The sequence below is a fragment of the Talpa occidentalis genome, unplaced genomic scaffold, assembly GCF_014898055.3.
Source record: "Talpa occidentalis isolate TD23 unplaced genomic scaffold, MPIMG_talOcc4v2.1 talOcc4.3, whole genome shotgun sequence".
Lineage (NCBI taxonomy): Eukaryota > Metazoa > Chordata > Mammalia > Eulipotyphla > Talpidae > Talpa > Talpa occidentalis.
Genome location: NW_023603184.1, coordinates 113,786,543 through 113,903,550, shown reverse-complemented (window position 1 = coordinate 113,903,550; position 117,008 = coordinate 113,786,543). Strand labels below are relative to the sequence as shown.

General features: G+C 33.3%; 1 protein-coding gene across 1 annotated transcript; it reads left to right on the top strand.

Annotated features, from left to right (window-relative positions):
- Nucleotides 1-12,607: 12,607 nt before the first annotated feature.
- CALCRL (calcitonin receptor like receptor) lies at nucleotides 12,608-96,603 on the top strand. Its single transcript, XM_037523681.2, has 15 exons — nucleotides 12,608-12,899; nucleotides 61,225-61,315; nucleotides 61,486-61,574; nucleotides 62,576-62,660; nucleotides 64,788-64,920; nucleotides 65,289-65,399; nucleotides 65,487-65,599; nucleotides 67,474-67,565; nucleotides 79,022-79,148; nucleotides 82,061-82,214; nucleotides 83,357-83,417; nucleotides 83,499-83,565; nucleotides 87,814-88,032; nucleotides 88,160-88,201; nucleotides 92,302-96,603. Exons 4-15 carry the CDS (start codon nucleotides 62,607-62,609, stop codon nucleotides 92,515-92,517), a joined length of 1,389 nt encoding a protein of 462 aa, XP_037379578.1. The 5' UTR covers nucleotides 12,608-12,899; nucleotides 61,225-61,315; nucleotides 61,486-61,574; nucleotides 62,576-62,606; the 3' UTR covers nucleotides 92,518-96,603.
- The last annotated feature ends 20,405 nt before the right edge of the window (nucleotides 96,604-117,008 follow it).

Sequence of the window (117,008 nt, the reverse complement as noted above, 5' to 3'; positions counted from 1 at the left end):
CAATTCAATGAAGTAAGCAATGAACTGGTGAGGATTCTGTGTGGGTAACAGTTAATATATAGTTGTGTTTAAGAAGAAGTTTATAGCAACTAGCTATTTCACATGTTCTAACATCACCTATGATTTTGATTAGTTAATTTTTTGGTTTGCTCATGGCCTGCTGCATCAGTAAAGATGGGTGAATAACTGTGTATTAAATACAGATCATGTACAATGAAACCCGATGGAAAAGGGAAGCTTTTAATGGCAATCAAAAGGAAATTCTTTTTGTATATCTCCTAATTTTCTCCTAGCAAACATAGCAAAAATATTTAAACCTACTGAAACCTATTCACTAATTATTAGACTTGCAACCAGTAACTCATTCTTTTAAAATAAAAAGGCACATTACTTCTATAGAAGAGGAAGAAGTAGTCAGCAACAAGGAAGATTAAACTAGAAAATCTATGCAGTATTCTCTGTCAAGAGTTTTAACCAGTGTTTCCCAGAAGTTAATTCACTTTATCCAGTTTCACAGATTTCCTTCTCTGCTGAGTAATGTACAGTCTACTATCTCAGAAGTTTCCTAGATCTTAATCTCTATTGTTCACTGCAAATTTCACATTTAAATTTGATTTGTCATGTAGAAACTAACTACTTTACCCATTTAATTTAACTTAATGACATCCCTTAAGCAATAGTATTAGAATTCTGCCTACTTCTTTGGACTACTAGTTTGAAACCAATTTTTATTCCTTATTTTCTCTCATTTTACATCTAATCAGTCTCTAAATAATATCCCTTCTTTTGTGAAATTGATACAACTCTCAGATTTTTTACCTCTATTGCATTTTTTTATATCTGTATTGCTTTAATTCCTAAGAATTAACTTAGTACATTTCTCTACCACTCAAAATCCTTCATGGGTTCACTAGTTGGTACTTAATCCCATCACATTCCCACAACTTAATGTTGATACATATATGTTTAGACTTAACTACACTAATGTTATGATTTTTTCAATTTAGTTAAAATTGTATTATCTGTTCACTAAATATATCTTTGATTCTCAGCTGATCATGCTAATTTGCTAATTAAAAATCACATATCCTCCAGATCATTCATCTGCAATTAGGGCCCAACTGACGTGAGCCATAAAATCATTATGTTTTGAGGGCCTCCCCGGTGGCGCAGCGGTTGAGCGCTGGGTTGCGAAGCTGCCCGCGGCCTCTGCGGCGCCGGTTCGATCCCTGGCTGCTCCCCGGCCACCAGAGGAGGGATCCACATGGCGCGCAGACCCCTCCTGCCGCCCGCTGCTCCCCTCAGCAGTGTACTTCGGTCCTTCTGCCTGCTCTGCTCCCCGCTCTGGCTCTGGTGAATTCTCTCACCCTCCCGCGCTTCTGACTGTACCCAGTGCATGTATAAACAAAACAAACAAACAAACCAGCAAACAAATAAATAAAGCATGCCTCTATAAAAAAAAAAAAAAAAAAAAAAAAATCATTATGTTTTGAGACAGAATATGAAAGACAAATCATCACTATAAATCATTTTCAATCTATTATAAAAAAACTATCATTACCAAAAAAGTGTCCATTTATTCAGTTAAGAAAATTTCTGTATTTTTATGTCAACCATTCAGTACATAAATAACTGCCTTAATCTGGGAATTTGCAATGGAATTTGAGACTTTTAGAAGTCAAAATCCATTGAGAAATATTTTCTATTATCATTTATACATGGATAGTAATAGCTTTCTTAGGTCAAGTGGAAAGTTGCACCAAAGGCATATAAACAGCACATTGATGTGTCTAACTTATAGTGTTTTCCAACAAACATTCATGAATATGTTATGTAGTCAAGACAGACATACACTGACATGGTTTGCAATGTTGAATGAATGAGAACATTTTTTTAAATATTGTGTTTTTAAATAGGAAGATTTCTAGAGGTGTTGTCTTACTTTGTTTTATATAATCAAATGCATCTGACTGTGAATATTATATAATTACAATTATATAGCATGGGCATTTATACTTACTTTGTCTAGTCTCTGTTCAAAGTGAACAAGTCATGTTGAAAACAGCACAAATGATTTTACTTTTTATATTATAAAAAATAAAATGCATTATTCTAAGTAGTCAATTTTAACTGCTGTGCTTATTCAGATATTTCTACTTAAAAAAAAAATACAGCTTTTCAGTATCACAAAGATAAAAAGTCCTAAGATGAAAAAAATGTTCCACAAAATCCAGTTAATTTTCCCTCCTTTAATTAGAATTTGTTAATATATTTTCAATGACAAATGTGCATAGATATATTATGATTTCTAATTTATCAAATAAGTATAGCATGATAGCATGCTTTGTAGCCCATACAGGCTAAATTTACTCCAATCCATATGTATTTCTACTATATCTTATATAACTGTATACCATGTATATTTAAATATGTATCATGTACATTTTATAAACACTTATGTTATATAAATGACTTTCAGTCCTGTATAATGAAGTTCTCTAGAATCATCTCTATACCAGTAGAAGAAGAATATGACACTGCTTTAGTCAACTATTTAGGGAACTTTTTTATTTTTTTCATCAACTTCTTCTGTTCTTGTCTTTTATAAAACTAGCATTTGTACTTAGTTTTTCCAACTTTTGAATTTCAGTTCTTCCTCAAGGATTTAGCACTTTCATTGCTTTTCTTACTTTCTGCTATGCAGAACAGAATTTGATCTTGCCAGCACCTCTGATCTAGTCTCTGACCTACTTTAACAGCGTAGCTGAAATATTGGCTTATTGAATTATTCAGATCACTTTTAACACCGTATCAATACATGGTTGTTCATTTTACCAATGACAGAAGATGAAAGACAGTCACACAAGCATTTAGTCACATAATACCATAAATAAAATAGAACATTAGGATAATGCATGTGATTTCTACATCAGCTTCTTACAGAGAAAATTCTGGACAGAATAGTCTAAAACAAAGCAGGAATATGAAAAGGTCAAAAGTATTTGACTTCATTATGATAGGATTCAGTGTCTCATGTTGTCATCAAAACTCAGTCTATCTTCACTGCTAATTCTGCTACTCAACATTTTTTACCTTTATATTCTTACCTCACAGAGTTTCAAGATGACTGTAAGAATTTAAGGGACACATTCTCTCAAAACAATGTATTTTAGAGAATTTTATACTCTCTTACCTCAAAAAAATAAATTAAAGTCCTGTCTCAGGCATGATGTGTGAAGAAATAATAAGCTGGACTTAAAATTCTGCCCTGCAAAAGACCATATCAAGAGATAAGAAGACAAGTCAGAGGCTGTGAGAACATATTCACAGAAGACACATTTGATAAAGAACTATTATCAAAATACACTTTGAAGTCTTAAAAGTGAACAAGAAAACAAAAAATCCTATTAAAAGTTGTCAGGGGTCTTAACAGATACCTTCCCAAAGAAGATATGCAGATATGAAGTGAGCCTGTGAAAAGAAGTCTACATTCTAGACTCTCAAGATAAAAGTCAGAGGAAATGGTTACTTCCTTCTTACTAGTAATTTTTTAGAATCAGAAAGCAAGAATTTTTACTTTCCAATAGTTTTTTCTTTTTTAATGTATTTCCCACTCTCAAAAGAATGTCACATAAAATTTATAAATGACTCTAAGGACATTTTCAGAAAGTTTAAAAATGTGGACTGCTATAAGCCATCTAAATAATACATCTCCCCAGAAATTGCTACTCCAGAGATGAAGAAATGAGCAATTACCATTTTTAACTAAAATTATCTGTCAGTTAAGTGATAAAATTTTCAAAGTTATGAAGCTAAGCATATGCTAAGAAAAATTTTATTTCACTCTTTTCATATTTCCTTTATTTTTCTCTTTCATAAGCTACACACACACACACATACATGCACACACACACGCGAGCACACACACGTTACCTAACTATGGAGGAAATCTTTAAAATCCAATAAATCTCATCACAATTTCTCCCTTACTTCTACTGACTGTTAATAAACTGTCAGACACAAATGAAGACTATTTTAAGGATTTTGGAAGAAAACAAATCATCAAATGAAGTATAATAATAAAAAAAGTTATGATTTGTATTATAATCAAGTGGGATTTGAGCTCAACTACCCTTATCCTATTCCTCTCTTCTCTGTAATATGACTATGAGGGCAAATGAAAGTATAGAGATATAGTAGTTAGCATAGCAATTGCTACATTGTAAGTATGTAAAACAATAGTAGCTATTGCTATAACATTTTTGAATATTTAATGTTGCAAAATATTAGAATACATATCTCTTTGAGCTGTAACAATTACTCAAATAAAACAGGCAACTGAAAGACAGGTAGTAATTTTTATGTAAGTTGTTCACAAAAATAAGTTTTATTATATTTTATTATAGAATAACTGAAGAGCACAAATTTAAAGTGTTTTTACTGTTAACAAGATTAACTGAGGAGAATATAACAATTGTATATTTGCAAAATTAAATTTTTAATAATTTTTAAAAAATAATTGCCTGTGGTGCTAATATTTTTAATAGGAAAACTTCCGTAATATCATTATAAATGGTAAAATTAGTGAATGTTCTTTTTGTTTTTTCTAATGAATCTATGTGAAATTCATCTTTAAATATTTGTGTTTCTAAGAAATTTTATATTTAAAAAAGGACCACTGTTAATTTTCTGTCATTTCTGAAAATATTCAGAAATTTACCTTATCATTTGTATATGAATAAGATTGGAATTATATTATCTGGGTAGAAACCAAAATACAAATATATTTAAATAGGTAATAGCAAAGTTAGTGGTGACGCTTTGATATAGGCTTGGTAGACACTGTGGTGTACTATTCTATCTCACTTATATTCATTATTTTCTTTTTCTCAGTGTGGAATCTAACTGAAGCCTGAGTAAAGGTGACTTAAGGTGAACACAATTTTCTACCAAAAATACTGCAAGTAAATTGCAAGGTTAAATATTTCACAAATAATGTTGTCAAGGAGAACAGGTATAATAACTAAACACATTAGGTTTCAAGTTTCGGTTCTACCAATTTCCAGTTGTGTAACTTACTAAGATTCTGTTCCTTTATTTGATAAGTGAAATAAAATCTTCACCAAGTTAAAGAAAATATATAAAACATAAAACATATTTCTGTAGAAAAGCCAAATCATCAACCTTTCTTCCTCAACTTCCCCTAAAATAGAACAAAGACTCAGCACACTAATATATATTAAGCGGTAAAGGATACACTAATTTATACAACTCCAAATTGAATTTGTTTTCATGCTTCCTTAAATTTAACCCAAAAAGACAATCCACTAATTATAGTATTTTTTATTTTTTGCACATCCACAAATACCACGAGAAATGAATATTAAGAATACCACATATAAAGGACTGTGGTTAACACTGTGTACATTTTCAACTAATGACTTTGTAAAGACATTAAAACATTTTACCCCAGCCCCACACAACTACACCAGAACAAAATATAAAACTTGATTTAGACTACATGACCCGTTGCAAATAAATTAAAGTACAAATTCTTTACCATAAGGTACATGGCCCTATGCCCTGATGCATTCACATGGGACTCCCTTCTTGCTCACAGTCTTCAAACTCTAGGAACAATTTAGAGGCAGCACCTGAACAAGCTGTGTTTAATTCCTCGTAGTAAGTTTCCTAATAGCCTGTTTTGGTCTCATTCCCCAAACCCCCACACCTTCAAAGCTTTAGTGACCAGGTAGGTGCACTCTTCACCAAGTTGCTGGGAGAATTGACTAACAGCTAATAGCTCCCAACTTCATCCTTCTCCTAACTGTCCTCAGCTGATGGTAGTTACTTTCTCTCTGTGTTCCCACCCCCAGAGTGGCACATACAATGACTCACTAACAGGAGTTACTAAAGACAGACAACCTTGCATTAAGGAAGGACAACCCCAACATGTGATTTATGTTGTTCAGCGCTACAACTCGGAATTAGGCCAAATTTTACACATTTCTCAGATTTTACCTTAGATCACATGCTTGTTCACCTCATTTTGATGTCATCCCTTCTCAATGTTTTACCTAAAGTCTAACAAGCACTCACGCAATAAATTAATTCCTCAAGCTCTTGCTCTATGAAATCATTCTGACTACAAATTCTTTCCAGTCTATGGAATGCCTTATATTTCTTTCTGTCAGCTTCCAGAGTAGTTATTGTTTTCAGAGAATATGCTTTATTAAAAGATTAGGCTTTTCCTCCATTCTGCCTTCTTATCCAGTCCTGCCATATTCAAGTAATTGAACATATTGTTTCTTAAGTAATCTGAGGAGTAGAGCAAAATGAGCCAAAAAAAAAAAAAGGTGGGGGGGTAGGGTGCTTTTTTCCTAAGGTCTACCAGAAAAGTAAGTTCTTTGAGAACAGGGACCAAGTCATTCCCACCAAAAGTTTGGCACCTACTAGATTATCAATTAATATATGTTCAATGAATGACTATGGTTCAGAAATCTTGGTTTCTGATAATACCAATCTTTACAGAGATAAATTCAGAGATAATAGCAAGTTCCCAAATAATCTCTCTCTCAAATGTCAGCCGTAGTAGGTCAGAGCAAAATTATAGGTAAATAATAATTGAATTTTCTATCAACAGCGGTAGAACAAGTATCGTTCACTAGAAACTAGTTTATTAGATGTTAGAGATACTTTTCATTCTGTTGTGAATTTCTGGAGATCTGATTTGTATTCTTGACCAAAGAGTAGGAATTAACTCACTTCAGCCTAGATATAGATATGTAGATCATTTCAAATAGATACATAGAAATTATAAATAGATACAGAAATTCGTTATAAGAAAAAATGATGTGTCATTTTAATTTGTAATTTTTACTTACAAGTTCAACATTTATGTAAAGACTATTTACCTTTGCATCTAGATACATTGTGAAGAACATATTCTTTTCATGCATAAGTTTACACTTTAACGGTATAATCTATAATAAGTGACCCCCCCCCCATTCTACTATAGTTATCATGTACATCAGAAAGTGTCCTTAGGAATTTTCTTTAGTTGTTGAGATTTTATTATTAAAGAAAGAAATAGAACTCATTATTATTTCAGTTAGAGTCGTTTCATGTAATTTGAGAATGCTTAACACTAGATGGCAGGCTGAGACTACAGCTACCTAACTTCTTAATGCTAAGTTTAAAAAGGATATGATACTTTCTCAAAAAAAGTGTTAGGAATTCATACATAAATACTGTGTATTATTTTTCAATATATGCATTATATATAGCTCCAAATTCCTTTATATTTAAAACATTATACTTGTACAGAGTGATATAAAACAAAAGAAAGTTATTGAGGAGAAATTATGAAGTGCTCATGATTTTACAAATGATATAAATACGACAATACTTGAATAAAAGTCTATATGGCATCTTTAGAATTTAATGATTAGATTTTCAAGCAAAATATAGTATGTGGTCAATTAATAAAATGCTACTTAGGTCAAAATGTATAAATCCAAAATTAGACAAAGTAATTACTTTCACAGGCCAAAATGATATTCAACAAACAAGAATTTTAGAATAAATTCACAATAGTTACATACCAGAAAAAGGCATGCTTTTCAATGCCAAATAAAACCACCCTAAATAGAAAGAACTATTTTAACCCTTTGGGAAAAGATAAGTGAGTTTTCAAAAAAATTACATACTTGCTCTCAAATATTTGTGTACCACTCGTCAATGCAGTTTGGATAAATATAAATAGAGTGCCCATATATCATTTTTCATTCAATCTGGAAAAATTTGAGTGTGGTAATATAAACTGGAAATGCAAACTGAGTCATTTAATCATATTAATTAAGGAGTTCAGCATCAGGCAATTCATTTTTTATCCTCAGTTAAGTAAGCATGTATAATCATGTGGTACTGAATATTGATTTTTATTTAGTCCATGACATATCTCATTTGCCAGTCTTTTAGGGAGACTCAATCACCCACGAGTGTTTCTATAAGAAAATATTGAGTTCTCTGGAAGATCTAAATCTATCAGAACTAAGTAAAAATCAATGAAAAGAATAGGCAGATTTTAAAATTTTTTTTTAATTAGGATAAAATAGGCAGATTTGTAACCAATTTTTTTGACATGTTTGTCTTTCTTAGGGAAACATATTATAAAATACTAAAATAAGTACTACATATAGTTTAGTAGTTTCATTGTCTATATATGAACTGATATGTCATTTCAAATTTTAAAAAAAAAAATCTGCTTCTTTCAAATTCTTATTCATAGTGAATATTTTTCAAACAACATTCTGATTTCCCCTCAAGACGGTAAGTTATATGCACAATGAGAATGAAGAATCAGCCCTTTGGCTTTAATAATAGAAAATAGTTTATTCACTTCAATGGTCCACACAATCAATCCAGGACATTTTACTGAATACAATTCTTTTAGTAATAAAGTAACCTGGAAAATGCCAAATTATTGCTAGGTGTAATAATAAAATATAAGGTTAGCATTTCCTTACTAGAAAAAAGATCCTTTTGAAGTAAAGTTTATAAAAATTGTGCTTCTTCTTAAAAAATTACTGGTAAATTTTTAACAAAACATGGTGTACATAAGTTTGTTGGCTGCATGCATTATCTCTGATTATAAGTAATAATTTTCAGACAATTGAAAATACAGACAAATCACTGACTCACAACTTATAACTGAAAAACTTTATAGACATCAATTTAATTTTTTTTTAGCAGGTTTGGCAGGCTTTCTTTTTAAAAAAAATTTTTTTTTAAAGATTTATTTATTTATACAAGCACTGGGTACAGTCAGAAGCACGGGAGTGTATGAGAGAATTCACCAGAGCCAGAGCAGGGAGCAGAACAGAGAGAGTGACGAAATACACTGCTGAAGGGAGCAGCATGTGACAGGAGAGGTCTGCTGGCCATGTGGGACCAACGCCCGTTGATCAGGGATCAAACCTGCGCTGCAGAGGCCGCGGGCAGCTTCGCAACCCAGCGCTCAACCGCTGCGCCGCCAGGGAGGCTCCAACATCAATTTTTTTTTTTTTTTGCCCTCTCACCAGGGACTATCCATCCATGATATGTTTTCTGTTAAAGTGTTTTTATTTTTGTTTTTGTAACGGAACTGTGTATGCACTAAGTTAGTAGTCAGCAGATTCAAAATAATTGGCCAGTTCAAGATGTGGGGAACTAAATTTGTTAAACCACACTTTTTGATCTAATTTGACTAATTTTGTAAAAAAAAATATAAATAATCCAGAAGTTTTGATTTTGTGTATTCTTGAATGTGAGTCAAAGTGCATTTCATTTGGTAATTGGCACTCGTTATTGGGGAAATACTGCACTATGAGCCTCAAATGGGAGCATAAATAGATGGACAATACTGCATGTAAATTCTGAAAAGGACAAGTATGACTATTATCATTATATATGTCATTTTCGGGTCTCCCTGGTGGCACAAGGGGTTAAGACGCAACCTATGAAACTGTCCACAGCCACTGCTGCACGGGTTTGATCCCTGGCCAGGGAGTTACCCACATGGCGCAGCAGACCTCTCCTGACTCGTTTGCTGCTCCCCTCAGCAGTGTATTTCAGTTAATCTGCCTGTTCTGTTCCCCACTCTGTCTGTGGTGAATCCTCTCACCACCAACCCCCACACCTCTGACCTGTAGCCCAGTTCTTCTCTGCATAAATAAGTCTTTAATATATATATTACGTCATTTTCATTTATACAGCATTCCACAGTTGTGTAGGAAAACTTTTGACAGTGCATCGTGGTTCCATCTAGACTGTACTGGGAGCATTAGTTGCTAATTGCAGAGAATCTGCACTTGATTCTTTTATGCTAGACAATCTGTGCTGTAAACAACTAGAAAGCAGGATACACTCTATTTTCCCTTCACCTCCAACACAACTAGTACAGTATTTACCTCAAAATATAGGCTTGATCACTCTTCACTGAATGATTGCACGTGTTGTCATTCTATTCTGGAAAAAGATTGGATGGGTGGATGGATGGATGGATGGCAGACAGACAGACACACACATACGTATATACTGTATATAGTATATAAGGCTGAATTTGTATGTGATTAATCCACAATTTGGCTAAACAGCACCTCATTAATTATTGAAAAGTTTTCACTTTTTTCTATTGAAGTTTGTCCTATTATTTGACACCATGTTTCAATATATACTTGAGAAGCTTGCATTATCCTTATTTTCAGCTTGTCCCTCCATGCTCATAGAGGACCCCTAGAAGTTTTCAAGCAATTTATTTCATCTGAAGTTTGTGAAATGACAACTCTTTAGGATCTGAATAGTGGAATGCAGTTTGCCTGATATTTCTAAGAGGTAGAAGAGACAAACAAAAATTATCCAATTGTCTTCATATACTATAACCATGTGCCTGACCAGTAATGTAAATATAGATGCTATAACCTCTCTTAGCCATCCTATTTGGTATAGCACTTGCTGAATAGTGGAGAAGAGAGAACATTGGTTTAAGTGTCCTATGACATAATTTTAAAGCATAGATTTTGTTTTTCCATTCACTAGGCTTTACTAGAGATAGGCAATACAATCAATGAATCTCTGGGGAAAATATTAATGCTTTTTGCCAACTTGGTAACAACCTCAGTTTTTCACTACTTAAAATAAAAGGCTATATAAATCAATTTCTTTTTAGGTGTAAGCAATTACCCATAACGTGGGAGGCAAAAAGACATGGCTAATATTTGATTCCATTCAAAATTTTAAGATAGTTTTATCAAAGATCATCCTTGAAAATGTCAGCTCCAAGACTAGAATTTCACTTCTGGTTCAATCCCAGAGTTTTCTACTTTATTCCTACTGATTCCTTGAGCAGTATGTTCCCTCTGTAACAGAATTCAGCAAAGCCAAAGGTTTTCTGATTAAAGAGTCATTGCCATGGAGCCAAAATTGGCAGCACTGACTTTTCTTCTTAAAGGATGAAGGAAATAACTCAATCAGCAGACTCCCAAAGCAAAGGAAAAACCAGGCCCTTAGCTGGAAATACAATATTCTATAAACTGGGAATTTAATTCCCCTGGTTATTTTCTCTCTCAAGGGTGGATAGTTATAATAACTCAGTTTCTTACAAATCTTTATGATGTAATAGAGATTACATCTTGATAGAGATTCATATGTAACCCATTTTAAATGTATGTACTTTTATTGGCTATGATCCTACTGATCTTAAAATCAAAGTTGGGCATAATTTTCTTCTATGGATTCAGGTAATAAAAATGTCAACAGAACATACTGCTTCAGAAACACAATACTCTAATTTATCTTGCCTTGTCCACTTTGTTAGTTTATAAGGAGTTTGAACATGAGGTTTTGTTTTTGAATTATAGTTATTTGCCACTTCTCAGTCCCTCTAGCCTCAAATTTTCTAAAAATTGAATATTTATTATAATAGCTAGTGTACATGTCACATAAATTTGTTGATTCAAAGTCCTGTATATTTATATATCATTTCTTCCATTTCTTTTAGTTTATGCATGAGAAAACATGCCCATAATAATTGAGTTTTATTGAAGTTTAGGTTTTAGGAATTATATTATTCTTGTATCTCACACATTTATCATACTGCCTAAAGACAAGTATATTTCACATGTATGGTTTTCCCTGTACATATCCAATGATTTGCTAAACACATTTACAATAAAATTGTGTTTTGAATTTTTTTTCTAAAATATAAAGTATGTTCCATACTTATACTGTTTTATCATGTATTAATTATTTATCAGCACTTTGAGATTTAAATGTAGTATAATTTGATATAAACTTAGTATATACTTTCTTATTTTAAAGGTGATAACACAATTAAGTCAAAGTTTTAAAAATACATTGAATTATTGAATTATTTTAAGTTTGGGACTATGTTCTCAGATGGTTATCTTCTTCAATAAATATACATAACACAAATAATTCTCTATGTATATGTATACACACAGACCATAAGCACAACAATTTTGTTTAATACACATGTACTTATAACATAAACAAAGTTTTTTTAAAAGATTAAAAACTTACAGTATAAAGTTTTTTTCATTTAATTATGGAAAACTGATCATAGAAGAGCTCTGATTATTAGACTTTCAAATTAATGAATTGGATTACAGAATTATGATGGATGCAGTTATTATTTTTCTGTGTTCATTTATGAAGAAAGACATTAATGGATATGAAATTTACTGGATGCTTTATGAAGTATAATTCATTCTCTCTCTCTCCCTCTCTCCCTCTCTTTCTCTGTCTCTATCTCCCTTTCTCCCTCCCTCCTTCCCTCCCTACCTCTCTACTAACTCCTTTAATCCTTTGAGCAGAATATATTCAGATTTCCTTCAAATCACAGTCAGCTCAGTTTGGCAAGTTCTAACAGAACTCAGTCAAGGTGAAATCCAGCCAGCTTTTGCTGCTAAACAATGTATTCATACAGCATATGATCTCTGTCTGTTCAGGCTGCTTCTTGCTCTTGTCCCAGAATAAGAAAAGAGTGTTGCTTTCCTGGGGTATGCTATTTGAGAAAGAAAGTAACCTAACACTAACGGCAGGCGGGGTCAGAGTGATGTAACAGGAAGCTCTGATGTTTCCCTTCTGCTGCTGAGCACATACAATGTGACAACACTTCCAATCTATTCAGAACAACCCTCTCCCTCCAGCAGAGTGTCACCTCCTGCCTTAGGATCATCAAGCTCTGCTAACTGGACCTCACTCTGCCTGCAGGATCACATAGCAAGGATTTCACTCTTACCCATCTTGCCTGGGAGTAAATCTTTTCTTCGGATTGCAGAAAATCAAATTCCATCCTAAGAATATTTCACCAAGAATTTCCTCAGGAACTGTGCTGGGTAAGTGCATTATTCAAATACATGTATTTTTTCTAAGTAGCATTCTTAAGTAGTTTGATGTTTCTCTAATAGAATTTGGGTTGTGACACTGAAATAACGTTGAAACATATTCTCATTTATTTCACATGCCAGAGAAACTACAGTATATTAATCTAAAATGTATATAAAACCTACTGCTACCAGATATTATGTCAGTGATATTCTAGAAAATATTTAACAAGTAAAAAAAATCTAAATGAATTAGAAAGCACACTTTTGAATAAACATGTATGAACAATTTATCTTTTAAAATTAGCCCTGCTATTAGCTAAGTTTGAATTTTGACAGCTGGAAAACATTTTCCCCCAGGAAGGGTCTTTAAACTTCCCATATAATCAGAGTTCTAAGGTAGGGATGAACGGCTAATTACTTATGGGGTCTCAGAGTCTCACTCACTCAGTAGTTGAACAAAATGGAGAATTAAAAGAAAAGTCACTTTGTATATACTGTATTTGTCTTCTATTTGCTTTGCACCTCTATATATTTCACTTCTATGTACAAATATTTTCTATTAGAATAATGGGGGTTTTTATTGTTTGTTGTTATCAGATGTGTTTAAGTCTCTCTTTAATCCTGAACTATTTCCTCTGTATCCGCTCATGGAGTGGACTACAAAAAAAAAAGGCAAAGATTGAGAGAATGTTGAGATTTCTCTATTAATTCTAATTTCAAAACTCTTTAAAAGAATGTGTTATTTCCATTTGTTATCTTCTGCAAGTTTGGGGGGAGGAGGTATGATACTGAGATATCTGTGGATGAAGAAAATAATAGAGGTCTCCCAAATGAGATTATCAGATTATTAACTAGAGAAATTAAAGTGTGTATTTATAAAGAAAATCCAGGAAAAAACTTACTAAAATGTTGAGAAGAAACATCTGTTGATTCTTCTTTCAATGGTACAGATTAGACTGGAAAACTAAAGAAACTAATGGCTAGTTAACAAATTGTTGGTATGGAGGCATCACACTTTTGTTGGTAAGAAAAATTAGATGTCAAATTTCTGTTCACATTATGTTGATAGACACAATTTATATTTCGTATACTTTCTTACCTAACTGAAATTATACTCTGAAAAATGTCCGTCAATGGAGAAATCTGGCACTTAGCTCATATAATCTGACACATTAGGAGAACTACAAACTCATTCTCAATAACTTCTTTGAAATTTCCCACAAATTTCTCCACCTAATGGAAATTTCAATTAAGTTTGTTATTGTGATTCTTAAAAAATAATATGGTTGATTCCTTATCTTCTTTCAGTCTTTCCCAAACACATGTAGAAATGGAAAAAATGTTTTTAGAAAGTGAATTTGTAAATAACCATTAGATAATTAGGGGAGAAAATGAAAAGAAAACATTAAATATCTAACCCAATGTCATGGGTTAATAAAAAAATATCCTTAATATCCAATTAGGCTATTTTATTAAAATAATGTATTACATTAATATATCCTTTCTAACTTTTATTTAATTGCTAGTCAAAACTACATAAATTTCTTGCATAACTTAATTAAGATTTTACAACTACTTTATAGTATGGTTTGTATCTTTACTTTTAAAAACTTCTATTGAAAAACACTAGGCAATAGGTATTGAGGGTCTTTTAGGCAAATACTGAGAAAATAATTGAAAACTTGAAATAAGAATTTATATTATTATATCCTGAAATTCGCATTCTTCAATGATATAAGTGAATGTGGGAATATCAATGCATGCTTTTAATCATAAGAATTAGTTTATTTTCCTGGATGCTATTTCCCTGTAGCATCTTAAAAAGCAATGCACTGTCTTAGGTCAATCAGTTCTAAGTATGTAAATTGAGAAATTGCTACGAATAATACATTTTATCTGAAATATGTAATTATCTTTGAGAAGCATGATTTTGGTTAAAGCTGTATTTTTTCATATGTCTCTTAACACATGCTAAGATTTTGTTTTATTAGTAGAATATGTAAATTTTTAGAATTTACAAAATTATTCATTCACTTTGGGAAAACAGAGAAAGAAATAAAAAATATTGGACCTCGCTCTGTGATTTTAAAATTTATATTAAATGAGTAACTAAAATAAATGCACTTACTAAATGTTGATGACTAGGATGTAATGAGGTTTAAATGGAATCAGTATTTTAGCATATTTATGAATGCGTTAACATTTTTCACCTGTGTATATTTTACCATTATTTACTGCATTATAGAAATTTGTTTCAATGAAACAGTCAAGCTAATATTAAGACCAAAAAAGATTGATAAGCTTTATGCTCATATGGAAACATTCTTTGATAACATATAAAGTTATCAGATTTCAGTTAATGCTATTATATATTTCTAACTTAAATCATGTTTAGAACCATTATAACAATTTTTTGTTTTCAATTTTATATGTATAAGGTTAAAATATGATAGTGAATACTTTTAAGATTTATCTTCAAGACTTTAAAGCAAAATAATCTTCAAAACATCAAAATATGTAGCCACTAGAGATATTTCAAATTTTATAGGTGACCTTGAATGTAGCTTAAACATGTAATTCCATTTTTTTAGAGATATAATGATTAAGGTGACATTTCATAAACCAAATATATTCAAAGAACGTTATTTGACATCTTTAACATATTTTTTATCTTTGTTTAAGACACAGAGTTTTAATTAGCGTATGTTGTATCATTGCAATGGTGGTAATGAAAGACACTCAGAGAAAGTTTGTAGCACCCTGATCTGACTCAATCAGACTACCACTTAAGATGCAAAATCAGTAGTAAACAGCTTTTAAAGCATTTCTGTCTGGTTTTGAAGTCCATGCATGAATTATCAATGTTATAATTTCTTAAAGCTTTCTTTTTCTACCAAAGTACATCCAATCATGTTGCACTATTATTTGAAGAAATCCTCTCATCTAATATCTGAAGTGGAAAATAAAAATTAACCAGAAATACAAAAGCGGTGATTGCAATTCCTACTTTTGCAATTCCAATTGCTATTGCAATTCCAATTTAAAGAAAAAAGTCCTCAATGAATCCAGTTTATTATTTTTTTATATCTCTTTAGGATTATAATAGTAATCTAATCAGATTAGATAAAATAATTTCTATACTTTACCATTGCATTATCTTAAAATCAAATTCATTGTTTTTTTTTTTTAATTTAGTAAGTCTTTTATGAAAAGGGTGTATATTAAATTTTCTGAAAGAAACAAAAATGGTCTTAATTCTTCCTATTAAAAAATAGACTAGAATCACTGGCTGAGAACTGAGTGAGTTTCTGTGTTAATATATTAAGTTACTAGTATTATTATCATATGATAACTTGTCAATATTTTCCTAGAACATGTTTCTCCCTTTTTTCCTTTAAATCAGTCTGGATTTCAAAAAAGACAGTATTAGGCAGAACTAACACACAAATACATAATTGCTTGCAAAAGTCAATATGATAATATATTTTTCAATGTAAAACAAAGGTTATCTTTTTACTCCTACACAGTTTTAATTTAATTGTATACTTTCTACCTTATTATTAATTAAAAGGACCAAAATCTCAATTAAACCCAACTTAAATCTAAGTATGTCATTAACTAAATAATTAATCACTGTGGGATTAAGACTATTGCTCTGTGCTTTACTGATGTTGTTGGATGGAACCCAATTTTTCAGGGAAATCTTGGTCCCCTTAAAATGGAATATACTTTTTAATTAATAATGATAATATAACAAACTTTTGTATAAACCTGTAGGTTTAGGTTAGGCTGAGCTCAGCTGCATATCTCATAAAAACATTGTGCTCCCTGTACATGTCGTTTGGTGTCTCAAATAGCAGTGCTATAGGGAAATTATATCAAAAGTTAGATGGATTATAAGATTGCCCCTCTATTTACAACTTAGTTGAATGGAGGGTATTAGCATATTCATGAGCACTCAGGTTTGGCTTCATTGATCAGAATTAAGATACATGTGTCTTATATCCAAGTACTAAATACCTAAATTTTACAAAAGAGTATCATTTAAATGTGTGTCCATTAGCTAACCTAAGATAATCATTTTGCAGGTATTTGGTACCAATCCTCAATTTGGCTCTCTTCTAATGATAATTTAATGAGAAAATCAGAACTTCAGTATATACTAGGGAAGAACAAATAACTTTATAATAGAAAATAAGGAAGATTAAAATCATGGAAAGGTCAGACCATAAAACCATGATTTTTTTATTCTATAGATATTTTCAAATGTGAAGTAAAATGGGGGGATTTATTTTTACTTGTTTGAAGAGCAATTAGTATTACAGCAACTCATTTATATGTTTTATTGATCAATCTATGCATCTTCTTTAAAAATTTACCTTCAATGAAATATTTAGGTTTTGCAACTTTAAAAAATTGCCAACATGCTTTATTATCTAAGACAAAAATGTAAAGTATGCATCTGTGTTTTAGAAATTTAGGTGCAATCATTCTTTGAAGAAATTATTGAAATGAAATACACTTTAGACAGCATCCATGTCATATGTAGCAAGGACATTGAACATTTTAATGTTCAATGAACATTAAATGAATACATTGAATACATCAAATACAACAATTGAATACATCAAATACAACATTAAATGAATACATCAATGAATACATTGAACCCAATTTCATCAATTCCCAGTTAACCAAAATATCTTAGAGCTTGTCAGGTTTATTTGGGTAAATGCACGCGCACACATACACACACACACACATGTATTTCTTCAGTTTTACAACCCTATTCCTTGATATTATTAAATGAAGTATACATTTTTGGAAACATACATATCTTAATATCCCTGAGGAACAAATAAGTTTCAAAAAATGCCTATTATAGCAAGTCTATATCTCCTAATATAACCTTTCCTCTCCAAGTCAGCCTTGAGAGAATCTTTCCATTTTGCATGAATACAATAGAACCACCCTTTAAAGGCTGGCTTGCTGCTACTGAGATCATTTAGCAGATTTTCTTGGGGGTTTGCTATGTGCCATGCATATTATTAATTACTCATCTGCAGACTCATTTCATCTTCTCCAAAGAATAAAATTGTTTTCTAGGCAATATGATTATTTTTGCTTGCTGATAAGAAACTCCAAAATTTAGGCACAGAGCTCCTAGTAATTTCTACAAGGTCACATAGCTACCAATTGACAGAATCAGGACGTACATCCTGCCATCAGGCTCCCCAGAGATCATGCTATTACCACATGCCCCTTCCAGTTGGTGGCTAGTGTCTAGTCATTCCTATCACACAACAGATGCTTTTCCCAGAACCTTAGGCTAAAGTATAAAATTGCCATTCTGCTGAAAGAAAAGAAATACATGGTGTATCTAAAATCAATCATCATTGATAAAGCTCTGATTTTGACTGTGACTAATCTTATATTGTTGTGCTGTTATATATACTATTATTAGACCTCTTATTGCTGATTTTGTGTAAAGTTCAATAAGGCTAAAGATCCATCAGACTTAAACTCAACTTTTTCTAACACAAAATAATAAAAGTTGATTCATTTACATTGCTTATATGGGTTTTGTGGAATATAGTACTTTGGAGATAAACTTAGATGTCTCTCAAGAAACTCGACAATGGAATATTACTCCACTGTTTAAAAAGATAAACTTTTGGCATCCTTGAGAACAGGGATGAAACTGGTGGGGATTACGTTAATCAAAATAAGTCAAAAGGAGAAGACAAAATACCTGATGGTATCACTAATATGTGGACTATGAGAAACAATGCAATAGGTCAGAGAAAGCCAAACTATTAAGAACAAAGCGGGGAGGGAGCGCAGTGGACAAGGGTGGACTATGGGTGTTTCAGTGGTGGACGTGGTGTGGCAACAATACCTGAAGATGGGGGAATCCTATAACTCTAAAACACAATGTTTTAAACCATTGTTACCTTAATAAAACAAGCAACAACAACCATCAAAAAGAAAAAAAAATGGCTATAACATTTCTTTCATCAACCAGAAATTGATGAACCTCAGGGACCTAAGGAAAAAAAAAATAGCAAGTGGAATTTACAATTGGTAATTTTCTTACCAACTTTCTAGATGCCTCTCCATCTTCTGAATTCCCTCACTACACCTGTCTAATCTGCACCTTCCTCTTAGCCATATACCCAGAAGCTACTTTCTGGCTGTAAGTGGTCAGGATAACATGATTTCCTCTACTAACCCAGATAAGATTTACCAGATTAGCTTTTCCTCTTACTGAAATTAAAATCTGTACTCATTTCAGTATATTTTATTCGGGGAAACTTCTGTTCAAACCAGAAAATAATCCTAACAGAGAACAGCTGTATTTTAACACCTATCATTATGCCATTATTGCTATGAGAGATGAGAGGTACTAAGTTAAACAATATAATCTTCATCTCAGCAAGCACTCAGAATGTGTCAGGTCCTATGAGAGATGTTGAAGACAAGCAAGATAGAGCATGACCCTGGCACTGAACATCAGTTCCTCCTCAATGTAGTGTGAGAGAGTGCTAGTCAATGGGTGAACTCTTTCTCTTTTTTTTTTTTAAGATTTTTTTATTTATTTTTGCATACAAGAGCTGGGGTGCAGGGCAGAGGGGTCGGGTGAGAGGATTCACCAGAGACAGAGTGGGGAGCAGAACAGGAAGATGCACTAAAATACACTGCTGAGGAGAGCAGTGGGCAAGACAGGAGAGGTCTGCTGTGCCATGTGGGTGAGCTCCCTGGCTGGGGATTGAACTCGTGCTACAGTGGCTGTGGATAGCTTCATAGTGCTCAGACTTAACCCCTTGCGCCACCAGGGATACCCCCCAAAGGGTGAACTCTTAATCTGCATTACTGCCACCACTCCATTTTTTTTTATTTTCTCACAAGAGTAAGCTGAATGCTTTTTCTATTATAGGCTGTTTTCTAAATCTATTAGATTCTACTCTGCTCACAATTGTATATACTTTGGTTAAGATATTCTGATCTACCTTCTTTTCAACTGATTCTAATATAACTTTGACCTCTCACACTTTAACAGAAAGATTTCCTTGTATCTAAGTCCACTGCCAATGTCATGGTTGTCGATCAGAAACTGTTCATTTTAAAAACAAAAAGAATGTGGTTAAAGAAAGTGATATTCTTAGGAATAAAGCTTTCAAGGATATTTGGTTTCATTCACTTGGTTAGGACTTCAAATGAGATATGAACAAGTATTAAGATATAGAACAAACTGACAGGAGTAAAATGTATAAAATTATTTTAGCAAATTTTATTTAATATTTTGATTAACTGGTGCCTCCCTGGTGGTGCAGGGGTTAAGTCTGCAGCACCAATTCTATTCCTGGCTAGGGAGCTGACCCACATGGCACAGCAAACCTCCCCTGTCTCACCTGCTGCTCCCCTTAACAGTGCATTTCAGTACATCTGCCTATTCTGCTCCCCACTCTGTCTCTGGTGAATCCTCTCACCCCCACAACTCTATCCTACACCTTAGCTCTTGTATGCATAAATAAATAAATCTATAAAAATATATATTGATTAACTGAATTCATCACAATAATTAACATGCTTGATTATACTTATTCTGAAAGGATTTCCTGTGCTGAGTGCCATGTTACCAGTTCAAAACTATTAGAAAAGACTTACTAAGTCTTTTTAATCATAAAATTAATGTATGCTCATATTCATGAGCCAGTTTTCAGCCTACTTCTTTCAAAACAAATATAACATGATTAACAAAGTGTTTACATTTGAGTTTATAGATAACTCAACATTCTTTAAACATTTATTCAACCAATGAAGTTTAATATCAATATAATTTTGACCTCTCAAAGTTATATTTAAATAAAACCAACCAACAAAAAAAGGAAATTATAAACTGATATCTCTGGTCAATGTAGATGAAAAATCCTGAACAAAATCTTAACAAACCAAATACAGTAACATATAAAGAAAATTGTCTACCATGATCAAGTGCTTCATCCCAGAGATGCAAGCCTTGTTCAACATAGGTAAATCAATCAATGTCATCCATCGGATCAACGAAAAGGAAGGCAAAAGTCACATGATCATATCAGTAGATGCTCAAAGTGCATTTCATATGATCCAATATCCATTTTTGATAAAAACTCTGCAAAATGGGAATAAATGGAATCTATCTAAATATTATAAAATTCATATATGACAAACCCACAGCCAATGTGATATTCAATGGTGAAAAGCTGAGAACATTTCCACTAAGATAAGCAATGAGATGGGGATGTTCACTATCATCATTGTTATTCAACATAATTTTGGAAGTCCTGGCTGAAGCAATCAGGCAAGAAAAAGATATAAAAGCAATTGAAGTTGAAAAAGAAATGAAACTGTCACTATTCACAGATGACATGCTAATAATTAGAGAATCAGAAGGATTCTGCAAGAAAACTTCTAGAAGTAATAAATACAGTAAAGTGGCAAGATGTAAACCCAACACAAAAATCAGTGGCATTCTACAGGCAAACAATGTATCAGAAGAAAGGAATACAAGGAATGTAATTCCATTTACAATCATGCCAAAAAGAATGAAACACCTGAGAGTAAGTTTAACAAAGGAGGTGGAGAACCTACACAGTGAAAACTATAAAACTCTGTTGAAGGAAATAAAGGAGGACACAAGGAAATGGAAAGTTATCACATATTCATGGGTAAGAAGGACTAACATCACAAATATGGCTATTTTACCCAAAGCAATTTCATGTAATACCTATTAAAATACCAATGACTTTTTTTTAAGGAAATAGAACAATTACCAAATTTACATAAACCACAAAAGGCCTGAATAGCAAAATCAATCATGTGAGAAAAGAAGAAAAATGGAGGCATCACACTTCCTGATTTCAAATAATATTACACAGCAACAATAATCAAAACAGTATGGCACTACAACAAAAACAAACTCAATTCAGTGGAACAGAATTGAAAGTCCAGAGATAAAGCCATATAAATATGGAAAATTAGTTTTTGAGAAATATTTTTGCCATACAATGGAGAAAGATAGTCTTTTAAATAAATGGTGTTGGGAAATATGGATAGTCACATTCAAAAAAAAAGTAAAAATAAAAAAAGACCCATATTTTACTCCATACACGTAAATTAATTCAAAGTATATTAAATATTTGTACATGATAAACAAAACCATAAAGTAATTGAAAGAAAAGATAGAGGACACACCACAGGACATCTGCCACAAAGATGTACTTGGGAATATAACCCTAATAACAAGGGAAACAAAAGTAAAAATAAACAAATGGGACTATACCAAACTTAAAAGATTTATACCTCAAAATAAATCATCACAAAACAAAAAGGCAACCTATATAATGGGAAAAATTATTTGCATACTATTTACCTGACAAAGAGTTAATCTCCAAAATTTCCAAAGTACTTATACAATCCAACAACAAAGAAACAAATGACCCAATCAAAAATGGACAAAGGAGGGCCTCCCTGGTGGTGCAGGGGATTAAGAGGGAGCACTATGAAGCTATCCACAGTCACTGCAGCATGAGTTTGATCCCGGCCAGGGAGGTGACCCACAGGCTAGACCTCTCCTGTCTGGCCTGTTGCTCCCCTCAGCAGTGTATTTCAGTACATCTGCCTGCTCTGCTCCCCACTCTGTCTCTGGTGAATCCTCTCACCTCCCCAGCAACTCTGGCCTATTCCCCAGTTCTTGTATGCATAAATAAATAAATCTTTAAAAAAATTTACACACAAATAAGAGAAGGAATAAAAATTTGAACTTGGCAAAAGGAACAAATGGTTACCAGAGGGAATAGGGAAAGGAGTGGAAGGGATGTGCAAGGGAGGCAGCTGAGGTATGGGCATGAGTGGTTTGGTAGAGGGTCTTAAAATTTTTGGGGGACCGCCCTGGTGGTACAAGGGGTTAAGATGCAGCACTATGAAGCTATCAGCAGCCACTGCAACACGAGTTCGATCCTCAGGGCAGGGAGCAACCCACATGGTGCAGAAGACCCTTCCTGTGTTGCCTGCTACTCCCCTCAGCAGTGTATTTCATTCAATCCACCTGTTCTGTTCCCCACTCTGTTTGTGGTGAATCCTCTCACCTCCCACACCTCTGGCCTACACCCCAGTTCTTCCATGCATAAATAAAAATAAATTTAAAAAAAAACTTTTAATGAAAAATAAAGAGAACAAGTGATGTCTGTGAAAAGTAATTTCTTGTGTGTGCATTGTAGGATTAGATGATGACTGTAGGTTTAGTTGTGATAAACAGAGAGAAAACTATTTTTTCCAACTTCATTTTTTTTCAAATAAGATTAGCGCTAGGAGGGGGCCTTCCAGGTGGCACAAGGGGTTAAGACGCAACCTATGAAGCTATCCACAGCCACTGCAGCACAAGTTCAATCTCCGGCCAGGGAGCTACCTACATGGCACAGCAGACCTCTCCTGACTCACCCGTTGCTCCCCTCAGCAGTGTATTTTGGTAGATATGCCTGTTCTGTTCCCCACTCTGGTGAATCCTCTCACCCCGCCCCCCGCACCTCTGGCCTGTACCCCAGTTCTTGTACGCATAAATCAATAAATCTTTAAAAAAAAAGATTAGAGTAGGATATGCATATTCCCTATAATTTCCAGAAGAGGAATTGTAAGGAAGAGCAAAAAAATATTCACTTACTGTGTAAAATTTTTCAGAGTAACCCTAAAAACTATGTCTGTTCATTAAGTTCTCAACTTTCACAACTCCAGTACCATAAAAGACTGCTTGTTCAAGGTCACAAGTTCTCAGTTATCTAAATTCTAGTACCAAAAATATTACATGTTCAAAACTCTTAAGCTTGCAAGTTGTTTCTGAAGCTAGAGGCCTGTGTAAACTAAATAAATCTAGCTAACAGGCTCCTAACTTGGAAGTGGGAGACTCAGTGCTCTGTGTCCTCAGAGGGGTTGGATTAAGTCTAAATGTGATATAGGTCTTGAAATAGCAAGTGCTTTAGAAAAAAAGATTTTTACATTTTTATACTTAGATTACACTGTTGTTTTTACTCAAAATAGTTTAGAGTATTTTTTGCTACAGCCTGGTCCATATTTTTGTTCCAGACACAGTTGCATATTTTTATAATCAGAGAAGGTAAACAGTCTGTAAATACCATAAGTAAGTTTTTCTGTCAGGAGAATTATCACAGTATATCAATTCCAATTTGAATGACACTTTGGAATGAAATTGAATTTGTAATAAGCAGCAGAAATCATCGTAGATCATATTACTGTATTGATATAAGATTACAATAGGCATTAATGAAGGAACACTTACTTGAATCATGTCTTTTCTCTCCATCATTTATGTATCATTACAGTACCTGAATATTAAGAAAAAATGCTACCACAGCTTATTTGTGGGCATAATAGTTCCTGCATTCAAATTTTACTGTTTTCTTTTTGTTAAATTTTTACCTCCGGACAAGTTTGCTTCTTGCTAGTACTTTTGCTATCAATTGGCATCAATTTAAAGGAAGATAAGCACACTAAAAGAGGATTACAAATTATCAGTGGTTTTCTTTTGATATACATAGAATGTTCTCACAGTTATCTATATGCCTAAATCCTTCACCTCCCTGTAGTCTTTCCTTAGATTTAAACTTTTCTATGAGATTTACCTTAATCACTGTTTAAAATCAACCTACATCTTCACCCTCACATTGTTTTGCCTTCATATCTTCTAATTTCCCTTGCTTTTTCTTGCAACACTAATTACTTTGCAACAAAACATCTACTATAATTTACATGTTTCTGTTGTTTATTAAATGTCCCTACCACTAACATATAAGTTCTACAAATGCAAGCATTTACTATTTTTATTTTCACTAATATATCTTAAGCCCAGATAACGCCTACAAATGATAGGTGCTTAAAATTTGCTTGCTATATGATTCAGTACATGAATATGTTTCTTGATCACTGTCTCCATTTCACAGAAAACAGGAGACTGACTTTATGTGATTTTGTATGCAGTATACAATAGATGCTGTAGCTGAAATTGTTTGAATTGTAGCTGAAGGTGTAAGAATCACTGTGTATTGCCAAGGAGAAAATATTCACAAACTAATTACCATTTTATTATCTTTAGGTCAACCTAATATTTATCCCTTCATTGTTTTTAAGGAAAATAAATTAATAAAGATGCTTTCTGTGATGTATTTAGTGTTCAGGTTTCACTGAATTCCAAGGACTGACCTTTCCCACTTGGGTAAATGAGAAGCTTGAGCAGTGTTTTAACACAAAATGTTGAAGCATTTCCCCAAATGGCCAAACAATGGCTAAAATTGGCAGAATTGCTTGTTGAAACTGGCACACATGCCAACTCTTGCCTCCCAACAAAAGTCTTACTCCATTACTTACTGCCTTCCCAGACAATACCACTTAAAAGTATATAGAAAGAAAAAACAAAAGCTTCACAGTGAAATTGAAAGATAAATCAATCCTTTTAAAAATACATAGAATGAAAATTCTGTTTGTCAGAAAAAGATACATCTGTTTGTTAAGTGATGAGTTACATATTTGTTAATCTATCATTTATCAAGCTTTTTAGTGTTGATTTTATTGTTTTAATCTTGTTTTATTGTTTCTATTATGGTTTTTCATCATTGTGTTATCATGGTGTTTCATCAATGTATTATAATTTTTCTCAACTTGAAACTGTTAAATGGAAATAGTGGTAGTTTATTAATCAAATGAGTTCAAATCCCAAAAGCGGTCTGACAGATTTTACTCTTAGAGCTGTTTCAATAAGCAAAGCACAAGTTTGAATTTAACTTATGGAGGAACAATGAATGATTGACATTAAAAATATAATTATTCTTGACAGGGAGAATTCTAGTTCTAAGTTGTCTTGACCTAAAGATATGCTGATGCTAGAGAAAAGTAGTGCAGGATTTAATCCGTTCTGCTAAGATGCAAAGGCAGGTATCCATTGTTAAATTTTCTTTATCTGACTCCTTTGTCAGCAGTAATAATTTTCTTTTGGGAAAAAGACTTTCTCAAAATATGGTTATACTATTTAGAGAAAATATATATACAAAGTATGTCAAAGTAATAATGTTATGTGCAATTATTGTCTAATAACACACTGACTATATTTTAAACCATAGTTTGCTCAAACAACTCTATCTAAATGATGTATTGCTCAAAACATAAAAGTAAAACTTAAAATATACTCTTCTTAACACCATTCTTTCCTGTCCTTTAACAAACTTTCTAACTTCATTTGACAGGTCATTATCAAACAGTATATTTATAATATATTTACTATTACAAACATAAATTACAACAATGCCTTAAATAAACCTGTATTATGCTTTAAAAATAATTTTTATTCAATTTATTTCTAATATGTTTATATATAACATGACAACCCAAAATTTTAATACACATCATCTTTATCACAAGTTGCTTAAAATAGACAATAATAATAATAAAATAAAGCTGAAATCAATAATATCTAAAAAAAAGAGAGAGAGAGATCATTTCTAATATAGATGAACTTGACGGAACGGTACAAAAGGAACTTAAAATAAACTTTACATAAATTCAAGCCTCCATAGAATTTTCTACTCCAGTGCTCTGCACTGAAAATTGGAGTGCAAAATTAACAAATTTCTCCCAGTCAGCAGAGCAGAGACACCTCACACTTTCCAAGCTAGTAGCAGTCCCTACAGTGATAAATGGATACTTCCAGTAGTCTCTTCAGAAAAAGAAAATACCAGAATATTTGTTCACTCTCATCTAGATTCACTGGAGGTACCACATATTTTTGAGAGCCTTGCTAATAGAGTGCTACTTGGAGGATAAACAAGGCTCTTTTAAAGTCTGAATAATTGTCTTATACTAAATTAAGTGTAAAAAATGCTGTCAATTTAAATACTTTTATGAATCATTACCATTGGCTCTTCATCTTAGACTGCATTTAAGGGAACAGACTAAAATTTCTGTTTAGGTAATTCTTTAGCTATTTTATATCCAAAATTACCTGGACAATGTTAAGTATCTCTATACCAGGAGATTGATAATAATCCCAGAGACATAACTAGATAGTAAAAAAATTCATCCTTAACTCAATTTTGGGACTTATAGTGTTGCCTATTAACAAATGCTATTAACATTTCTCTGATTAATTCTATTTTAATTCTTTTTTCCAACTAGGCCTTCATCTAAGTTATTTTCTAAAGAGATAGATGTGTTCCGCATGTTAACATATATCACATTTTTAGAGAATATGTTTTTAAACATATAACTTGAAAATTGTATATGCCATAAAGATGGGAGCAAATCCAGATCTCTGAGTTTTGATAAATGTCTGTTACAGTATTTTTGGTAAATGGAAAGGTGAAGGGTTTGAAGCTTAGCCCAGAGGCTGAGGAAATTAGGGAAAAAAAAAAAACAAAAAACAAAACGAGATTAGAGAGTAAAGGGCCAATCAGGAAAACAGAGAACAGAAAATATTCAGAAAAATTCTTATCTAGAGAACAGATATGTAACTGTTAGAATGTAATCAATTTAGTAAGTTTCCTTACTGATTGAAAAACTGATGTGAAACCTAGGTGAGGGCTGGGACTTGAAAGTAAAAAAAGATAATGAAAAAACAGGAAAATAAAAGGAGAATAAATAAATGAAAAGAGAATAAAGAGGAGTACTTATTTAAAAAAAGGTAAGTTGGTTCAATAAGACATATTTTATTTGCCAAAAATGCTAGAAATAAAAATCCAGTACTGAACCACAACAATTAAGATGTAGAGATACTTAGGAATCATGATCATGTAAAAAATGTTGCTATGCAAATGCCTTCCAGCTGTCTGATCTAACATTTCCATAGAAAACTTTATCTGCTCTTGGGCCTTTGAGGTGGCATAAGAGTTAAAGACAGCTCTGTCAAGCTATTGCCAGCCACTGCAGCTTGAGTTAGATCCCCAGCCAGCCAGGGAGCTACCCACATGGCACAGCAGACCTCTCCTGTCTCACCCACTGCTCCTCTCAGCAGTGTATTTCAGTAGATCTGTCTGTTCTGCTCCCCACTCTCTCTGGCAAATCCTCTCTCTCTCTCTCTCTCTCTCTCTCTCTCTCTCTCTCTCTCTCTCTCTCTCTCTCTCTTTCTCTCTCTCTCACACACACACACACACACACATACCCCCTTGCACATCTGGCTTACACCTCAGTTCTTGTGTGCATAAATAAATAAATCTTTAAAAAAAAACTTTATCTGCTCTTCTGCTTAGGGAAATGGGGGTGAGTGTTAAGCTCAGGGGTTTTTCCTTCTGATAAGAGATGAGAAGTGTTTATGAAGATGTTGTGAGAAGCAAACACAGCCTCCTGGGTGGTAATCTTGTTTTAAGACTTGAATCCAATGGTTAAGATAATGACTCTAGTTTTAAGTGAAGAGTTTACAGATTCTGAGTGACTGGGAAGTCTTAGTCTGTCTGTTTAAAATAGAGTCTTAAAAGTGTCCCAGAAATTGGACTTCATTAATAGTAACACATTTACAGCAGCTGAGCTGTTCTGGTAAAAGGCAAATCCCCCAGCTCAGCTCATTCCAAATTTACTGAATCCCTTTGGGATAGTTCAGTGTGTGTGTGTGTGTATGTGTGTGTGTGTGTGTGTGTGTTGGGGGGTGGGGAGGGGATGATTAAGTGATCTTTGTACCCTGAAAACAGTTTTCTCTTAATTGAATTATGTTTATTGTGAAAATTAGACATAATACCATGATAAAGCTTAAATTTATAATGTCAGAAATCCCAGTGGTCTATGGTAAAGGAATATGAGTAATTTGGTGGTGGGTGGCACACATCTGAGCAGCTGTGGACCTATTGCCCTAAATCATTTACAGAGTTATAACCCAATGTTACATCAATATTAAAACAAAATTTGCAATAATTTAAGAGTGAACAGGGACTTCCCTGGTGGCACAAGGGGTTAAGCATCAGCACTATGGGGCAATCCGAAGCTACTACAGCACGAGTTCGATTCTTGGCTGGGGACCCAAACCACATGGTGCAGCAGACCTCTCCTGTTTTGCTCTCTGCTCCCCTCAGCAGTGTACTTCAGTCAACCCACCTGTTCTGCTCCCCATTCTGTCTCTGGTGAATCTTCGCACACCTCCTCCCCCTCTCCCCCTGCCCCATACCTCTGGCCCACACCACAGCTCTTGTATGCATAAATAAATAAATCTTTAAAAAAAAAAAGTGAACAAGGCACAGGTGTAAACCAAGAGTTTCTCATTCTAAATAATGAAATACTAAATATAATTCAAATGGAACTGCATATAAATAACAAGACACACACATATATCATTTTCTCTTGTAATTCTCTTGTAATTCTGGCTTTGAATTGTGGGTTTTTTTTTTTTATTTGGAAGCACAATTTCCCTCTCTGAATTATGCTAACTTAAAAGCCTTAGAGAATTGGTAAAATCCTGAGTACGAATTTATTAACCCTTTCCTCTTTGATTCAACTCGGGTTAAATGTTTGTGCACACGCATGCACATACCACCCTCGGGATTCACATATTATCACTGGTGCTTCAAAATTTTTTCTATCTAACTAGAAAAGTAGCCTGAGATCAAATAGAATGCACGCACCTAATCAAATTGTAAAATTTTAAGTGTTCCAAATTGGAAACATGACTATAATTTGACTATGAAAATAAAGGGTTAGTATTAACAATATTCTGATAAAAAGAAGTGAACATTCAAGTTGATCAGTACAATGTGATATAGCGCCATCTCCATCCACCCAACCAGTCCTATACCAAATACTTTGCCTCTTGATATTTGGATTTATAAAAATCCACATCAAATACATGATTCCAGAGCAAGGAATCATACTCTTCACACTTTTATATATAAACATTTTTTTAAAATTTTAAATCTCGGGCCTCCCTGGTGGTACAGGCAGTTGAGCGCCACACTGTGAAGCTGTCCGCAGCCTCTGCAGCACGGGTTCTATTCCAGCTGGCCAGCAAGAATCCCACATGACACGGTGGACCTCTCCTGTCTCACCCGCTGCTCCCCTCAGCAGTGTATTTCGGTCAGTCTGCCTGTTCTGTTCCCTGCTGTCTCTGGTGAATCCTATCACCTTCCCGCACATCTGGTCTGTACCCCAGTTCTTGTATACATAAATAAATCTTTAAAAAAATTTTTAAATCTCAGGTATATACATCATATACTGTACAGATAAGCTTTTTAAATAAATAAATGTCTGTACTCCTAGGACCCAGTTTGTTCATAATGTTCCTCCCTGATAAAGTCACACATATATCGGGCCTCCCCTGGTGGCGCAGCAGTTGAGCGCTGGGCTACGAAGCTGCCTGCAGCCTCTGCAGTGCTGGTTCGATCCCCAGCCACCTGTGAGGGGCCCACATGGCGCACAGACCTCTCCTGCCGTGCCCGTGCTTCATGGGTCTGCCTCTTCTGCTCCCCGCTCTGGCTCTGGTGAATTCTCTCACCCTCCTGCGCTTCTGACTGTACCCAGCACTTGTATAAATAAATAAATCTTTAAAAAAAAAAGTCACACATATATCCTAGAAGTAAACCTCCTAAACTTGTACTAATCATTCCTTTCCTTTCCCTTTCCTTTATGGCTTTACCATAGATACATGTGTTTTTTTTTAATTATTTAATTATATTTTTAATATATTTTTTACATCATTTTTCATTTTTGCACAATGTATGCATTTTCATCTTGGTTATAGTCCCCATACAATTCCCACCAGATACATGGGTTTTAAAGCAGTATGTTATTTAGTTTTCTGTACAGTTTTCTACTGTTACAAAAATGAAATCATTTGCTGATACTCTCTGGAGACTTGCTTCTTTCATTCAGCCTTATGCTTTGGAGATGTTTCACAGTTAATGTGCATAGCTGTGGTTCTCTTTTCACTGCGGCAGCGTTTCACAGTATTAATGTACCACAATGTATTTATCAGTTTCCCTGATGAGAAACATTTGGATTGTTTCTACCACTGCACTATCACAATGAAGGAATGAACTTTTTTTCTTTTTTTTTTTTTTTGCATATCTCCTGGTACACAAATGTCTGGTTTTCTTTAAGGAATAAATTTATGAGTGGGATTTCAGGATCCTAGTAATTCAAAGCACTTGTACCAATTTATACTCCCACCAAAGTATATGAGGTTTCCATTGCACCACATCTTTTCCAATACTTTGTATTACTGTCAAACATTTAAATTTTTGCCAGTCTGGTGGGCGTAACATAGTACCTCATTGTGGTTTTAATTTGCATTGCCCTGCTTATGAATCACAACAAATTTGTATGTAAAACGAATTAAAATTTTCCTTCCTCTGAAACATTTGTTTCTAATTGAGTAAGAGTGAATTGATATTTTAGAATTATGGTTAACCCACTTTTTACTCATAATTATTTAAGAGACTAACTCATTTTTGGCTAAGTGGTTGAGGGAAAGGAAAAAATACGTTTTATTGCTTTGAAACTGGGAATGTGTGAATAGCTTTTCTCATCATGAACAAAGAGATAGAATGATAATGCCTAGAATTATAACCCTAACTTTCCATTTCCCTTTAAAAAAAAAACATCAAATATACATCAAAATCTCCTTTGAAAATAGAGGAAGAGCAGCACCTCTCCTGCCCACCTTTGACTATCTGGGTGTTCCTCATCACCAACCTTCTCCCTTTGCAAAGAAAGCAGCAGAGGCAGCTCTCCCAAGACTGCCCACCTGTGACTATGCAGGACTCTTTTAACAAACCTGTCGCTTTTAGGGGCAGCTTTTTCTGTTCACTTGTGTCTGTGCAAGAGTCCTTTACTTCTTTCCCTTTTTATAACAAATCTGCCCTTTTGAATATAAAAAAGAAATGATAAAGGAAGAAAATGAATAATTCCATTTAGATGGAATGTGTTTTTGTAAATAGACTTTACATTTTAAAGCAGGTTAAGGTTCCCAGCAAAATTGAGTGGAAGGTGCAATTTTATTCCTCCCCTCTTCCCATGCAAAGCCTCACAGCTATGAACATTCCCCAAATCGCCAGACTGTTACATTTGTTATAACTAGTGGACCTACACCACCACATCGTGGCCACTAGTGACTACCCTTGGTGTTGTGCGTTCTATGACTTTGTATAAATGTATAATGTATATAATTTACAATGTATAAAATGTATAATATATAAAAAGATATATTGTATGCTTTTTATAACCCAGTAACTATTTAAAATCATCTATGGAGATTATCTCTTGAAAGATATGTCTCTACTTTTATAACAATTACATCATACCTAAAATATCATAGAAGGAATTGGAGTTTATGTCTTTTGCATATTTCCTCATTTTTGGAAAACACTTGATTGCCCTTGAATTTAACTAATATATTTCTTCAAGTCTCTAATTTTCTCTAATAAACATATTTAGTTTCACATTTTTTTAATTTTAGCTTAATTGTTGTGCTTCACCAGGCAAATATTGTATCAATATGTTTTATCTATTTTTAGCATTATTTCGTTTCTGTGTTTTGGGGATGGAGTTGATTTTGATTCAATTATCTAATCATTCAATTAATGGTGCTACTTGAACAAAACTAGCTTTCTGTTGAGTTTTCTCTAGGTATCTTTATCATTGTCATTAAAGTGTTATAATCTCTTCTTGGTTATTAATCTATTTCTTGGTATTCTGGATGCTGATATTTTTCAGAGGATAATGGTAGTATGTACATGCTGACATTCACGTTGTTTTATTAATATGTGCAACATATTTAACAGTGAAAATTAACTCATGAACAGATTTTCTGATAGTCATAAAAAATTGTCATTTTTGTTTTCCATTTATTCCAAATAACCAAAAAAGTGAAATGATTTTTTCATAGCATTTTCAACTAGGCTGAAAAATGAAATTTCTGGAACCATGTAGGAAAAAAAAAAATAACATTCCATGGTCATATCTATTTCTAGTGGCATTTTCTAGCAAGTTGGGAAATACTCAAAATAAACTTCAACTTTGAACCTTCTGAATTCCAGTGTATGCCAGTAAAGCCTCAGATTGACAAGTTTTAATTTTTTCCAAAATAGCTTGTAGAATATCCAGATTCTAAGAACTGTAGAATTTTTGTTAAAATAAAAATATACATATTTTTAATATGATCATTCATGATCCTAATTGTAACATACACTAGCCAATCTGTAAAACATGTAAAGGTATAAACATTTACAAAGTAATTTTATAAATTAATTTAATTTTTTTTTAATTCTCAAAAGATGTGGTTTCAGCGATTGTTTTTAATAAACTTTATTAATGCTTTTGCATTCCCACATCAATTCCCTATTGACTTCATAGAAATCATTGGCAGTAGCTCAGAGATTATTGTTAGAAGTAGGATCAAATTAATGATCCTTAAGGGTAAGGTCAATAAAAGTCTCTTAAATCACTACATGAGATAGTACAGATCAATAATTTCCAAATTCATATTGGACAATTTGAAGTTGCTCAAGTAACTTGTGTATAAATGCAAAGAAAGCTCAGTTAAATGCTTGTTATATCTTGCTTTCAACATTAGTTTGAGTATAAAATGATATATGTAGGGCCTCCCTGATGGAGCAGCGGGTTGAGTGCAGCACTGTGAAGCTGTCTGCATCCTTTGCAGTGCGGGTTCAATTCCCAGCTGGCCATGGAGATACCCACATGGCCTGGCAGACCTCTCCTGTCTCACCAGCTGCTCCCCTAAGCAGTGCTTTCAGTCTGTCTGCCTGTTCTGCTTCCCACTCTGTCTCTGAATCCTCTCACCCTATTGCACCTCTGGCCTGTACTCCAGCTCTTGTATAAATAAATAAAATCTTTTAAAAAAATTTAAAAAATGATATATGTAAACCATAGTTACATTAAGACTTTGTTTAGCAATGGATAATCAATCTAAGTTTTCAGTAATACCCTACATTTAAGGAAATTAAATATTATTACTGATACAACATAGCCTCTGTTTCCCTCTTTGACAAGATGTATGTCACTTTTTACCCCTCATTCACTTCACTTGGACCACATTGAACCTCTGTACTTAGAACCAGCCATGACATTTTTGCCTCAGAATTATTAACCAAGTCATCCTTTTCTAAGATAATATTTTTCCTGAACAATTCAGAGCATCCAACTCTTTGTAGCACTAATATTTAGAAAAACAGGGTCATCTGACCCCATGTTTATCCACCTTTAAAGCCCCCATTCTTGGGGTTTCCCTCCTGGTGCAAAGGGTTAAGTTGTAGCACTATGAAGCTGTTGGCAGCCACTGCAGCATGAGTTTGATCCCTGGCCAGGGAGGTAACTTACAAGGTGCAACAAACCTCTCCTGTCTCTCCCGCTGCTCCCCTCAGCAGTGTATTTCAGTAGATCCACCTGTTCTGTTCCCCACTCTGTCTCTGGTGAATCCTCTCATCCTCCCATACTTCTGGCCTACACCCCAGTTCTTGTATGCAAAAGTAAATAAAACAAATCTTTAAAAAATAAATTAATTAATCCCCCATTCTTAAGAAAAAAGGTGCCAAGTAGAAGGTTGTTTTTTACTACTTGCATGGTGGCAACCAAACTGTGCCTGATATATCTCCTCCCAACTTTTCATTAAACATTTAAAATGCATATACTGATGATTTTAATAAAGAAACACACTAATTTATAACTTTAGGTTAATTTCTATAAAACCCCACCATCCACTAATAAAATTACCAAATTCACAGGATGTTCTCTTGTCATTCAGGGTCCTATTAATGATACAGCCACCTCTTGTGCTGCCACCTGTCAAAACTGTGGATGGCCTTACTTCAGATATTGCATACATTGCCAAAAAATTGATGACCCAATGAAAGGGACATGTTGGATTTTCAATAAAGTTGAGGATAATATAAGCATGTTACTAATATGTCATTGAATGACACGTAACTTCCAATAACTTCTGAATAAAGAAAAATTTTGAAAGGCAATCCAAAAAAAAAAGTTGGTAAATTTGATGAACACCAAATCCACAAATTCATCTCCTTTTTACCTTTCGGTATGGGTTTTGCTCCCATATTCTTGTTCTCTGTGCCTGAGAACTAAAACTGTTATATTAATTTGAAAGGATTCTGTCAGATTTAGTAATATTAGTAATTAATAATATTTAGTCACAGACATCACATACACAATGCACATAATGCCTATCTTATCATAACTACATATACACATACAAAATAAAAACAAATTATATTTAATGTTATAAAGGAATAGAGATAAGTTGCTCATTTGAGCTAAGTTCATTTCTTTTTAATATTCTTTGTTTTCTGATTCACGTAGTCACTGTTATATTCCTTTTGTAAGTCTTTCCCATACTTGGGACATAAAAGGGTACCATCTATAAATAAGGGAATAGGAAGATGGGGGTAAGTTGTTCTAAATTTTAAATTGCTCTGGATACTATTTTTAGAACACCCTGGTAAAGCAGTTTCAATTTCAATCCTGGGCATTAACTGCAAACTTCAGGGCATTGGTGATTCCAAAAAGATTACTGTGCAAACAACAATGTATACTATTTACATCTGTCATTAAGTTCCATGTCAAATAAGATATTAAATATGCAATTATTATTACACTTTAAAGCTCTCTCCTTCCCTAAAAAACTAAAATAGTCTTCCTGTCCTAACTTATGTGTAGATTCCAAAGTATTTAACAATTCAATCATGTCTCATCCGAATAAACTATAGTAGCATTAATGAAAAAAGGGACTACCAAATACTGTTATCTTAAATATAAAGCTGGGTGACATAATACTTTCTTCAATACTTAAGCTAGGATTTTTAAACTTCTAAGTGATACTGTTGGATCCAAAAATAGACTCTCTATAATTATTGTCCCACGGCATGTCTTTGGGAACTCATCATTGTTGTTCTATCCTTTTATGTGTCAACTTCCTTTACACATTACATTTCATATGACTCACTGTTCCTTAGAGCACTGTTTGAATACGCAAAATGCCTACTTAAATCTGACTGCTGAATTTTTCTTCCTGAACTCTTTTTTGTGAAGTGGTGCCAGATCAGTTTTTGTAAGGCTCAAATTATTCTGAATGAAGACACATAAGTAAAAGCATAAAACGTAAGAAAATTTATTCACTAGGAAAGACCTGATTTTGGCTTCTACTATCTTTGTATACCAGTCATCTTCATGTGGAAATGAAGAAGAATATATATAAGTTTTTCTTAGTCTTCCTAATTTATAAATTTTAACATGTTTGATAGTTTGAACAAGTAAATTAAAAAACAACTTTAAAAATGAGAAGTTCCAATTTAAACAACTTGGTTTTCTTAAGATTATTCTCACAGTACATGCCAAGTATTGATGACTGTATGAAGTTAATTGCCCAGTTTGTCATTTTTTATATATTATTCTCAATGATTAGGTTTTAAGGTGGATATATATTTAAAATCCAACAAAAGAGGGGTTGAAAAATTATCTTGGAGCCAGTTGAAAAGGATAACTTAGAACCAGGATTGCAGTTTGCAGTTGTATTACTTTAATCTTAACCTAATAAAAGGAATACAGAACTGAGACAAAGAAAGGGAACTCCTATTTTTGGCTCATCAATAACTGTTGTGGGACATGAGGCAAATCACTAAACTCTTCTGAGTTTCTACCTTTTACAGGTTATACTGTGAACATTTTCAGCTCCATTTCAACTCTGAGATTCTGGAGCCTCTGACTATAACTACTCGAATTAAAGATAAAAGCTGGAAATAAAATATTGGTCTGAATTTCTTGCAACATATAATGTGATTTGTAATAGTTTAGAGTCTCTTCACTTTGAATATTTTTTATGTCTTGCTCTATATACATTATCATTCAGTAGACTATAAAATTTGAAAGATGGATAAGAAATGGGAAAGAAAAATAAGGGGAATATTTCTGGCTAGATCTATTTCTAGCTATCATCAAAGCTTAGTAAACTATTAAAAAGTTCTTTCTGATGCCAAGTTAATAAAAATATTAAAGTTTCTAGTAATCTAATAGATTCATTTTCACTTTTAAATTGAAACTTAACTAAAATTGTGTCTCACATATAGTTTTTCTGAAGTTGATACACAGCTATTATCTGCACTTCTCATCTTTCATCCTATTATTGATGTGAAATTTATTATCCTTACTGAATTATATTAACAAAACTATTTTTGATTCTAGGATCCATTTGTCTTATTTGATACTTGTTCAGTTATACTTCAGAATTATTTATTACCTTAACTGCTTTACATTTATAGATTATTTGGGAGACAATCAGAGATGTTTATAAATTTTAATTTTACATCTAATAATGCATTTGTCTCTTTATTAGAAATTATTTTATGTCCATAAGAAACCTACCTATTTTCTTCACAATATCTCTGACTTTCAGATTGGGTTAAGACTTTCATAATGGGGAAGGATGTAAATTTTCTCAGCAAATTTAAATAGTTCAGAGAACTGGGTTAGATTGGTTTGTTAGAACAGTAGGAAGTAAGTTGAGGTAAATATTTAAAAAAGGTAATTTCTCCACTAAACTAATAAAGATTAAGCTCTATAACTTTTGTTTGAGTAAGACCCTTCTGAAGTCCTGTACTTAATAGTTTATCTATGATTTAATGGGTGTTTCTTCGGCCTGTGCTAATTCTTTCTAATCCAAGACTACACTATAACTCCCAAGTTGGTAACACTTCTCATCTATTAATTATAAGAGGGTGAGGGTACGCAAGGAGCAAGGGGACACTGGTCTGTAACATGAGAGATAAGTATTAGGTTTTGTTAGCTTGTTTCCTTTAGATATTTTACTGTTCTTTCATTTATTTTCCATCCCTTCTCCCAAGCCTTTCATAAATTTCCTTTCAAAGCAAATTAGGTATCTTCTCAATGAAATAAGTCTATTTTGACAAAATCTTCTCTGTCCCAAAATATGCAGACTTTTGCCAGCATAAGCAAAGTGAAATTATTAATCAGACTATGTCACAATTCATTTTTGCCTATTAGGACTATAAATCTGCTAGTTTTTAGCTTCCAGCTCTGCTTAAACTCACCATATTAAAACCTTTCCAGTATTATCTAATTATGTGTCTGTTTCTCTACTAGTTATAGTATAATTACAAATGGCTAAATGGACAAGTCATTCCACTTTGTGGTTTGTTTCATTAATGCAGTTTTGCTAGTAAATTCAATAATATTTATGTGTCTATTAGTTATGAAAAACAAGTGGAAATCCATTTGCATTTATTGGTTCCTGTTAAAATAAGCAAACTTTTACCTAACATAGTAAAGAATTGCCTAAGTCCTAGAAGGAAAAAAAGGATATGATTTATGAGGAAAGCACAGTCATTTACTGTATTTTTATAGGAAATTCCTGTTGTAGCTAAAAGTTCTTTGTTCTCTCTGGCTGCTGTAGATATGACATAGGAAAAACCAATACACATACTTTTAGCTTTTAATATGCTGAATCTAAAACATACCTGCCAATGAGAAGCAGACTCTGGATTAAAGAAAACTAAAGATATGATTCAATAAAGTTGGCAAATACACCTGGCAACAATTAGTTAACTCAAGCAAACTTTTAGAGCTAGTCTTATTGTTTTATATTGTTTAAATGACACCAAAACCTCCAAATAAAACTTCTAAACTTATGTCAAATGGATTCTCTACATGACACCAAGAGCTATAAAACCTTCAGCAAGAGAAATCTGAGTAGCCAATAGCATAAACCATTCCTATGGGAATATTCACATTTTAGCAATCAAATTTGGTTATTATTGAACAGGTTTTAAGCAAGAGTGTCCCTATCTATAGAGAAAAGTTATGGTCATGTTGAATCTATTATTTTTTATCTGAGTACATTTATTTTTTTACACTTGCTCTTTAAATATTACAGACTCTAAATTCAAACCATTTGAAATTCAATTTTATTGAGTATAGGAACCTTATTTATTTCCAGAAAAATTTAATTATTCTCTATTTACCATTAATTGTTTCCAAAACCTTTGGATAGTCAATAAAGGACCCAGAAACCAGTGTTATGAAACAGAGACTGTCATATCACTGGAAACACTAATAAACACACTTAAAAAACACAGAACACTTTAGAATCAATTTTCCTATCCTCAGTGCAAATTTTCTAAATCATAGCAAACCTTAGCATTTACTCTGATAGCTCACTCATAAAAATATACAACAACCTATTAAGATAGGTTTTGTACTTTCTTTACAAGGAAAAAATGATACTGAATGTTTCTATAACATCTCAAATTCTGCATGACATTTGATAGAATATTTGGGGAAATCACATATGAATACACACAAATATGGATGGTACATACAAATATACATATATAAATAAATGTGAATTTGAAGTACATTAGTTGAAATTCAAATTCATCCTGAGAAAATAATCAATGCAATAAAAATAAAGAGGAAAAAAGTATGTTTGTTCATACTGCTGTGTTGGTTCCCATAAAATAAGAACTTGTTAGTATTATTAATCAAGCCACTAGGTTCTTCTGACTTCAAATACTATAAATGGTAGTAAGTCAAGCCTTCACTCCTGGTTTTCTGTTTTGAATCATTTCACATGGTGTGTGTTCATTCTGGAATTATGTTTATTCTGCAAAATTATGGGTAATTATGGTATATTTAACTAATTTCAAAATAAAATGTGTTAAAAGTAATTTCTATAATCTATGCTCCTAAGCTGTCAACTATTCACACATGCATAACTTAGCCAATGGATAGCTCACTGCATAACCCTCCAAAAAGTCATGTTACATGTTGTTTTTCATAATTCTGAAAAAGAGAAATTTCTAGAGTCAGCAAGCCCTCAAATCTTGTGTGATTGCTTATAAAATAGACAATATCAAGGCAGAACTTGAATGTTATTTAACATGGTCTATTTTTTGTTCTGAAGTATATGTCAATTTTCTTGGTAAAATAAAAGAAATCAAGTTGAATATAAAAGCATATTAATTCCTACCCTCCATGCTCTAGCATGGCGGTGGACACATAGTAAGTTCATGCTCCAAAAATATTGATTTTTCAGTGACAGTTTTGCTTTATGGGGGACTCGGGGCATATACTCCAACTAAACTTTAAGAAACAGGTACTATCCAGTGACTATAGGGGGAGTGAGAAACATCAGAATTCAGAGGTAGTTCTGGTTTAGAGTGTATGTTTAGAAGTCAGAGTCTTAGGCTGCAATCCTGGCTTGTTCTCTTCATTGGTGAGATGGCTTTGAACTTTAATTTCCTCATCTGGAAAAACATAAGGAGAATGCAGTAATTTGTTGCTCTTACAACTGGATGTGGTAGCAATCTTATACTGCATAGGACAGTGCTTAGTGCACAGTAACCACTTAAAAAATGGTAGCTATTACTATAAAATAATCAACTTAAAATTCTGATTTCAATTGTTATAAATAATGCCAAATGAGATTTTGGTTTACAATAATTTGTTGCCTGCTATTAGTATTTGTTCTTTTCATGCTAGATTTCTAAATGCGACCTCACTGAATCCCTGACCATTTCTGCTCTACAACCAGGCTGGGATACTTATCCAAATACTTCTCCTTTTCCCCACTTTTTCCCACAAGTATCTATATACTTGAAATAACATGCAAAGGAACTTTATGTTGCCGAAGAAGGAAAGAGGAGGTTCTTTTTTATTTGTTTGCTTGTTTTGTCTCATGGGACCTAACCTATGATGATGAGGACATGGAGACTCAGAAGGTAGCACAATGCCTGTGCTTTGCTGAACATTTGGACTGGTTTGGAGTTTCTATGGGGTGAAAGATAAAGGAGACATTTTTTATGAGATTGTTAGTAAAACTCTGGACAAGAATTATGCTGTCTTAGGACCTAGGTGGCAATGCAGCACAGGGTAAAGTTGAAAGCCATTTCTACCAATTCTACACAGAACACAGCAGAGGTCAGATGCCCCCACAATTGAAAACACTGAGCTCATCAGAATGCATTTGTGGTATGTTCAGTATGATGTAGTAAGAAGTAGAATCTCTTAAACTGAAAACGCTATGGTCCAATAAATAAGATTTCTCCAAAATGTGAATTATAAAGTTTGTCATAATCTCATGAAAAAATTCTCATCTGTTTCAAAACTAGTTTATGAGATGATTATTTTCATCAAAATGATTTTTGATATAAAAGACAGAAGCTCCTCTGCTGCAGACAGGACAGCTGATGTTCTCTGCCATTAATAAAGACTCAGAGTCTTAATGAATTTGCCATGGTGGGGAGGCTGGGGAGAGTGCCATCGAGAGCAACTCTGCCTTTCACTCTCCCACCCCAAGCTATGAACAAAGGAACAAGGAAATAGCACACAAGTGTGTTTTTGCTTATACAGATTAGTAAGTTACTGCTGAAAACAAGTTTTCCTGGTTAGTGGGGAACATGTGCAGAAGCCAGTATATCCTCAGAGAACAGGGGTCAATTCTGGGAAGTTCTGCTTCTAACGTCCTGGAACTCTGAATGCAGAGTAAACAGGTATTCAAAAACTCCAGCTCCCTTGAAGGCAGCATGCTCCCAACGCTCCTCTTTTTTATATTTTGTTTTGGGGGAGGTTTTTTTCAATCTGTTCTTTATTTTATAATAAAGAATATTAAGAGAGAATGTTAGGACACTGAAGGCATTGTTTCTATCTAAATGCGTGTATACATACCCTGAATGAGCTCTTACTGTTATAGTACTTTACAGTTTATAAATCATTTGCATATACTTATCTCATGTGATTTTTATTGTTTTCTTTTTCTTGAGATACATTAATTTACAGCACTGTATATGATTTAGGAGATTATACGTCACCACACCACACCTGCTATGAAAGCACCCACAGTCCCTTGTAGACCACTGGGCTTGTTCCCCTCTGTTTCCAGTCTCACCCTGTGTCCGTATCTAAATTTTGGAATTATATTTCTAGGATTTGTTTTGATTCAGTATTGTCAGTTCCTTTGTTTTGTTAATGTATATTCCACATATGAGTGAAATCATCTGGTATTTTTTTGTGAATGCAAGTATCAGTAAATCAACTGATTCATTTTTTTATTTATACAATACCTGGGGCACAGGCCAGAAGTGCGGGAGGGTGAGAAGATTCACCAGAGACAGAGCAGGGATAGAACAGGCAGATGATCGAAAGCACTGATGAGGGGAGCAGCAGGCGAGCCAGAAGAGATCTGCTGCTCCATATGGGTATCTCCCTGGCCGGCTGGGAATTGAACCCGCACTGCAGAGGCTGAGGACAGCTTCACAGAGCTGTGCTCAACCTGCTGCGCCACCGGGAGGCCCGAATTCATCTGTTACTAGTCTTTCTCCTTCACATAGCATAATTCCTTACATTTCCTTCCATGATGTCATGGAAGAATGGTAAGATTTTATCTAATAGCCACCTGGTCCCTCACAACTCTACACACATACACACACACACCCTTGAGACTACATCTATCATGCTCTTAACACAAAATGCAAAGGTCCAGAGAAGTAGTGCCCACTTCTTATACCTCTGCCCCAGTCTCTTGGCCCCCTCACCTATCCACAACTCCTTTACACCCTTTAAATCCTTTTCCTATGGCTCTGGAAACTGTTTTATCCACAATCAGCAAACCAAACTTTCTTACACAGAAATCAAACTTTTTTTGACCTTAGCTCAAACCAAACTTTTTCTTACACAGAAATCATATTTTATTTAATCAATACTTCCTTCTGCTCTCTAAAATAGCCTTTACAAATCTGCGTGATACTTTCAGGAATCATTTCTATAGTTTGTTGCAAATCTGTGTAATCCACGACCGTCTCCCCTCCCCCATTCTCCTTTCTCCCTTAAGAACCGAGTTTTACAAGGAAAGCAGAATAAAACTCCCTTGCCTTCACATTACCACAAGAAGTGATGATTGTTGTTAATGTTGTTTTTAAAGATTTATTTATACAAGAGCTGGGGTACAGGCCAGCGCCATGGGAGGGTGAGAGGATTCACCAGAGACAGAGTGGGAAGCAGAACAGGCAGACTGACTGAAATACACTGCTGAGGGTAGCAGTGGGCGGGGCAGGAGAGGTCTGCCACGTCATGTGGGTATCTCCCTGGCTGGCCGGGAATCGAATTCACATTGCAGAGGCTGTGAACAGCTTCACAACGCTGCACTCAACCTGCTGTGCCACTGGGGAAGCCCCCCAGTTGTTGTTTTTTAATCCTTTCATAACTTTTAGTAAAGCAGGTATCTCTTCTATTTTCTAAGGCAGTTTGTCAATGCTGTCTTTCATCTTGTTCCCTCCAGTGTTTCAGGAATATTTGTATCTTACCTTTTATATAGTCAAGTGCTTCCACTCAAATGAATTCTCCCAGGGTATTTTACTATTCAAGTCACTCTTATCAGAAACTCTTCTCTATAGATTCTCCTACATCCATTTACAAAGTCAGACTTCTCAAAGAAATTCTTTATTCTGATTATTTTATTCCCTTAATGCTCAGCCAATTTCATCTGCCTTTTGTTCCACATCAGTAAACCAAATCTTTTCTTCTTAGTCAATTACTGCAAACTAAATTTAACCTACGTTTGAGGATAAAGGCCAAAGTCTTTAGAAAGTTATCTAACTCCTGGTTTAGTGTGTCCTCTAAATCTATAGCTTCACCTTTGACCACTCTGTCCCTTACCCTCTGTCCTCCACTCCTTTCTGACAGGAGATATTTGTGTATTGTTTTCCTTGTCATGCCTCCACTTTCCTTCTCTTTGCTTAGTTAAACCAAACTTAAGGTATGAAGTAAAATACCACGTCTTTTCAGAAATCATCCTTATTCTTCAAATCCTCTCTGTAAATTTACTGTTATTGGAGCATGAGGGAAAATATCACTGGCTTCTTTTGGGCTGGACATCAATCAAATAGCATCAAAGTGATCAGCAAAGGAAAACAATCAAATCAGTAAATTACTTTTGGCATTTTATACAATGATTATGCACATCCTACCATGGGTTAGGGACAAAGCCTTAAAATTCAGTATTGAGGAGTCTGAGGAACCTACCAGAGGGAAGGGGAAATTTCAAATGGCACAGACAGATGGGATGACTTCATCCTCATACATGACAAGGCAGGATGATTTATTTCATCTTCACTATTAAAGATGAGCTTTTCAGACAGATAGGACATGCTTAGAGATCAAGCTACACCTAGATGAAATCCCCAAACTACATTCTTCTATTTTCTATAAAGGAGAGTGGTGATTGTGCCTTCTTTTAGGAAAGGGCAAACAGTGAGGAAATCTTATATTAATGAATGGTGAAGGATTCAGGGAACGGACAAAAGAGTTCTCTTCAGACTCTGGATTTCATTGCTCCTAGCTCAAAAATACTCCATACCAGAGTAGGGCATCTTGAGGAAACTAATTCTGAAGATATAGGGCAGTCTGTTTCAGGTAACTTTGCTGTCAAAGACAGGATTTCCTTCTGGCATAGACTTGTGTTCCTTTTTTAATTTTAAATTTGTGTGAATATTTGACAAACTTTCTCCCTTACTATAATTTTATAAGCGTCTACATCTAATCTCCTTTGTTCATTTTTTTTTTTTTTTGAGCACATAGTCAAGTGTCAGGCACATGCTAGTGACTCAATAAACACTTGTTGATAGAATGAATAAAAGTTAGAATACACAACCTCTCAATAATTTGACTCTAGAATATGTTTTGGGCAATTGCTGTTTTTTAAGGTGTATGTTATCACTGCATGCAAATTATATTGCTATGAAGTCAAATATTTACTACTCAATCTCTTGTTTAAAGTTATTTGAGACAAGTATTTTAAAATAAAATGTTTATTTTCTGACAATGCTTAGATAACATCTCCTTTACTGGTCCAGAAAAAATCCTGACATTCTACTAGGACTCTTTCCTAAATCAAAACAACAAAGCTTGAAGCGCTGATCCAATGGAAAGAAAACTTTATAGTTGTAAACACTTTCCCAGGGATTTCAGAGCTATTATCCATCATTATTTGGTAAACAGAGTCAATTAAAAGCATTCACATGTAAAACATTTCTTTACAAAGAACTCACAGTGACTGTTAGTCTTGGGGGGGTGGGAAGGCTGGGGAAGGGAAGAATCTAAAAAGAGAGGAAGGAAAGACTTTAGACCTTTAACCAAGAATAATTGTAAACATTCTATGTGCTCTGAATTAATTGATTTGTGCTCTCTTTAAAATGTAATTGCGATTTAAGTTTTAGGAAAAAGCAAAATCTGTATTTCCATGAAAAGTTATTTTAATTACTAACAGTATACAGTATGAAAGAAGAGAGAATAAAAATGTTAAGAAAAAATGCATATTTAAATCTTATTCTTGGCTTGGCGTATTCTTAGGTAACACTAGAGTATAATCACAAACTGATTTTACACGACTATGCAGTGATTAAATTATTTTAATTGCTTTTACTAAGATTGTATTGGCAGCTTTTCTGAGATGGGAGGATTTTGTATATGAATTATTAGAAAACACAAAGCCCTTCTAGATGATATCTAGAGCAAAAGCAAATTGAGCTGCAGAATAGTTTTTAATTTTGTCAGAATAGAAGACTCTAGAGCTGGGATATGGTGAATTCACTTATTTTACATCTACTGTCTGGCGTTTTTGTATCATCCTAACTTCTTAAATGAAAGAAACATGGTACATAATATAATTTTATTAATAACATTTTATATCTTTGAGTTTTATTTCCAGTTTCTGTACTTAATAATGTTTTATGTAAATTTCAAAACACATTGTTATGCTTCTTAGGAGTGTTGTCTTATTCACGTATTAATTAAAGTATTGGGTGGAGAAAGGAAAACTAAAAAATGAAATCTAAATAAATATATATAAAAACATCAAAATAGCATTATTTTGCAAACTGCAATTTTTGTTGCATGTATATCTGTAACAAATTAATGCAGAAAAATGGTCCCTTGTTTACTGTGAGTTTCAATACTTAACGTATTTGCATTAATACATGTCTTGAACATAATACCAATGATAGTTTTTCCTCAGAACAATTGAAGTAAAAGAAGAGAAACAATGACCTTAAGAATCTAATGCAATATCCTTATTTTACAAATTAAGAAATAAATAAAAAACTGAGACCACCACCAACAAATGGTTTTGCTAAAATTGCATAGAATGTATTTAATGATAGAAACCAAGATGACATGTAGAATGGGACTCTTGGTAACTTTAATGCATTATGCACAAGAAGAATGAAGAGCATATCTGCTGTTGCCAGAACGTGCCTCAGCTGTTTTTCTTCTGTGATCCTTAGGTTTGGCTAAAATTAGAACCTTGAGTTTATTCATATACAATAGATGCTATTTGAATTTTTAAAATGCAAAAATTTACCTATTTGCTTGTTGCTAAAGAAAGCTTTAATATCAAACAGTATATATTTATATCTCACTATATATCAGTCCTCAACTTATGCTCAAAGATCTCATCTCATTCTTCTCTTTTTAAATTTGCATACTTCAAAGCCTTTTAGAGTATAAAACTATTATAAGCAGAAATTAGTTTAAAAGATCTTAAAGTAAACAAATATATAAACAAATAATGTTAGGTTTCCTATTCTTTCCCTTTTTTGCTTCCTTTCCTTTTTTTTCACCAATTGGTACCTTATCATGCAGAGCTAAACTCTTCAGATTTTCTTCAGAAATATTTTTAGTAGAAAATTTGCCTTGTGCTTTGAATATTACCAGTGAAATAATTTATCTCCAGTTTTTAAATGTACATGTCTTCTTACAAATAATTTTCATAAAATAGCAAGAGCCATCAACATAAATACAATTTTACAGAAGAGTAATTTATGTTTGAACTTAAAATCACTTTAGATGATAAATCATAATTTTTATTGTTTCTTTACAAGATCAAAATATATCAGCTTCCTTTTCCCCCCACGCCCCTGGAGTTGGTGGCTGATTGATCCAGAATCAAATTTTAACGATATGAATAAAGTGATAAAGCTCAGCTGCTCACAACCCCATTGGCATGTGAGTTTGTATTAAAATGCCACATTATGTTTTATTTATTTATTTTTAAAGATTTATTTTATTTGTGCATACAAGAGCTGGAGTATAGGCCAGAGGTGGGTTGGGGGACATGTGAGAGGATTCATCAGAGACAGAGGGGAGAGCAGAGCAGGCAGATCTACTGAAATACACTGCTGAGGGGAGCAGCAGGCGAGTCAAGAGAGGTCTGCTGTGCCATATAGATTCGCTCCCTGGCCTGGCATCAAACTCCTGCTGCAGTGGCTGCCCATAGCTTCTGAGATTTAACTCCTTGAGCCACACAATGTGGAGGGAGGCTCCACATTGTTTTAAAACATAAAAAAACAACTTTATTCAAATGATTTTAATTATTTTGTTTTGATTATTAGTATTATATTTTAATTATTATGGATGACAAGGAAGCTTGACTAATATCTTTGCATCATTTTACTCTCTAATATTTCCAGGTAATGTATCTGATCCCTTCAGTTTCACTAATTTTCTTTATCCAATAACTCATGAAAAAGAAAACCAACAAAAGTGCAGAAATCTTCTTAGATTATATGTTAAAAAACAGAAAATAATTCACATCCTTAAGAATTCTGTCTTTGGGACCTACAGGAGAGATGAGGGAGACTAGAGCACTGGTGTGTATTACACTCTACAGTAAAAGCCTAATACTATTAAATATATACTATATATATTCATATATATATGTATAGATACACATATTTCACGTATGTGAAACGCATCTTCTAACAGAGCAAGTTTTCGCAGTATTAGGTACAGAGCAAAATAGTTTTGATAAGACAAGTGATTCTGGAGAAGGGGCCCATGCACTTTCTGCTGGATTATATTAAATCCACTGCCTTTGCCGATTACAAAATCCTCCAACACAGAAAGATACAGAGTTGGCACTGCTAAATATTCACATGTAATTTTACTGAAAATTTCATGTCTTGCCACTGGGACTAATTAAAGCAAACCAAGTCATTTCTTTTCTGCTAGAGGAGAAAGAGCCAACACTCTTGAGTAGTTACCAATTCCCAGACATTGTGATATCTGATTGTGGGGGTTATTACATTTAGCCCATACAATATACTTAAGATATATGTATTATGTCCATCTGAGAACTGCGGGAAGCCAGGTTGAAGTTTAGGCTAGGTTTGACCTTCACAGTTAGTAAACACCATAGCTAGGATTCCAAGCTGAGCCTGGGTGCTCTCTCTGCCCTGCATCTTGCTTTATACTGTTTTTCCTGCCCTTCCAATAGAATACTTCCAATACAAATCCCCGACTATCATTTTTTTTAAATTATCTGCTGCCCAAAGCAGCTTATAGTTCAAATAAAGGTACTGCCTCCTGTCCCAGAAAATCGCATGTGAGTTTTATCACCATAACCTTGACCAAAGTGTCTCTCGGGCTATGTTTCTTTTACTTTCTTCCTCCATTCCTGCCCCCATTCCCTCCATTCCTGCCATTCCTCCCCGACTCTCCCAGGCTTTCCTCTTCTTGCAAGACTGTTTTTTGTTATTGCTGCTCAGAAAGACTTGGTGAGGGAACACTCCTCTCTCCTCTCTAGAAAGTTATGCGCAGTACCACAACCCGAACTGCAGTCTGAAAAACATGCCCTAACAATGCATAGAATTAGTTTCGAAGTGACCAAATCAGATCTTGGATGTTCATTGGAGTTCTATTATTTTCCTTAAACAAACAAACAAACAAACAAAAACCTGATTTATTAGCTACTTTTGAACCATTCCATAATATTAATTTATTTTTATTTTATTTTTGGTTAACTTTTAGACAAAGCATTTGTTTTCTCTAGTGATTTTGTTCTTTGTTAGGAAAAATACCTACTTTACAGGAAAGATTTTTCACTTAATTTTAAATGGTGACTTTTGGAGGGAAAGTATGTTTTCTTGGGCCTCCATGGTGGTGTAAGGGGTTAAGTTTCAGCATTATGATGCTATCAGCAGCCACTGTAGCATGAGTTTGATCCCTGATCCCCGCCCAGGGAGCTAACCCATGTGGTGCAGCAGACCTCTCCTATTTTGTCCGCTGCTTCCCTCAGCGGTGTATTTCAGTCAATATGCCTGTTCTGTTTCCCTGTCTCTGGTGAATCCTCTCACCCCCCACACTTCTGGCCTGTACCCCAGTTCTTGTATGCATAAAAAATTGATCTTTTTTAAAAAAGGAAAGTATCCTTTCTTTTATCTTTCAGATATTTGCATTTTCATGGAAATATACTGTCTTAAAGAGTCAGTGAGAGAGGGGACTGTCAGGTTAGGAAAATGTTTTGCTGTTGTTGTTAAGGCCTTTTACACCATGTCAAGCGTGACAGGGCATTTTTTTTTTTTCCTTTAACACATCCTGGTCCAGTTAAGACTGAGATTCAGAAAAGTGCTTGGCACAACAATTTAGCAGGAAAGAAAGCTATTTTAAAAGTCTATTGGGAACATGTTTGTGAAACAGGAAAAAACATACAATTGAGTTGATAATAGCACTCTGCAAAGGTTAGACTCACTGAAATGGATTTCCCATCTTTTTTCACAAGGAACGTGTTGTCCTTAAGCAGCAGTTCTCACTTAAGCACAGCTTAATTCAGCAAGGATCTTCTTCCTGTGCAACTTCTTTTGCACTGGAAAATCTATTTTTAAATTACAACCCAGACTTAGTCACAGGAGTAAATAATTAAAAAAAAAAAAAAAAAAGCTGTGTTTTGGTATGTTCACAATTATAGCAGTTTGTAGCATGGATCATAGGACCGTGCCTAGCAAACGTCTCAAGTCACATAGCCAGGTTTCCAACTCATTAATTCCCCAAAGAATTTCAAGTCTCTTGCCGGCCTGGACTTTACCTTCCCTCACATGAGCCTTGCTTATTTCTGTACTCTTGCCTTTCTATTTCCATTTCCTTGTTCCCTAGAAAGCGCTACCTTTGTCCTCTATCAACACACATTCACACTTACTTTCAATTACTTAAACACCAATGTTTTGAAATGTGCATAATTCACATACAGGGCTCTCAGAGAGCATGCCTTCTCCTTTCTCAGCATCATAGTCAGTCTTTCTAAACAGATGTCATCATTAAACTATTTCATGAAATTAGGTGTGAACTTTCTGTGTCCACACCCTCCCTCACTGATTGCCATCATTATGCAGACAAGCATTCCCAGAGCCACTTCTTCAAAAGGTTTGATCTGTACTTAGATATTCTCCTACCATGCTTTTTTTCCCTGCTGTATTCCTAGAATGTGACTATTACCCATATCACCTTACCAGCCATAATAATATGTGTTTTTATTCCCATAAGGTTTTGATTATTTCTGAATAGTCAGTATTACTTTGGAATAATATCAAGCATACCTTTTAGAAGATATCAGTTTCTAAATTAATTTTCTAAATTAATTTATTAGAATGAATAAATGAGTAGATATATTAAAATAGTAAGATGAAAGAATGTGTAATGATTTTAAGAAATAGAAACTATAAAGAAGCAGATTCTAGGATGAGCAACATTCTTTTTGCTTCTTTATAAAGATAATGGAGAACAAAGTCAATTTTAAATAAAGTGTATATACCGGAGAGACACACATTGATTTTTTCCCTTTTTCTTTCTCCTTCTTCCTTCCCTTCCTCCCTCCTTCCCACCTCCATTTCTTCCTCCTTCCTTTTTTTCCTGTTTTTCCTTTACTTATACCTAGTAATAACTCACATAGACTAATATAGTAGGGAAATAGTAGGGTTATTTCCAGTGCAAAAAATTAACCTAGGTTACTTTTTAAGAATGATCTAAAGGTCCATAATTGTGCTTCTCTTTATTTCTTCTATTTCTATATGCTATTTCTTTGCTTTTACTATTTATAATAATACAGCTAAAACATGTCACAAATGGAATAAAATGAAATAAAAGACTAGAGATGTTAAAAAAAAGGAAATAAAAGAGAAGAACAATTACAGAATAAGTAATTACATAGTGCATTTAAACCCAAGGGGAATTTTCAAGTATACCATAATACTTTTTGCTTCAACTATGCAGAATGATTATTTTTATAATTTGTTTTCTCAAAGAAAATATAATACTTTTGTTCACGTGTTGAAAAGAAATTTCTGAAAGTAAATTTCAAGGAAATCATTCTTTCCCTTAAAAATCAAAACAGTCCTAAACTTGAAAAACAAATTAGATATTGATGTTGAACATGAGATAATGCATCAAATTAAAAGAATAATCCAGAACTTACATGTGTGGTGTACTCAGTAAACCTGAAAGGTTTTTGGTGAACGTGTTTTTTTTAACAATGTGAACATTAATTTTTCTTTTAACAAAGGAGAGAGAGGAAGCAAGGTTTTATACTCAGCATAAATCCTCCTTTAGATACACAGATTTTTTTGCATTTACTTTTTACAAAACTGCTTTACTAGGGTATAAACTATATATCACATAGTAAATCACCATTTAAAGTCCACAATTCGATGGTTTTACAGGGTGGTGCAATTATCAACACAATGTAGTTTTAGAACATTTTTATCACCCTGAAGAGGATCCCTACACCTCCTGCTAGCAAATCTCTACCCCTTGCCACCCTTCACCAGCCCTAAAGAACTACTAATATGGTTTCTATCTAGAATTGCCTATTCTGGACATTCATACATATGGAATTAGTTAATATGTGTCATTTGTGACTGACTTCCTTTTCTTAGCATAATATTTTACAGGTTTACCTATATTGTAGCATGTATTAGTTACTCATTTCTTTTTATTACCAAATGATATTCCATTATACATTTATCACATTTTGTTTATCTATTCATTAGTCAAATAGCATTTGAATTGCTTCTACTTTTGGCTATTAAATATAATGGTGCTTGCACTTTCATGTACAAGTGTTCGTTTAGATACATGTCTTCATTTTTCTTGGGTGTATATGTGGATGTGGCAAAAGGGGAAAAGTTAGTTTCTGAAATCCCAATGATGAGGTTTAGCACATGTTTTGGGGATGAATAATGCCTTTTTTCTTTAGTGAAAAAGAAAATTATCTGTATATATTTAGTTTATAAGCTTGTATTCATTTTTTTCTTATTGGTCAGGAAACTGGGACCTGTCAAAGTGACTAACAGAATATTCAGGCAATTCAATCATTACGATGAAAATATGGGTTCTTCTTATTCCGCAGTGAATGATCTTTCCACACTACCAGCCTTTCTCTAAATGATAGTCAGAAATGTTTTCGTTGTAAGAAACAAAACCCCAAATTAAACAATTTAGCTATAAGATAACAATGGTTACACTTATGAGTATGTTTAGAATTGTAGCTGACTTCAGATGTGGTCAGATTCAAAGGCTCTAATAATGTCATCTCTCGATGGTTGTCTCAGCTTGGCTTCATTTTTTAAAAAATAGGTTTTCTCCATGTGGTAGGAAAGATGCATGAGAATAGTCTAACAATCACATCCTACTTCCTTTGCAACCTAAGCTGAAAGAGCAAATTTTTTCTGATAACTCTAGTAGAAATGCCATAGGTGAATTGTGGTAGTGTAGCTAAGATTATATGTCCTTATCTAACTGAACTTAAATCAGAGGATTGTGCTAGTTTGAACAGATTTGAGTTACTTCCTACCTCAGTGAGCGGGAGGGCAGCAGAGAGAATAGATTCTGTAAGAAAGAGAGGTTCTCCTAAAATCAGGGGGTTGGGAAAGACATGCTAAATCATTAGTGTGAGCAGGAATCCCATGTTTCCAAATGCTAGGATATACTAGTAGGTGTTACATAAATTCTATTTTAGAAAAAGTTTGAAAGCTCCAAAAAAAAAAAACCCAAAATCCCACTACTTTAATTGTGGATTACAATGTAGCTTAAAAAATCCTAGCACTATTATGTATTTTCTGATTTTATTGTCTCTGGAGGAAAAACATGTTTTTATGTAGAATTTTATTCCTGCCTTTGTGGAAGGGAAAGAGATGTAAAACTCCTACTCCAAAGAGTTGGAAAGATGTATTTTGTTTCTATGTAATTTGAGCAAGCAATTCTTTCCATATTAGATCTCCTGGAGGAAAAGCGTTCCATCCAGTACAAAGCATTTTTTTTTCAGGTTCCCTCCCACCTTTTACTAATTGGACTGAGATTTGGCCATTTGCCTCTTTCAAATAAAAAGAGGGTAACTGAAAGCACCGGAAAGCAGCTAATTATGCCCACAATGGGAAAATTATTCCCGAGAGTAAGTACTTTAGATTGTAAAATGAAATCCCAATTTTCATCACAATATTATCTCTCTCTAATAGTTATTCAACTATTCAACATGGAATGTTCATTAGATAAGCAAGTAGGCATAGAGTCTTTTTTTTTTTTTTTTTTTTTTTGGTTCCAATGCACTGTTGGTAAAGTCAATCTAAAACTAAAGTCAAGGGATCAGGAAAATGAATAACTACAAGAAAGTGAAAATCAAAATCAACAAAAAACTATGAACCAGAGACACTTTTAGGGGGCGGGGGTGGGAGGGGAGGGATTGGGGTCAGAATGGGGGGGCTGCAATTGTATGGGGAATATAACAATAAAATTTAAAAAAAAAAAAAATAAATAAATCTGTACAACAGTGAAAAAAAAAAATAAAAAATAAAACTAAAGTCAAGTGTGAAAGGTTTTATATTTTGGGGTTTTATTTATTATTATTTTTTTTTTGCTTGGCCTGTTATATTCTTTAGGATACAGCTATTTATTTGCAAAATATACAAACAATTTGCTAGAGCTTTAGTTTACATACATTCAGTATTAGGAAACATATAGTTAAGTAGATTGACATCATATTTAGGAATACACTTGCTATCATCCGCTTTGATATTTTCATAACTGGCTTAAATAAGAAGGTAAGAAAACAACTACATTATTTCTATGGAAGATAGAAAAGACAAGATGCATCTGACCAGGAACTTGAAATACAGGATTAATTTTCACTTACGTTATTGAAACTGTGGCATATAACTTAAAATGTATACACTTACTTATAGTTCTAAAATTTGAATGTGATATAATATTAATCACTAACATTTACTGAATTCCAGAAAGTTTGCATACATTTATCTTATTTTATTTTCACATCAATCTTTTCATTTATTTTACAAATGAGAAAACTATTTTTACAGAAGTTGTTTAGCTTGCAAGTGCAAGATTGAGTGTGGTTTTAAAATTAGGAAGTCTTACTCTTATGTAACTGGTATCATTTATTGTCCATACAATATACTAACTACTAAATATCAGTTAATTATTACTTTAATTATTACTTTATTTCAATATCTCTTTGGAAAGGGAAAACTATATCATTACTCAATGGGACAATATTTGCAATATATGTTTTCTTAGCATGTGAGATTTAATAGTTATAATTAAACTCAGGTGTCTTCAAAAAAGTACTTTCTGGAGAGTTTTTATTGACTTTAAAAATGCCTATTAGATTGGTTTTATATATGAAGTGATTCTTAGGATTCTGATAAATTTTTCCTTACTATTTCATAATGTTGTTGAGCATATGCACATCATTTCTTAATATGTATTGTTATCTCTTTGCACTCCATGATTTTTAAAATTTTACCTAGGGCATTTCCTGTTAAATGCAAAAGAGATAAAAATCCACTGTGATCAAAATTCAGAAAAGTTTGGCTTTCAGCCCCAGGAGCATTAAGTCTACACCAGTATATTTGGCAATATGTTTAGCATGTATAGAAGAACTGAACAGGTTCGATTCTAAGTGTGGAAAGGGCTAGGAGGAAGTGTATTTGCTTTCCTAATTTCTATTTTCTGCAGTAGAGAAAAGAGAAGTAGACTTTGCTCACATGGCCTTTTACAAATAAGAATTACTATAAAAAGAGGTAGTTTATGAAGAGGTAAGACACAGATGTGTTTTATGGGGGTCTAAGGCTTTTTCCCTGAATTCCCGTGTAACAAAAAGAAAATTATCCAATCATTAGTGGCCTTCCTTCCATTATCTTAGATTCAAATTAAAACTCCTTTGATCTATGGGTAGTGAGAGACCCAGGTAAAGTCTTCCTGAACCAATACAAACAGTGTCAGAAATGATTTCATTTCAAGGGTATTTTGATTTGGGGTTATTTTGAACAAAACTGTTCCTGTATGCTAACTACATTTTTTATTTTTATATATCTTTATTCTACTCTTTCATTTGTACACCTAAAAATGCAAGTAACTTGCTCAAGTTCATTGAGTGGCAGGGTACTGAAAGAGAATGAAAAATAACTTGCTAATAATGTTAGTGTAAATCATCCCTCTGTAGAATGAATGAATCCTATAGACTTTTTAAAAGTAATGAACTGTGCCTCTAAAATCTCTGTAAGATTACTTTTTTCAGTTTTATAAATATTTTCATTGAGGGCAAAACTTTAACTTACATTCATTTCTATAGCTCTATACAACTATGGGGAAATAGATGTGTAATAGATATGATGACTAAATGGATTTTTAGAAGTAATTTGTAATTATAAATTCATTTTAAAGTGTTCAAAAGTGAAATAATACATGTGATTTTAATTTTGGTACCTTACCAGAGGCAAGTCTAAACTGTCAAGCCATTTATTAGAAGTTTTTTTCCTTAATCATAGAGCACCACATAACTAAGAAATCAAATGAAGAAATTATGTGAGAAAAAATTTAAATGTGTTTGATGGATAAAAGTGAAATGAAATTTAAAAGTCAATGTGTAGATAAAATAACTGAATGAGAAAAATGGGAATGCATCCTGCATGTTTAAGTCTTAATTTTCCAAACAAATGACTTGATTCTCCCTGAGTATGTTTTAGGGCAATAAACACCAAATTTAGGGTCAGAAAATCTGACTTCTTAGCTTAGGTTAGCCCTAAGCATCTGTGTGACTTTGACCAAATCACTAAATATGTATCCTAGGCCTTACTGACTTTCTCAGTTGATGCTCTGATTGCCACAGCTAATTAGAATTATGGAGTAAAAGGATAAGAGCAATAGTTGGTATTTAATGGGCATTTATTACGAGACAAGTTCATTATAACTATCATTTAATGTAAGACTTCACCTGACAAGATGATAAATGATAAAAATTATAAGCAACATTGATTGAACCACTACTTGGAAACCCATTTTCAGGTCAGGGAATATTTTTAATGAGTTTGTATTAAAGGAATTGGAATTTGAAGCTATGTTTCTCTAATTCCAGCATCCCTCTTGTAATAAGTATGCAATAGAAAACAGGGAACTAATCAGATTTGATACTCATTTACTACTGGGATAAACCAAGCAAGAAAGCATTGAACTGATTTTCTTAAATTCACACAATTTAGGGGAAGCTGGAAAGAAATTCGTTAGTCAATATGATTGCTTGGCACAGTAATAAGTGAAGGTTAGAGGTAATGACGTTCAGTTTTGAAGCGGAAAGTTACAATTAACGTTCAATGGGAAAATGTAATTTTTGATCAGTGAGGATTTGTACTGGTTTTCTATTACAGCTATAACAAATCGCCACAAATTTAGCAGCTTAAAACAACACATATTAATTATATCACGATTTTATGGGTCAGAAGCCCTATGGATTTAACTAGTTTCTTGATTTCAAGTCTCACAAGACCAAAATAAGGTGTTGGCAGAACTATGCTTCCAGACCCATTCAAGCTGTTGGCAGAATTCAGTGCCTTGACATTGTAGAGCTGAGGTCCTGAATTCTTGTTGTCTGTCCTCTTGAGAGTTGTCTTCCTCTCACAGAAGTTTCTTTCTGGCCTTGTCCATGGGTTCCCACACAGCAGATCCAGCAATAGTTCAACTTCTGCTGTTACCATACCTCTTAGTGTGCCTTTTCTTCTGCTGCATCTCTCTGACTGAATCTTCAATATTCCTCTTCTACTTTGAAGGGTTTAAGTGATTGGTTTGGGCCTACCCACATATTTCAGAATAATCTGGTATGATTTTGCTAGTTTGAGGTCCATAAATTTCAAAATCACAGATTCTATGGATTATGGCATGGAAATATTTAGGGATTCATTATTCTGCCTAGCATAGGATTATTCTGTCTATACTACTCATTCTCAACCATTATTGTATTAAAATCATTTGAGAGGCTTGAAAAAATTCTTATCCCTGGGCCTCAATCAATATGAACTGAGTCTGAATTTCATGGAGTAAAAGCCAGACAATGATTCTCTTTTATTCAGGTCTCAGAAAATTATAGTATGCTTGAGAGGATTAAGAACATCCACAACACCAGGATTCCTCAATTTAATTAAATTCATTTTATAAGTAATCCACTCAAAACTACACTTTCTGCATACCCTCTTTATATCCCCAGTTCTGCTAGGGGAGTCACAGAGATGTATATAGTGTAAGTCCTATTTTTACTGTATTTACAATCTAGTGGCATAAATACACAAAAAAATAATTACAAAGTTACATGATAAGTTTTAGATAGATATTTGACCAACTGGTTCTGGAAGTCTAAGGCATTAATTGTGCCTGGAAACACTGCAGAATATTTTGCCTGACTTAAACTTGATAGTCTTTTTAAAAATAGTCTGGCCAGTACTGGAGACAGAGAAGCATAAGTGTGTCCAGTTTCCAGCATGGCTCAGTGAGGATAATGTATCTGTATTGTGCTTCCCAAGATTTAACAGGCGAAGAATTTCTTGGATGTCTACTAAAAATACAGATTCCCATCATCTTCTCCTTAAGACACTGGTCCAGCAATTCTGTGCAGGCGCCTGGACATTCTAACATATTCAGCAATTTCTGTTGTTGACTCTGATCCAGGTAGAGCTCTGAACTTACACTTTGAGGAACTTCGGTTCATGCTATATCAGTGACATAATAGCTCTTTATTCAATAGGCTAAAATACATTGCAAGTCCCAAACTATATCATACAAAAGGATTCACAATTTCCCTAAATCTTTAGGGAAGACCAATCCTTTATATCTGAATTTCCAACCTTTTCAAGTATTCCAAGTGTTCAGGAACATTCCAGGTCAGGATGGAGTAGGGAATTAAAACTTTAAGTAGCATTTCATTTTTAAAGAAATAAAGAAGATAGTAGTTTGTGCTAATAATTTAAAAACAAAGATAAAGTTATTAAAAACCAGACAATGAGGAACCAATACAAGGTATCCAGGCTGATGATTTTTATATTTTTTTCTCAGTGGCACAATCTATTCTACATAATGTAGGAGAGGAAGAAGTTTCCATTTGTTATATAAGTATGTACTATTGGGATCAGAGGAGAGTGCTTATTGTTTGTTTGTATTAAGAGAAATGTAACTTGTTCAATATGCCATAAGGGAAGGTGTGTAAGAGACAGGAAATAGCCTAGTTTTGCTCATAAAATGTTTAGGATACTTAATGGCAAATTCGATGTGTCTGGGAAATGTATCTATTAATCAACTTTACAGTGACTGGATAAATAAGTAGAGAAAAGAACATGGCTTAATGCATTTAAAAATCCAAGATATTTTGAAAATGAAGGAGTGCATGATAAAAGATTTATTTTTTCCCTTACTCTTGGCATGAACATACATTGTTAATATTAGGCTTGCATGACTCAACAAAAATAAAAATTATTATAGAGAAAAAATTAATGGAAGGTGTGAATAGGAATAATAAAAATTGAAGAAAGTAAAAAGACATTGGCATGCACTTACAGGCTTTGTGTTTTTTGTTCTGATATATTAGTATTGATAAAGTCACACTGATTTATAATTTCTATGTAGAATAAAATGTGGTTTTACACTGAAATGTCAAGAAGATTGCCTCCTTGAATTTATGGACTTGGAAATGTAGATCCATGAAAAATTATCTTGCAAAGATCTATGGTGATTATAAGAAATGATACAAGGTTGATGTTATATAAAGCTCTGAATGACTAAAAAGCTATAGTCCAAAAACTACTTGAATTTAAGACAGTGTTCATTTCTCAGAGTTCTTTCTGTGGTGAAATAAATTGTTTTTATGTTATGTTGGCAATTTGGGGGCCAAAAAAATGAAGACTAGAAATAAGCTATTTTTTTTATTTCCTTCGTACAGTAAAGAAAATTTTTTCACTTGTAGTAGTAGAACCAAACATTTCACTTTGTGTAATTTTGAGAACTGAATGTGAAAGTATAGGATCCATAAGGCTAGCTGTTAGAAAGAGAAAATGCTAGTAAGTAATGCTAGTGACTTGCACCATAGTGATTACAATTTTTTTTAATCAGAGCTTTCTCAATTTTGAAACACTATTCCTCTGAACAAGCCTAAGCACAGTTGAAAAAATGCACTCGCAGATGTAGACATTTAACTTGACCTCCTACATTATGTACTTGCTATCTTCCCATAATAGAATAAGAGCTACTATATTTTATATAGCATACAACTTGGTAAATAATTTCACAAAATCCGAAAGTGATTTACAAATATTTTCATGACAGATTTGGTCAGTTCATAACAAATGTATTTTAGTAAAGATAAATTTGGAATAAGAAAACACAGAGGAGAGAACCATGTTAGAGGCAGCATGCAAAGAACAAATGAGCTAATGAAGAAATACAATTAAACAATTGAGAATAATCTTGACATTACATCATGTAAGACTCGATCTACATTGGCCTTCAAATGGGTCCACAGTCATCTTATCTACATGCCTGGTCATGATACCCCCATGTTTGACCTAGAGAATTCTCGGTGAAAGGTGTTTCCTCCATGATTACCAATTATCACATGTGTCTATCAGCCAGGACATTTTGGTAAGTTCTTTGTAGAGTAGGTAACTCAAGTGCAGAAAACCCCATGTAAGTTGGACATTACATGATGTCACGGCTGGTGTAAGTGTCAAATGTGTTTACAGAAATGCCATCTGCTCTATCCTTGATAAAACCAGGAGAACAGCTGCCCCATTGATGAGGGGTGCTACAAGTTTACAAAGTTCAAAATCCAACCTTGTTCCCAGTAGTAAATTTTCCAGATCACTAGAGAATTAAGATGAAGAAGGAAAGTCATAAAAGTGGAATTATTTGTATTGATAAATATTTTGTGAGTTGAGAAGCTGTTTAAAGTATTAATGCTAGGATGATCTACTGAATACTAAGAGATATTTCACTAAGGTACATTTTGGAACTTTGATTTTTGAAGCCTATTAGATAAGCAACAAAAATAACTGCTAGTGTTGGGTGAAATGTTTTTTCAGATATTTTGGGTTTGGGAAAACACCAAAAATGTTATTGGAAGTACTATCCCCTTCCATTTTTGAGGTCACCTACGTGTGTAAGTATTGTGGTTTTTTTGTTTGTTTGTTTGTTTTTGTGGGACCCTCACCATTGGCTGGGGAACGAACCGGCGCTGCGGAGGCTGCAGGCAGCCTCACAGCCCAGCGCTCAACCGCTGCACCACCAGGGGAGGCCCTAAGTATTGTTTTATAAAAGCCTACCTGCTTCCAAATAGACTAATATTTCTTTACATTTACATATATAATATATATCAATACAAAAATGTGAACTACCACTGTTTTAAATATGAACTAAAACTGTTTTTAATTTGACTTTATGACTTCCAAAGTTATAAAGTGGTCAGTTCGTGGTCTAAGCAACCACGAACTCAAAAACTGAGTCATTTTCAGGACATTTTTTGATAAGAAAGTAAATCTGCCTATATAAGAACTATTTTTCCCAATTTTATTTGTAAATACAAATCCAAACACTGTCTATAACCTTCTAATAGAAGAAATCACAGTTAATTAATAGCTGTGATTAATGTTCTTCATTGTGTCAGATTCTAAAGTATTTTATTGTTTAGTTTTTTTCATTCATTCTTATAGCAAAAATAAATTGTCAGTTATGAAAAGTAATTATATATTGTTTCTGGCTTTGAGAACTTATAGCATCAAGGCAAATAGATATATAAAAACTAATAATAATAATACATTCCAATAAATTATTAAAGAAAAAAATAATTTAAAGGACGATTAAACTATATTTTAATTTAAAAGACTTTCATTATATTCTAGACCTTTGAAATTTACTTAAATAACACAGTTAATTGCTCTGTGTTCTAAGCATCTTAGATAAGTAAAAGTTGACGTGGTTTTACAGTTAATGGAAAACAATGCATATTTGTGACAAAACTCAAATATATTGTTAGCAAAAGATGTTTTTAAAAGTTGGACTAGCCTAATGAAAATACCATTTTAATCGTATTTCTTTGAAAATTTCAATCTATCATGGAAATTATCTTAGCTTGTTAAAATATTAAATTACTTAAATTCAATTATTACATCAATCAATATTTCAGGTCATGACCCTTGGATTTATGAAATTCTTCAAGACATTGTCAGATATGATCCAAGAGAAAATGTGATTTGAGTCTGGAGACAATTGTGCATGTAAGTATTTGGAAATTAGATTTTCTTATGGAAAATGTAATAAAAACTAAAATGTCAACTCATTAATTAGTAAATTGCAAAAAACTTTGATTCATTGTTTTCTGACTATTACAAATTTTTAATTCCATAATTAATATATTTCCTGATTTTTGGGTTATATTTTTCTCAAGATCAACTATAATAAAAACTCACTATAGCTGATAGAAGAGAAAACATTAATCAGAGGATTGCTACAATTAAAAAGAAAAACTGCTTCTAGGTGAGTCCTTGGTGAGGGAAGGGAGTGGCATAGATTCTGTGTACTAGGTAATGTTATGTCTTATTGCATGTAATAATAAAAGTAATAAACATCATATGGAAAAGATTTTTATATTTCAAATTCTAAGATTTGCTTTATTATAAAAAGTGTAACATGTTTCCTAACACAAATTAAATCTAAGTTCATAGTTCATTTTTACATCCATCGGAAATATTTTTTACATATTAAATGACTATAGTTTATATCTATAACATGATAATTTGTATCTCATACAAAATACTATCAGAGTAAGTTGTTCATGGATCTTATATTGAATAAGCAGTGTATACTTTATCTCAGCAATATCTATCTCTTAGTATTCAAAAGCTAGTGGGTGGTGTTTTAGAGACCATTTTTTTCTTTATCTCCTCTACAGAAATATTCTTAAAAGAACTTTTATTTGATATTGTTCATCTCCTCTACCTTTATTTTTTAATGTAGATGAATCTTTAATTTCCTGATTAGAAAAGTAACTGAATCTTACAGTGAATAATCATTTCTATTAAATTATAAGGACATTTGTGTGACATGAATGTTGATTCTCAAGAAACTGGTCCAAGGAAATTTCTCTCTTAAATTATTTAAATGGTATAAAAGTAAAAATGAGATTAATACTAATGAAGCATAAATAAGTTTTATAGTAAAATATGCTATCAAATTGTAAGCTTTTATGTTTTTTGAAAGTCTTCATGGTGATATTTTAATGACTTTAACCCAATTTGGTAAAGGCAAAGAAAGAAGTATGTTTTAATAATTAAAGAAAAATATTAAATATAATTTTATATAATTTTATAATATAATTTTAAATATACTTTTAAAAGAAATATATTTTAAATATATTTAAATATATAATTTTAAATATAATTTTAATATAATTTAAATATAATTTTAAAAGAAATTTTCTTTATAGGGTAGTGATCTCATAGATATTGATAGATTATAATTCTCATTTTCTATTGCAGTTTGATTTATATTGTATTCATTTTGGCTTTAATGATGGAGAAAAAGTGTATCCTGTATTTTCTGTTTTTCTTGCTTTGTTTTATGGTAAGCATAAATTCCTCTAATAAATCTTCCATCCTGATTTTTTTCCAATATATCTACAATTGATAAAGATAAATAATATGCAGTTTTTAATACATAGATGAATTATTTTTTATCAATACAGCAATAATTTATTTCCTTTCAACAGACACTTTTAGGTTTTCAATCCTTAAACAAGTTCTATGGGATGGTGGGTCAGTGTGGGGAGGCAGTGGTCAAAGTGAGGCAGGTCAATGGATGCAAGTGTGTAAAGAACATAGGTAAATAATTATAAGAGTTGGTGAAAAAAAAACACATAGTATAGCTGTACATAGTAGATAAAGTTGCAACCAGACCTATTGTCTGAATTAGATCTATTTAAAAAGCAGATTCCAACCTATTTTTTTTCCCATTCTGCCAATGGACTGACTTATAGTGCATTAATAGCAACTCAGAATCATGCCCTGCTTTTTAAAATTGAGTTCCTCACTCATTCATAGAAATAACTTGTGTGTTTCTTTGCTAGTCAATGTAAAGTTCAGGACAGTTATGTACATGAGTGTGTGGAATCAGACATGTTTCTGCACATATACATTGGGTACAGGGGGCAGGGTGTGGGAGGTAAACTAAAGTTGACTAAAAAGCAATTGATTTACTGAAGAGTCACAGGCCTCATGCATTTAATTGTATTTTTATTTACAGAAATATCATTTTCATATTTTTTCTGCCTCACATTAAAACTGACTGCACTATTATCTGATCTCATGTCTACAAGAAATTGAGAGACACAATCTCATCTAAACTGAGAGACACAAGCTCATCTAATTCTGTGCCAGCAAATAATTTCCCTGCAGCCTTTCCAAGAAACCCCTCCGCCCAAAGACTCACATAAAGAAAATCAAGAGAAATTATAAAAAGCTTAAAGGAGAAAAAAGAAGAAACACTACATCCCTGTTAACATTTGTATTTAAAAACATTCTTAAGTCTAGGAGCAATCCCAAATCTGCACTTCTGAGATGTTATCTTGGGTAAACAGAAGAGAACTCAAGAAGCAGGATTCCTGTATCTTGAGTTCACACCCTCTACTGAGTGTGCCAATGAGCAGCACACACCAACAGTTTCCCGCCTGGTATTTCTGTAAGATTACCAATCTGATTATAGTAATTTGAGAAATTATGACCATTTCTCTTAAATTTATTTGGACATCGTGTACATCCGAGTCTTCAAAAAATCATAATGAATTGAATTTGTGCAATTCTATAAAACTAATCTTGACATAAATTTCTATTTATTACTTGCAGCACAACTGCTACATAAGTCTTTATTAGGAAATTAAAACCAGTTAAAGAATAAAAGTTAAAGCTAAGTGACACTCAGGTGATGATGAAACTTGAGTGGTTTCACAGACTGAGGGAATATTAATACATAAACTTTAATAAATTCAATAGAAATCAAGAATAAAGGGACAAAATAACAGCAGAGACATGAGTGCTTACAGAAAAATAGTTCACAGAGCTTAGGCAAAAATGAAAAAGAAATAAGGTTGAAAAGAAGTTTATAGCCTCTTCATATTGCAAAATAGGGAAACATGTAATAATCAAAGTAAAAGTGAAGCATAAAACAGTGCTACTACATTGGAAGAACATAACTATATACTTTGTCCAAAACCCTCATTGCTGTGCATACAATATAAAATCCATTTTCAACATAAAAATGAACTTTGATTATCAAAATGATAAAAATGGTAACAACTTTACCATGTGATAGATAATTCCTCTCTGTTCTTGACACTGTTTTATTACATTTTACACTTAGAAAGCAGAGGCTTAGGGGATTAAGTATCTTGCCTACTTTCACAGAGTAGGTAAAAAAGTAGAGGCTGATTTTGAATACAGTTCTGTCTGTGTCCCAGAACATATCTGGAAGTTGAACTTCCCAACCCTGCCATTGATAACTTTGTTACTATCTTGAAACTGGATTTGTGGGGATATTTGTACCATGCCATGGAATTGGCAAACACTACAAATCAGGGATTTCCTCCCAAAGCCAGTTGACCATGTAACATCAGTGCCCTTAGTGATTTTCACTGTAACTCACTGTCTGCAACAGACATTTTCACCGTTCTGAAGTTTTATTTTTTTAATCCTTTAGAATTTTGTCATAGCAAAATCAGAAGAAAACCCTGATAAAATAAATCAATTGACAGTCACTAGAAATAAAATCATGACGGCTCAGTATGAATGCTATCAAAAAATCATGCAAGATCCCATTCAACAAATAGAAGGTAATCACGACTGTTGAATTTTAAAGGCAATTGATGTATCTTTAAAAGAAAACTATCCCATTATATAATTATGGAATACTTGCTGATCTTTTTGTATATGTGCATTTTAATTATTTCTTTATGAAGAATACAAGGGACATAATTTATCTTGCATCATTGAAAAGTTCTAACAAAAACATGCACATAATGCTTAATGTGTTACTGTAGTATTCTAATAATTGCCTCATGAAAATTCATTTAATTGCTACAGATTTTATATGTCTTCATTTTCAGTCTTTTTTTGCATGTTAGTGTGAACTCATTAAGACTTTATGTCTTCATGTGTAGGAAGAGGGAGCTATAATTCCTAATTTTTCTCTCCCTTGAAGGAATTTACTGCAACAGAACCTGGGATGGATGGCTGTGCTGGAATGATGTAGCTGCAGGGACTGAGTCAATGCAGCACTGCCCTGATTACTTCCAGGACTTTGATCCTTCAGGTGAAAAGCCGAAACTTATATACAGTTCTCTTTACAAAAGTCAGTTAACTAAATCACTATTTTCACTCTTCTTTTTCAATTTTATAGAAAAAGTCACAAAAATCTGTGACCAAGATGGAAACTGGTTTAGACACCCAGAAAGCAACAGAACGTGGACAAATTATACCCTGTGTAATGTTAACATACATGAGAAAGTGAAGGTATGCATAATTATAAATTCAAGTGTAATTTACACTATCAAAAAAGTTACCTACTACAGCCCTGTGAAAATTTAGTTTGTGTTCCATTCCACGTAAAACCTTTTCATAACATGCTGTGAGAAGAGCAATACAGAAAAATATCTTTGTCGAAAGAACTATTTGATTTTGTCATTAAAGTGAAGAAGCAATCCAACTAAGTAATAGTGTATTTACAAGTCAATGTTTTAGTATTGGAGTTTATATTTTTCAAAGAAAACATAAAGTATAAGGAAAAGGGATTTTTATTTGTGGAGGAGTGTCTTGAGTTATCTTCAATAATTGTGTTCAAGTAAACAAGATAACTTGGCAGGATTTAAACAATCCTGACTTGGCTGCTAGGTCACTCTAACTCACACTCCCATTTTAAACACCATGTATTAAAATCAAGGTTATTCATATTTTTCCACAACAATAAACATTTGATAGAAAATTCCTGCATATATTTGCAAGTACATGAATATAGAGGCAAGTTCACCTCGGGCATATGAAGTGGGGATGATAATAAACCCATCCTTAGGTTTTGAAAGTATTGATTAAATAGAAGGAAAATGCTTAGAAAACTAAGGAACATACAGTAAGCACTTGAAAACTGAACTGTCAGGGCCTCCCTGGTGGTGCAAGGGGTTAAGACGCAATTTATGAAACTATCCACAGCCACTGCAGCATAGTTCGATCTCTGGCCAGGGAGATACCCACATGGCGCAGCAGATCTCTCCTGCCTTGCCTGCTGCTCCCCTCAGCAGTGTATTCCAGTCAATCTGCGTGTTCTGTTCCCCACTCTGTCTCTGGTGAATTCTCTCACCCCCCACACCCCTGGCCTGCACCCCAGTTCTTGTATACATAAATAAATATTAAAAAAAAAGAAAACTGAATGGTCAGCTTTCATTTTAATCATAAATAATTTATTTTTGGCTTATTCAGAGAAGGATCTGAATAGAATTTTTAAAAATGCAAAATAAAATAAGTTACAAATATGGAGAATAGTCAAAAATCAAAGAGAAAATTAGGAGAAAGGTAGACTGCATATGTACACATTATAGACTCCTGTCAGTTATTATTAAGATTCGTCTCTGACAAACATATCTTATATTTGTCAAAGGAAAAAGAGAAACACAGTTGGGAAAGAAATCTTTATTGGTCATTTAAGTCTAAACAAAAACATATATCTATATCATCAAATAATAGTTCACTTAAGGTGTACTAAATGGTAGAATGAAATTTGTCAGTGTCCTCCAAAACATAAAGCGTTGGCTTTACTATTATGCAGCCTAGATCAAAAGAATTATTCCTTTGCAGATTTAATATATAACTTATCTAATTCTCTAAATAAAAAGGGCATACAGTTATAAGTTTTGATGTAACTTGATAAATTTGCAAAGATGTACTTCATTCCAGATATATTGAGGTATTTATTGATTTGCAAGCCAAATAGTAAAGGTATGGGAGCCTAAATTTTGTTTTTTTATGCATACAAGAACTGGGGTGTAAGTCAGAGGTGCGGGGGTGGGCGGTGAGAGGATTCACCAGAGAGAATGGGGAGCAGGACAGGAGGATCTACTGAAATACACTGCTGAAGGGAGCAGCAGGCTAGGCAGGAGAGGTCTGCTGCGCTATGTGGGTTGCTCCCTAGCCAGCTGGGGATCTAACTCATGCTACAGTGGCTGGCAATAGCTTGATAGTGCTGTCTTTTTAACTCCTGTGCCACCCAGGAGGCCCCTGGGAACCTAAGTTTTAAAAAATAAAATTTATTTTCTTTTTTTGCATTTCTACACATGTAGAATTATATTGATATTGACATGAGTTTTAAAAACTTTTTTTATTCATACGAATTACAGACGGCATTGAACTTGTTTTACCTGACTATAATTGGACATGGATTATCTATTGCATCACTGCTTATCTCACTTGGCATATTCTTTTACTTCAAGTAAGTGCATATAAAGTAATTTTCATATTTGACAATTGTCTTTGGCGAATGCAGTGTTATGTCATGTGTTGATAAAATATACAAAAATAGGTGATTTAAAATATTTAAAATAAACTGGCTATTTAAAATAAGTTGAAATATACTGACTTACCTTGATTTTGCAAATACAGAGTGAGGAAACTGATCGAATATTTTAAACCTAACTTCACAAACTTGATATACGTAAGAATAAAGTCATGTAACATGGAGGGAGCCAAAATGAATATATAAACATAACTGCATTTCATTTGGGAACTGTCAAACTGAATAAGCCTTCTTAGTTAAATTTTCAACTTCTTGGTCAATTTCACAGTTCATCATGGGAACCATAATTCTGTATAAATAATAGCAATGGCATTTCATATGTATAATTGAAAATAATAATCTAAACATATTACAGTTAGTTCACTTTTCCTGGTTTAAAGGGTCATCATTAAAATTGTTAAATTGTATGTTTAATTTTCCTTGAAACTTACTTTTTTGGAAAAGAGAGTCAGCTCCAATTTCTTTATCCAACAAATCAACAAGTGGTTTTTTTAAGGACTAGGAAAGTAAATACCAAAACATGCACCAGTATTTAGTTCATGAAAATGGTTTCCATTATTTTGATTACCAATAAGTAGAGAATGCAATGTGACAAGAATGGTTAGCTATGTTTCATTGTATCTTCATCACTATTGTTATCTTCCTCATTCTCTTCCCCCCCAACTCCTCCCCTTCCCATTCGCCCTCTTCCTTCTCGTCTTTCTTATTCTTCAATAATCTTTTTGAACCACTATTAACTTCAGAACCAGCTATAGAAATAGCACATGAAAATTAATGAAATCCAAAAATTATGAAATCATTGGATTGTTAGGTACGTAAGTAAGTGGAACACTAGCTCTTATCCCATAGTTTATCAAATACTCAGAATTCAACTAGCACATTCTTAAGATACTCAACATCATTTATTTTTGGGAATCCATGTGATAGCCTTTACTGGTACTTTTGGTTTATAATATTATCTACGTATTGATAGAAACTGACTTAAAAAAAACTCCACACTGAATAAAGTTAATTATAAGCACCACAAATGTACCAAATTAAACATTTTAAAATGTGATGTATTTTTCTTTAGTTAACTGTGTTGAAAAGATGGAAGCATTTAGTTGAAAAGATAAACATTTCTTAAAGCATTAAATTTACCATAATACTCTTTGTAGCAAGTTACCAAAGTTTCATTATTCAAACTGTCAGCTCTGTCTCTACCCTTAAAATTAATGTCTTGTTAGTTGCTTATATGCAGTTTATTAAAAAGTCATGTCTTTACTCCTGAATATGTCTTATAGAATGTTTTTTTAAAAGAATACAATCTTTGGAGTAGGAAAAAAGGAAAATAAACTGTCTTACAAAGTGATATTTTTAAATAAAGTGCTTAGGTCCACAGTGATATATTATTGATCCTAACCAACCAAGTGAACCAAGAATGCTAACAAACTTATTGGTATAACAATAAATTTCAGGAACTGAGAGATACAAAATGAAATTGAAATTTTTAATTTTCACTTGGCATAATAAAGATAACCAACTGTTTAAAAAGAGTTCTTTTCCTATTTCTCAAAGCAAAATCTTTATAATTTTTAAATACAAGGGATTTAGGTTTGAAAATATGAAACATCAAAATGATGCAAATTACCTGAAAATCTATGTAACACTCTAAAACTCAAATTTTTATCATGCAAAAGTTTTAGTTCACAAAAAAACGTATAAATAACCACACAGAGAAAACTAGCATAACTATAATATTAGCTAAGATTCTTTTTTAAGAAAAAATCTTTTTTTAAAGATTTATTTTTTACTTATACAATAGCTGGGGTACAGGCCAGAGGCACAGGAGGGTGAAAGGATTCACCAGGAACAGAGCGGGAAGCAGAACAAGCAGACAGGCAGAAAGCACTGCTGAGGGGAGCAGTGGGCATGACAGGAGAGGTCTGCCATGCAATTTGGGAATGTCCCTGGCCAGCTGGGAATCGAACCTGAGCTGCAGAGGCTGCGGACAGTTTCACAGTGCTGTGCTTAACCTTCTGTGCCAAAGGGGAGGCCCCATGGATAAAATCTTTTAATGTACAAGACTGAGAATAAAGTAGATTGGCCTCTACTTAAAGGCATAAAATAGAAACCCTAAGAGTTATTTAAGACTGTCTTATAAATCCTTGCAAAAAATGTTGTAAGTTTTGAATATTTATAACCTTAAGAAAAAGAATGTAACCCTTAAACTAAAAACAAAACAGCTATAATCTTGAGAAATTACTTCCAATTTATTTTTTAAAGTAAAAATACAAATAAGGTATGTTACTCATTTTTAATAAAGAAATATATACACACTTTAATAAAGAATATATACACACTTAATTCTAATGTTGAAACATCATAAAACAATTTGTTGTATTTTCTCAGTTTTGTTTAATATTCATTTATTTTATACAGTATTAATTGTGACATACAAATTAACTATATAACAGCTTGTAATAAATGTTACTAAAATTTATTTTTATTTATACAATAGCTGGGGTATTGTTTACATTGTATTTTCTCAATACAGTTCATTGTATTGAGAAAAGTTGATCAAATCACTCTGCCAATTATAAATACTGCTATTGCATCCACTATTTTGGAAGCAAAATCCAAAAATAAAATAAACACTAATGGACTTTTCAGAGGCTTTCCTTTCTCCAGTATATACTCTTGGTTCCTTTATCATAGATTAATTGTCCATATAAATTCATGGGTTTATTTCTGTGCTCTTAATTATATGCCATTAATCTGTGTGTCTGTTTTTTCCCTAATACCATACTATTTTGATTACTATAGCTTTGTTATAGAGTTGAAATCTAAGAGTGTGATACCTCCACTCTTCCTTTCTTTTGTCAGTATTGCTTGGCTACTCACGGTATTTTGTGGTTCCATATGAATTTCAGTTAGTTTGTTCTATTTATTTGAAGAATGACATTGAAACTTAGATAGGGATTGCATTGAATCTGTCTATTACTTTGAGTAAAATGGCCATTTTAACAATGTTAATTCTTCTAACCCACGAACAAGGCATGGCTTTCTATTTCTTTGTGTCTTCTATTTCTTTTAATACTCATAGTTTTCATCATACAGGTCTGTCACCTTTTTTAGGTTTTTTCCTTAGGTACGTACATTTTTTTCTTTGAGATGTAAATGGGATTGTTTTCTTAATTTTTTTTTCTCTTCTAGTTCATTGTTTGCTATGAGAATGCAATTTATTTTGAAACCCACTAACAAACCCTAGAAATCTGACATAAAGGTTGAGAGTCTAATGTGGTGCTAAGCAAAATATCTTCTTCAGAAAATATTCTCTATTATTGGCATTGTTACTACTCTTAATAGTTCACTAAAATATTTTATATAAATAATTAGCCTGGATAGGCATGTAATAGCACTAGATTCTTTTAAAACAATTAAAGAACATGATATCTAGCTGTATATACATAACATTTATAAATAAATAGTTAAAATGTCCATGTAGAAAAAAAATCAGACCTTGAATGAAAGATGTTTAAAACCAAATTTGTCTATAACTATGTCAGAAACTTAATTAGTAAAAATATAAAACATTTTTATGCCTACAACATGCCATGTAACTTTCTTGGTACTTGAATTCATATTAAAGAACCTATAGTCTTTGATTTAAACACATCTACTATACTCACCAGAATTATCTACTAAAACAGGAAAATCAACTAGCCACCAAAAAAAAAAAAAAAACAAAAACTATACACTAGAACAGGAAGTAATTAGACAAATATCACAAAGTTAGTTCTATGAGAGCAAGAATCATGTTTGTTTCGTTTCATTAAAAATCCCAGAACTTAACCCATAACCTTGCATAGTAGCAGGCACTAAATATAGTAGCATATTTGCATAGTAGCAGGCACTAAATATATTTTTTAATGAAGATATGAACTGACTTGGAAGCTCATTTTTAGGCCTGTTTTTCCCACAATGTATCTGTGACCATGGAGTCCCTTGAGTTTGCCTTGAATCAGTTGTTTCTATCAACAAAGAAAGGCATTAGACTAAGACTCCTAATTTTTTTTTAAAGATTTATTTATTTATACAAGCACTGGGTAAAGTCAGAAGCGCGGGAGGGTGAGAGAATTAACCAGAGACAGAGTGGGGAATAGAACAGGCAGACTGACTGACGAAGTACACTGCTGAGGGGAGCAGCGGGAGAGACAGGAGAGGTCTGCGCACCATGTGGGGCCCTCGCTAGTGGCCGGGGATCAAACCGGCGCTGCAGAGGCTGTGGGCAGCTTTGCAGCCCAGCGCTCAACTGCTGCGCCACCAAGGGAGGCTCTCCTTATAATTTTTATCAGCAGAAACATCTGTGTAAAGCAATGTAGTAGAAACTGCACCTAGACTGAAGGAAGACCAGCACCACCTCACAAAATGCTGATTTGAATGGTTAATGAAGCATGTTCACACTGAGCCAGCAGATACAGAATTTTTATTTTTCTTTCAAATAACCTAGATTCCTAGAGGAGCGATGTTTCACATAAGATCATTGTGATTTAAACAAAAATGTATCAAAATCTTCCTGCTCCCTGTTCCTTCCTGCTCTTCATTTCCTCAGACTTTTCGGTCATTCTTGCTTAGTCTTTGGTGCAGGAACATTTTCTCTTTGTTAATTGAGGGTCACTGATCCATCCTAATAAAAACCAAGAACCATGCAGCAAGTAGATTTACTGTACTGTTTATTTTTTACTTAGAGAGAGAAAAGTCTACCACTCATCCATGCTTTAAATTAGAAACAGAGAACATGAAACATTATTTACCAGATATACTTCAGTTTTATATTAAGATCAATTAAAGGAAGGAGCCAGAGGGGGAGATAAAAGAAAGGGAACAGAAAGAGAAAGAGACAGAACTTTGGAATTTGCCAAGCCCTGAGAGGCAATGACTCTTACTCATAATGAGCCTTGAAAAACAAAACAGAACCCTTCAGATAAAATAAATAAATAAACTTTACCAGAATTAGGTATAAATTACATTTTAATTACTATTTAAAATCTGTGAGCATAGCAAATCCTGCATCCTGTCCTTCTTTGCAACACAAAGAGTTCCGTGTTTTTCACACATAAACACTCATATAACATCTGAGTTGTGTGTGTAAGGAAAGGGGAGAGTCGTGGCTTTTTCTATTAATTTGGCTGATATTTCACACAGATTCCGAACAATTTTAAAGTCAAACTGCACATTTACAACTGTGAAGACAATGACATTGTTCTAGGTTGTTAAGTCTCAAAATTCACCAAGAAAAAAAAAATTTCCAGTTGCTATACCAAAATTTTTCAACTTAATTAATAAAAATCTTTTAACTCTGGTATTTCTGCTTTTCAGAACAAGAGAGACAAACTCTCACCTTTTCCCTTAGATTATACCTAAATACATTCAATCAATGTTAGGAAATTTTATTTCTCCAGTTTCTTCATATAGCTCTTGAATTAGAACAAGTATAATTTTCTTCTTCCAGGTGTAATTTTTCTACTAAAAACTCTTTTTTATGTTTCAATTGTAAATCAACTTCGAGCAAAGCTATTTATTAAATCTTATAATGAAACATAAAGAACAAAATTTTATTCAACGAAGCATACTTTGACATCCTTGTTTTAGTAGATTAGAATTTTCACTTAAATATCTTGATTTAAAACTTCACTAATGTATGAGTGCAGAAATAGCTATCTCCTTGTCCTTGCAGAACATCATCTCAGTGCCTACCCAGGACCATCTTTGCTTTCTCAACTCATATATACTTCATTCATTGAACTGTTCTGTATAATATGGTGTTCTGCTGTATGTATCCCAGGCTTCCTTCAGCTTAACATTAGAAATAGTTTAAATTGGGCTTCCCTGGTGGTGCAAGAGTTTAAGCACCACACTATGAAGCAATCCGAAGCCTCTGCAGCACGAATTTGATCCCCAGCTTTCCAGGGAGCAACCCACATGGCACAGCAGACCTTTCCTGTCTCGCCCACTTCTCCCCTCAGCAGTGTATTTCAGTCAGTCTGCCTGTTCTGTTCCCCACTCTGTCTCTGGTGAATCCTCTCACCCCCCGCATCTCTGGCCTGTGCCCCACTCTTTTATGCATAAATGAATAAATCTTTTTTTTTTAAAAAAGGAAATAGTTTAAATATTTTATTAGACCATACTTGCTGAGTCTATTTCCAAATTATTGAATTTCAATTGAAGTGCTGAAGATTCTACCCCTCTCAAGATGTGCATAGTGAGAGCTGAAAGACTTCCTAATAAGTAATCTAAGTTACTTGGAAACCTTTTAAAATATGTCCATTATAGTTATATAATAAAATCATTGCATTTCCAAATTGAAATATCAGATTTGAATAAGGACAGAGTGGTACAAGGAGTGATGAATTTTTCTAACAAAAACCAGTTCCACTATAATGTAATGCTATAACTTTATGGAAGAGTTCCAGGTATGGAAATATAAAACAAATAACTGAATTAAATAATTCAGACTCATTTTAAACAGTAAATTTATTATTAATGCTACAACTGAATATAAAGTTCAAATATCTCTTATGATGTATTTGAAAAAATGTAACTTCTTTATAAGTGTATTTTATCTATTTTTCTTAGAGAAATTGAAATGTAGTGCTAATTAAGCACAACAAAATTTTCATGGGAATAGAATGAAAAATCATTCAAAAAAAGAAAGGCAATCATATATTGCTTGGTGTGAAAACTACAGAGTAATTTGAATGGTTAAAGCTTTTCAATTTTTATTAGAGATGAGAAATAATATAACATTTTTCTTACAAAAGTTGTATTAAAATTTTCAAACTGGCTTTTCATTCTCACAGGCATAGTTTATTTATATTTCTAACTAAACCTACAAATATAACTGACTGGCTATATGTGATGAAAAAGTAAAGTAAATCCTCCAAATTACAGTGTCCTTCTAGTAGTTAGGAAAAACAAAAAACAACAATGACTGGATATTGAGCTGCTAGTATTTACAGTTGAAATATTAAGATATAGCACAAGACTGTAATTTTTAGAATCAAAAGTCATTCAGTAAATTATGCTTTTTAAATTTAATTTTCCTAATCTTAGAATAAAAAAAAAGTGTCAACTTTTGCTTTGTCTTCTGTTCACATTTTCCTTTTTGCTCCTCAAAAATTTTAACCTTAGAACTATGTGTCAGGGTGACTGACTCATCCATATTGTTCTTGTCTATACCTTCTGTTCTATCTTGAATAGTCCCCTCATTCTGGCCACACTCTATCTAACTCTTAATCCTATGTTAATTTACAAAAGGCTTGTGACACTCTCTGGAATTACATTATACAATTTATGTATTTCTGTATACTTCACTATCACTTGAGTAACATAAGATCAGGGTCTTACTCTGTATTACCCACAATTCTTCATCCAGAAAAAATACAATACATTATTAAATCAGAAAATTATAAATAACTAAATAAATAACTATTAAAAGAGATGAGCCCTATTGCTTCCTGAAAAACATCAACATTCAAATTCAACAGATGACTTACTAAGATTGTGACCTTGAGCATCTTACATCAATTGTATTGAATGATAATGAAATTTCTGGACTTGTTCAATGAGATAACAGATGTAAAGATCTTATCTCTGTGCCTGGGATATTTAAAACTACTCTTATTGTGAATTTCACCAGCAAGGGATTGTTTGTTTGTTTGTTTGTTTAAGAATCAGACATTTTAGAAAGCCTGGTAGTTTCTTCCCTTAGTTTCCTGCCATTAGGGGCCAAGGAAAAGCACTGAGGTGGCTCACATTATCAGAGGAAACCTGGTGGTCACACAAAATGAACATGTCTATGCCTTTTGCGACCTGTACTCATATGTTATATTAAATGAGCAACTCTAAATAGAGGGAAGGGAGGAGGGAATACAATAGAGCAAGTGCAAGCTTTTCTCTTCCAGAAGGACTTACACTGAGCAACTTGGTTGAAATACTCTTGTGTTTTTTCTAATCTGGTTAAGTGAATCACTGGCAGCCCAATCTGTAGAAGTGAGCTATTGCTAGAGGCTGTGTGCACTCTGTCACACTTACCCAGGTGATTCCATGACCGCAAGGCACCATTCAGGACACAAAAGCTAACCATACTGCTTGTGCTGTTAACACATTTATTGCTTTCTGCCTGTTGTTTTTGGCAGTGTTCAGATCAACATGAGCTTTCCTCCTAGGAAATACATGGTTTGTGGTTTTTAGGAAAAGATCTGAGCCTCTTGAAATTAAATTAGACAAAGTAGACTGAAGAAGCAGTACTTCACAGTCTGGGCTTTTCTTGTATTATTTCCTTCATGATTAGTTTTGCTCAGGTTTAGTTTTGAAGAAAGAAGTTTAGAAATTTCTACCTTGTGTCAAAACTAAATGGAAAACCAAGACTAGTATTTTTCCTTTATTTATGCATTTTCTTATTGTTTACTTTGAATATGGAGTCAGCGTGATAATGAAGTGGTAATTTGTGATAATTCTGGGAAGGATGAAATTCCTTGAGACAGAAACTTAGATTGCTAGACCTATAGTCCTTGATTATATAGAAATTATCTTTCAAATGCTAAATTCTGTGTTTTGTAACAAGAATGTTGACAGTTTACTGCTTTGATGTATTGCTTGAAACATACTGGTTTTAATATGTGGGCAGTTTCATATTATTCAATTGATTCTTAGTGCTATTTTATTATTTGTGACAAGAAACTATTAAGGAGTTTGATTAAAATCAGCCATATAATTACATGTATGTATGTGTGTATCTTAATAAATGTTGACCACAATTTAGGTATTATGCTAAGCACTAGAATTGATTTATCTCATTTAACCTTCAAGCCAATCTCATAAAGTACTATTGTTAACCCTGTATTACAGATGAAGAAACTGAGGATTATTTTTTAAATAATTTGCAAAAGTCATTCTATCAGTAGCGGCACAGATTCACTATTACACTTTAGACTCACTCTCAAATCAGATTTCAGATGTGTATTTACTTGATGCTACCTGCTTCTCTTGTTTCAAAAGAAAATTGAAAGGCATTGGTAAATTACACATGAGTGTAATGGTTTTGCTGACACACTTGCAGTGACTGCCTTTATAACTTTGCTTGTTTGAATTACATATGGAAATTGCATTCTAAAATAATTACATGAAGAGAACATGAAATGGAAAGAATCCAGACCCACAAACCACATTTTCTATTCTGTGGTTATGCTAGAATAGAATGGAATATTATAGCATTTAAAGAAAGCAAAGAGGTTTTTTTGTAAAACATCCTCTATCCCTATAAAACAATTGTTTAAATATTTAAAGTAAAGTAAGCACATTTAAGATTTACAATAGGTAAAATTGATTGCAGGTTAACATTTGAAAAAAAAATCCAAATATTTTTAGGATTTCATTTAAACAAACCTGTGTGTTTACCAAGTGCATGTTTTGGTTTTCATTTACAATTTGATTTTATTTGTACTTACGTACTTATATTTGGGTTAATGAATACATTTAGAAAAAAGCAATATGCATCACTAGAAAAATCTAAACTTTTTTTTACCACTAGACATTGATAGAAAGCATATGTCAGATAACATCTGTCTGCATTTAAGTTGCACAGAACCAAGAGGCAAAAAAGGAAGAACCGAAAACAATAGCAGTAGCCAATATTGCAAATAGTAGGACATATTTACACAACACAAAGTGAAATGACTTGGCTGTGATCCAGTTCACTACAATTTGACAGCTCAACTGGATATCAGGATTTCCAAAGCAGAAGTACTCGGTTTACATTATATGAGTTTTTATTTTATCTGTGTTGACCATATTATTTGAATAATTTTGTAAAACATTCAAAATAAACTTGATATTTTTGTATTAAAGTGATTTAATGTGTCCTCTTAAATATTTATTTGAGTTTGAGGTGAAATATTTTATTTGTAATAGGATTTCACTCTATCATTTAAAAATTTTGCCCATAATTGGCATTGTTGGCATCTAATAGAGTGAAATACAGTATATTGTTTTATCTCTTAAGAAGAAAATGAGAAAACATTTTTCAGGACTCTACTCAAATAATCACATACAGGAGAAAATAAGTACCAGTAGCTCATTTGTAACACCTTAACTTTCAAGCCAGATCAATATGGGAGCAGCGTCATTAGAAAAGGGAATTCAGAACAGAAATAAAGATCATCATAGTGGAGGAAACCTAAGTGTACATAGAAAAATTAACTGTTTCCACCTTACTACAGTTAGCATTTTATTTTACTTAATCCTGATTTTTTCATGTGTATTATAAATACTAACCTTTCTTTAGCTCCTCTGTCATATGTTGCTATTTTGAAAGCTTTCTTTAATGTTTTTCTTTATTCCAGTAAATTCTTCGCAAGTATTTCTGATTTGCAGTCTAAGCAAACCCTCCTAGTCTTTTAGACATAATTTGAAAATCATGAAGTTTTGTTTTTTATTCCTATTTCCTAATCAATGGTCCTGGATATAAATATGTTAATTTTTTTCCTTTTTCCCATGATGGTGGGGGAGTCATTTAAATTCTCATGCTAAAAAAGTGCATCACCGCCATACACAGATTATATAAACAGAACAATCTATATGGCATAATGAAGGAAGATTGTCTATGTGAAAATCTTACAGATTTTAGCTTTAACATTTAACAGATTTTAATTTTAACATGAGCTTTTTAATTACTTATCTGTTTCTGAATTTTTTAAATTATTAATAATATTGAGAGATAAACTGAAGAGCTGTATGTAAAGGCCTTTAAAAGATGTATTTCCTGTGGGCCTCCCCGGTGGCGCAGCGGTTGAGCGCTGGGTTGCGAAGCTGCCCGCGGCCTCTGCGGCGCCGGTTCAATCCCCGGCTGCTCCCCGGCCACCAGAGGAGGATCCCACATGGTGCGCAGACCTCTCCTGCCACCCGCTGCTCCCCTCAGCAGTGTACTTCAGTCCTTCTGCCTGCTCTGCTCCCCACTCTGGCTCTGGTGAATTCTCTCACCCTCCCGCGCTTCTGACTGTACCCAGTGCATGTATAAACAAAACAAACAAACAAATATAATAAATAAATAAATAAACATGCCTCTATTTAAAAAAAAAAAAAAAAAAAAAAAAAAAAAAGATGTATTTCCTATCCCAAAATATGCCTACCTATACAGAAGCAACTAATTTGACTCTGTTTTAAGGAATTATTGGCTTTACCTAATCAAGATTTAAACAAGTTTTAAACAGTTAATCTTGGGGAGAATAAAAAAATCTTCCAAATTTAGAGCAATTACAATGAATTAGTATTAATAATAATTAATATGGAAAATTTTATGTCAACATGCTTTGGCTTTTCTTGCCTTTTAGGAGCCTAAGTTGTCAAAGGATTACCTTGCACAAAAACCTGTTCTTCTCTTTTGTTTGTAATTCTATTGTGACAATCATTCATCTCACTGCAGTGGCCAACAACCAGGCTTTAGTGGCTACTAATCCCGTAAGTAAAAGGTGGTTATGTCCTTAGGGTCAAGGAGTTGGTGGGCCAGAAATAGAAGACTGTGTGTATGTGGTAGGGGGGCGGGGGGCAGGGATGGATAGCTGCATTCCAATATGTACAGGTAAATATTTCTCAACATTTCCAACTTATAAAGATTAAATATACAAATTAGGAAGTCAACTCTTGTTTCAATTATTTATATTTACACATAATTTTGCCTGATTTTATAGCTAGAATCCTGCTATTGGTGGCACATAAGTGTTAATGACTAACACTCGACTGAATTAAAGAATCAATCAAAGCAACCAAATCTGTGTAGTTAGGAAACACAGTACATACAAATGGAAAATTTTTGGAATTGACTTAGGAAATCTAATAAAAATGAGAAAAAATGAGTTGTACATCCCCTATACATTGTTAAACTTAATTAATATAGGAGCTTATCAAGTCCTCATTGTCTCAGTAAACATTTGTAAATTACTTCCTTGCAATTCTTTTGGAAGCACAAAAATAAGTGGAGACAGCCATAGCATAGCTGTCTAGCATAGCCATAGCATAGCCATAGAAAGTTCTATTTTTAAAACATATTCTAAATTGTATTTATACAAGTGCACATATTTTATTATAAGCTATAGGCAAAAGTAAACTTTCTTAAAAAATCTGCATAAACCACAAATATATTTTCAAATTTTTAAAATCATTTGCTTTCATAGTTTTTGTAGTATCTATACTACAGCTTTGGATATGGATTTGTGAAGAGAAATGTTTATGTATAGATCTAAAGTGGATTTGTAAAACAATTTAAATTGTTACTAAAGTCAGGGAAGGGAAAGAATTTTCAGTAGGTTAATAAACAATACACTTGTGTGCTTTATGGGTGTTTTTAGGGTAATTTCCAAAATTCTAAAATTCCCTGCATTGTTTGCACATGTGCATCCGGATTGCTCAATCTTGTATATGTTCCACTCTAAAGTCATTGGGTGAGGAAATACACTGAGGTATAATTAGCAGTATAAAAATCCGGCTAATGTCCTGCCAGTTTAGAGTGAATTTCTCTGTAACAGGGATATTTAGAGTTTTGTCATGAAGTGACTGAGCAAGAGAGTTTAAATCTTACATTTATGTGCAAATATTTCATGTTTAATACACGAATCATAAACTGTAATAGTTATTTTATTCCCAGCAGTTTGAGTGCCTGTTTAATCACCATTGCTCTGCTTAAAAATATTTTGAAGCATGGTTTAAGTTCTTTTTTATCATAATAGTTTACAGATTAATAAAACCAGTCATTAGAAATCCAATAAGATATGAATTTCTAATACTCCTTATATCCTTATTTGAAGCTGCTCTGTCATTTTTATATAATATAGAAAAATAGCTCATTTTTACCTTTGACATGACTATGTTAGTATGTGTTTGATAGCAAGGTATGCTATTTAAAATGTAATGCCATGCATTCTGCAACTGAAAGAATAGGTTCTATAAATACCTTTGAGTCAGTTCATGGTAGTGAAAACAGAATGGCTTTGGAAGACTTGTAGTCTGGGTGTTGTTTTGATTGTTGTTTTAATAAAATTAAAATAATTTAACTTCTCCAGTACTCAGCTTTTTAGCTAAAGAATATATGACTAGTGATAGCACATTTCTCAGAATTATTTTAATTTTTTTTAAAAAAACTTAAAAATATTTAAACTAGTTCATGAAAATTTTATTATTCCTATTCTGTGATAACCTAATTTTTATCTTCCAGTTCACTTCATTTCCAATATTTTTTAGCTGAAAAATATATAATGATAACTGCCAGAAATATTTACCAAGTTCCAGACTAGAAATTAGAATTGGCAAGTATAATTAGCCATGTAATTCAGTTTTGAATTTCTTCTTCTTTTTAAGAAAGTGCAGTGTATTTCTTACTACTTTGTGTTTTCTTTACCCTATATTTGAACCTCCTTTTTCCTGTCCCTTTAAAAATAGAGAAGAGAAGTAGATAACTCTGGAAAACAGAAAGGAAAACCATAACATTTTTCTTTTTTACCTACATCAAACCTTCAAATCCTGTATTTGAATAAAATAATGGGTGGGTTCTTTAGAGTATTATTTAATAAGCATTTGGACTGGTAGCACATAAAGGCAAGACTTACCAAACATCTGATTTTTTGTGAATTTTAAAATTATTAAAATAATTATATTTTTCCAACAGAACACAACAATCAAGTTCAAGATGACATATTTAAAATAGATAACAATCGTTGTAAAGTCATTCACATGTGATTCTTTTAAATTATACTTTCATGATAACTAGAACACATTAACAAAATATACAGGGCCTCCCTAGTAGTGTAGTGCAGGGGTTAAAGACACAGCATTATCAAGCTATCACCAGCCACTGCAGCTCCAGTTAGGTTCCCCGCCCCGCGGCCAGAGAGCTAATCCACATGGCACAGGAGACCATTCCTGTCTAGCCCGCTGCTCCCTTCAGCAGTGAATTTCAGTAGATCTGCCTGTTCTGCTCCCCACTCTGTCTCTGGTGAATCCTCTCACCCCCCACACCTCTGGTCTACACCCCAGTTCTTATATGCATAAATAAATAGATGTTAAAAAAAAGGAAAATACACAACCACTAAATCCAGTATAAAATGAATTTACACATTTCCCAGAAGGGTTACCTTTATAAATCTTTGGAGTCCATGGTTGAAATCTTCTGAGGCAACATTAGATGAGAATGAATGTGTTCTTTTATGGTATTTCATGAGTCTGAATTGTAAGTGTATACAAATTTTTTGAAGAGAAAAAATTCCAGGGGTGTGTGTGTGTGTGTGTATCAGATATATATTTCTGATCTAAACTAGACTATTATTTTATGTGTGAATTTATTCATGACTAACTATGATTATTTCCTCTTTTTCTCACAGGTTAGTTGTAAAGTATCACAGTTCATTCATCTTTACCTGATGGGCTGTAACTACTTTTGGATGCTTTGTGAAGGCATTTACCTGCACACACTCATTGTGGTGGCTGTGTTTGCAGAGAAGCAACACCTGAAGTGGTATTACTTTCTTGGATGGGGTAAGTGCCATTCATTACTCATGTCTACTGATTCATCTTAGTAAGAAAGCTTTTGGAGGACACAGAGTTGCTTTGTAATAAAATATACTTATTAATCATTTTAAAATAATATCAGGTGATTAATCATTCCTTAGTGCTGTAAGTTGAAACAAAGTATCAATGACACATTGTTCTCAGTAATCATGGGTCAATTAATAATACAATCTTTCTACTTAAATTTTCCAATGTATGTTTTGGCTGAATATGTAATGACTACAGCAGTAGAATCAGAATCATGAATTAGGGGTATAGTCTGCACTATTCAGAATCTTCTTTTTCCTCATGTGAAAAATAAGGGTATTGGCTTAACCAGCTGTGAAGTTTCATTCTAAAAAGTATTTTAAGATGTTGTTATTTTATCATAAGCTTGTAGAGATCAGTAATTGAATGAAGGCATGCAAAAGACCTATTTCTTTCCACAAAGCATGCATTGATGTGCTTCTATCACATTTAAAAACATAACTGGAATAATGCAAAATATAAAATGCTAAAAATGAGTTCAATATAACTAGTTTCCAGAAATGGAACTAAAGTTATACTTGTCTATATATCCATTCAGATAATAGACAAAGCTTGGTAGAGGTATGTATATACACATATATTCTTTTATACATTTGGGTTAGCTTTATAAATTTTTTTCTTCATTTCCTGTTTGAAAGATCTGATTTAGAATGCTCAAACCATGCAATATTTCTGATCCATAAAATACTCTCTTCACTTTTTCATATAGTCTGTTTCAACTTCATCCCATTTGTGATTATCTACAAAATATTGGCCAATCCTACTTCACAATGTATAATTCCTGTTTTTTTTTATCTAAGCCATAGGGGTTAGCTAGCCCATTCATGACTTAGGCCCTGTAGTAACTGAATCAAAATGACTTATACTAGAAGAAAACATATACACACATACAACACAAACCTGAAAATATAAATACTCAACAATCTACCTATTCAGTTTGACTACACAGTTAGTATTTATTTACTAAACATAATGACCAGTTATTTTTGCTCCTAGAGTATCTGTGATTTCATATTTCATGACATATTTTACACTTATAGAAAAGGTCATCTATTTATTTTCTTTGTCTTTGATATTTACAGGATTTCCACTGATTCCTGCTTGCATACATGCTATTGCTAGATGTTTGTACTACAATGACAAGTAAGATAATCTCTCTTGAAGATTTTGATTTGAATCATGTAAAACAAAACTCTTTAATTTCCTTGTTTTTTCTCCCCCTAGCTGCTGGATCAGTTCTGATACCCACCTCCTCTACATTATCCATGGCCCAATTTGTGCAGCTCTATTGGTATGTATTTCTCATTCATTAGTTGTTTACATTTCATTTTTAGTTCATGAATCATGTGGCTTGTGTTATCCTTTAGGATCCCCATGGGGGAATCACTGGTGAACACAATGATGATGTACTCAGTATTTAATTGAAAAGGGTTTAATGCCAGTTATATTTGAGATAAAGGTATTAATTCATACAGTATGGCAAGGCACCAGGGACCAGCAGTGGCAAGGCATGACCATGGCTGGATCCAAAGTGGGAACAGGACAGTGTTGCTGGAATTGAGTGAGCAACTAGAAGGGTCACCCAACAGGAACCCGAAGTCAAGGACCAAAGCCACTGCCCAAACCACAGACTAGCAGGGGAAAATAAGGGGAAAGAAAACTTCTCATCCTTCCCATGTTCTGATGTCTTTGGTTTTTCCCATTGGCCATACACAGCAAATGTTAGAGGCAAGAATGTCTGGGAGTTCAGCCTCCTGGGGCAGAGAGCAAACAAGAGTATGGGTGGCATGCGAAACACAAAAAAAATCTACCTGCTCATGTTGGCAATAAAGTAATGTTCCAATAATTTAAAAAAATAGTATCTTCTTAAACTGGTGCTTTTTATTATAATGGTCACCATGCTTATTATTATAATGGTGCACTTAATACAAGTGCACCAATTGGACAATTTTAAGTGTAACTGCATGGCAAGAACAGTCACATTCAATACTTTTATTTAATCATTTGAATGGGGAAATGAATTAATTCAAATTAACATATTTTCTCTCATGGAACATTAGAGGTCAGAATTCAATTCAAGTCTCTAAGATTGTGATTATAGCTGATATTAAATTATAAATATGAAAACACGAAGGTGGGATGCTTCTCAGCCAAAATTCAAAGTTACCTGAGCCTTATTTTTACTCTTCTTTTTGACAAATATTCTATTATTTTACTGTTAGCTTTGATTTACTATATGCTTATGTTAGAACACTGTTCAATCCATGCTTAGGTATATTATGAAGTCATTCTCAAAAGTGTCATACTGAAGAGAATAAATTCTGAAGGTGACTTCCTGAGTCTGAACTCTTCTTTCACTTCTCATTTGTTGTGTAATTCTAGTGCTTCGGGTTACTCATTTATAAAATACAGGATGTAAAAAAGGGGATTTTTAATTTTTTTTAACAAAGGAATTAAATGAGTTAAAACATAAAAAATACTTAGCCTGGTGTGTGTAAAGCACACAGCAAGTATCAAATTTCTGATTTGTGCCTGGCCACAAATTTGAGACAGCAAGTTAAAAATAGCAACACATGGAATTTAATAGATGTTCTATGGAAATTTTAATATATCTTCATGTAGATGCTAGTGCAAATTTCAGAGGCAGGAGCATTCCTTCCTCTTGCTTCCAGGATAGTAGGGAAATGTGTGACACATTGTTTAATCTGAAGGCGGTCTATCTTACTCTGGCTTGTCCTCTAAGTGCCAGCATTAAATCTAGCTCCACCACTGCTGGCTGTGTATCTTAGGGCAAGATCTGTTTTGTTTTGCTTTAAAAGTTTCTGCACATTTTTTTTTTCTCATTTGTGACTATGGAATAGTAAGAATAAGAATCTCATGGTACACTATAAGCATTAAATGAGATATATCCTGTTATTCAATTAAAATAGTGGCTAGAATATAATAGTCTTGAAAAAATGCTTTGAAAAGTTTCTTCACTTGTAATTTCTACATGATATCATGACTCTGTTCTGAGAAGAGTGCAAAGAAATTAAGATACGTTCTTTGAGCCACCAAGAAGCGTACAGAAAAAATACAAGGCAAAATTTTATCACAAGAGATATGACTCTGCAGAAGGGCATTTGATTCAAACACCATTGGCAGAGTGGTTCAAGAAATGGGCAAAAGCACCTTACAAATGGAAAAAATGTAACAGCAACTAATGCAATCCTTGGAAAAGCCTGTTCACATCTACTCTGGCAGGGAAGAATAAATGATACAATTAGGGTAAAATATAAAATAGGAATATAGTCCATTCACACTGCTCAGGGAGAAAGAAGCGGAAATCCATACTATTTGCATAAAACTTTTTCCATATGATGACCTGAAAAAATACCAGGATTACAAGGATATATTGTACTGCTCTTATTTAAGCTCTAGGGCTCCTCACTGGTCTTGGCCAATTCCACCATTTTGGGAAGGGCTGTAGCAATCGTTTACATCGTCACATGATTTTGCACAAATTTTATAAATATTTCAACAGCAATCAGCTTCTTTCCACTCAGACTTCCTCTGTCACATTTCCCCTTGTGCAGGCTAGTATTGAAGTAACTAGAGTATTTTTGAGGTCCTGCAAAGGGGAAATTAAGAAGAGGTATATTTTATTTGAGCTTAATGAGACATGTTTCAGTCACTTCAGTGCAAAGTGAGTGCTGGCTGTTCTGGTGTGTGGAGGGTTTCTACTGTCCTTGTTCTGGTTCACATTGCTTCTTTCATGATCCTAGGGGAGTGTTTGATATGAAAATGTATTGTTGTGCTTATCAGATTTGTGAACTTTATAGCTCTTAGAGAAGAAATAAATTTTTTCATTTCTAACTAGTGCACTAAGATGGATGAGATTCAGATAGAGTCATCAGATTAAAATTTTTATTCTATTTTTATTTAAAATTAAGTATTTGCAAATAAGTAGGTGTGAGTTTCTAGCTTGATGTTTTAAATCAGTCTTGCCATTTGAAGACAGCTTTGCATTTAATTATTTTCATATAATGGTGATCTAAATTACATTTCTATTTTTTATGGTTTTTTCACACTAGGATTATACTATACTCTATGTTTCAAATGTACAAACAGATAAAAGGGCATTATCTTTTCTTCTATAGACTGTGTAGTTTCCATTGAATGCAAACTAAAATAGCAAACAATCATGAATGCTGAGGAAGGGAATATGGTCGGATGGGTGGTGGAATAACAGCTGATATGTTGATTTGTCACACTTCATTGTTACACCTGTTGAAATAGCTTATTCTGTTTTTGTCCAGCACAGACATTCCTGTGTCTGTAATATGTTATTTTACATAGATGTATTTCCATCAGGATAATAATAACCTGTATATTTCTGAAGCATATACTGCACTGAATCCTCTATGAATAGTAGCAGAGTATTTATGCCTTTCTTTTTATAACAAATGCCTTAAATCAGCAAGTGTATATTTGTGAATTTTTTCTGTATTAAAATGAAATAATACCATCATTTGCATAATTTATTAAGGTGTGTGAATATAAATTATATATTAACTTACAGTTAAAATTTTTTGATTATTAAACAAAGCACACATGGTGGAAGTTAGGGTAGGAAAACAAGGAAAAAAATACCATTTAGCTGCTAAGGGGTTCATCTGTTAATGACCATAATGCTCTGGACAGTATAAAGAATGGATATAGAGAAAATGACAACTGTGAAAGATAATGACTTGGGTGAAGATAAGAAAGAGAGAAAGTAGTAAACAGTGGCAGTAAGAAAGAAATGAATATTTCAGCAGAACTGTTTCCTGAGGCACTTAGTTATATCTACACTTCAATTTTGAAGTTTTGTGTCTTCCATTCAGAGAATGTTTTCCATTTGGGAAAGCTGTTATCACACAGTCAATGTGTAATTAGAGAAAGCATTTAACAGAAGACCCTGTGAAGCACCAAAATTGTTTCATCTCTGGATGACCTGAATTGAATATCAATTGGTTCAAATATGTGACTCAGTCACTCATAAGGATAAAGAGGATTACAGTATTATCTTGGGAAATTGTGAGGAATATTCTTATAAAAAGAAACACAGGAAGGATATACAAAATGGGAGAAAATGGTTATTATTACATTATAAATGTTTACAAGTATGTTGCGTGGATATACAGAGGAGACACTTCCAACTGTTAACACTTGTTATAAACAATTCTTTCCTTCTTTGAGTTTGAAAATATCCAAGACTTTAGTTTAGAGACCATGAAAAATGAATGATATGAAGCTGAAATTAACACTCAGTTGAAAATGTTCCACAGTAGCTCTACCACCACTTTATTTTTCTAATCTTAAATCCATTAAAATGGATGTATTTATCAAATTACTCAATCATAATTCCAGAAATATAAATTAATATCTTACATAAATATTCATTTAAAATATCCGTGTATATGAGAAAATCTTAAGATTTTTTTTAATTAAATACTTTTCAATAATGCTTCTTTACTTCAATATGAACTCATTTTCATAAGCCCTTTCTTTCTTATAGGTGAATCTTTTCTTCCTGCTAAATATTGTACGTGTTCTCATCACCAAATTAAAAGTTACTCACCAAGCAGAATCCAATCTCTACATGAAAGCTGTAAGGGCTACACTTATCCTGGTGCCATTATTGGGCATTGAATTTGTGCTTATTCCTTGGCGACCTGAAGGAAGGATTGCAGAGGAGGTATATGACTACATCATGCACATCCTCATGCACTATCAGGTATGGTGCTTTTGGCATTAAAGTTATATACAGCTATGGTTTTACTTTTGACTATATATGTAGCAAGTTGGTTATAAATAATGGGTCTTTCCATTTGGAATGAGATAAATCTATTTTTCTTTTACAGGGTCTTTTGGTTTCTACAATTTTCTGCTTCTTTAATGGAGAGGTATGGTGCTTCATTTTATTCCTTTTACCATTTTATATTTACTAAATGGATTTTCCTTTAAGAAATGAGACAGAAATATATATATACCTTGAAATAACTATTTCAAAATTCATTTCTATCAGAAAGAAGATACATAGAATCTCTTTTATAGATCCAACTCTCCAACCAAAAGCCCAGGTCATATTGCAGTTCAAGGATAGAGCACATCAGTCACTCTTCAAAATATTCCATTAGTGACTTTTATTCAACCAATCTTTTGATCTAACTTTTGAATAATCCCTTTAATTCTGGGCTTTGTCCTAGGTACAGTGTCAGGCATCCTTTACCTCATAGAACATACACTCTATTACAAAATATAGTTGGCCCGTTTTCATCCTCTCCAAATTTTTTTTTTTTTGGTCCCAGGGGTGAGGGATGCTGGCCTATAATGTGGTCTTTAAAAACAGCTTCTTGGTGGATAGTAAAGGATATAAGTGGAGTAAATTCTCTGTTTTACAGGGTGTATATAGAGTCATTTAGGAAACTTAGGAAAATAGAATGTTCTAGCTCATAACATGACAATGTGCTCTTAACTATTTCAAGATTTTTATCCAAGACTTTCCTAATTGGAAAGTTTCAGGCATTTCATAAACCAGTATCTAATTGCTTCTACATATCAACAGTGCTATATAGTTCAGTGGTTTGAGCTACACCGATTTTAGCTCTTTGTGCTTTTAATCTACTTGATAAATTTTAACCTGAGGCTTTTAGCAAAATGCAACAAAGTTTAGAAATCCTGACAGAAACTGAATGGACTGGGACACTTGGTAACAGCAAAGCATATCACAGATTTTCATATGGGAAACATCTGGAAACAGTTGGTATAACTTTATAAGAACCATTCCAATAAACAAGTCAATTTGAAAATCATATACATGCCATGAAAAATTATAAAATGTTGCTTTCCCATATTTGAATAATATTTTGCTTTTTTCTCATAACATATATTAAAATTTCATGTTTAATTTTTAATTAAAATATAAATATATTTAGCTTTAAATATGGACATATTTATTTGTAATGGGACATAGCACTGTCACATGTCAGCAGAAAGTTTTTCCTGTTTTAATGGGTGTTTTATGATTTTTCTGTTGGAAGGAGGACAAGAGAGGCCATCTCCCAGACATCAATGAGAAGTATAGGCAGATCGTAATTAGGAATAATTGATAAATCACTTGTTTTGATAATCACACTCAATAGCAGTTAGTATGTACCACCAAGGATTTATTATTGTCATAATTGAATTAGACAATCCTAAATACAGTCTACATAGGATTTTGTCATTAAATATTGATGAGACAACATGCCTATGAACAAGGGTCAACATGAATAGTGCAGTTGGGCATCTCAGAGCAGACTGGATTTTTATAAAGGCAGTTTTTAAGTGTACAAACTTTCAGCACTAGCAAAATATTTTGTGATAAGAGACAGTGTTGAATTAAGGCATTGACATGGCAATACATTTAAATTCCAAAGATGCTACTTTGCCCCTGGCTGTAATATTCCTGGAAAATGCTATGGAACTCCCAGAATCTCGGTGTCTACTTGTATTAAAAGGAAATAAAAGCAAGTTCCTTATGCAAGACTCACAAGGATTAATGTAAACATGAAACGTAAAGATTTTGCATTCCTTGATAGACACTCAGTATATTATAGATTTTGATTCCATTTGTCAAATGACTTTTCAAAAAAATACATGTGCAAGTGGAAACACTAATCATGTTGGACTAAGATCGCAAATAGGCCCTCTCCTTAGAAAGAGTGCCCAAGGATTATCTAAGCTAAAGTTTAGCACTTTTCTTTATCTTATAAGAAAAAGAGACACAGACTTTGATCTTCTGCCATGTCCTAAAATTGAGAAAATTTTGGCAGATGGATATTACAATAATACAAAATCTTTGAGCCAAGTCATTGCCAAATCCTTCATCTCCTCACATCTCCAGTACTCACCCCTATTTTTTAATCTCTCAAGATAGAATCCTTGTTTTTGTATGATTCACTTCTCATGTTAAGAAATACGATGATCCCTCCTTTTTGTCTCTTTGGCTCTTAGTTTTTCCCACTCTCATAAGATGAAGACAGTTGCCAAATTAATTTTCTGTGTTTCCAACTATGTCATGTACTTCTTAAAAATCGTTTGCTCAGACTATGTTTCTTTCTTGCTTTCTGCATTACATCAAACATCTTGCCTTTAGCTTAATATTTCTATTTATTTAATCTCACATTTTATTTATTTTAATTTTAAGCCAAACTCTTTCTATTTGCATTTCTCACTAGTTAAATAACTGTGGCTTGACAAGTGCTCAGGTCATTTTCATCCTATCCACTCAGACAGAAATATTCACTGTTAACATAAGCTGGAAACTTTACTCATCAGAAGGGGACCTCCCTAGTCACATGGATATAATTAACAACTCAGAGTAGAAATTATTATAAAGTGAAAAAAATTGTTGTAAATAACTGAACTCACATTCTACAATGAGAACTAGGTAATTGGTTTATATGTAGCTCTACTATGTATCTTTTAATTGATTTAGGCTGAGAAGTCTAGCATTGGTTCCTTATCAAACCAAGGTTGTAATGTTATTGAAAATATTCTAAACAGTTGGCCTCACTATTTATGTAACAGTCATGTAAAATAATGAAAGACATTGTCATAGTTTTAATAACACCTGGCTGGCTTCCCTTTCCATGGTGACTGAATCAAGTTTAATATGATTTCTATACATGATCATTTAATAATAATTTCTGTACATGATTGCACTGAGCAAAAAACTGAAGAATTCTGTATAATCAATAGCAGAAAGTTAAGTATTGCATGAATATGTTATAATACATGAATTACTGAAAAATTGCTTTCAGATGTTTATCCTTCCTTTGGAAAAAAACTAAAGGGTCAAAGAGCAGTAGAGTGTAGAAGACAGTTCAAAACTATACATGCTTTATAAAGATATAGATCAGGGATAGGGATGTAGTTAATACATTTATAACCTAGAAGAAGATTGCCCCAAACCAGTCTTTTTACTCATTAGACACTAAGAAATGTGATGTGGTCAAGTTGGAGATGTTTTTGAATTTCTTATTTGCATTTACTAATTCAGTATGAAGAAAATCACCTTTGAGTTTTATAGCAATGAAAATCATGAACTACATATAGGCAACCTAACCTGGGTCTCTATTCTCAGAGAGAAAGGAAGTGATAAACTTCAAATTCATTAAGCAGAGGAGGTCCAAGAAAAAAAAATGTGTAGTGGTGAAATTTCTGACATTATTTTTCATATTAAGTTTTCCATTTGTTTAATCTGGGTAGTAAGTTCATGCAAACAAAAGTCATGCTCTTTTATTTCCCAGAATATAGCACAATCTGGGCTTTTAGTAACCACTCAGCAAAAAGTTGTTGCTGCTACTGCTATGATGATGGTGATTATTTACACTTCCTTTATCCTTAACTTCTTTTTCTTTTCTCTCTTTCTGTAAACTTTCATTAATTATCTTCTGTTTCTTTAATAAAGATATTAATGTATATCTAAATAAATTTTGTAGGTGGGGGATCTGGATTAAGTATTTGACAATTAGATATTCACACACATTTTTAAAGCTTCAAAACTAAGGCATGGAGGGCCTCTCTGGTAGCCTAAGGGTTACACCGAAAAGGCCGGAAGTTCAATTCCCAGCCAGGGAGCTAACCCACATATGGAGTAGCAGACCTCTCCTGTCTCATCTAATTTACCTGTTCTGCTCCCCACCCTGTCTCTGGTGAATCCTCTAACACCCCGCATCTCTGGCCTGCATCCTAGTTCTTACAAAAATAAATAAAAATTAAAAAAAAAAACCTAAGACATGGAAAGTAAAATATTAATGGATTCCAAAAGTAAAGAAGAATTAAGTGATCTTTATGAGGTAAAGTTAGTTTACACTATCTAAACAAAGCATTATGCATTACTTAACAATTCTTTAAAAAATCTTCTATACATAGCTTATTTTTTATGGTACTATTAAACATAATATTTTCATCTCAATTAATGGACTGATTTTGTCCTTTTTTTCTTTTCAATTGATAGGTTCAAGCAATCCTGAGAAGAAACTGGAATCAATACAGAATCCAATTTGGAAACAGCTTTTCCCACTCAGATGCTCTTCGCAGTGCATCTTACACAGTGTCAACAATCAGTGATGGTACAGGTTATAGTCATGACTGTCCTAGTGAACACTTAAATGGAAAAAGCATCCATGATGTTGAAAATGTAGTCTTAAAGCTAGAAAAGTTATATGATTGATAAAAGTGGGCACATTGATTAACTGTTTGCCACTCCTAACTCAAAGGCTTGAATCCATGACTTTACAGCCAGAAGACTTCAGTATTAAATGCATTTCTTGAATGATACAAGGAAAACTCTCAGACAAACTCATATAGTATTGACAAATGTTTAACAGACAACTCTACAGGGGAAAATATCCATTTGTAATGTTTACCAGTTTCTCTGATATAAATACTACTACCATGGCTGATTTCAAGTTACCAACTTGACATCACCTAATGAGGAATTGAAAAAAGATGATCTCGATCAATACTTATAGGTCAGTTTAAGCCACTTGCAGCCACAGCATGAATTCACAAAATAAGACTGTAAAGATTCATATACATATTAGGCAGGATTCAACTCCTAAAGTTGCTCAAAGAGACCTAGCTAGACCTTCTGACTCAGAGGGAAAATTAGCTTGACCTTTTTCCCCTCAGAAAGTACCCCAGTCCTTTTTGTATTCACCCTTTCAAATGGATGAGATAGAGAGAGAATTAGTTTTGCTGGCTCATTCTCTTCTCCCCAGGAAAAAAAAAAAAACTTAGTAGAATGCCTATTAACTACTCATTTGCTGATACATCACAGTTATATCTGGTGTTATATCCATTTTTGAGATGATGACTAGTTGTATGATATGCAATTCTACTTTAGTATCATTAGGGAGACATCTTGGTTGATACCCCAAACACCTTGTCATCTATTTTTCCATCTTACTACACAAATAGGTGGAATCAGTTTCCCTATATCTGTAAATAGAACCTTTGTCCCTTCCATTTCTACTGTGTAGACAAATTAGCAATTATTTTACATGAAGGAAATCAATGAAGGATTTCTTATTTTCTTGGAAGCTTGTAAAAAAGTGTTGTGAAAAATGAGCTTGTAAATATGTTATTCTATTTTATAGTCTCAAATCCATGCGATCTAGGTAAGCTTTTTAAAAAAAAAAAACAAATACACAATGTCACGATGTATGCACGTTAATATCTGATACTGTGTCTGGGCAGATTTTATAACAAAATAGAGTCTGGAATTCTATATTTGGTAAATATTTTAAAGACAACCAGATGCCAGCATCAGAAACTTGAGAAATAAGAGAACAGAAATATCTATGATGAGAAATGAAATATTTATTTAAAAACTCAAGGCCATTATTTTATTGAATATATTAGCTTAGGTGACTCATACCTTAATAATAGGTAGGTTTGACAATGAACTTGTATTCTAATTCAGAAAATTTAAATGACTCCTACTGTAATAAATGCCAATACACTACTCACATAGTTTTTACCTAATTAAAAACACTACTTTTCCGACACATATGAAGATACATGATTTTGGAAATGTTCCAGCTTATTTTTAAAAATTAGAGGAATACTATATATCATATACAATGCTTTAATATTTTAATAAATCTACTGTATGTGATAATACAAATCAGAGAGACTTGAATATATCATTAAGGATGTCAGAATGGTTATCAAATATATTAAGATGGAAGAAATTCCGAAGATAAATTGACTTTGAAATGGGATTACATTTCCTTAATAATCGTTTCTACTGGAATTTTTGAAAAAATAAAAGTGTTTTTAATTAGTAAATTTTGGGAGACAAATTATGTATTTGTGTTCTTACAGTAGGTCAATCTACTTATAATGGATTAAACTAATGACTTAGTCATTATAGGTTGTTTCTAGTCAAAGAGGATGAGAAATTAAGTCATTTGAAATTGTCCAGGAAAATTATGTAAGTTAGTAGGAATTAACATATTAAATGGCTTGGTCAATACATTTATATTTTATAATTTATATATCTACTTGTAAAGTTTTTTTAAGTTGGTTTAAAATTTATGGATTTCATAGCAAATGGTCATACCAAGGAACACAGGCTGTTCTGGACTTTCTAATATCTAAATTATACAAAAATTCCTTTAAATACACTCACCTCACCTTTTACTTATTTATTATTCAAAGACACAAATTCAAATCTTTTGCTGACATTCACATATTTCAGAATTTTCCAGGCAACTGTCAAGTCTTAACCACATATTTCATAGACAATGTTGAATAACAGCTAGCATGGTATTAAAATTATATTTTCATTTTCAGGTGAATTTTTATGTGCTTTTGTTAAGTTTTGAACAGATTTTCTTTATGACCAGAAATCATCTATTGTACAGTCTTCGGTGTATTAGCCTATATATAATTGGTGTTAGTTTTTTGGTATCTAAAACCTGATTTTAGAAAACTCTACCTTTTAAAATGTAGTTTTGCTAATTTTCTGCAAATACTTGTGAAAATTCCATTTTAATTTTTAAAAGATATGAATCTGCTATGTTATTATCCATTTATTTAGGCAATAAATATCCATCAGGAATTTAGATTTTGTTCAAATGTAATTCAATGTGCATAGACTTTGTGGCAGCTATAGTGCTGTATTTATTGCTTAACAATTTTGTAAAATGTGAACTTATTTTAATTTTCTCTTGTTTTAATTTGCTCATAGAAGCCACCACTTCTTTTATCTGAAAAACATACATTAGATGTTCTGAGCATTAAAACAACTCATGTTATGCCTAGTTCATGTATTTCCCTATTTTTTGGCAGTATGAAAACATTAAAGTTATGAGTTAAATTTGATTTTTCACTCATATTTGCTAAAGTTCTGAATAATGTAACAAAAGCATAGTGCTTTACAGCAGTCAGTAAAACAATTCTCAGAATCAATGACTTTATTACCTTCTTTAAAGACTTCAATAAACTATTAAATCATTCCACAAATCAACATTTTAAATTTATGAATTTGTTTTTTAAGCTAAAAAATTACAAATATAAGCTTCTTCCTAAACTGAAAGGGAAGGGTAAACAGAACAGCAAAATGTGTGGGGATGTGTCTCCTTTCTCCTATTGTGTGATTTGTATTGAAGAGCAGAAAGAAAAAAAGAAAAGAAATATTTGAAGATAATTTTAAAAGAGGGCATAATTATGACTCACACAAATATTAAATGAAAACATGTTGAAGATTTTTTTCAATTCATTCATTAGTGAGAGAACCAGAATATGTCACAACCATTCAAAGGAGAATTCAAAATATAATTTGGATGAATTTAAGAAATGCCAAAATGAACTTATAAAGAGATATAAAATAGCTCTATCTTTAGGGCAGTAATCAGTTGCATTCCACTAAATAATTTTTATTTCAATAATCAAGAATAAGGAAACTTATCAGTTTATAGAATTGTAAAAATCTCAAAATAAGGAAAGGTTTAAAAACCAGAAGGGTGCACTAGAAAGGACACTGTAATAACTTGTATGTCTTATGTATAAAAAGAGAAAAAATATATGGTATACACAGGTGTACATGCACAAATATGTGTGATCTAATACATTTAATTTTTATATGACAATGGGAGCGATAAATGGTTTGAGTTGTTTATATTCCTTCTTTGAATGTTCGGTGAAACTCAGCAGTGAAAGCATCTGGACCTGACGGATATGAGTAATTTTATTACTGATTCAATTTCTTCAATTAGTACTTATCTACATTTATTTGCTTTGAGCAGTTTTAGTAGTTTGCATTTTCCCAGGAACATGTTCATTTTATCTAATTTGTTAACCATTCAGTACTGAATAATCACTAAGGTCATACACTTAACTTTTGCCTGGAGATTTTATAGGAATCTAGAATTGCATTTTTAAAAGCCTGTGTTTTTTGCCAACTTGAGACACAAATCAGATCCCAGAGAAGGTCTCTGCCAGATTTCACCAGCTCTGTCTATAAATTTGGGTGAATTACTCTTTTTTCAATTTACCTAACATCTGAGGCGATTGCTGACATGTAAGGAACTGGCTCTCTTTACTATCCATAAGCTTGGGTGGACCTATACCATAAGAACAGTCAAACTCTCTTCCCTCAAGAGACCATTATTTGTGTGTGGCAAATATGTAAATTTACTGTGGTTAGTTTATTAGTGATAACTTTCAAAAATGAAAATTCATAAGAATAATACAACTGGAAAGAAAATGTTATGTCTGTGGCAAGAAAAACAAAGGTAATAAAGTCATTCCAAAGATAATTAAACAAATTGTTATATATCTTGAGCTATAACATAATTCCGAGATGCATTTTATACCAAGAATATCAAGCAAAGAGGGCCTCCCCGGTGGCGCAGAGGTTGAGCGCTGGGTTGCGAAGCTGCCTGCAGTCTCTGTGGCACAGGTTCGATCCCCGGCTGCTCCCCGGCCACCTGAGGAGGGTCCCACATGGCGTGCAGACCTCTCCTGCTGCCCGCTGCTCCCCTCAGCAGTGTACTTCGGTCCTTCTGCCTGCTCTGCTCCCCGCTCTGGCTCTGGTGAATTCTCTCACCCTCCCGTGCTTCTGACTGTACCCAGTGCATGTATAAACAAAGCAAACAAATAAATAAATAAAAACATGCCTCTATTAAAAAAAAAAAAAGACTATCAAGCAAAGAGATTCAGTAAGTTTGGGATAAGGCTTAGTAGTATATTTTCTAAAACTTCATGGGTAAGTCTAGTATACACTCTAAATTGAGAACCCTTGGTATACAAAATATAAATTCATATCAAAGAAGGACATCTTAGGTTAAGCAATAGTTTAAAGAATAGCTGAAATTTTGACTGAAGACACTGTTGTCTAATTTCAGGCAAAGCACTGTCAGAGCACTATTAATTATAAAACAAGTTGGCAGATTTTTCATTAGTATTTACTTCAAGGTTAAAATATATTTGGAAATTGAGTACAATGACAAACTTCCAGGGACTTTCCATAAAGCATACAAATTCTGAACAGTTTATAGTCATATTTTGCCAGTAGAAATGTAACCTAAGAAAGAATAGTTGTCTTTTCTTATTTGACAACGGTTTCCTCGTAACAGTTACAATACTGAAAAACAAGACTAGTTTTTAACAGCTTTTCTGTAAGGTGAAAGAATAATCTTTGAGATTTTTGAGCCCATCTGAAAATTTTTGATAATATCTCAGGTGTAAAATATGTCCCTTTTTTTTTTAGAGAACATGATTTTTGGAAAGTCAAAATATTTATTTTTTTTTAAAAAAAAAGACATCTTGGGCCTCCCTGGTGGTGCAGCGGTTGAGCACTGGGTTGTGAGGCTGCCCAGAGACTCTGCAGCACTGGTTCTATCCCCGGGCTACTAGTTGAGGGTCTCACATGGCGCGCAGACCTCTCCTGCCACCCACTGCTCCCCTCAGCAGTGTATTGTCAGTCTGCCTGTTCTGTTTCCTGTTCTGGCTCTGGTGAATTCTCTCACCCTCCCGCGCTTCTGACTGTACCCAGTGCTTGTATAAATAAATAAATAAATCTTTTAAAAAAATTTAAAAAAAAAGACATCTTAGGAAATTTGGACATTTGATAAAATAGAGTTATGGGATCCTAAAAATATATCTGAGTATATATTTAATCAAAGAGAAAACACTTAAAAATACAAAAATAGTAGCACACTTTTAGAGAATATTTGTTATTTATAAGTGAAGAAACTATGGTCAATTTGTTTTGTTTTGTTTTCCCAAAGATACAGGCAAAGTCAACAAAAAACACATAATTAATTTGGTCAAAAAAAAAATCTTTGCTGTCTAGGAGGATTACACTGAAAGTAGAAGAATTTATTATAGGTGAGGGTATTAATCAATAAACCAAGGAACAGAGACTGAAGTCAATCAAAATCAAGCAAATTATGTTTTTTAATACATTTCATAGTTTCTTTTCAGAGTTAAGTATTATAAACTAAGAGAAATGAGTTTTTCTTTACAAGTTTTTGTCCTTTATTATGTTCTTTTGTATTTTGTACAAACAGGACCTTAAAACAGGCTTAAGGTATTAATAAGAAAGAATTGGGGCCTCCCTGGTGGCAAAGGAGTTAAGTTGCAGCACTATGAAGCTACCCCATAGCCACTGCAGCACGAGTTTTATTCCTGGCCATGGAGCTAACCCACATGGCACAGCAGACCTCCCCTGTCTCGCTCACTGCTCCCCTCAGGCGTGTATTTCAGTAGATCTGGCTGTTCTGCTTCCCACTCTGTCTCTGATGAATTCTCTCACTCCTTCCACTGCACCTCTGGCCTACACCGCAGTTCTTGTATGCATAAATAAACAAAACAAATAAATAAAGGAATCATTTTATATCAATATTCTTATTTCCAGCAACAGGGAATGTGGTCCTCATTGCTATATTCAGGTGATAAAATTAAAGAAATTCTCATCTTTGATTTCTAAAATGTTAAGTACCAATAGTTATAATCTACAGAGATAGTGCTTTGGGTCCTTAATATATCCCCAAAGTGTAAAGGACTTCATCTGGACATGAAATAAATATAAAGTAAAAGGATAAGTCTCTGGTGCTTCTATCTGTAGTTTCAACCATTCTTCTTAGTTAAAACGTGCAGCAGAAATAACCAACTTCTACTGCAGAGAATACTGAGTGAAGGTAATTGAGAACTCTGGCAAACCCAAAAACTTCAACAGATAAACAAAGACTGTGAATACATAAAAAACACCTTTCTACAGCTATACACATCTCTTTTTCATCTTTATAAAATGACAAAAATAAGCCTGATTCAAGTTATATAGTGTATCTATAATATGTAAAAGAATTAAAGAACTTAAAATTATGCTCAGTAATAGTTTCTCACATGAAAATAACCATATATCTAATGGTTATCCATTAGTTAATTTAATATCAGATCAAGGTTATAAATTACTTAAAGGTTTTATAAAGTATCTCCAAATTCTATAAAACTAGTTGAAATAAACAGTGTGAAGTAAAATGATCTGATTTAGTAGAATACATGTGCATGTTTTTCATAATCAAAAATTTTGTAGGAAAATTCTAGCTTACTGCATTGGCAAATTTGAATAAGTTTATGAAAAAACAAACCCAAGTTATATAATGCATCTTTCTGTTATCATTAATACAAATGAGAGGCTAGATAGTGGTGTTTATTGAATCAAAATTATTAAACTAGTGACATATGCCAGAGATTTACCACAATAGTACACAATTACATTCTAAGTATGTTTCTGAGTTAGTTTCCGTTAAGAATATATTGAAATATCTTACATGTATTGAGAGAAAGAGAGATAGAGACAGAGAAACAGATTAAAAGTATTAGAAACTTAATATCATTGTCTAGCAATTTTCCTTATTTTGTGGCTATTCAATTTATTTAAGCACATTTATCTTTGTAATCCAGTTAAAACAGAACCATTTAAGAGATTTTATTTTTTTTTTTTATATTTTGGGTTTTTTTTTTTTTTTAATAGAGGCATGTTTTATTTATTTATTTTATTTGTTTGTTTGTTTTGTTTATACATGCACTGGGTACAGTCAGAAGCGCGGGAGGGTGAGAGAATTCACCAGAGCCAGAGCGGGGAGCAGAGCAGGCAGAAGGAGCGAAGTACACTGCTGAGGGGAGCAGCGGGCGGCAGGAGAGGTCTGCGCGCCATGTGGGACCCTCCTCCGGTGGCGGGGGAGCAGCCGTGGATCGAACCGGTGCCGCAGAGGCCGTGGGCAGCTTCACAACCCAGCGCTCAACCGCTGCGCCACCGGGGAGGCCCCCATTTAAGAGATTTTACATTAATATTTCTAAAGACAAGTAAACAACACACACACACAACTAGACCTAAAGCCATCCTCATTTACAGAGTCAGAAACATACAGATATGTAATATACAGATTTTAGTCACATTTCAAAAATATATGAGACATGGAAACACAAAAACACACTGGCCCAAATGTCAAAGAACTGTTCTATCAGAGGGGTATAGAATTCTTAACTAGTTTGAACTTAAAATAAATAGGCAAAAAGGATTGGTGAACTAGAATCTCCTTCTTTCTTACCCCAATAGAGGATAGAGCTCTATAAACCATTAATTTATTTGTAGTGATCACCCAATGGTCAGAGAACAAAATCAAATTTCCAATCATTGCTGGCTGCATTGCCAAATAACTTATCACTTGCAAGCATATCAAAACCACACACAACCACAAAACGAGAGAAACAGAGCAAGCAATTTAATCACCTCTCAGTAATCACTCCGAAAGCCAAGAAAAACACATGCCTACACTTGTATGGCTTTAGTTTATTCATGAGGTACACTTACCTAGCAAAGCAGTTTATATGTAGATTCACTGGGCATTTTCTAGAAAAACCTACAAAGATTATTAAAATCTAAATAAACTACAATGCATGCAGATTCCTTTTTTGTGCCAAAAGAAGAGGAAGAAATGCAGAAACAGGAAAATAAATAGGATTTCTTTCATCTTCACTGCATACTTCAATTACAAATGGGAGTTAAAAATGAAGGAAAAGAAGTTTCACCTTTTAAAAATTATATTTATCAGTATGACTCTCATACAAATATAACTTTTGTTTAACTCAGTAGTTAATGAGGGAACCAGGAAGATGATACAGTTGTTCAAAGGAGAACTCAAAATGCCATACCCATGCAAGCAGATAAATAATGCTGAAGTGAATTCACAAACAGATGGAAAAGAACTCTTTCTATAGGTGATAATCATTGCATACCACTGGACATAACAGATTTCCATTACTACAGATATAATTGCATTATTATTTGTCTTTACAACTTATATAGCTATAAGACCTCAAAACAAAACAGAGGTAACCTACAAAGTTGCACTACAAGAGATACTTTCAATTTTTCAAATGTGTGGCCATTTTAAAGACTTTATCATTTTTACTGATAGAAATACAAGCAGAGAGAAAAAGGAACCATGTGAGGATATGAAAGTTGTGACGCAATGAGTAACCTATCTTTTCATTTGCAGTTTTATTTCTCTATTTGCACTATTTTGCCTGTTGACTTTTAGGTAATTATTGATGATGTATAAATAGAAATGTCTTATGTCTTAAGGTTAAGTAATTCCAATACAGCATTTTTAGAATAAGAGAAATATATTCCTTTGATATCTTCTTTACTTTTATAGTTTGAAACATTAGAGCATATGCTACCTGGTCCATATTCACTGATGATCATCTCTGAAGGTATGTTATTTGACAAAATATCAGTTAAGCGTGACACTTATTAATGAATGTTGTTGAGATCATGATATACAGCTAATGACTTTTAAAAGATTATTAAATAAATAAAGGTGACAAGATTATCCAACACCTACTTTTTAAAAAGCATAGACTAGGAACTTTGCAGTATATAGTGAAGTCACAGAGATTTTGCAAAGCAAATGATATATTATGATTTATAGATTTTAGCTAATTTTCCAAGACACTTTGAACTCAGTCATTTGTATTATGCATCTCTCCTTGAAACAGTTCAAACTAGGCAAATAATTTTATTATATTGCTCACAGAAGCAGATGTAGAATGTAAAAGCTGAATTAAATCTGGTAGCCTTGCTGCCAAGTGCAACATGAAATTGGAGGCTACACCAAAAGGTCCCAAGCTTTGACTCAGATACAATTCCTCCCTTGGCTCAAAATAACTTTTGCTATATTTCAAAAATGCTATAAATATTACACTAAGTAATTCAAAATATTTACCACAGCTTAAAGTGTACAAAGAAAAAAAAGGATGCAAATAGAATAGATAGGATTACAGAAAGCCAACTCTATCTTGCTTCATCCCCTTAAGAGCATTACTGTACTTGCATGTGTGTGGCCAGAACTACAGCATTCACAGTGGAGCTACAGTGCTGCCCACTTCACAGAGTCACAGACTGTATTTCTGGCTGGCAATCCATGCTACACAAAAGCTGGATACACCCAGCAAAGCAACATATTTCAACTCAAACACCAGGGTATTATCTTTACCTTTTTTCTTTCATTTTTACTTTTGTTTTGAAAACTATAGTGGAAATCTTGCCTGAATCCCAGAGATACCCAGGATTTCACCTGTCATTCAGCAAGCTTTTACTGTCTAGAAGTATTATTTTCAATCAGGTGATCAGGAAGTGTTCCCTAGTGAGGTGAAGTTTGAGAAGAGACATGAATGATGTATGCTGTTGTTGGAAATGGAAGATCTTACTGTCACTAGTAGCAGTAAGTGCTATGAAAGTACAAGTTCTATAGCAGGATTGTGTTTAAGACTTTGAGGAATCTCAAGAAGATGATGTAATGGAGGCAGAGAGAGGGTGGAAGGAGACCAAAGAGTCGTTAGTAATCCTACCATCTCGGACCTTGAAAGCCCTGGTGTTGATTTTTACTTTTATTAATTAGAAGAACCACAGGGTTTGAGAAAGAGGAATGAAACAACTGGACATCTGACATGTATTTTTAAATGTTCTTTCTTACTGATAAGTGGAAAATAAACTGGTGAGGTTGGAAGCAGGGTAGAATCAGAGACTGATTAGGAAGCTACTGCAATTTTCTGGGCAAGAGATTATGTCGATGGCTTAAAATACCATGCTAGTAACAGAGGCCGAAAGAAATCACAGGATTCTGGATATATAGGGAACTGGAGTCAACAGGATATGCTCATTGATTGGATATAGATGAAAAGAATGGTTTCAATTTTGTTTTATTTTTTATTTGATTTTTTTGTTGTTTTGTTTTCCTTGAGCACTGAGGAAAATGGAGTCCCATTCATATTTACTAAAAGAGAAGCAATGAAAAGGGGTAATGTTGGTTGGGGAAATCAAGAGTTCAGTGTTGGCCATGGAATTCTATCAGGTATCCCAGGCTGCTCAGCCATGAATATGAAAAACAAGAGAAAGATATGGGCTTGCAGTATCAGCATGGGAATTGTCAAAACATTGAAAGCGCTAGAAATGTTGAAATTGGATGAATTTACTCAGAAAACAAAAGTAAACCTAAAAGAAAAACTCCCAGACCTGAAACCCTGGGGTTCTTTCCCTAATATGAAGTAGAATGGATATGGAAGGCTAGTCAAAAGGAGGCAAAGACGTAATATCCAGTGTGGTAGCGCAGGCACCAAATGAGAATGTTATCCCAGAAACCAATTAAAGAAACTGTTTCAAAAAATACAGGCTTGTCACATATTGCTGAGACTTCTGCCAAAGTGAAACTTAGAATTTCACCAATGTTTTTGGCCACATGAGGGTCATTGACAAAGCAGTTTCCATGGAGTTGTTAAGACAAAGTCCTGATTAGAGTGGGTTCCAAAGCATCTGGTATCTATAAGCACAGGACTTACACATTAATAAATTTTCTAATTGGAACACACACAAAAAAATCACCATTTCTTTAAAATAGACAAAAGAGAAACCTAATGTCATGATTAAGAACCTTTGAAAGTACAAGGAAGGTTAAGAATAGGTTTTCAGGCAAATCCAAACTGCTGAAAAAACAAAGGTTCTGATCTTGCTATCAAACAGGGAGGTTTTAAAAAGGGCATTATTTGAGAAAAAAATGATTCTCTGTCCTTCAGGAAGCTCACACAGCTCTATCTTTTTTTTTTTAACTGTATCCTATTCATATATAAGTTTGTATAGAAACTCTTATTCTTATAAAGAATATACAAAAAGCTCTTTTTTGAGAAATCTGCCTGAATTGGGTCTACACACCAAAAACACTTTCAGATGGCAGTTTACACCCCAATGAGTGCTCCACAAATTTAGGATAACAATACATCCCAGTTTGCTCAAGAGTATAGGCTCATGTCTTGTGTCTTGGGATCAGTTTCAACTTAGCATTTGTAACACTGGCGTCAGTATATGAGAAAAGGGCTATGTTCTTATCCCTGCACTATCTAGACCTCAACTCTGGTCTTGTTCTAGCTTGACCTCTTTTCTAGTTGGTGATTTATCTGAGTCAAGGAAACCTGTTCACCTAGAAAATAATGCTCACCTTCTAACCAAATCCTGTGAACCTGTAGTTCCAGTGTTACCAGCACAAATGGTTTATGCTCATATCCAGGAGTCCCATGATAATAGGTCATGCATCTTTGATACCCCTCCCCTATTCTTAAGAAGCGGTTATTGTATACACTGACTGCACACTGAGAAGCGGTGGGAACTCAGACATGCAGGCTGAAGAAGATACTGACATGCACATGAGAAGTCATCCTGGCACAAAGAGAAGCTGGGGACATGTGGAAAAGGGCCTTCTGGGGGTTAGGGTCCTGCTCTCCCTCTACCTGCATGATCCTGCACACAACCCCAAGAATTATGAGAATTCTGAGTAATCAAATTTTGAAAGTAATTTTCTTGGGTGTTTAAAATATTTATTTGCAAAGATGGAAGGTTATTTAGTAGCTTTGTGGCTTCTATTTATACTTGAACTGTGTCAAATACTTGGGCTTGGCATATACAGATTTTAGTTTGTACTCTTGCCTCAGGCTCTACAGACACTAGGGAAGAACCTTGAATATCTAACCCAGATAAACCTAGATATTTGGTTTGGATAATAAATTATATGTTTTCCTATGTAATTCTACTCTAAACTACTCTAACCCCAAATGAAAAGTATATATTTTCCGTCCTGACTTTCCTTCCTTCCTGTCTTCTATGTTGATTCTGAGGTCTAGATTTACAGCTCTTCAGATATATGTTATGGAAATATGCCCAAAACCAATGCACCCATAGCTCAGTAGGAAGAAAATTAGACCAAAAGGTGCATGTTAAGTGTCTTTCTTTTCTTTTTCTCTTTTTCCATAGATCTATTTCATGCTTTTATTATGCATAGTAAGCCTCATATTTACCTGCTGTTTTAATCAGTCACAACTTCATATTTAGCAATAACCAAAAAAAAAAAAACCCAAAAAACCAGCTTTACTAGTGTTAATCTAACAATTCTACCCATCCATTATTATACCCTGTAAAGCATAGGCCACTCCTGAAAGTAACTAACAATCTTTATCTCCGACTTGCTAAGTGGAATTGCTGTAGGACTCCTCCAGTAATTATAAGCTTTTTCCATGGTTACATTTGTAAAACTAGATACACTGTTGTTCTAGAGATCATTTAAAGTTCTCTATTTCCTGGCACTAATATAACAATAAATATGCTGCATCACTAAATATTGTATTAATCATCAGAGTTTGTGGGGCAATAGTTCTTTCTCTGGAGACACTGGTTCTCATGAAGAAGTCTCTTGTTAAAATGTTCCTCCCACGTCCTCCTGAACAGAAGCTGTGTAAGTTTCCTCTGCTTTTCTTTGACTCTCCAAGTTTAGATATATGCATGGTAAGTAGAAACTAAGAGAAAACACTACTTTCCCTCCTCAATCTCCTGTAAAAATGCAGTCAATTCTGTTACACATTAGATTTGTCTTGACTTTCATCTTCCTTAAATATTCCATCTGTAGCAGCCTACAGACATTTCTACACCCTTGGCAAAAGCAAAATGGGAAAACTCAGTACTCTGTACTTTGTATGACCAAAATAATTTGGATGATTGCTGCAACTACTGATCTTTTGCAGATACTTAGACCCCACCAAGATTCTCACAGGTTCTTCATGCCCTGAAAACCCTGTCCTGTGCCTCCTCACTGCCAGCACCTGGCTCCCTTAATAGCTGTAACATCCACAGAGACTCACTTTCTTCTACTTTACCTGCTCAAATGGGCATTTACTGCCTTCACTGTATTATACTTCTTTCTCTATATTATGAGAGCTTGACACATAGTAGACTCTCAATAAACATTTGCTTCTCTTTCCTCATTTGTTAAAAAATGTATTGAAATCCGCAATTCAACTCTAACCTTTGAAATTATTAGTAAAATTGAGGCTTTGAAAAATTTTGTCAGTTTCACAGTTTCCAAATTACAAAGTTAAGACTAGAAATCACTGTCCATTTTGTTGACAAACTCTTCAGAGTTACAAGAAATAAAATAGAATATAAATATTTTATAAGAAAGTCCTTTAGAAGACCTCTTACTGTCCTTTAATCAAGAGTTTGGGGCAAAATTCTGTCAAATAAAGAGCTGAGGGCCTCCCCTGGAGGCGCAGTGGTTGAGCGCTGGGCTGCGAAGCTGCCGGCAACCTTTGCAGCGCTGGTTCGTTCCCCGGCCACCAGCAAGGGTCCCACATGGCGCGTCAGACCTCTCCTGCCACGCCCACAGTAGTGCATTTCTTCGTCACTCTGCCTGTTCTGTTCCCCGCTATGGCTCTGGTGAATTCTCTCACCCTCCCATGCTTCTGGCTGTACCCAGCACTTGTATAAATAAATAAATAAATCTTAAAAAAAAATAAAAATAAAGAGGGCCTCCCCTGGTGGCCCAGCGGTTGAGCGCTGGGCTGCGAGGCTGCCCGCAGCCTCTGCAGCGCCGGTTTGTTCCCTGACTGCTGGCGAGGGTCCCACAAATTAAATAAATAAATAATAAAAATAAAGAGCTGAAAGGCAAAGACGTGGTTTTAAAATAATAGCATCTGAAATAAGGAATTGGCAAAAATTCTTGTTTTCATGTCTCATCTATAAAATAGTGACATTATCTTCTTCTGACTATGTATTGTCTGATGAAAGTAGATTCACCCTTTTATATTCTGATTATTTCCTGTTTGAGCTGTCAGCAGTATTTGAAATAGAATCCTTTCCCACTCTTTTCACTCAGCTGGAATCACCACCAAGCTCTCTCAAATTGTGATCAGGCCAGGTCCTATTGACTCACTATCCCTCACAGCCATGGCCAGCAAGGTCAGAATACATAAGAAATGTGGGGGTCATGGCCCCAAATTGTGCTCCATGACCTTTACTTGTTTATGCGATCTTTGGATATCCGTTTCCTTAAATGGGACTGCAGTGACAACATGAAAGAGGAGTCAAAAACTCAATGTTACTAAGAAGTTCTAAAGAATTGAGAGCTGACAGTTAATGCATAAAGTGACAGGTAAGACTCCATGTGGAAAGAAGACCATAATGAATATGAAAGTTTTCTGTGGTTATACAGGAATATATGTAGCAGTGCTGGTAATTTCCAGCAAACCATTAGATCAGCTAAGCTTTATGTCACAGGTGTTAGGCCACGAGGTGCCCTAGGGGAGAACAATTTATTCTATGGTTCCCAAAACACATTTGATTTATATCCTGTCTTCTATGTTGTTTTACAAGGTATCATTTTTATCAGATTACGGTATTTGCATATTTTTTAGATGGGCTGAAAGTCACTCATCTTATAAAGGTTCCTTTTCCCTAGGTGTTTGTGAATAGAATTCATGAGATTCATGAATTTAGATGAAAAGAAAATTCATACTTTTATGTGCATTAATTGTTGATTGAAATTCACGAGGGACTCAAAATTAAAACTGAGTAGTTCAACAAAATTTCAAGATCATACACGTTAAAAAGAAATTCTCAAATTTTGTTATTAAAGCATAGCAAACTCACTGTATGAAGATTTATATTTTAAGCAGGTCATCTTCTCTCATAATGTTAACAATACAAGTCAATGCAAAAATCAATAGAAAACAGCAATACTATTACAAAAAAGAATGCATTTTTACCTTAAATAAGGAAAGAAATCCTTGCAATTAGTCAAGATGCTATATTCAAGAAATCAAACTAAGTCAAAAGGTTTTGGTATTTTCAAATGTACATCATTGAAAACTCAGTGTCTCTAAGTACCATTCATGTCTAGTCTCTCTTCTGAGTAATGATTGGTCATGGCACTGATAGGGAACTCACTCTATTCCCTTTATTCCTTAGGTCACTTTGCTCACTTTCCTGAAACCTGTCTAAGAGAGGAAATTTACATATCCAACTACATATAAATTGATATGAAATGATGAATATTGATGAATCTTTTCCTCTGTAATTGATTTAAATTTGGAAGGTTGGTTTTTCACTTGTAATTCAGAGTTAATCTTGCTCCAAATTAGTTTAATTGCCTGTGGGATCTTTAATTTTCCTCTTGAGCATATTGATTTCTTCTCAGGGAAAAGTATAGAAAAACAAGTTGTGTGCTGATAAGCTCTCTTGTTTTACAAACATTCCTCCATGTGACTGAGGATTTTTATTAACATTTAGCTCCTGAATTACATTTAAGTATTAATGGATGACTATATATTTAGCAATCCTTTCTAGCAGAAGAGACAGAGGCACAAACAAGAGCTGAAAGAAAAAAAAGACTGTATAACTGTAAATCAATATACATGGTGTTTTTTATATACTATGTTCTCAAAATTTATGTCCACCTCAGAATTCTAGCATCATTCCATTCTCCAGTATCCACTGTACACATGTTCTTTGCTTCTGATTCAAGTTTAGCATACATATTTAAAGGAGACGTAATATTGATTCAACATAGAAGTATCCATAGTGAATGATAGTAGAGAGAACCAACAATAATGCATGTTAGGCAGAGAGAGATTTGTAAAATCAAACAATATGCCCATGGTATTGGACAGCTACCAGAACTCACAATGGAGCTACATTGTAAAATATGTAGAAAAACCAGAAAATGAATTTAGTAAATACAAGTCTTGCCAAATTTGACTGCAGGCATTTAGAATTTGAGAATCCCAAGTAAAGAACCACTTAGATTTCTCAAAGATAGGGCCTGGATCATTTCACTGTTAAACATTATTTTTTTTGCTGACAAAAGAAACAGCAGAGAGAATGATTGAAATACAGATTCTAAGCTATAAAAAAAAAAAACGATTTCTTAGTTTCCTTTTTTTTTCTTTATAAAAACAAATGAAAGCTTTCATTAGAATCCAAGATCTCTAAGACATTCCAAGATTTACTCTAGTAGAGAATAAGCAGTGGGGGAATTATTAGTAGAACCTTAGAATAAAATTAGAGATTAGTATTCTCTAATCTTTTCTATTGTACAGAAGGGATGAGCACTTAAGTAGTAAATGATGATAGTCAATCACTTGATCAATTTAATATTATCCTATTGATATTTCACCTGGAAAGTAAGAAAAAGATAATATACCAAAACTTACATTGCTAATTATTGCTTTATGACTTAATATTTTCCCATTTTCTGTCCATGAGATACACTATTTAGAGTGACTACTTTCATTTAATAGATAATGTGACTGTCAGGAAGAGAGAAAGTATTAGTCCTGGTGAGAATGCTTTAAGATATTAAATGTATAAAATCATAATAAATATAATAATAAAAGTCATTGATACTCCTAGAGAGCTTTTATAATAAAGACCCATATGTGAGACTGTGAGGTGAATCTTCCCATGTAACTGATTGGGAGCACATATTAAAGGAGTTTCAGAAAATCAATTTAATTTTTGGATACCTGGTAACAATTTCCAGAATATGTAAAAAATAAGAATAGAAAGAAATCAGAAGATGGAGAAAATTTGGGGGGTAATGAGTTTTAAAGGAGACACAGCCTGGGTCATGTGCTGTTTAGTTGCAAAAGATTTTGAGTTAGAAAGGACAATTTGTAAATCCTAGTTCTGTCATTATCTGCCTGGCCAATTTGTTTAATCTGTTGAATCTTTGTACTTTTTTGCTTGTTTGTTGTTTTTTGCTCCTCAGCAAGAAGGCAAAAATAAATATTAGGGTTTTGTTCGAATTAAATTTAGTTAAGGTGTTTTTATTGTCTAGTGAGATACTAAGAAATGGAGGACATCTTAATAAACAGAGCTTTAGGATTAGGTTTATTAAACACTACTATATTTTGAATATTATGTATTCTGCTAGATACTGTTATATTAACAATTACTATTTATCAAAATTTTATTTTGCCAAACTTTTTCTTAACTATTTCTTACATATTAGTTCATTTCCTCTTAATTCATAATTCTGCAAGGAAGGTATCATAATTCTTTTTTTTTTAAGATTTATTTATTTATTTATACAAGCACTGGGTACAGTCAGAAGCGCAGGAGGGTGAGAGAACTCACCAGAGCCAGAGCGGGGTGCAGAACAGGCAGACTGATGAAGTACACTGCTGAGGGGAGCAATGGGTGCAGCAGGAGAGGTCTGCACGCCATGTGGGACCCTCGCTGGCGGCCCGGGATCAAACCGGTGCTGCAGAGGCTGCAGGCAGCTTCACAGCCCAGCACTCAAGCGCTGCGCTACTAGGGGAGGCCCATATAATTCTTAATTTACCTATTGTGGAACTGATGAAAGATCAACTCACTTGTCTAAGAGTATTATGGCCATAATGAGAATGTGAGGGATCATATATGATCTAGACTTTTATTTTAATAAAAACTAGATTTTTCATTTGTTTTTAAAGATTACTAGTCAAAATATGTGGGGAATGTTTGTTTCCAAATGATAAATAAAGTTCATTTACACAATTACCATTTTATCCAGGATTTTAGGTAATGATGGGTAACTGTTGTGAATGAGTATGTGGTGGTGGGAATGATTAGAATTTTCTACAGAATTATTCCAAATAACCAAATATTTACCAACTATTTTGATAAAAAACCCCATTTGGTTCATGTCTTTTTTTACTATAAAGAGGGTATGGACCAGATATGTGCCATATAATGAAATGTATATTTGAAGGAGAAATATTCTTTTTTAAAAAAGATTTATTTAATCATACAAGAGTGAGGTACAGGCCAGAGGTGTGGGGGGTGAGAGGATTCACCAAAGACAGAGCAGGGAGCAGAACAGGTAGACTGAGTGAAATACACTGCTGAGGGAGCAGTGGGTGAGTCAAGAGAGGTCTGCTGTGCCATGTGGGTTGCTCCCTGGCTGGGGATAGAACTCATGCTGCAGTGGCTATGGATAGCTTCATAGGTTGCATCTTAACCCCTTGTGCAACCAGGAAGGCCCTGAAGGAAATGTTCTTAAGGAGGAAATTGCAATGTAATGCCTGAATGTAAGTATGATAATCTACTCATAACTACTTTTCTTGGAAAACTATTGATAGAATCTTTTTTCACTGCAATGTGCATTGTGATATTCACCTGATGTGTTTCCCAAATCAAGGCACGTAGAAAAGTTCTGATAAATATTTACTGATAAATATAAATAAATGAATGAATGCATTAATCAGAATCTTTGATAGGGGTACATGTTTTCTTTCATTCCTCAGCCTCTACATAATTTTCTTGGGCAGACTTCTTCAAACTCTAATCTAACTTTATTTTTCCCTACCTACTTTTATGATCATTTTATCTGTTACCTTTACTAACTGTTCATCTGATTACTGCGCAAATGAAGGTTATTGACTGTTTTTATTACTTCCTCCAATCATATCCATCCTTTCTAGGTGATGCTAATAAGTGTCATGGATTCACCTATCACATTTATATTGAACACAAAGACAAGAAAGAAGGGGGAGCAAAGAAGGAGAAAACTTCCTATTGGAAATATTGAGCTATTTTACCATCATTTTGTATCAATATGTGTAAAGCATAAATACCTTTGCTATTATTTTGTCTTCTCCAATATTCTATATTTAATGTGCATTGCCATCTTCTCTGTCTTTGCTTAAGCTCAAATTTTAAGAATACTCTAAAAACATGTCTTTTCCTGCATATCTCTTCAATTAACCACCATTGCCTATTAATCTTTTCTCACCAATGTCTCAGGAATTTTGTTCTGTCTTCCTCTTCCACTGCCTTAGCTCAATTCCTTAAAGCCTTTCACTTTGGTGCATTATCTCCTTCCAACACAGCCCCCTTCTGCTGATCTCTTCTATTGCTATGCAATAATCCACATGCTGCTTCCAATATTTAATATTCTCTTATCCAGATCAAATCAGATCATTTTATTTTTCTGCCTAAGGCATCTGCTTTACCATTATCTGCAGTATAAAGACCAAATTATGTTGCACAGAATTTTAGGTCTTCTGTTATCTGTCCACAGCTTACTTCTCTACCCACTCTTACCTCCACTTGCCATGGTTTTGTGCAAAAAATACTGAACTTCTCATCTTTGAGTATGTAACACACTTCCAGAAGGTTGTGCTTGGACTACCCTTTTCCACCTCCTCCTCCCAGCAAACTCTTGCTCTTAATCCAAGTCCCTTTGAAAGTATATTCTATCCACCGCCTTTCCTCACTCTTTCAGGCAAGTAGTTCTGTTTTCTCCTCCCAAAGGATTCATGTTCACACAGTGATTATATCTGTGGTTCCATACTGAAATAGCAATAAGTTTTGGAATCTACACCGTACTGTTTTTATTTATCTGTGTCTCCATCCTTAACGCAATAAATGTATAATAATTGGAATTTCTGCATGCATAAATATTAACATGCCAAAGTTTTATTCAATTATCCTTTTCAAATTATTTCAAATCTCCTTTAAGCTTAATATGATGGTGGTCAGTGTAATAATCATTTACACTAGTTCAAAATTTTGGTAAACCATAATGAAATTTTAATTATTTCAAATAAATTGTTTATTTAAATATCTTATTCTTTTAAAATGATGATCATTAATATAATCTGCATGCAACCTTAAATGAATGTGTAGATTCATCACTATGAATTCCATCTCTTCCTCTAGATCTGTTCCTTAGTTTTAGTGCTTCAGGCCTTCATAATAAGTTATCAGCTATGGTTGCTCTTGTTATGCTATTTCTAGGACTACAAACTATAGTCTATCCATGTATAATTTCTAAAATATGTTTTGGCTTAAAGATTATAAGTACGTTATAATTGCATAATAAAGAATAAATATTCCTCAAGGAAGAATCCACTGGCCTCTTTAAAGAATAAAATATTTGGCTTTAGCGATACAGTTTTGTGAAAGATACAGTGCGTATTTCAGTGATCTGTTTCTACTTTCTTGCAAGGGTAAAGGTTTGTATTCAGAAAACTGATATTTACTAGGAATTATTGCTCCAGATTTTGTTCAGTGGCAAGTGAAAATCCTACCTGATTTATAATCATGTTCTTTTTTATTCACTCATTTGGTCAACAAATATTTTTTCAGTTCCTACGCTGACCAAGTCACCACTGCAGGAGAGGCAATGGTGAGCAAAGATAACAGAATGCCTAACTGCAGAGTATTTACTCCCCTGTATTATTAGTTCTTTATTGGCCAATAGAATTGCACAACTATGTGTTACTAAATATTTTTCCCTAAAAAATCCTATGATAAAGAAATTACATATTAAATATTGTACATAGATCAATAAGATATTTCAGAAACAAAAACAACAAAGAAGTTAAAAAACAAATTTTCCCATGTTATCATGAATTTAGTTTCTAAATAATTTAAAAAAGTTTTAAACAAGTGTAGTGAGAATCTACAAATAATTTGAAAGAAAAATACTCTGAATATTGTATAGAATATTTACCATGCTCAGAATTTTACTAAATAAATGAATTACAGCTTTTCTTTACTGAAGTCACTTCCTGATAAACAGCCAACATGAAGAAATAAATAAATATAATGTGGTTTGTGAATTCCAGGCTTCTTGGCTAGTCACAATTGGTGTTTTGTTATCTTGGCTTGAGGACAGTAATTATAATTACTGTTCTCTAAACAGCTGAATTCAATCCAACTCAGAATGTCATAAGTTTATGGATCTGTTATAGCAAAAATTAAGATTAGCAAAGAAGACAAATGCCACTGGAATAATGTTTTTCAAACCTTCCCTTTTTTCCCACTCCCCTTTCTTGATTCATTACGTTGGAATCACTCCCAATTTTAAAGGAATCACAGATTGATTTGTACTTTCCCAGCCACTGTTTGTGCAGTGAGTTGAACAAACCCATATGTAGCTAGAAAACACTTTTCATATTGAATATGTGGCATTTTGTGTGTATTAAAATATTGTCATTTTTGCTTAAAATTTGTGGTTATTACATTATTAATACATCCATGTACATTTATGCAAGAAAACAGTTTCTAAGTCATGTTTAAGTGATGTTAATTTAGTAATATTCTAACTCAAGAAACAATGTTAAGATTGTCTCGAGTTAGAATTTTACTAAATTTTGAACAAATGAAAATGTGTTGCATTTTATACTGCCCAATTTTCAAAACAATATTAATCCAATAATATAAATTAAAGTCATATTTATTGTATTTGTTACTATTCAAAATGGACAATAACAATAGACCTTTAAATTACTCAATTTATTCATGGAAATTGAAGGAAAGAATGGGCTGAAATAGAGAAAAAATGAAGGTCAAGTAAGTAAAGGGGAATCTGGTCCTCAGATACTTCAGACCTGATGCTCTTAGGTCCTCAGTAATGAACTTCAAAATCAAGAATAAGAGAATCTGCAGGTTAGGTAGAGAGTTTTTATCAAAGGCAAAGAGAGCACTTATTTGAAAGCAAACTGCATGATGTGAATAGAGACTTTCACTAGAGATTATTCTACAAGGATAGATGAAAAGGAACAAAAGAAATAAAACTTTTTCTCAGAGGAATATTTTGTAAGATTTTGATTGTGAAAAGAGTGAGAGAAGGAGGAGATGGGGAAGACTGAAATTTCATGCCCAAGGGCCTGGAAAGATGATCATTGAAGTCATGCAAGAGAAGGATATTGAGAGAACATTTAAAGGAAAACAGATGGTCTAAGGTCAAGACGATAATAGCCATAGTAGAGAGTTATTAATGCTAATTATAAGATTATGACTTGGGTATAGGACATTTTGTGTCACCAATGTGTTCTATATGTGTGTTACCTCATTTGACTTGATAGCAAAGAAAGGACTGGCCATGTAAGACCAAGAAGAAAAACTGAGATCAGCCAAACAGTATAATTTAAATTGAACTGTTAATAAAATGTTAGAGATTAGCTAACATCATTTATTTAGTATTATCCTATGGGTTGGACATAACACTAAATATTCTAAATCTATTTTTCAATCTTCACAATACATTTCTCAGACTAGTATTTATGTCTCCATTTTGCAGATGAGGATACTCAGAGTCACAGCACTTTTGCAAATTGCCCAAGATCATTGAATTAGAAAAAAAGAGAACTAGCATCTCAGATATGACTGACTAAAAACATCTGTATACTAAAAAATTCTAGAACCAGAGAAACTGAGAGACCGTTCTAATATACTAACAAAAATCAAATTTCATGGTCACTCATTCACCATTCAGTACTGTGGTCTTTTGTTTAAAAAGTAAACAAATAAAAAACAATAATTTCCATTAATCAAGCAAAATATAAAAGTTAAGTGAATACATTTAGTGTGTTTTATTAAGTGTGCTATAGATTAGCACTCTTCTAAGTATTTTACAACTTAATCTTCACAATTACTCTGATACTGTAAAATTTTTATATTCTCAGTTGTCCTTGCATTACCCAGGAGCTTGAAAGCAGAAGTAGGATACATGGTCTACATATTTCCCTTCCCATAGATGGAGGGAAGTGAGAATAATGATGACGGCTAACATTTTGTTTAGTGTTTCTACATACCCAGATTATTCTAAGCATTTTACATATATTAATTCAATCAGTTCATATGTTGACATTATGAAGTGAGTACACTATTATGATCCCCATTTTATCAATAAGAGACAGAAGGTACAGAGTACTTAAGTAGTTTCCTGAAATTTCCAGACATCAACAGGCAATAGATCCCGGATTTGAATGAAGGTCCTCTTCCTCAAGAGACTGTGCTACTAGCCTACACATTGTACTAGCTCAGTACAAGTTAACAAAAGACACTTAGTGCCTACAGCCTCGTTAGAGAAGCTTGCAGAGGTCTAGAATACAGAAAATGTTCACTATTTAAACAGAAAATAAAAGTAGGGTAAGGATCCATCATTCTAGTTGCAACCCAGAGACAATTTACATGTTTAAGTTTATATGTGTATTTTATGAAATTCTTTAAATATTTGGGGGGAAACCTATTAAAAATATCAAAACAAAGAGCAGTTAAATTAAGAACACAACTTCTGTTGATTTTTTCATATCAAACATTGAAATCCCAATTCTGTAAGAATGTCTAATTTTAGAAATTCAAAGGATAAATGTACCTAAGTTCAAACAAAAGAAAGAGGAAGAGAGGAAGATGCCCCTTTGTGGTCTGAGATAGTCTGAAGAATCACAATTCTTGAAATTGCAAATATCAATGAAATTAAAAATAGCTATAAATAGTCATGCATTCCAGCTTTTTTCACACTCTTCAAAGAGATGTGGCTTTGTGCTTAAATGTATACTTCTTTATCAACTAGTGTTTCTTTCTTGTGTTGCAGTAATAATACATTATTTACAGTCACAATTTATGTAGGAATAACTAAGAACATAAAAGTGATAAAATTCTTAGGAAAAGCTTCTGCTAAATACAGATTGATAGAATTGAAACAAGTTAGCTAACATTATGAGAAGTTAATTTCATGCCTTTAATACCATATATTCCAAATTAAATTTACCCCACTTCTAACAGTTTCTAAACTCAATTAACTATTTTCCATCTCTTATCCTTTGCAAATGACCACTAAGAGTAAATTCCAGAAATTATAATAATGTCTTTTCAGAACTAACTGTACTTAGGAAAAATACTTTCCCATGGATGATAACATGAGTCTTAGGGAAACAAACAAACAAACAAAAACCAGCCAAAAAACTGGTAATAGTATTTATGTGAAAGGAAAACTGGAGATGTTACTTAAGGATACAAATTTGTAAACAGTAGAAAAATAAATTCTGGAG

Bases quoted from the DNA above. Each gene is read 5' to 3' on its own strand.
- CALCRL (XM_037523681.2), top strand. From the start codon at position 62,607: ATGATGGAGAAAAAGTGTATCCTGTATTTTCTGTTTTTCTTGCTTTGT. The intron at 65,600-67,473 runs GTATGCATAATT...TACGAATTACAG, and splicing joins ACATACATGAGAAAGTGAAG to ACGGCATTGAACTTGTTTTA. The intron at 82,215-83,356 runs GTAAGTGCCATT...TGATATTTACAG, and splicing joins GTATTACTTTCTTGGATGGG to GATTTCCACTGATTCCTGCT.